The sequence below is a fragment of the Globicephala melas genome, chromosome X, assembly GCF_963455315.2.
Source record: "Globicephala melas chromosome X, mGloMel1.2, whole genome shotgun sequence".
Taxonomy (NCBI): Eukaryota; Metazoa; Chordata; class Mammalia; order Artiodactyla; family Delphinidae; genus Globicephala; species Globicephala melas.
Window position 1 is genome coordinate 106,616,744 of NC_083335.1, and position 144,179 is coordinate 106,760,922.

General features: G+C 42.9%; 1 protein-coding gene across 1 annotated transcript; it reads right to left on the reverse strand.

Annotated features, from left to right (window-relative positions):
* Positions 1–2,693: 2,693 nt before the first annotated feature.
* On the reverse strand, positions 2,694–53,756 carry PTCHD1 (patched domain containing 1). Its single transcript, XM_030843800.2, has 3 exons — positions 53,347–53,756; positions 16,418–17,078; positions 2,694–5,231 (listed from the first exon to the last, which is right to left on the reverse strand). Exons 1-3 carry the CDS (start codon positions 53,695–53,697, stop codon positions 3,577–3,579), a joined length of 2,667 nt encoding a protein of 888 aa, XP_030699660.2. The 5' UTR covers positions 53,698–53,756; the 3' UTR covers positions 2,694–3,576.
* Positions 53,757–144,179: the final 90,423 nt, after the last annotated feature.

Sequence of the window (144,179 nt, forward strand, 5' to 3'; positions counted from 1 at the left end):
TTCTTGAGATAGACACAGCCACGCTCCATTGCTGGGGCTGGAGGAAAGTGATGTCATGGTCCCAGAATGCCACTTAGAACAATTGGGTGGTGGTTGGTTAAAATAAAAGGGTTATCAAGGGCCTTGTTCAGAGCAGCATATTGCACAAATAACTGTAGCCATGGAGGATGGCATCTGATTAGCTCACTTTTGCCTGAAAATTGAGGGGGTAGAAATGGTAGAAAAGGTAGGAGCAAACACAAACAAATGTCACAAACCAAAGCAAAGCAAAACCCCAAAACCTAAAACCCCCCCAAACCCCAAACAAAGCTTATGAGCTGGAACAATGGCGAAGGAGTTTCATCAGCGATTATCTTATTTTTTCTGTGCAACAAATATGCTCCTTTTAGCCCGAGGAGCCCTCATGCTATTCATTGGGCCATTGCTATAGGACTTAACAATAATGCCCTATTTCAAGTGTCATTTTCTTTCTTGCAAACCCCAAGCTTCTTGTGAATTTACATCTTCTGTTGAGTTTAACTCAATGAGAGAATATCACCCTTACCCTGACTTTTCTTTTTTTCTTTATGAATGGCCAAGAAAGCCCAATATCACAGTTTTTTTTTTTTTTTTAGTTGAGCAGGGGAAATATTTTTGATGAATGGAATATTTTCTTTGGTAAACAAACAATAAATACCAACTCAAAACCAACCAAATAAGTTTCTTTGGTAAAGTGGACATTAATGTCTTGGTTGGAATTAATTGAAAAATAAAACTTTTGCAAGTGTTTGCTAGGATTGTTCCTTCCCTCTTTATAGCAATTGAAAAAGTAAAACTTCATGAAGTAAAGACTTAAATTTTGGGGGGATGTGATTCTGACCTATTTTCAAAATGTCTTCTCCATGGTGGGGCTAAACCAATGCTATCAGAGCAATTATTAATAATGAATATTAACAAATAAGTAATAATGATCTAACAATAAATAATAAGTAGTCAATCTTGGCATGCAGACTCCCCCCAAAATAATTCATTCATTCCACAGTCAGAATTCCATAAGCTTAGATTTCAAGTGCTGAAAAAAGAAGTTGACAAGTTTGAAAATGCCCTTCATTTAAAAATACAATATCCCAAGGTGTGCAGAGACCCAATCAAGAGGGAAAACTACTATCTGTCATAAAATAAAGTTCCACATAAGTCATTCTGGTTGACCAAACTGAATGGTTAAATTCTCAACAAAATCTGCTTAATTGGTATGTGTTGTATCAGTTTTGTGGAGTCACTGTAACCCAAGGTGCTCCACGTGGCTGGCACTAAATCAATGGCTGATTTAGAACACGCTCTTCAGAAAATGATTTAGCAACATATGATTTAAGAATAAAACCAATCCCCTCTTCAGCTGTGTTTTATCAATGATAGCCTAGTTGCAGGCCCCTTGGAGAGAGAATTGATCGCAGATCTATTATGCGAACTTGCCCTTTTTCGAGGATTGCATTTGTCCTTAGATTAAAGCTCATTATCTTCTAGTTGAGTGCATAACACATTGGTATGATCACTTAGTGTGTTTGCAGGAGAGCTTGAACAAGTGTGTAATGCACTAGCTATGATCCCCTGCACATATATTTAGAACTGTGTGAACAACAGTACATGAAATAGAAAGCACAGGTTTGCACTTGGTGTAGTTACATCTGAATCATTTGGGAATTTTTGCTGTCTGGAAAGACAATGGTAAACCTAAATCCCAAACATTACCCAGACATTAAAAAAAAGTCTGCCTTATGGCCAATAAGTCCTATGTTTCTTCCTTGGAAATGTACTTTGAAGGGAGTAGTAGCCCTCTTATGAGAAGATCTAAAATTGGCCTGCCCTGTCTTAGGCATGCTAAAATGATGGAAACCCTCCAGTGGTGTGACCCTGGGTGAGTCACTTTATTCTCCTAGGTCTCAGTTTCCTCCGCTGCAGGGGATGGGGAAGTTGCACAGTACATCCGCTAAGGTCCGGAAAGGTAAGGTGCTTTGGGGAAATGCTTACCACTACAGATGTCTAAATAAGCTACGTCTCTAAAAGGGAAAAGTACTGTAGACATTTACCTCAAGTGTGACCAGGTTTTAGCTTCATTTTTATAGACTTAAAGAAATGCAGGGGTCGGGGGCAACATACACAGCCTCTTCAGATCAAACCATTTCTGTTTAGATCCTGTAGATACTGCAAGTCAACAGTATAAACATCTAGGCTCGATAATGTACAGAAGGGCCGTGCAAGGAAGTAGAGGGGTACCAACGAAGGTGGGAGGGCGTGGGGACCAGGAAGATGAAAGTGCAGCCAGGTTAGCAGGAAAGCTTGACTGTCATCGTTGATAGATTTATGGTGGTGATTACATCTTCCAGTCATTTCCATTTATCTCACTTTCAGCCCTTTATGTCTGCCTGAAGTTCTCAGTTTCAGGACTTAACAAAGTTTCAGGACTTTTCTTCTCTGTATCTCTGAGCAAGCATGTCTCCTGAGCAAAGGCAGACTGGCACTACAAGTGGGAAGCTGTGGCAGATAACCATGTCAGTGTTCATTTCTCCTTCCTCAGCTATGTGTGGGCAGATGTTATTTCTGGGCATCCATGCAAAAAAAAAAAAAATGCATGTAGGGCCAAACCGCAAACAGCTGTACCAGCTGGCCTTTTTTTTTTTTTTTTTTTTGTCAAAATGGAAATACTATCTCTGGGTTCAAGTAGACACCTGCTTTTCCTTCATCATGCCAGGTATTTCGGTTTGGCTCTGTGGTTTTGGGTACTCAGAGCCTCTTGCCAAGAGCTGTAAGTAATGAAGCAGATCCATTTGGTGACAAGCAACGAGATATACCAAAATAGAATTGCCTTAACTCTGCATTGCTGGAGCTGTCATTGGTTTAAAGGTATATTAACCAAACCATACCGATGTTAAAAGTATATTGATGGTGGGTGGGTGGGGCGTATGATAAATTCATTCTGGACAACAAAACTGCCTCACCCGGGTGAGTTTAGAGGTGACTCAGTTTCAGTCCATGGGTGATGGCCATTCCGCCATGTGTCTGTTTCTGAGGTTCTGGCTTGCTTTTGGTGGCCAGAACTTTCACAAACATCCCCTTGGGGTGTTGGGGGGATAGATGAGACGGCAAAGACCTTAGACCTTAAACCACAGACGCTGCTTGGAGCTGCCGCTCTGCAGAAGTTCTGGAAGCTTTACTGTTTGAGCGACGCTCGAAGCTATTTCTGCCTTGGCAGCTGACCTTTCAATCAGGAGGTTTTTGTCACAATACCAGCAACATCTGCAGTGTGAGTAAAAGAGGATTCTGCTTGCTAATAAGCTTTTGCTTATTTGATCTTAGTTTAAGAGACTATGAGTCTCCTAGGGTGTGTGTGTGTGTGTGTAAATTTTCTCTGATGACAACCTTTCGTTTTAAAGATTGAAGATATGCAATGCCCATTTCCCCACCTTGTCCTTTACTTTTTTTTGGCGATGCCTATTTCTTATTCTTAAAAACCAAAGAACAACTTTCAATTTGTTTCCATTAACATCATCCCTTTGCTCTTGATAAGACCTAGGGTGAAAATATAACAACCAGACGCTATCACACTGTTGTAATTTGGTCAACCACTCTGGTACTATCGATATCCACCATTTCTACACACTCAATTTCCTCCCGATTTTCAGGATTTTTCTTCTCTTTCCTTTTTTTCTTAGAGGGTGGCAGGAAAGTCAGTATCACAGGTAAAATGGCAAAGCAGTGAAAGAAGGTGACAAATGCTATTAAAAACAAGCACCTGAACAGTGTACAGGTCAGATTTGAAGGCACAGCTGCAAGAGGAATCAGACCAACAAGATAGCAGAGGTAACTCTGTAAAATAGCTACCCCATGCACTTCCAGGGCATTTTTTACCCACTTCGTTCTTGTGAAATCCTTGCCCAGAACAAAGGTGGATAATAGTGGAGCACAGTTGTCGATTGTGTAGTTAATTCCGTAAATTAAGCATAGCACAGAGATGCAGTCCAGTTCTACTTTCCATAATGTCATGAAACCTATAACTCCAAACTCCACGGACACAACCGTTAGAGTGAGCCAGACATTAATCAGAGAATCTGCCACCAGGAATGCCGAGAAGAAGAGCAGGAACAAAGCACTGATGCAGGAGTTGTGCAGGGGGGCTCCCAGAGAGGAGGCGTATCGATCCATGTACACGAAGGACGGATTGAAGACGATGAACTTCACCTTGGAGGTGACAGAAAGTCTCCTCAGGGTCTCCAGGAGATCATAGAGTTCTTCTCTGTTCGTTTCCATGGTCTTGGCCACCAAAAACATTCTGGAGGCCACTACATCAACCTCATCGTTGTACTTTTTAGAGAAGATGATGTCCTCTTGAAAATGTGAAAATTGGGGGGCTTTCAGGAAGGAATTTCTCAACATGTCTGTGAAATTTTTCTTAGGCAAGCCAGTGGTCACGTTGAGTTTCCGAAGGTAATTTAAATAGCTCTCAAACCAGGATATTCGCACAAACCCCTTGGTGTATTCTAGCACGTCTTCTTGGACACTAGTGTTCCAGTATTCTATAGACTCGTATATGTAAAACCCAATCACCGGACTGTAGTTGCTAAAGTACTTTTGCTGGGCAGTAGTGTACTCAATGGTTTGTGTCGCCGTTGCTACGATGTTACTAAGGTCTGACCCTTCACTGACCTGCAGATAGCCCATTAAGGCAAAGGAAATATAAATAAGGTAAAAGAGAACTACAAAAGGCTTGACATAGGTGTTGGTTATCCAGTCACAGTAATAGCGTTTGAGGAAACATACCAATAGGTGACTCTCGTAAGTGTTCGCTTCCTCGCCGTCAGTTGTGTCCTCGCTGAACCTGGCCGTCAGGAGAAACCTGTACCATGCGGGCTTCTCCTGCAATGCCTCGGGCTTTGGGACTTTCCTACAGAAGATACTATGCTGGTAATTGTTTTCTATGTAGCCAGTGAATACCAGGCTGGAACCATAAAACGAGAGTACATAGAGGTAGTTGAAGAAGATTGCGATACAGGAATTGCAGCAGAAAATCCTGGCTGCCTCAATGTTCGTGAAAGGGCTGGCCCCTATGCCAAAGGTGACCAGGTACATGGCAGTGGTGAGAGAAAAGGAGAGCATGGAGTCTGCATAGACTGCTGCAGTTCTCTCTTTAACGTGTTGGTCTTCTCTAGTTTTCCTCCAGGAGGATAACATTTCAAAAGTCCCATATAATCCATGACCTGAGGGGGCAGAAAAAGACCAGATCAAAAATTTTAAAGGCTAATCTCTCTAAAGAGGGGAAACACCTTGGTCCTGGGGAACTACTGGGTCAAAGGAAATATAACCCGTCCTAGGGGTGACAGGTGACAGTAAATGTCACTGATTTCTCCTGTGGAGAGAGAAACTCGTGTTTTAGTGAATCATAAATGTTAAGGGATAGAGGGAAGATAGAGGAGCTGAGATCTTCATGGCTTCCTTGTGGCTCAAGAAAGCTGGGTGGACTTTTGCCTATAAAAATCTGAGTAGGCGTGTGCCTGTGTCTTTTGGGGATTATGCACATTGATAGTTTAGGGTTGTTGGTGCAGTTTGCGGAGTATTTGTTTGCCTTGGTTGGTGGAACACTCCAGAGGGGATGCCTGGCCACTCGTCAGTTTGCTTGTCATCCCCACAAGTCTGGCTGGAGGTCAGCACAGACTAAGGCGGTGGGCAGAGGGTTCTGAGTTAACGGCTCATCACCTCATTTAAGTTTGGCCAAGTAGAAGGCTTTAGGGAGAAAGAAGCACTGTATTTAATCTGAGCCTTCACAGGAACCTAAATCACAGCCTCTTTTTGCTTCTTCCCCAAATATCAATGCAGGAAGCAATAAATCTGCGAAACAGAGGGAAGCAAAATAAGTAGGGACAAGTTTCAGTGAACAGGAAGGATGGAAGAAGGAACAAGATTCATATGAACTCAGTGGATAAAAATGAAAATTCAGGTTGCAAGTTTGTGGCGTGTCTCTTGTCTTCAGGGATGTCTGACCCGTTTTGGTTGTTTATGGATGGCGTCTCAAGCAGGCGGTGACTCTGCTGGCTTCTCTGCACTCTTTGGCAGTGGCCTCTGAGGGACCGGGCCAGACCAGTAACCTCTCTCCTGAACTACTTAGTGCCTTTGGCTCCTTGGTTAGTATTCCAGTAACCTTGGAACAGCACAGGTACAGTAAGTGCCCGTTTTGACTTTATTCTACTGCCTAAAACCAGATCTAGTTGAACTTCTCCCATCTTTCCTAGTTGGAGCCAGACATTTCCTGGACGGGCCTCCCCAGGTTTCCAGGCCGCTGCAACATCGAAAAGACCCACAAAGTGACCTGTTGTGGCTTTCTATCACCCCTGTCTTGGCACTGAGATCGGCAGATCTCATTTTCTGCTTCTACACCTTGGCATAGTCAATCCCATTACTGAGGAGAATAAAATCTTTACCCTGTGGTACAATAGTCTGGTTTTTAAAAATGAATTTAAAATCTCCAGCCAATCATAATACTGAGTAAAGTGAGTCACTGTTACCTTGTGTTCAGTCATTGAGCGCTTGTCTTCCCTCGTGCCCAGGCTGGTATTTATATATGTATTGTGAAGTCTTGGCCTCAAACCCGAATGCCCATTTCATAGTCACGATATAGATTTGGCATCTATCTTAATTTACTAGGCACTGCTTTACAGCCACTTTTAGAGGTCAGGTCAAGACTGTCAATTTGATAACTAGCACCGTGGCCCCTATTCAATTGGAGGCACCTAAACTCCCCAGACATGAAGTAAAAAGTGCACTCGTTGACTGGCATACTGTTGTTAATTATGTTTTAGATAGTTAATGTCTAGTCTTACCAGGGCAAACTATTTATTGAGTTTGTTGCCACTGTGTTCTCAGGAAGGACCAGCTGATCGTTGATTAAAATAACTGATCCCGGGCTTTCCTGGTGGCGCAGTGGTTGAGAGTCCGCCTGCCGATGCAGGGGACACGGGTCCGTGCCCCGGTCCGGGAGGATCCCACATGCCGCGGAGCGGCTGGGCCCGTGAGCCATGGCCGCTGAGCCTGCGCGTCCGGAGCCTGTGCTCCACAACGGGAGAGGCCACAACAGTGAGAGGCCCGCATACCGCGAAAATAAAATAAAATAAAAAAATAACTGATCCCTTGAAATGAGGGTAAAAAAAGTACTTCCGAGGCATCTGCATCCTGGGGAAACAATACTGACCATTTTGTCTGGGGCCATGTAGAATAAGTTCTGGTGGGCAAAACACACTTTAGAGTTTCACTGAAAATGGCAAATGGAATTTTATGTGTTTTCTTGCTAGAAAGAAAAAAAAAGTTTTAAAACAGGGCTTTGGTACTGAGTCATTAAATATGGTAAGAAAATAAAGATACAGAGAGCAGAATTAGAATTACTCATATAGTAGGATTTGAATTAAATCTGTTTTGCAGTCCTTTTTTACAATTGGTGTGATGTTTTCTAATGATATTATCTGACCCTGACTCTTGTTGGAAAATACAGTAAGAATCCTTTTCTTACCTTGCTGTTGGGTGATCTTAGAAGCTAATCGAGGAAAGGACTTTGAGTTAACAGAGCTATTAGGTGAAAAGAATAAGGCATTTGAGGGTCCAGAATGAAAATAATCAAACTCAAGGAGAGGTGGACGTAAGCTGTTCGCCTGTCTCTTGAGATCTGTTGCTGCATTTTAGATGCCTTATCCTTCTGTAGTTTGATCATTTTTATTGAGTCCTGACTCTTTTTGCACATCACACGTTCTTGGTTCTGGGGGCAGTTCCAGAGGATTCTGGTTTTATTCATAGGGGCTTATGCTTCTCCTTCGTTCCTCTTGCTACAGGGGTGTGCATACAGATACAGAGGCCAGAAGAGGAAGCCCTGAGCAAGAATCTGTTTTACCTGATCACTCAGCGTTCGTTGCTAGTCATTGGTGGCCTGGCCTGCAAAGGCCCCCACCTTCATTCCTGATAGGCTAGATTCTTGATTCTCAAGCCACACCCCTCTAGCAGATGCCTACACCCTAAACTCCAGATGGCAGTTGTGCACTGTCTTCAAAGAGCTCTTTGGATTTCAGGGACAACCGCTAACACCATAACTGGGCCTCCTTACTGAAGCTCAGTCAGTCAAGGGAGAGATGAGTGCCAACATAGCTGCGGGCGCCTCCCAGGGATGAATAGCCTGGACTGCCTAGCTGGCACCAGACCTGATTCACAGCTGGGTATTTATGTTGAAGAGGTTGGTCTATTACCCTAATGGAAAGCGGAACTGTGGAGCCCCTATTTTCTGGCCTGGACTCAAGGGGAGACATGTTCCAAGAGCCGTAGGACGTGAGGAATGCTCTGCCCCCCAAGAATGTCTGCTCTGCCCATCATCACAACTGAATTCCCTGTGGTTTGGCCTTCAAGGGTATTCTTTTAAATGCAGCCCCCTCTGGAATAGTGTGTCTACTGAAGCAGCTTCCCTTTGGTCTGGGGAATGGGACAGAGAACGGAGATGGGGAGGGAGTGCAGAGGAAATCATAGGTAAGGAGGATCTCACAGAGACTAACTCCTTCCCAGTTTTTCCTCCAGCCAGCCCAGGTCTTTGTTTTTACATCCATTTCAGAAACTGGGCCAATGAAAACCAAGGAAAGGCAGGGAAGAAAGATTTTGGTACATTCTGTTCCTCTTCACTTTCCTCTCTCAGCAGCTGCCTCCTTTCTTTAGTGTCAACAAATAGATTTAGCCCTTGGTGACCAGAAGCCCTGCACGTAATGGGAGCCTGGGCTCATCATCCAAGGGGCAGGTCCAAGACCTGGGGCAGCCTGAGACCTGGAAGTCAAAGACTGCTGCGTGGTAGTGAGCCTGCCAGGAACTGACCAGCATCCTAGCGCGCTCCCTCTCTTACAGCCACAGTGGTTAAGGCTGATGAATTGCCAGAGGGAACTGCTAAACAATACATACTGATTCTATCAAATTCTGAAGATAAAGAAGCTTTTAAAGTATTCACTTAGTCTTTGAAAAGCACATTCAAGATGTTTGTTTTGGTTCATCGCATGTCTGTATAGTTACGTGCATAGGAACACATGCCTATCAGTGTGTCAAGACACACACACAGGTCCAAGTTCTGATTATTCATGAGTGAATGCTCTGTGGCAGCGCAGGCTTTTAGCCAGGCCCTGGGATAAGGACAGTAGAGCTCTTCACCAGTGTTCAGATACAGTTTATACCAGGAGTGCAATTTAAATTTTATTAGCAGTAGTCTTTGGGATTTTCATCTAGTAAAGTCAAATACCGAAGGATTTAGGCTAATCATTTTTCTTCTTTTCCAAAGAATTTTCTATCTTTCTGTGCAGTTAACTTGCAGGCTTTGGAGGCAATGAAGAGACAAGGCAGCACAGATGATAAATAACACTAATGGTGGAAAATCCTCCAGTCACTTGGGGTGAGTGTCAGGAATACTCACAGATTAAATCTCACTCTCACCCAGACTCCTTTCTGGGACCTGACCAAAGCCTTTGGGATTGTTTACAACCCACCGACGCAGGAATCGACAAGTGAATAGTTGAGAGTTAACCTAACTTTACCCAGTAGATACACTTCCGGAAAGTTGTTCATAAAGTCACTTATATTTTATACGTATTTAATGGTTTGCTATCAGAGGCAGTCTGGGTGATTTGTTTGTTTATTTTTTTGGCCAATGAATATCACAGGCAAATCGATCTACTTTGTACATTTGGACTTTGTAAGGCAGATGTTTCTTCAGGCCCAGATTCTCCTGCCTTCCCCAGCACACAGAACCACAGCGCGGAGGCTGATGCCTCTGGGTGCTCCTCACATTTTAATCCTTTAATCCTAGCAGGATTTCCTCATCCTGAGTTCTTAAAAGTAAGGAATAACTAAGAAGATGGAGGAGGTAAAATGAGATGGCTTCCAGTTTCAATGGGAAAACATTTAATATCAGGAGACACTGAAGCCGTTGATAGCATGCCTGGCCAGTGCCAGATTTCATATATGGAAATAAAATCACTACATTCTTCTAGAAAATCCATGGAGTGTAATGAATGCATGAGAAAAATCTGCTTAAAACATATTTTATTCTTAGACAAGTTTCACTAAGTAGCTCATGTTTATAGAAAGCTTTTCCTTCCATGACATCCACATAAATTCATGATTTTTGTTTTTCTGAGAAGAAATTTAAAGTGTATATACGTCTGGCCTGAGTAACATCTGTTTTAAGGGAGAAGTTCATTAATTGGGTTGCATTTACACTTTGCCTGTTACGAACATTTACTTTCTACGCTGAACTGTTTGGTTTATCACAGCCTGTTTTGTCTGACAGTTAAGAGTGAGAGTAAAGGTGTACTCTGTTTAAGTTAAGACAGATGCTCACATCAGGGCGAATATACACATCTTACTCTTTCTACCAGAGGCTTGTCACATTTTGGTAATTCTAATCACAGCATTGGGTTTTAATCTGAGAAATGATTTTCCTTCATTCGAGAGGTGCAAATAAGAGTCCAAGAAATGAATTGGCTAATAGCTCTTCCTTGTTTTAAGATAAAGTATTTACATACTCTGTGTGTGTGTATACACACGCGCATGCACTATATAAAATCAGTGTGTACAACTGTGGCCCATAATATATGCTATGGTCATTGTGTAATATCTCTTCATATAGAAGACATATGTAATATATAAATATATGTATATGTGGCATATCTTATTCAAACACATTTTATATATTTACATATAAAATGTGTGAATATATACTATGTAATATAGAGAGAAATATATAGTATTTCTATTCAGACATTTAAACAATATATGTAAGGTTATAAACACATAAAAATGTATATAAACATGAACTTACTGCATGATATATCATATTACATATGATATAGGTAATGTGATATATAATATGTATTATGCACCCAGATTACACAGAGACACACACACATGTACCCACATACACACACACATGCATACACACACACACAAGATGACTAGTAAGTTGATATGAAATTTATTTTACTGGTGAGGAAGAGAAATGTTAGTGCTGCTACACCAGTCAGTGCAGAGAAGGGGCTAGAATCCCTCCCTTAGGTTCCATCTACACTTTGGTTCTTGGCTGGTGAAGTAGCCTAGGTGAAGTGCGGGTATCCTTGACAATGACCACGAATCTGCTTGCGTTGTGAGCTACTGTAGACCCATGTGGGCAACACTGCCGGGCCCAGCAGTGACTTTCTGAGATGCTAATCCAAATGCAGCAACAAACTAGGTGTCTCTCCTCATGGTCTTTTTTTTTTTTTAACCAGCTCAATGTCCTTCCAGCTGTTGCTTCCAGCTGCCAGACCTTCATGGAATTGGCCACTCTCCTATTCCCTAGACTAGTTGGCTAGACCACCCAGAGGATACCCAAGAGACCTGGGTCAGAGATGAAGCACCCTTGCATTCCTCTGCCTAACTGGGCTCTGCCCTCCCGGACTGTGCCCCTAGTCCCGTTCTTGTCTTCCTTTATGGTTAAGGATAGAACAATAAAACGTGTTTGATCCATCCCCTCAAACCTATTTTTCCCCACCCACCCCTTACTGTAAGGAGTGGTGGAGCATAAGAATAAAAAGCCGGTAACTAGCCACAAAACTTGATTACACAGTAGCCTTGTAAATTAGTCCCACAATGAGCACAGGTCATTAGAAAAAAGCTATTCAGGAAAAAACTTTGAAAAATTACTCTCTTATTTCAAATCAGATGTAAACAACAGTGGGAACAACAAAACCCCTATGAATCAATTATTTTTCTAGAAACTACTGAACCTTTTAGTGATTTATATCTAAGCAGAGTATTTCCACAGCATTCTAGCATACTTCTACTCCATCATGTAGATTGTTCTATTGTTGCAAATAATGGACTTCTACGATAACGTAGTAGGTTGAGCCATAAGAAATGACCACTTTTGTCGTTCAAAAATGGTCAGATATTAGTACCAATTTTGTAGGTGAAAAATGGTTGAATATTGACAATTTTGTATTTTATTATTATCTGGCTGATTTTTCCCTCCCACATTTCTCATGACTTTAGAAATATACCAGAATACTCATCAGGAAAGCAAAACTTTGCAGGTTTGCTTAAGTTTAGAGCCAAGATAATTAAGAGTTCCGATTTCTCCATTAGAACGAAATTTCTTGCACAGGAACTTTTACCTCTTTATAAGCCTGAGCTCCGTATACTGCGTCAGATTCTAGGTGGCAGCAAATAAGAACCAATTCTCATAGAACTGAGCCTGAGCTTCTGGTTTCTGCTAAATATAGATAATCTTAGAAACCTGAACGAAGCCAAACATCCTTGCTATTAGCCTCCTCCTAACACTTAATCACATCCTTTCTTCCTTTCCTATCCTTGAATTTGAGTGGCCTGGCTGGATAATGTAGAAGGAAGAGGGAACCCTGGATCTGACATTAGACTGTCTCAAAATCCCAAACATGTGAAAGGGCTTGAAGAATATTTTTCTTGAAGAAAAGTTTTCGTCTCATCTGGGCTCTGAGTCTCTTGTATCTTAATAAATGCAAAGCAACCCTTATAAATTAGATTACCACATAGAAAGTAATATCCCAAGTATCTTTCACCGCAACTTTACTTCTCCCCTTTTAGCTGTACAGAATGTACATGAGGCACCAAACCTGCCAGATGAAGAAGGAAGAAAACCTTCCTTCTGTTGCCTTCTATATTCTCCAGCATTCCATTCCTTTCCTGATTTGTGTCTGATCAGCAAAGCTGTGGAAATATTAAGCCTGTAAGGAGAGCTTGCATGTGCAAAACCTGTGCCAATTTCTTAAATCATACCCAACTGCAGGGCAACGTTGTAAATCCTCATCCTTTAAAGGAAATTCCATAACGGATTAACATGATGAGTGTGAGATGTTTACAAATGGCAGTTCAGGTACCTCAATACCTGGTGTTAACATAGTTTGGAAAGAAAGGCTATTACGTTATGCATAAGGGGCATGGATGAAATAAACTCCTCTCCAAATTATAACCACTAAAAAATGTCAATGAGCATTTATGATACTGTAGACCTTTAAGAATTTCAGCTCTAAATAAACTGATCTGACTCATATGGACAGGGGTTTTGGCAGAAGTGGGGTTGTCTAATATGCATGACACTGATTAAAAACATTCTAAATCCTGATGTATCTATGCTTACATCATTGCCAAAATGATTCATCTGTGTAGGATATATTCTTATTGCCAGAGATGTCACGTACCGTCTTGGCTAGAAACACACAGTCACATCCCATTATGGTGAACTCTCAGAGTTTATCCAAATTCTTTCCTATTCTGGAATTTTGTCAGGTTAATACTGCTTGACACACATGGTCTTAAAATTTTCCATTCTAAATCTACTGCCATTTTGGCATTTGGCTGGGTCTGGCCTTATGTGACTGGCATCACACTGAGACTGTTTAGTTTGTTGAATTTTAAACCTATAATTGTTTATCACATTATAGACCTATTGTCGGCCAAGGAAATGTCTGGAAAGGAAAAAGAGACTTTTTCTAAGATACTTTTCCTTCTAAAGGAGGCCATATATTTTTAAAAGTTTTATTTGATCGTATATTAGTATCACAGAAAATCAAGAAGTTTTGCTTAAATCTGCTTAGTTTAGAAACTGGACAAGTTTATTGACTCATAGTGCAAAACGCTTTGCACTGCATTTCTTCTTGGTCATTTGAAATATTTATTGGCATTCTAGGACTGGTCATCAAAAAACCAGAATTAAACATTGGTCCTGAATGCAGCAGCATTTATGAGCATGCTCTGGCTTATATTCCATTTTACAATCAAATCTGAGAACGAAGAGTTTATCTGAGAAATACGGAAGGGCAACTATCCTAAATCCGGACGCTGTTGGCTTTACGAGCATGTTAAGCATCCGTTACGTGATGCAAAGTATTTATTGCAAATGGGCCTTAGCTACTAAAATGCGTAGCTTCCTTTCATGTTGTGACTAAGTAATTTGAGATCTCTTTGAGCTGAAAATGTACAGAAAGGTTGCCTACTGACTGTCAGCAGGGAAAACTACCATCAAATCAATGCATGTAACATTCCTCACAAATTACGAGCAAGGGTGTATGGGGCACTGTGGCGCTTGATCTCTTTCACGACAAATGCCAGATTTTTCTGAATTGAATTCATGTGAAGTTCACTGATACTGGGTCTCCCTTGCTAACAGCATCTTTCCATCTCTTACATCCCTCCCCACACCAGCACTACCTGCTGTATTCCTTTTTGTGTTGACTTCTACTTACAATATTTAAAACTTAAAAAAGTACAAAAATCAGTTTTAAGGAATTTTAAATATTGTAATTTATTTTACTTAATAAAATACAAGAAGTTTTGAATATTTAATTTCATTTTACTTATAGTGAAATTAATTTGAAGAAGTTTTGAATATTACTGTTTAGTTTTACTTAAAAATTAATTTTAAGGACCTCTAAATATTGAAATTTTGTTTTATGAATGCAGTTCATTTTCAGGAAGTTTTAAATATTGTATCATTCTCTGAGCTCACTGGTAACTACTTAAGAGTGTCATAAAACCAGGAATGATAGTCCTTTTTCTATCCCTGACATCCTTTTTTCTTCCCCTTAAGAACCTGTCTCCTTTCAGTTTCCCATAAACCCTTATCCCCATTTATCTTCCTCCCACAAAAGCAATCACATTAAAAAATACACTATTTTTAAAATGGAAAGCTAACAAACAAACAAACAAAACAACCCCCCAAGCATCTCACTAATCATGAGCAGAACATTTTAATTGAAATCTTGACTCAGGCCTCCGTGGAAGCTCCTCCTAACCGGTCCTTACTCACGCCTCAAGGAACCGCCCTGTATTCCACAGCTGACCCACATCCTCTTGGGGTTATCTTAGAGAGGCAAGTGATGCTGCCATCTCAACAGACTGAGTTCCGGAGGAAGTATGGCAGCCTCTCCTGTGCTGAGTTCGGCAGTGATGAGTAAACCGATCTGGTAATTGCGCAGCATGCTCGGTCTCCGCACAGTGCCCCACTTTTCCACCAAGGCTGCTAGTATGTGTTTATTGCCTGGGTTTCAGTTCCCACAGGCCGCAGAGCATGGAAGGCCGCACGTAGTTCTGTGGCTCCGCCAGCCCCGCACGTTATCATTTAACCATCATGCAGCTGAGACTTCCCGAGTAAATTCCTTTCTTTTCTACTACCCCCAAACAGGACACAAGGCATACTAATGAACTCCACCATAGTTTTTCCTCAGCCAATGAGAAATGCCACTTCATTTGTCATGTCAGCATCTGATTCCAAATGACATTTTAATTTTGCTAAAGGGATTGATGAGAAGTTGCCAAAGAAGAGGGGGAAGCTAACTGAATCCTTGGCCCACAAGAACTCTGCCATCAGGTTTGCTGGGCATGGCACCTTCAAAATCAGATGGACAGAGCAACTGACATTATGTTATGACCACTACAGCTTTACGTTGACAATTATCTCTATCAGGAAGTTCCTGCAGCCTCCAAGAGAGAACATAGTGGGATTCTCACACTATCATTTTAAAACGTTCTCCTGAGTTCATAGCAAAGACAGGAAAAAGTTACCTTCTTATTTATGTCTCACTTGTTGGCTTCAGAGTTCTCGTACGTTTACCATATCGTTCTGTGTGATGTTCGCATCCACTCAGTCCATCGGGTAGGGAAACCGAGGCCAGTGGACACTGTTCGCGCCCAACCTCTGTGCCCTCCCGTTCCCCATTCTTGAGCTCACGGAAGTCTTCTTACTCCAAATACTGGTAACCTGAGGGATTTCTCCAGCTTCAGGAATGTGCTTGGTCTTCCCTGGGAAGTGCTGGGGCGTTAATGACTCGGGGGAGAACCCTCAATGAATCATACATAGGGTTTCTGGGTACACTGCACAGCTTTCAGCCTCCTCACCCCTCAAGGAGACCTCTGAGGTCTCTCAAAGGTCCCCAGTGGGACTAAGCCACGGGTGCCCACAGCTTATGCTGATTAGCATACCCCGAATCGTCTTCCTTCCCTGTTTCATGTCCTCACTCCCATGCTCGGGTCTCAAAGTACTTGTATCTAAATCCTTGTCTCAGGGTCTGCTTCTGGGGAAGCCCAGCCTAAGGCGCTGGAGCACAGAGATTAATATCTGCTCAACACCATGCAGCTACTTAATGGAGAACCAGGCCTGGAACCCAGGACTTTGGACTTCCGGCACATTTACCAGATAAGGCTGCCTCTTGTGACCCAACACCACCTTATAGAACTGGCCCCAGGGCTTCTGGGCAAGAGGAGGAAGCCATAAATGAAACAAACTTGTTAGACGGCTTCTCCTTGCCTTTTAGGAACCCAGTCACCACCACCAGAAGGAGGAAACAGAAAAACAAAGGGTAGTAATTACCTAGCATGACGAAAGGGACTCCCAGGAAGGTGGAATTGTATTTCCCACCAGTAAGATTGATGATCCCGGCCGCAGTGAGAGTGGCCAGGCTTATGGTCACCAGCCCGAGCAGGCCCAGCCAGGGTTTGCTGCGGACGCAGTCCTGCATGGAGCAGCAGAGGATGGCCATGGTGGCCACCAGGATCAAGCTGGTGACCAGGTAGCGTTCTGATACGCGGCTGGTCTTCTGGAAATCTTCCCTCAGTGAGGAGGACGTGTAAGGGTACATTTTGACTTTGCCGTTAGATTTCTGGAACAGTCGGACGGTGTCGCAGAAGCTGGACTCCCACCTCTCTGCCACCATGTCGTTGAGACTGTTGATTGACTGCAGGTAGTAGGTGAGCTGGACGGCCTCTGCGGATTTCACTCGGTCCTTGCTGTGCACGGTGACGCCTCCAAGCTGATGCCCGTTGTAAACTGCCCTCCCGTCCTTTAAGTGAGTGATCGGGTACGTGATAGCAAAATTGGTCCGGTTGGTGGCCCGAGCATTCTTTAGCTCCTCCAGGACATGCACTATGTCGTCCACGATGCAAGTCTTATCGTTATTCAGGATACATATGTGAGCAAATGTGTAATTAAATCCAGGCCTTGGAACCTGGATCCTGGTCACAGCAGCATGCAACTATGGGGAAAAAATGAGAGTCAGTGTTGATTACCAAAAATAAGACAGTACTAAGTGACATTAGCTCTGTGGATTCAAACGTCTCTATTTTTTGTGGGGGAGGGAAAAGGGGGTCACTCATGCCATCTCTAAGCTAAAGAGTTCAAATTAAATGTTATAACCTTACATCAGAAGTGGGTAGTAAGGATGTAAAACACAGATTTGAACTTGTCAGAAATGAAAATTCTCAGACCTGGTAAGTCACAGTCTCTGGCGTGTGGCCTAGGAATCTGGGTTTTCACAAGCCCTTCGGGGTATTCTGTTATAGCTAAAGTTTGAGGAGCACCACCATTATTTCTACACGTTGTGTGTTCTTTATGTGTGACTCAGTTGGTCTATAAATATCTGAAAATCGTATACTGGTCCACCCCAGTATAAGGTCTCCCCTTGAAAATGTAAAAAGTGAACTAAGGTGCAATTCCAAGTGCACAGGCCCCCTGTAGGCCCATCCCTTGCTGCCGATTTGTAGGGCAGCTAAATGATTTCCCCATTCAATGTAGTCACTCTGTGACATAAAAGACAAGCGGTTCACCTTGAGGGCCCTTGTATTCTCTGCTTCTGTGGGAAGGGAGCTGTAACTGCAGAGCTTGGCTGGGATACATGGCAGTCATGCTAAGGGAACACAGTAGGATTTATTCCGCACACCTTGCCCTAAATCACATTTGCTGTGCCCGAGTTCTGTATGCCTGTGATCCAAGTGCACATGGGAATACAGACGCTCATTTAACAGCCCCTACTACGTGCAAGGCACAGTTCTAGGCCCTTTATATGGATTAAGTCATTTAATCCTTACAAGAAACTCTAAAGTAGGTACAAATACTAGCCTCATTTTACAGACGAGGAAGCTGAGACACAGAGAAGCCAAGTCACTTGCCCAAGGCCACACAGAGCTGGGCTCTACCAGGCAGTCTGGTTCCAGAACCTGTGCTCCTAGCCCCTCACCATACGCCTCTAGGTTGGCAATACCAGAAGCTAGATGAAGGTTCTTGCTAGCAACTAAATCCTGGTTTTGTGCTTTCACCGCCCCACCTCTAAAAAATTACAAGGGCTCAAGTTCAGACATGTAGGAGCGTGTGTAATCTAGTCTAAGGTGAGAAAATACGGCCTTCTCTCTGTGAAATGAGGCCATTAGTGGACATGTAGCTGAGTGTTAAACAAATGAGCACATCTAGGTCCATGCCTGGCACTGAGAGGGCTCTCCCAAGAGCAGAGCTAGCCGTTATTACATACCTGATGAACGAAGAACATTTCACACTTAAAGGGAATAAAAGCCTCGTATCCGGAGTTGCCGTACTGTTGCAGCGCCACTATAGCTCATAACCTTCTGAGCGTCTCCATGACCCTGATAGATTTGCTCTTAAATCTGCTGTAGCTGGATTATCTGCTGAGACATTTTCCTGTGTATGCATGTGCCAGGGTGAGTGGGATACTATGTTTTTTGAAAATGTCTGAGGGGCACCAGCTGTCAAAGTCCTCCTTCCTCACGTCTCCTCACGGGCCCCAACCCGTAAACACTGAGAGAGTGTTTTCATCCATTCTTCTCTAAGCTTGGCCCAGTGAATTTTGATTAAAAGAACTCCTAACTACAAAAAAAATTCCAAAATATGAAAAGTTACTTTGGAGGAGAGAAGAACCAAGAGGAATTTAAAGACAAGAGGGAGTTAAAAGAAAGACTTTGGGGGCAAGCTTCAGAATAGGCTAGAAAAGGAGTGGTATTGAAAGCATGCATATGTGTAATATTTAGTGCATTGTTTGTTCCCATGAACAGTCTAATAAATCTCCCTTAGAGTGATTACTAAATATGTCAAGAGAAAAAGATTGCCAAATAAGATGGTGCTAAGTCACAGGGCTGAACCCAGTTATAGCAAGGGGATATTTTCCATCCATTCTCTAAGGCGACCATGCCACGCTGGGTGGGGAGTTGTAAGCTATTTAGTGATCTGCCAACTCTGCCGATCTACTGCTGGGACCCCCTGGGACCACAGACCAAAGAAAGCAGACATGCTGTTAACCCCCGTACCACCAGCTCATAGGAGGGAGGCTTGGAAAATAAGAACCTTCCTGAAGTTTGAGAGGGAAGGTTTCTTAATTCTCAGTACCAGAACTGCTGTGAGATTCACCTGCTTTGAATTTCCGAAGGGAAGGTGGGTAGAACATGTGTCACTCTCGCTTCTCAGTGGCAGGGAGATGCTGGGTGAAAAAGCAGCCAGAGAAGGGGCGTTGGCTGAGGCCACCCACCTGGCAGGGGGAGTCTACTGGGATTCTACTGTGGGATAAGAGGTGCGAGGATAATGAGAGGTCTGGGAAAGGAGAATGGAGACTCCCTCCTGGGGCTTTTGGGATTACTCAGTTCTGATCTTTGGTTCTTATGCCTACACGTCAGGTACACACACATTCTACTCTTGGCTGTCCACAGAGCCACGGGCAGACACACTACACGTGCTACTTGGACATCTACCTGTACAGGGTTTTTAGAATGCCTTGATTTACTTTCCTAAAGGAGCCCCACTCAGGACAGCAGAGGCATTAGTAGGTGATCTTAGATTATATTCACAGGGGAAAATGGAAGCCAGAGATCAAAGCTATGCTTTTGTTTTTTTGGTTTATACTCACTTTAAATTTCTGCACTGAAAAAGAAAAGCAATGTGAAAATGATGACAAGTTAGTTTACAGTGACTTCATCTTTGTCTTTAATCTTTGCTCTTAGGGGCAGAAGGGGGAAAGAAAGATAGGAAGACATCATAGCATGATAGTGAGATGGTGACCAAGACACCTCAGTCCATGAAATGGACAATCTCAATCCCTGTAAGCTTATTATTTAGAGACCCTCAGAAAAGAAAAGGAGAGGGAAATGACATAAAGTCATAGTCCTGACCCTTAATATAGTCTGAATCTGTCATGTGAATCAGCATATAATCCACGTTTCTATAACTATGTACAGATTTTGGATTATTCACTCAACACACATTGAATAAGTACTCATCAAATCTACTGTGTTGTCAAAATAGGATAATTTCCCTGAATTTAGGGTGCTCACACTTACACATGGAAAATCACATAAGAGATCTGACGTCCAAAACAAAGGGGCTATTCTAACAATGCCGAGCGCTCTAGTAAAGCCTAATCCAGTGTCAGTCTTGATCGCAATATGTTTATTATTATTGTATTTGCCGCCAAAGAGGCCAAAGTGAATGTTAAATTGAGATTCGTTCTAGGGCTCTGAACATACTGTTTAAATTGTTAGATTCTTTTCTCTCATCACCCTTCAGGCTAAGAATGATGACAGTAATAGTAACTCGTCTGCTAAGCACTCTCTATATAGTTTTCAAAATTTCTTCAATACAAGACTCTATGGACATGGTTAAATCGTGATTCCCGTTTTATGGCTGGAGCAGTTGAGGCCTAACGAGTCTAGACCAGGGCAGCTTTAGAACTTTTGGGGAAGAATGAAGAATTGTCAGCCTACCTGGTTCAAATGACCGGCCTTGATGTGACTGAACTGTGGGATGGCCACATTTGGGGATCTGGGGTTCATTAAGAGAGATCAGAAATAATCCAAACAGCCAAACTTCATCTTTAGGCAGCAACGGAACATGGCAATGTTAACAGGTAATGAAGGGGATGGGTTTTGAACTTACTGAATTTTCTTATTCTCCATCCAGCCTCTTTAGTTGCCAAATGAAACTTCTAAAACCTCCTTACCAAGAAAAAAGACCGGGGGGCATAATGGAATCCAGTAATAGGAAGTTTTGACTTCAAGTCTGGCTTTTGCTGCTTAGGTAGGAGTGTCGGAGACCCTAGGAATGTCACTCTGCTTCTTCATGTCTCAGATTTTTCAGTAAAAAAAGGAGGTTGGTCTAGCTAATCTCCACGGACAATTTGGTTCTAACATGACATGATTCGAAGATGAGTGACACCCACAAAGTATACAACCAGATCCTCAGTGAGAGAAAGTTAACTTCATAAATATCAACTTGAGATTTATTACAGCTGCTTGAAGTATGCTTTTCCAACACATTGAAGTTCTTTTTAGGTCAGTGACAGATCTGATAGTAGATGAAACCCAGAAAGAAAACCACAGGATAGGGAAAATAGGTTTACTGGAAAAAAAAAAAAAGATTCCCTTCTCTGAGTGATTTCCCGTGCTGGGGAGGCACTGGCTCTTATAATCCCCTTCTGCCAGAGCCTGGGACAAAGCCAGTGTGGGCTGCTGGTCACGACAGGCCAGAGTCTAATTTCCTCTCTGCCTCTCCTTGGCACACTCAGATCTTCCTCAGAAGACAGCAGGGGCACCTTGTAGAGGAGAGTACAGAGGGAGGAAGGAAGTGTCTGCTCCTGAGTGGTAATTGACATAGGAAAAATACCTGTGGGTTCAGAAGAGCTTTTCCATACCTTCCAGCTCTTTTTGTATTTGTTTCTTGTTGAAAAAGGGGAGAGAGAAGGCAGGAAGGCCATTAAGGCAGGGCAATTAACACCTCACGCTGTCCCCCAGCAAGCTCAGCTGTGCCGGAGGCTCAGAGGACGTGGGGGGTCCCCAGGGGGGATCAGTCTGATGGCACTACCTTTATCAGCTGCCTTCCTTTCCTTATCTCACCTTCCCGCCCCCTCCTTCTGCCACTCCCAAATAAGCTGGGAACAGTTTAAAAGGGGAGCTTATTGGTTTGCCTTTCTAACCTATATCATTTGCCCCCAAATATTACCTTCAAAGTGATGCTAAATCAAAATTGCTTTAAAATGCTTTCAAGGAATATCTGGTTTTCATGCCCAAATGAAGTGTTTTCTTCACCGAGTCCCCTCCAAATTCCAGGCCTTGATCAGGGTCTATATGCTGCCACTGTAAGTGGGTAGGAACGGACTGGCAAGGTATCCTCACCCAGGACACAAGAAAGCACCTTGAAGTGGATGGGTCTGGTGCCTGCAGTTCATCAATTACGCTAGCTCCCTCGGTTTTATGTTCTGTCTCTGCATGATCTCACTCTCACCCACTCTCTTTCCTCTTCTTTTAATAGAAGTGTATTACATCAGAACATCAGTCGCAAGTTGGGGATTGTTACTGTGATTCATTTGTAGTGCAGCCAAAAGCAAGTTAGTCATGCCTTAATAAGTGGACAGAAATATCATTCTGCCTTTGAAACATAACGTGTTCGGAGGACACCAAATTTAAGCTGTGGATATAGCTAAACAAGTGACTATCCACACGCTTCCTTTACACACAGGTGCCTGGTGTCATGCTGACCTGCTCCAGTGACAAAAAACCCAAACGGTTACCTTTGTCAGTACTGCAGTGCCAGTGCAGGTCTGGGAGAGTGGAATGTTTCTGTTTCTCTCCTTGCTTTACCAGGGGGTAAACACTGTTTTGCGGGTGCTGACACTAAAAGCCCCACATTATAATTCCCCAAACAGGTTGTTTGTCTTTGCAGCCTTGACTGAAAAGACATCGCAGCTTTGGATTTGAAGGAAATAAATCTGCGATTTTCCAAACAAAATATAGTAATGACGAAGGAAAAGGCAATTGCAATATCTCATTGCAACTTTTGCCTGATTCCACGTTGGTCTGGATGAGACAGAATGCAATGAACCACAGGTTCAATACTCTCTTTTTTCCCGTAGTCTGGGAGAAAATTTGGCTTGCTCTTGATTACCAAAAAAAAAAAAAAAAAAATTCCTTGATATGAAGACTCCTGGAAATCTGTAAAGTTAAACTTTCTGATTAGAGTGGTTATTTTTGAATCCTGCTGTCCTCACTTGACTTTCATGGTCAAGCTTAAACTCTGCTTGAGCAAGTTTGTGGGTCATGAGTTTTGCTAGGTAACTAAGAGAACAGGATGCTCTCAGAAATGGAAGAATATTAAAGCTGACTGGCTAAGAGGCAAAGAGAAGTCCCAAGGAGCCGAATGCCTGGGGAACTGCCAACAACCCTTTTAAGATTTGGTCAGGAGACCACAAATAACTATGCAAGGGGACAGACAAAATTAAAGGATACCGAGGACGTCTAGGTCTGGAGAACAACTGTGAACCTAAGTGGGAAAAGCACTGGATCAGGAGTCAGAAGACTTCAGTTTGAGTCCTTGTTCTGGGTCTTGCTGGCCACATGAGTTAGAGATAAATAAAGAATGAACTTTGGAAAACACATACCATGCCACTTCCCTGCCCTAAAGTCTCCAGTCGTTCCTCATCGTGCTGAGAGCAAAAACCCAAGTCCTGACTGTAGCCAACAAGATGATCCATTGCCCCTGGCACTTTCTACGGATTCCTATCTCACCGTGCCCTAGTCACACTGCCTGTCTTTGCCATGAGTCTGCCTGGAATGTCTTCCCTTCAGATAGCATTACTTCCTTCACTTCCCTGCTCAGATGTAATCATCTTCCCTGACTCCACCCCCAAGTTAAAAAATAGCATCCCTCGTCATCACCATCATCTTTGTTTGTTTTAAGTTTTTCATGGTACCAACTATGATATGGCATTACATTATATGTAATATATACGTATTAGTTTCTTTATTCTGCTGTCCCCACTAGAATATGTTTTACCATGCTGGAGTGTTTGTCTCTTTGGTCTACTTCTACATCTCCATTACTTAGTTCCTGAAACATATACTCAATAGTTATGGAGTAAACACATGACTATAATAATCTTGTGAGTGAATGGATTTTAGTCTGTCTCACGGGCACGATGAGGGCCAGTGAGGTGATAGATGTGCATGCATATTGTAAACTCTGGAGGGCTACACAAAGGTAGTTCTTATTCAGCAGGGAAGCATGGAGTGGTTAGTATCTTCCAGCTGTCCAGACACAACCCTACAATTGATTCCTGATTCTCCTGGAGCCCGTGATCTTTCCCACGATTTGGCAACATCTTGTGCTGTAGTGGGAGGGACATGGGCTATGAGGTCAGAATGCCACCAGTTCAAATCCTGCTGCTTAGTGCTAGCTTTCAGGGCATAGATAGCTGCCCCTATCTCCTTACCACTTCAGTGCACACCAGCCCTGTTTCCAGCCTGATGTGGAAATAATGAAGCATTAACGTACTATCTCAATCCCAAGCAGCCTGGATCGATGACTCAAAACAGTTTGTGTATAAAATAGCCCAGCTCCCTTGTCCCCAAGGTGGGCTGACTCTGCAACATGTGTTCCTCATTGGCTCCTGGAGTTGCCCAGTGGGATTAGGCTCCAGTTGCCCACAGAGTAACCGGCTTGACAATGTCCCCATAACTTACGTCTTCCCTTCCCCGGCTCCTGTTGCCATTATCTTATCAGTGCTTCCTGGGGTTGTCTTCCACATATACTACTTGCATCAGTTCCTTGACTCTGCGTCAACTTTAGCGGGAAACCAAACTAAGACAGTTACTTCAGGCATTTAATTCAGTTTCATTATCTGTAAAATGGGGATAAACCTGACCTCATAGGGTCATTATGAAGATCAAGTGTGATAACATAAAAAAGGTGTGTGGTCTGGCATTTAATATTGGGTTAAACCATATGAAATTTCCACTTCTATAGGTAAAAGAGTGGTTCAGTATTGGCAATTTTATGTGGATCGCCTAACCTTCAGCGAGGGTCTGTTCTTTCCCCTTTTAGCCCCTCCTCCTTTCCAAGAGTCCTGCCAGAACTCCCCTGGAGGGAGGGGGTCACAGACAATTTTATTTGGTTTCCAAGGACCAGTTTGGTGGTACCAGGACAGGCTTTTAGGAAAAAGACAACAGTTTGGGGCTAGAATATCCACTCATTCCCTTTTCCACGAGCAAAACTGAGACTTGCAGATACTGTGGCCATGAGTCCCTGCATGCAACTGGAATGCACACTTTTAGCAGTTTTCAGCTTAAGGGAAAAAAATGCTATATAACCCACATCCCTGATCTATTTGGAACTGCAAATAATTGATAACAATATTAAATCTACAAAATTATGAACAAGCGTCTTCATCAGACGAGATCTTTGGCAATTTTTTTTCCTTCAAAGGATTCACTAAGTTTGTAATGGGCACGGAGCAAGGAAAAAGTTCCGCCTAATGACATGGCGGCGGCACTCCTGAGTGGTGGACCATGAGCTTTGTAAGAGCAAGTGCTTGATTTAATTCATAAAAGAGTGTGTTACCTGATAGTGCATGTTTTTCCTGGAAATGGTTTTTTTTCTGTTTCCCAAACTACTGACCTTACAAAGCTACTGACCTTAAAAATCACAGGAGTGTCTCAGCTGCTGCCCTCCTTTTCCAGATCTGAAAAGAAGTCTTACAGAGCAATTGGTCAAGGCCATGATAGTTTCTGTGATTCAGCTTGCTAGGGCCTTGAATTTTCTGGGAGGTGCCAATGTCGGTGGCCTCGTGTGGCGTGGAGAAGACAGACTGCCTGGACTCAGTTGCCAGCTGTGGCTCTTAGTAGATATGTGATCCTGAACACTAAGCTGTTACTTAATAGCTCTTTCTGTGCCTCAGCTTCCTCATCAGTAAAATGGGGTCAATCATAGTACCTATCTCCTTAGGATTGTTGGAGGATAAGTGAGAAATTGAATGGAAACTGCTCGATATAGTCTGACACACAAGTGCTACCCAGTAAAGGTTTGTTAGCAAAAAAACCAAAATGAACAAACAAAAAACCCCCTTTCTATCCTCTGTTTTGCCTTGTCCCCCTTAATTTTTTTCTTTTACCCATAGAACTTCCTCAGTGTTTCTTGAAAAGTATCTTCAATGAAATGTAAAGGTGACAGATTTTTGCTCCCATCTTTACTAGAGACTAAAGGGTAAATGGGGTTAATAGCATGCATCAGTACACATAATTGAAGAGAAGAGCTGGACTGTATGTGTTTACAAGTTGCACTCCCTAATTCCAGGATAAGCTCCCAGCCTGAAACCATTCCACCTTTTTCAGGTTAGCTTCCCAGTTAGATTACCGTGCACATCCGACTAGGAAGGGGACTATGGTGTGGGCGAAAGAAGGAAACTAAAAGGTGTTAACTGCCTATGAAGGGTTGGGCTTTGTGCAGAGAATGCTGCATCTATCATCTCATTCAGTCCTCACAGCAGTTCAGAGAGGTCAATGTTACATTGCATTTACAGGTGAGGAAACTGAGCCTCAAGGAACTTAACTTGCCCACAGTCACAAATTTAGTAAGTGGATCGGCCCAGATTTAAATCTTGGGCTCAGAAGATTGTCTCCCAGTGGGGTTTTTTTGGCACAGTAAAGACCTTACCCCTTCATCTCTGTGCTTTGGCCATTTGGATATTGATAAACTTGTTTTGGGGTGTTAGGCTTAAGCATGGTCAAGCCACAGAATGACATGGTTAGGGGCAGTTATGAATTAAAAGTGGTGATGACGTAGCAAAATCAAGGGGTCAAACGTGACAAAGCAGCCTAGGGGAAGCAGCAAGACTCTGACCTGTACTGAACAGTGAGACCCAGCAAATGCCAGCTATCTATGATAGAGACCTCAGAGAGAAGCTACAATCTCATTACTAGTGACAAGCACATGCCACTAGCTGGAGATGCCGAAAACAGATGTATGAGGACAAGCCTTTCATCGGTCCAGATAGCATCCTTTGCATCTTGTGTGTTTTCTATGTGACTCTCCCCCCACCCCCCATACACACACGCAGAAGGAAAAAGAAAAAAATACGTTATAGAACATGTTTGTGAAAAGGGCCGGCAATTTGGGGGTTTATTGCAAAACATGAGATTTAAGTTGGGGGTGTACAGGATTTGGCTATCACTCCGCCACAAAGGCAGTTTAACATTAGAATATAAATGCTCCATGAGGGCAGGGACTCTGTTTCACTCCATACTGTATGGTACATAGAGGAAGCCCGACAAAGCCGTGCTGACTGAACCTTCAGTGTTTGTTCCTTCTTGCTGATTTATATTTTCTCTGGTGACATTGAATGATACTTCATTTGTACCCAAAGGCTACTGTTCTACCTGCATATCATTTCCATCTTAAATAAACAGATGACATTGAATTTAGTCCTGTCACTTACACACTGCAGACAAATGGCTGACCTCATTAGACAGACGGATATGGTTAGAATACAATGTAAAAAATGTAAGAGCAGAGAAACAATTTAGGTAGGAGATTGGGTAATTATGTGTTAAAAAATAATTGGGTAATTATGTGTTAAAAATAATTATGTGTTATGCTTAATTATAGAGTAGTTTGAATTTTTTCTAGTGTTTTTGTTTGTTGGAGGGGAAAAGTTTTGTTAAAAATACAGAATAGTTTAGAGACTAACATAAAAACTCCCATGTACCTATATCCAGTGTCACGTCTGTTTGAAGATTCTGGCCCTGGTGTTAATGCTGTCCATGTAGGTGACCATATAATTTATCATGCAAACTGGAACACTTTTTTTTTTAAAAAATAATGTTATAGCCAATTATGTCTCAGTTTTTTTTTTTTTTTTTTTTTTTTTTTGCGGTACGCGGGCCTCTCACTGCTGTGGCTCTCCCGTTGTGGAGCACAGGCTCCGGACTCGCAGGCTCAGCGGCCGTGGCTCACGGGCCCAGCCGCTCCGCGGCATGTGGGATCTTCCCAGACCGGGGCACGAACCCGTGTCCCCTGCATCGGCAGGCGGACTCTCAACCACTGCGCCACCAGGGAAGCCCTCAGTTTTTTTTTTTCAATTAATTAATTTATTTATTTTTGGCTGTGTTGGGTCTTCGTTTCTGTGCAAGGGCTTTCTCTAGTTGCGGCGAGCGGGGGCCACTCTTCATCGCGGTGTGCGGGCCTCTCACTATCGCGGCCTCTCGTTGAGGAGCACAGGCTCCAGACGCGCAGGCTCAGTTGTTGTGGCTCATGGGCCCAGTTGCTCCGCGGCATGTGGGATCTTCCCAGACCAGGGCTCGAACCCGTGTCCCCTGCATTGGCAGGCAGATTATCACCCACTGCGCCACAAGGGAAGCCCTGGAACACTTTTGAGAGTGCAAGAGGGCACTGGTAATTTCACAGGAATACCAGGCATAGAGTGGGACCATCATAAGCAAAGCAGGATGTTCTCCCTATGTATGGGGGTCTCAGAGGGGGTAAGCACTGATGTGATTTCATCCATTTATGCCTCACAATGGGCATGAGATGGCAGTCCTTTGGTTTGCAGACCCATCACTGCTGATGGAACCTAGACTGTTGCAGGTGATGCTATCCTGTCATCAGACAGGCCTCTGGGAAAGGAATCTGGAGAAACTCCTTCCGTCTCTATCTACTTCCAACCACACCTACCTTCCCACCGTTGCAACTTCTTTCCATGTCACGGCTCTGATGTTTTGCAAGATTCAGCTCTCACATAGCCTAGTTCCGTTCACTCCTGCAGAGGTGGAGTGCATCTCCATAGTACCCTTAGAACATTCCATCTTCCTGCCCTGAGCACACTGGCCTTGCTGGAATTGACAGATAGCTTCCCCTTGGTTGTCTTACTGACATGTGCCTTCGTCCAGCCAGGAGCCGAGGTTGCTTTCCATGTCCAAAGGTGTCACTCTGGGTGATTCTATCTTGCTTTAAGGCCGACAGTGGCGCTCAGACTTGGCTGATGAAATTTTTCAAGGCTCGCAGATGTGAAGACTGTGATGGGTCGCAGGCAGGTGGGAGGCCAGAGCATTTTTGCTTCGTTGGGAGTTAGAGGTCACACAGAAAAAGTCTTAGGCATTTCATCACCAGTTAAAGCAGTGAACCATCTACTCAACATGTACTAGGTGTCTACACTATGCTGGGCATTAATATAAGCCCTGGGGAGATAAAGAATATTGACATGGTTTTACCCTCAATAAACTTATTATAGAGGGACTTTAGGCAGATTGTCAGAATTGGTTAGCACAGGCAAACCATAGAGTGAAGTAAAGTGCTACAGTTCTATAATAGGAGTAAAGGGGGAGTACACAGAGTCTAGTATGTTGGTGTGTGTGTGTGTGTGTGTGTGTGTGTGTGTGTGTGTAGCAGTGGGGGGTACAATGAAATACAAAGTTGGAGAGGAGACGGGCCAGATGAGGGAGGATTTTCACATTCAACAAATATGTATTAGTAACTATTTGTAAATCTTACATAAAGCCATGTGAACAAGATAGGTATGGCTCTGCCCTCACAGAGCATTCAAACTATGGGAGATACAGACAAGCAAAGAGGCAATTACAAAATCTGCATGGAGTCCTAAGATGGGAGAAATACTGGATATTAAGGGAAGGGCACCTACACCAACCTTCCTGGCACCAGGGAAGTCGTCTTCTTGAGGAAGTGACTTCTAAATTAGCACTTGAAGAATGACAAGAAATTAACCACAGGCAGAGGCTTGGCATGGGTTCTGGAACTGGTGGGGAGACTATATCAGGTGGAGGCTACAGCATGGGCAATCTCGAGGCACAATACAGATGTCGGGGAAAAGGAAGTGATTCAGGCTGGTCCGGGAACTGAGAGGAAAGGTCCAAACCACACGAAGCCTTGTCTGCTGAACCTGGAAGACAGGCTTTGTCCTGTCGGCACTTGGGAGCCAGTGAAGGGTTTCAAACAGAGGATGAGGTGATCAGAACTGTGTCTTAGGAAGATCACTCTGTCTGCAACATGGTAGCTGGAATGGGAAAACTGGAGAGTGGAGGTGGGGAACTGGACTAAAATATTAATGCAGTAACTAGTTCATTGGTGAAATGAAGATCTGAACCATAGTGAGTAGTCATACTGGCGTGAAGGAGGCAGAAGGTTGATGTCTCTACCTTTTTACAGATTTGGACAGCTTAGCCCAGGGAGTAAGTCAGGTAGCAGAAGCCGATGACAACTTTTAAATCTGCAGTACTGATTAAACACTTGAACTGCATTTCCTACGTTTGGGTCTTAATGTGTCGTCTATCAACTGCATGTTTATAGATGTGCAGGTCTAGCCGATGTGTGGCCTTTCACTTTTCTGTGTGTATGATTGTAAAGTGCAGTCATAGACCATACAAGTGCAGAAGTTCTTGGCCAGTTGCTTCAAGTTCCTCTGTAGCAGATGTGGTTGGCACCTTGTTCATATCCTCCAGCCCTTAGCTCTTGAGAACATACCTACCTAACCTTGAATCCCAGTACCCACCCCTCTTTGTCAGAGAGCCCACTTTGCCATCTGCTTGGCAGGCCAAAAGTTCTGGGGAATTAACGTCCCCTGGGAGCAGACCTCAAGCAATGACAGATGGGAGTTGGCATAGAAATACCCAGCTCCCTCCCCATGGGTGGGATTACTCATGGGTGAGTGTGTTTTAAACTGGTTCCCAGAGCTTCCCCAGCGGGTTGTGCTCTAGTTGCCCACAGCCTTCGTCTGCTTGATCACATACCCTTTGAGGCTCCTTCCCCTTTGTCTCACTGCCCTGCATCCCTTCTGGTTGCCCTTCAACTCCCAAATAAACTACCTTTACTTGATTTCTTATTTTAAGGTCTGCTTCTGGGGAAACCCAAACTAAGATGTCTAATAACACTCAAAGCCTCTGGAATTAGAGTTTCCAAGTCTCCTCAAAATACTAAAGCATTCTAAAACCAACCCCCCAGTTTCTTGTGTATTCAAGTAATGGTTATGTCAAAACTCAACCCTTAGGGAGTAAATTTATGATCTTTTGAGCTTCTCTTCATATTGTCTTTTGATGGTGGACACATTTCTTTGACGTTGCCAACTTGCATGCAGTAGGTATGCAGCAAATATTTCTCAAGTGGCTCTGATATGTTCATGAATGTAAATGTCCAGATGCTCCCAACAGCACTTCTCCCTCATTTGGGGCAGAGTTCATTCTCTTCGTTAAGGTTTATAGCTAATCACATGTTGGGTCCAGGGTATATTGGTGACAAGAATGCACGGTAACCCCTCAAGAAAGGATTAGGCCTACATCCTGCCAGGAATGAACTATGAGATGACATGATCTCTCATCTTTCTTGCTGATGGTAAAGGAAGCAGGCATTTCTTTGGCTTTCCTTTATTTGAAAAAAAAAACCACTCAGAGACACAGTTAGCAGCCTCTTTGCATGCTTCTGGAACATGTCAGCAGGTAAGGTCTCAGGCTTCAGTGTTCTCTGTTGACAGCAAGTGCTGGAATGTCACCCATGTTGGATGAGAGTCCCTATCTTTACATTTCTGGATTTCTGCTGTTATGGTGGTAGGTGTGTGGGAGAGACAGCTGATGTGTTCACTGGATTCCTTCCCAGGCAGTGATGTGCCCAGGGAGTATGTGCTGCCAGTACAGGTGTTGAGTCTCCATGATGGTGGTGTGTCAGATGTCAGTAAAACTGAGCTGATTTGCCTGCCAAGATTCAGACTGCTTTTCTTCATGTCGGTCCTCACCACTGTTGGATGCTCTGCTGGGATGGTGGTCTAACGCTTCCGCCTTTTTAACAGGGTCACTGAATAGAATGTGTATGTGTGTACAGTGTTCATTATTGAGGTATAACATGTATATAGGAAAGTGCACAAATCTTAAGTGTACAGCTCAATGAATTTTATATGTACGTACCTATATAAACATTGCCTGGATCAAGACACAGAACATCTGCTGCACCCAGAAGGCCCCCTTGTGTCCTTTCTGCTCAATACCCCTACAACCCCCAGGGGAAGGTTATTCTGACTTCTATCAACATTGATTAGCTTTGCAATAAATGGAATCATGCAGTATGTATAGCTGACCCTCGAACAACACAGGCTGGAACTGTGTGGGTCCACTTACATTCGGGTTTTCTTCAGTAAGTGTATTCTACGGTACTACATGATCTGTGGTTGGTTGAATCTGTGGATGTAGAACCACGAATCTGGGGGGCCCAACTGTAAAGTTATATATGGATTTTCAATCGTGCGGAGGGTCGGCATCCCTAACCCCTGTGTTGTTCAAAGGTCAGCTGTACTCTTTTGTGTCTGCCTTCTTTTACTCAGCCCATGGCCTCTGAGATTCATCCCAGTTGTGTTTATCTATAGCTTGTATTTTAATTCTTGCTGCATAGTATTTCATTGCATGAACATACCACAGTGTATTTTTTCATTCTCTTATCGGTGGACGTTTTGGGTTGTTATCAATAAAACCGCGATGGGCATTCTTGTACAAGTCCTTTTGTGGACATCTGTACTCATTTCTCTCAGGTATATGCAGTGGTGTGTTGGGAAATGTGTAACAGTAAGTTCTCTAACAAAAGTAGCTCTGACTTGTACGATTTGTAAATACCGCCACCATGACCAGTTTCAAGCTACCAAGGGGATGTGGGTTAGGAAGAGGTGTGCCCAGTCAGCTTTCAAGAGCCAGTGGGAGCCAGTCTCAGCATACCACTGGGTACAGAGACCAGGAGTGGAATTTCAGAAGCAGAGAGTAGGCATATATTTGGTTTAAGTTTTCCAAAGTGATTGTACAATTTTACATTCCCGCCATCGATGTATGAGGGTTCCAGTTGCCCCATATCCTCGGCAACACTTGGTATATCAGTCTTTACATTTTTTACCATTCTGGTGGGTGTGTACTGGTACGTCATTTTGGTTTAATGTGCACTTCCATGATGCCTGAAGCTTAGCGCCTTTGCATATGCTCATTAGCCATCTGGCTATCCTCTTTTCCAAAGTGCCTGTCTGAGCTGTTTGTCCCTTTGGTTATTGGGTTGTTGGGTCTTTTCTTTATTGATTTTTAAGAGAATATGTAAGTTCAAGACAAGTGGGGCTGGCTTGTAAAGAAAGCCAAACAGAAGAGCCCCAGAGGCAGCCTGGCGTGCTGAAAAGAGCCTGACATTGGGGCCACACAGACGTGATCACATCCAGCCAAGCTGGTGACTACCTGGTAACGTTGAGCATATGCCCTTCTTGAGCTTCAGTTTCCACATCATCAAAATGGGCTTACTATCTAGAGTGCTGTTGGTTTCTGAATGGGACAACGTAGATGGAGTGCCTGGCAGAGGAACACATCACAGGTTCTTAGTAAATGTTGGAGCCTCGCCCCATCTCCATCAGAATCACCTGTGAGCTTCTAGTCACGAGGCACATGATGGTTTTAATGCATAGAAATCCCATATTCTCCCTGGCTGTCTAGTGGTGTCTTGTCATAAAGCTACCGCCTGTCTCATGACATGAGGGCTTTATTCTTTGTGAGAAGTAGCATTTCTCTTTTTGTGGGAGGCACAATGGCAAGGTTTCCTAAGCATGATCTTTTGCAGTGCCTTATTTGATGTGAGGCAGGAAGGATCTGCAGGGCACTTTTTAGAGCCATGTTCTCTGTTTAGGGGGAGAAGCTGCTGCAGAGCAGGACTAATAAGAAAGTGAGGCTGCTTTGGAAAGGGCTGCCGAGTGAGCAGCCTAGTTGTGGTCCCCAGCCCTCCCTTCTGGGACTTTGGACTTGTGAGGAGCGATGGACTCAGCTCAGGCATCACCCCCTCCAGGAAGCCTGCCCTGGAAATGCAGACAAGGTCCTCTCTGGTCCCCTGCGTGTGGACACATCTGTCTCATCACCTGCCATATTATAAGGACATCTTCTTTCAGCTCTCTGAGTCTTATTCTTTGTTATATCCCCACTCCCAGCACAGTGCAGGCACACAGTACTTAAGGCAGAAACGTTCTGGACAAGCCAACACACTCTTGCCCAAATCGCCTTGGCATCACCAGCATGCTTTAAACAGCTTCCACTTGCATGGCCTAAAGCCTGGTTAAGTACTGAGAAGTGATCAAGCAAAAGAACTAGGTAGTTCTCAAATACTCGGGGGGTGGGGTGGGGGGGAAAGCAAAACAAACAAAAAGGCCAACAGACAAGCAAGAGGTACCAGAACACGTGGGGAATGGTGATTGCTACAATGAGTATATGTACTTTTATGTCTAAAAGTAAAGATGCTGTGACAATTTAAACACAAAACAAAACAGCCCTGTAATGCTTTTCCAGCCCAGCTCTCAAGGGAATACACAGGCAGTTATTAATATAGGCAGTTCTAGAAAGAATAGGACCTTGGAATTTGGAATAAGGAGATTTTTAAATTCTGAGTCTATTATTTCCTCTCCCCTTTTCCATGCTGAAGTAGCTTTATCAGAATCAATATAAACCAGCCTGCAGATCTCAAAGTTAGTTCGGGTTCATTTAAGAAATGGATGAGCCCAGGCATTACTCTGTTACCTTGTAAATAACATAGCTGGTAAAGGCTGAGACACAAACACAGAAGTATCCCTGTAAATGTCACCTTAGTGTTTTCCGTCTCACATTAACCACTTAAATCATTGTTACACTCTGTAATGTGCTTATTATATGTTATGAGGTGCTTCTGCACTATTATAATGGATATCGGTGAGCTTTGTAACTTCTCTTTTTAAGTTAAAAAGGGTCAAAAATGTCTTTAATGGGGAAAACAGAAATGCTGAAGAACAGACCATTTTGAGATGGAGACACCTTCATGGTGCTTTGCACACAGCTTTATGAAGAGAGGTCCCAATAGGCAGCAAACAGCTCTCAGTGGGGAAACAAACCCCAGATTGTTTTTACGAGCTGGAGACTGGTGGCATTGGCGGGTCACCCTGAAAAAGATAAACCACTAGCCATCGGCTACTTCTGACTTGAAGCTCTGAGGGCATGGTGCACGGCCCCAGAAGCCCTTCTATGGAATCCGGGGGCTTATTAGCAGTGAGCACTGACTGCGGAGGCTCCATTGCGCCTGCTGGCCTGGTGACCCAGGAGATGTGGTGGTGGCGGTGAGGGCAGGGGGCGGGCAGGAGCAAGCTTTTGGATGGATTCCAGAAAGCAGCCTCAGCAACCCCAAAGGAAAGACTTGTTCACAGGAAAACGGGAACAGCATCTGCGTGGATTTGGGAGAAAGGTTGGGAGGGGCTTCCAGAATGTGCAGAGGGGCCAACGGCAGTAAAAACAAGAAATTTCACCTTGTTCTCAAAGCATTTAGCCTAGTCTCCTGAAGACTTGTTTGTATAAATCCTTCAAAATTTGGGGTTAACAGAAAGTTGCTGTTGTCGTTGGTTTTTTTTTAAATTGAAGTATAGTTGATTTACAGTGTTGTGTTAATTTCTGCCATCATCGTTTTTAGTTTTTAATACATTTATTTATTTATATATTTGTGGCTGCGTTGGGTCTCTGTTGCTGCGCGCGGGCTTTCTCTAGTTGTGGCGAGCGGGGGCTACTCTTCATTGCGTTGCACGGGCTTCTCATTGGGGTGGCGTCTCTTGTTGTGGAGCACGGGCTCCAGGTGCGTGGGCTTCAGTAGTTGTGGCTCGTGGGCTCAGTAGCCGTGGCGTGCGGGCTCTGGAGCGCAGGCTCAGTAGTTGTGGCGCACGGGCTTAGTTGCTCCGCGGCATGTGGGATCTTCCCGGACCAGGGCTCGAACCCGCGTCCCCTGCATTGGCAGGCGGACCCTCAACCACTGTGCCACCAGGGAAGTCCCTGTCGTTGTTTTTAAATAAGCTGAAGTTATGTCTGGATGGCACAAACGAACTAAGGTTTTATTTTCATTTAAAAAATATATGTTCAGACAAGCCATGGGAAGACAGCTAGGTTGCAAGGATAATGGCTTTACACGTTTTAACTCAGAGTCTTACAGTTTTACTCAACATAAAACAAATGGAAGAGGAAGGGCTACCTCCCTAATTTATCCTGGCTGCCTCTCTGCTGCCTCCTCGTCATCCTCTGTGGTTCCAGCACGACTGGACTGAAAACCTGTGAGGTTTCCCCTGCACTTCCCGCCTCCTCAGTCGGAGCCAGCTGCTCTCAACCCTGCCCATGGGAACCACCTGTGGAACTCTACAAACTCAGATGCCTGGGCTCCCCCTCACACCTTTAAATCAGAATCCCTTGGCAAGGGCCCAGGTATCTGTATTTGAAAAAGCTTCCCAGGGGCCTACACACACAGCCAAGGTTGACGAATCCTTGAATCATTCATCACATCCTGTGGATTCTGCCTCCAAAATCTCTCAAATCCATCCTCTCGTGCTCCATTTCCATTGCTCCTGATTTGGTTCTAGCCCTTATAATCCATCTGGATGACAGAAACAGGTTCCTAACTCATCTTTTCTGCTTTTAGTCAATCCTCCAAACTGCCACCAGATTTATTTTTCTAGAACACAAATCCAAACCTGTCATCCCGCTGCTTTAAATCCTCCAATGGCTCCGCTCCGAATGAATGATGGAGCCCGTTTATTTCTTAGATGATGATGGACAACAGCTGCTCCTTATCCTGGGCAGGCGTTCTCTTAGCTTAAAATGTTTTCTTTTTAACTTTTTCTTTTAAAGTGATTTAAGACTCACAAGAAGTTGTACCTACGGTTCAGAGTTCCCATGTGTCTTATCACTCACCTTCCCCCTAATGATAATATCATACATAACCACAGTACATGATAAAAAGCATGAAACTGACTTGGTACAATCCTATTAACTCAACTACAGGCCTTGTTTGGATTCAGCGGTTTCTACGTGCACTCTCTGTGTGTGTGTAATACTATGACATTTTATCACATGAGCTTAATTAATACGGTTTCAAAAGGATCTCTTTTTCTGTGTAGCAGTGGTTCTCAAGTCTGGTTGCACATTAGAATTTCCTGGGGGAGTCTTAAAAAGTACCCATGACTGGCCCTGCTCTAGGCCATGCTTTAGCCCAGCATTTCTCAGACTTTAATTTGTACACAGATCAATTGGGGATCTTGTAACAATACAGATTCAGATCTTGTAGGTCTGGGTGGAGTCTGGATGGAGCCTGGGTGGAGCCTGCTGTCCTAATAAGGTCCCAGGGGATGCTGCTGTCGCTGCTGCTGCCAGTGTGAGGACCACATTTAGAGTGGGCCACCCCGTTGTCAGACCAGTGGAATGAGAATCTATGGGTGTGAGACCTAGGCATGGTATGTTTGAATTCCTCCAGGGATTCTACCATGTAGCCAGGGTTGAGGACCACTGAGATACGTGATGGAATTCTAAGGCCATGTTACCCTTGGAGATCACATCATGCCAACCTCTCTTTGAACCATTCTAGGTCATTTCAGTCTCCTCTGATGAGCCATTCAGATGCCAAACAACTCTTGGAGTTAAGAAATCCTTGCTTCTATGTAATCCATATTCTTCTAAAATGTAAATGTAGCCAGTGTGAGCTCAAAAGAGAGACAAAAGGGAGGAAGAGACTGTCTCTTCACTTTCATACCCAAATTCCAGAGAGATTGTTTCCAGTTTACCACCTAGTCTCTTCATTCCCTTGTCAATTAGCCTCCAAGCCCATAGATATTATAATGACAAACGCTCACTTTCTTCAGCACTTGACAAGACTTTCAGCTACTGACCTTGTTTTCTATCTTGCAGAGAAAACCCCAAGCCATAGACGGAAATTACCCTCAACTTGCTGCCACCATATCTCTAAAAATACCCACATCCATTCGTTTCTAACCTCCTCCTCCTGTGAAAGTCAAGGCCATGACCCTTCCTCTCTCTAAGATCAATTGCTTCCATTGGGTTCTGGCTTTCCTTTCCTTTTTCCTAGTATTGTTTATCCCCTCTTCTCCCATGGCCTCGAACTTTTTCTACTAGTTCCTTCCCATGAGCTTTGAAATAGGCTTATGTCTTTCCCATATTAAAAAAGGCCTCATTGACCCCGCTTCCCTTCCAACTTCTGCCATAGCTCCCCTTCTTTAAGAAGGTCTTTACATATGCTGTCTCCAGCTACACTTGAAAGAGTGATTCACGCTTGCTAACTTCATTTCCTCACCTCCCACTCACTTCTCAAACCACTCCATTCTGGACTGTATCCCAGCACTCAACCAAAAGTCCACAATGACTTCTAAGCAGGTAAATCCAGTGACTACTTTTCAGTCCTCATTTTTTTGAACTCTCAGCAGATACACACAGTTAAGTCAAAATAGTACTTTAAACATATCTAAGATGGTTAGGCATTTTTGAGATTTTCGTGGGAATCCAATAGGTTCCATTAAGGCATGGGCATGGTTTCTTCACTGCTGCGTCCTTGATTATGTGCCTGGCAAACAAAGGTGCTCAATATGTGTGGTTTGACCAAAACCCTCCCTCTCTCCCACGATGAATTCCATGACACAATTTTCTCCTCTCCTCCTACCTCTCTACCTGGTTTTCCAGTGTCTATCTAACCGACTTCTCTACCTTTACCTACCTTGTAAATTTGATACTACTCAAGATTCTGTCTCTGGCACTTCTGATCGTGTCACATTCATAAACTCTTCTTGGGCAATGAGTTCCACCTCCATGGTTTGGCTTGCCATTTTTATGCTGACCAATCCCCAGTTCACATCAATGCCTCACCTCTCTTCCAAACTCCATATCTGAATTTCCATCTGCCTCCTGATGATTTGCAAATACATATTATGGCAATATTTCAACTGGCATATATCCAACAGCTGAATCTTTTCTTCCAAATTTGTTTTTCCACCTGTTTTCTGTTATGGTTAACATCCTTCTCCTCTTTCTGCTTACCCAGGTGGAAACTTCTAAGCCAACTTCACCCTTTTCCCTTTGTTTACTCACAGATCCAGGGAACCTCAAATCCTATTGATACCATCTCCCTATTTTTGGGATAGTATTTTCAGTCTGTATTCTGAAGCACATTAGTTCCTTGGGTTGTTAATAAGGGTCATCAAAAAAGTAAAAAGTATTCATGATCAAATAAATTTCAGAAATGCTCAACTGGATAGAGTTAAATAGATTTCTTTACAGAGGAGCTTTTAAAAGCCTTTGATATGCTAATGTGCATTCAATATGGGGCTACTACATGCATCGTTTCCCAAAGTTATTTGGTCACAGAAGCCAATTTTCTTTGCCGCATCACAGGAAATTTTTACTAAAGCACATTTTGGAAAATAGTGGTCTAATTTAGCCCCCATCTTTTCTCTTTCTGCAGCTTTTCTTCTCAAAGCCTCTTGCTTACAAACTTAAATAAGTCTCCTGGGTGGAGGAGGGGATCTCCCCTTCTCCAATATCTTGCCTCTCCAACTTAACCTCTATACTTCTATAAGAACTGTTGTTATAAAATTCGGGTCATGACTCTCCCCACAGTATTAGACATCCTGCCCCTTACTTCTGTCCATGTCATCCAAATCCTTACTGATTTTCTGCCTGCTTGCTCTATCAATTACTAACAGAGGAATGTTGAAGTCTCTAGCTATAATAGTGGGTTTGTCTATTTCTCCTTTCAGTTCTATCAGTTCTTGCCTCATGTATTTTAATACTCTGTTTGTTAGGTGTATACATGTTTAGGATTGTTATGTCTTCTTGGAGAATAATCCTTTTATCATTTTGTAATGTCCCTCTTTATTCCTGATAATTTTCCTTGTTCTGAAGTCAGCCATATCTTAAATTAATAATAGCTTTCTTTTGCTTAGTGTTAGCATGGTACATCTTTCTCTATCCCTTCATTTTTAACCTATCTGAGTCTTTATATTTAAAGTGGGTTCCTTGTAGGCAACACAGAGTTGGGTCTTGTTTTCTCTCGATCCACTCTGATAGTCACTGCCTTTTAATTGGAATATACCATTATACCATTCATGTTTTAAGTAACTATTGATATGGTTGGATTAATATCTACCATAGTTGTAAGTATTCTCTATTTGTTGCATTTGTTCTTTTTCTAAAAAAATTTTTGTGGTTGCCCTAGCACCTACAATATATATCAATACCTAATCTAAGTTCACCTTCAGATAATACTGTAATGCTTCATATGTAGTACAGTTGTAACACAGTAGTTCCAGTTCCTGTCCCTAGTGACATGGCTGACATTCATTCTACTTATCCATATGTTATAGTCAGTCAATATATTGTTACTATTATTGCTTTAAAGTTATCTTTTGATCAATTAAGAATAAGAAAGCTAAAAAGATTTTACTTTACCTTCATTTATTCCTTCTCTAACACTGTTCTTTATATAGATTGGAGTTTTTGATCTATGTAATTTTCCTTCTGCTGAAGAGAATTTCTTGCAGAACAGGTCTGCAGGCAATGAATTCCGTCAGTTTTTTTTTTTTTTTTTTGGTCTGAGAAAGTTTTTGTATCTCCTTCACTTTGAAGCATAATTTTGTGGAATTATAGAATTTCAGGTTGCTGAGTTTTTTTCCTTTCAACTCATTAAACATTTCATTCCACTATTCCTGCTTGTGTGGTTTTTGATAAGAAGTCTAATGTAGTTCTTATCTTTGTTTCTATATGTAAGGTGTTCCCCCACCCCAATCCCCTGTCTTCTTTCAAGATTTCCTCTGTCTTTGGTTTTCTGTAGTTTGAATATGATATGCCTAAGTGTGTTTTTATGGATACTCGTCCTCTTTGGTGTTCTCTGAGATACCTGGATCTGTAGTTTGGTGTCTATCATTAATTTTAGAAAATTCTTGGCCATTATTATTTCAAACATTTCTTCTGTTGCATCCTCTCTTCTCCTGACATTTTAATTACGTGTATGTTATTTTGATATTGTCCCACAATTCGTGGATGTTCTGGGGTGTTTTCACTCTTTTGTCTCTTTGTGTTTCAATATGTGAAGTTTCTTTCATCCGGTATTTAATCTCACTGATTCTTTCCTGGGTTGTGTTGAGTGTACTGATGATGGCCCATCAAAACCATTCTTCATTTCTGCTACAAGTTTTGATTTCTAGCATTTCCTTTTGATTTATCTGGAGAGTTTCCATCTCTCTGCTAACATTATCTATCTGTTCTTGATGTTGCCTACACTTTTTCCATTAAAGTCAACAACATATTAATCATAGTTACTTTAGATTTCTTGTGTGATAATGCTGACATCTGTGTCATATCTGAGTATGGTTCTCATGCTTCTTTTGTCTCTTCAGACTATATATTTTTTTCTTTTTTGCATGCCTTGTAATTTTTTCCCCAAAGCTGGACATGTTGTATCAGTTAGTAGGAACTGAGGTAAATAGAATTTTATAGTAAGGACTTATGTTAATCTAGGACTTTGGATGTATTTAATGTTTGTTGTGGCTATAGGTACCAGAAGCTTCAAATTTCTCTATTGTCATTCTTTTTGTCTCTCCTCTTAACTTTGTCTTTCCTAAGTACTCCTCCTCAGAGAGAGTCTGTGTCTTACAGCTCTTCAGCTATAATCCACTATTATTATATTGGAGCCCTGTTGGTGTGGTGGTAAGGTGATGGGAGGGTAAATGGTATATAATCTTTTGAAGAAATCTCAGTCTTTAAGTGGGCCTGTGCCTTGGGGCTATGACCTTCACAGATATTTCTCCAGTGGTATAGTTTTCTTCCCCTGCCTCCTACTCCCTTTCCTGGCTGCTGCACTCCTAATCTGTTTCCTTGAAGCCCTGACACCTGTGGACTCTGCATCCCCAACTTACGTGAGACAAAAGCTAAAGGGGGCTCCAGTGGGAAGGAGGAACCTAGGATAAAGTTTCAGAATTGTGCTCTGGCAAAAGTCTTTTTCCCTGGAGAGTAGCCCTTCCTTATGGAGAAGACTAGGTGAATTTCAGGAGGATTACTTTTCTTCCACTCCCTGCCAGCAGTACGTCAAGATTACCATTTAAGTGTTTCTACCAGAGACACGCGCTCCAGGTCAGCAGATTGTTTCCATGCCTTTATGGATTTGCGGATAGCACTTTGCCCTGTGACCTCAGTTCTCTGATGTGCTCGAGAAAAATCATTGATTTTCAGTTCGTCTAGGTTTTTCCTGTTGTAAGGATGGGGATGACAACTTCCAAGCTCTTTACATGTCGAAGCTGAAACCGAAAGCTCCTCCTTACTCTGTTACTGATTGAAATACTACTTCAGGGCCATCTGGCACCAGGGGCCACGCCTTGCTCATCTATTTCTGTATTTCTTGGGGGCAATGTGGTGGAGTTAATTTTTTACTGATGCTTTAGAAGCCAGGTGTGTGTTTCCATCTTGATTCCTCTGCTTATTAGTTAAGCTGTATGATGCATCAGTGATTTCTTTGTGAAAAGCAGTGTTGTCGGATAGAACTTTTCTGATGATGAAAATGTTATCTGTCCTGTCCATTACAGGAACATGTGGGCTACCGAGCACCTGAAAAGTGGCTAGTGCAAGTGAGGAAATGAATTTATTTTAATTAATTTAAATTTAAATCAGATAGCCACATGTGGCTAGTGGCTTTTGAATTGGACAGTGTAGGTCTAAGGCTTTAGAAGTGTAGACGATGGGTGATCAGATATGCTATTTTAAAATTCTCCTTGAGTAATTCAAAGTAAAAATATAGACTGATGTAATATTACATCATCTGGGAGTACGAGGCCATGTCAACAAAGCTTCTGGTTAGTAAAAGGTAGTCACAGACTGTACAGATACTTTTTATAAAAGGAGACGGTGATTTGGAATGTGTCAACTGAGTGACTAAGGTGGTTAGTCTTCTCCCCTGGGAATCCCCAGGAGGTTGTTCTCTTGCCCCAGACAAACACGTGTGCGTTCAGTGCAGATATTGGGAGGTTTGTGTGGCTTTAGGCGTGCTGCACTTTACAAAGTTTGTTTACACACGTTATATCTCCTTCTGTCTTCCAACACCATGACGATGATATTGCTGATCGCATTTTATGGGTGAGGAAATGAAGACCCCAGAGAGGATAAATGACTTTTATCACAGACACTTTGATGGTTCACAGCCTCAAACACAGAACTTTGGGGCTCTGAAACAATGCTAATTCCACTATGCCAAAATCAGTACTTACTGAACTTCACTCCAGTTCTACTTTACCTCTCTCTAACAGAACTGACGTCGGTCAGTAGTTGAAACTGAACATTAGCTACCAGGGTCCCCCCCATGGACACTTCACCTCTGGCAACCAGAGCTGGGTCCTTGTCTCAGAAACACAACATGTCGCTCCTATTTGTACCTGCTGTGCCTTCTGGTCTGATGTAAACGATGTTTCTGCAAAGGCAAATGGCAGGTGACCCTGTGTGGGAAGTCTTTGGAAGGAAGGAAGCTTTGGTAATCACACTGATGGTAGTAACAACATCCACACTGCATGTGTGTGGAGTGGGGGGGTTATCTCTCTCCCCCCCTCATCTCTGAGCGTCCTTTCTTCTACTCAGCCCCCTTCTCCTAAAGTCCAGCTCCTGGAGACAGGCAGCAGGGGCAGGGCCCTCTGTCCAATATGCTTGCCTTAAACCGCAAACTTAAAGGTTCAGGCTTATGTAGTCTCCTTTGAATGACAGCATCATTCAAAATTAACGGCTGAACAAATAACTTTTTCACCCTGCTGTATCTGTTGTCCAGGTTTCTACAGAGAGAGAGAAACTGCACTTTTAGAGTTAGTCCTGGCAGCTAATTACTAGGATGCTTTATAGCAGTGGTTCTCAAAGTTTGGTCCCTAGACCAGCAGGAACAGCATCACCTTGGGAACCTGTTTGAAATGCACATTCTCAGGCCCCACCCCAGACCGACAGAATTGGAAATTCTGGGGGTGAGATCTGAAATCTGTGTTCAGACAGGCCCTCCAGGGGATACCTACTCAAGGTGGAGAACCACTGCTTTAGAGTATGGAGGCAGTTAAATGGCATTAATTAGTCAGGATATATTATGCAAAGGTTCTTCGGGTCCACCAATCCACTGATCTAGTCAGTGTGGTTCTCAGACCAGCAGTAGCAGCAGTAGCCCTGGGAGCTTGTTAGAAATGCGGAAGCTCAGGCCTGCTGTCTCAGACCTATTGAATCAGAATATGAACATTAATAAAATTCCCAGGGAATTCCAAAACATATTCAGATTTGAGAAAAATTGCTAATCTTCACTTAAACTGAGGTTAGTTTTGTTTGAAGAGTTTAGGCATAGAGAACCAGGAAGGTAGAGAAATTTTCTTCGATCCTAAATAATTGTAGGTTTCTTTTATAACCCTATGAAAAGAAATTTTAGACAAGGGAAGGTGAAGAAATGCACTGACCTAAATGACTAAAACCCCCAGTCAGCAAAATTTTACATTTCACAGTTTCAAGGGGCCTTACTATCACTTGGCCTGGTTCTCCTGATCTCTGGCAATTCTGACACACTCTTCCCTTTGAAGGGCTTGTGGGGAAGATTTCCCAGGGAAACACTGTAGTCATGTAAATTAAGTGACAGAGGAGAGTTATCAACTCGCTCACCTAAATTGCTGGAGAATCCCTTTCTGGCATGCTGGGCTGTGAGCGAACCTTGAAACTGGAGCCCACAGACTCCCAGAGCTTTTCATTCCAGAGATACTTCTGTACAAGAAGTGAATGCTTCCTTTGTGTGCAAAGCCCTGTCAAGCAGGAAGATGAGGTTCTGAGCCTTGCTACTCAAAGTGTGCTCCACTGACCAGTAACATCACCATCATCTGAGAGCTTGTTAGTAATTCAGAATTGCAGGTCCCACCCCAGGCTGAATCAGAATCTGTATTTTCCCGAGATGCCCAGGTGATGTGTGGGCATAAAGAGTCTAAGAGCAGTCAGTTTACTCAGTATGACCACTTGCCTACATGCTATACCAAACCCAGAATAAAAACGAGACAACAGTGCAAAACTCAAAAAATTAAGGTACTGAGTATTACGAAGATTTTTTTTTTTGAGCACTTATGCTAGTTGTATAGCAGAGATACGGTTTTTACTGAGACAATTGGAAGGAATTGACAAAGCCATGGTATTTGACAAATTCGTGGAGCCCATGGAAGAATGAGCAAAGGAATCTCCCCTTTAATGCTGAGAAATGAACAGTTCTAGTGTTTCTGTTAAACTCACCAGAGATACACTGATTTTGTACCAGCATCGTTTTTTAAGTTCGCCTCTTAGAACAAGTCTTTGTTACCCTGGGCTCCCTCTTGAGAAATTCGAAGCTGAATGACATCAGAATGGTGATCTCTTGAACACTGATGCTACAACTGGGAAAACCACTCCTCCTTGATTAAAAAAAAATGTGTTTCATGTTTACATTTGAGTATGGGTTAGGCCAGTGTTTTGAGACTTTACTTCATGTACATAAGGACACGTGTAGTGGAGAGCTGACTTTGACGGTACTTGCTGGGAACTGCAGAGTGCTCTGCCCTCCCAAATGGGAATGGACCACTGGAGATTGAGGTCAGTTTACACCTTTCCAAACTACTTGAACCAAAAGAGGTGGTCAGGCGTTTGGTTTTGGTTTTTCTTTATATGAGTTTCTCCCCGTATAAAGTAAGTACCAACAGATCCTAAGGCAGAATGGATGCTTATTGCTTATCATCAAGTTTGAAACCAAAATTTATCAAGGATGAGAAGTGAAGACACATCTAAAGAAATCACATGGTCATGCTGCCCGGCAAAATTATATTCAAGCAAAATAAATGAATAGGGAAGGCAGAGCGTGTTTTCCATCCTACAAGCCATCAGCCAGCAACAATTTATTAAGCACCTGCTGTACATTCCACATTATACTAGTTTCTAGGAGAGATGTGGGAGTATAAGACATTGGTCTTGCCCTTGAAGAGCTTTATGATCTTAAGAGAAAGCATCGCATGACAATACAGCAAATTATAGAACAGTATCTAGTTAAGCATTAAAGAATGTGGGTACAACTGCAAGCCAGATAGATTTAAGGGAGGGAGGGAGCCATGAATTCGGGAAGGCCTCACAAAGTAGGACACATGTGAGTCTGACCTCATAGTAAGCAGCGAGTGCACTTCTAGCGGGGGAGAGCAACACAGGTAGATGTGTGAAGATGGGGGCTGTGAAAGGGGGGCCTGCAGACTCCTCTTGTATTCCTGAAGGGAAGAGGGGCTGGACACAGGCCACTCAAATGTGAGGGCTTGATATAAAACCACAAATCCGGGTGGCGTCCAGGTCCAGCTTGGAGCCATCTTTAGCACCATCCAGTGGCCAAAATGAAAATGGCAGTTACTTATCAAATTCAAGAATAACTGAACAGCTGTGCTGGGTCATTCTTGCCTGCGTCATGGCCATCTTGTTGAGTGAAGGGATGAACATCCCTTAGCAATGTGGGCCCTAAGCTCCTAGAGGTGTGTCTCTAGATGGGTGTAAGACCCTTAGTGCAGATGCTCTCAGGGTTCCACCTGTATTCTCTCCACTCACACTCACCTCTACATGTCAAGGCCGCTCACCGTGAGCACCTGCAGCTCTTTGCCTGTGGCTTTTATAAAACAACAACAAGAAACAATTCTGGGGCTTTCCTGGTGGCGCAGTGGTTGAGAGTCCGCCTGCCGATGCAGGGGACACGGGTTCGTGCCCCGGTCCGGGAGGATCCCACATGCCGCGGAGCGGCTGGGCCCATGAGCCATGGCCGCTGAGCCTGCGCGTCCGGAGCCTGTGCTCCGCAACGGGAGAGGCCACAACAGTGAGAGGCCCGCGTACCGGAAAACAACAACAACAAAAAAAAAACAACAAAAACAATTCTGATTATGGGAACACATACAGCATCTGGAATTGCTAGAGATTTATTTACTGTGCCGGGCTGCAGCCGGATCAACTAATGATGGCTGGAGACTTGGGAGAAGATTATCCAGGTCCTTCACCCACAGTTGGGATAACTTGGATGGAGGTTATCCAGTGTCTCCCAGAGTTCCCCAGTGAGACTGAGCCCTGGGTGCCCACAGTGGACACTGGCTTGAGAACACTGCCGTGGCTGGCTTCCTGCTACTCCCTATTTCCTGTCCTCACTTCCTTACCGATGTTTTTGGATATCACGCGCCAAGGTAACTGCCTGCACTCAAATCCTCATCTCGACTGGACTTGAAGCCCACAAGTTAAACCTAAAGTAGAAGACCTAACAAAGGGGGTCTTTCAAAACACCGGAAACAATATTCTCAAGAGGATTTCCTGGAGAGCAAGAAGATAAATATAACTTCCCTGTCCCCTCACTGCCTTCTTTTGTTCAAAATATGACTTCGGAAGTTGAAGGCGCGACATATTATTCAGAGCTTCCCACATGAAATAACAACTGGTGTTGATTTTCCTTTTTGTTCTTGGCTTTTAAAGGTTAGAGATTACTCACCTCCCCTGCTGGTCATTAAATCAGTCTGGCAGAATACCTCGGAAGTTCTGTGGCCTTCCGGGCATGTGGCAGCAGCACAGGCAGGGCGGCAGACAGGCCTGCTTGCTGTGATGTGCTACCAAGCAGGTGACTTCAAAGGTCTGCTTCAAGCCTATCTCAGGTATCACTTGGGGCTCACACTGAGCCCCAAAGTCAGGTACCAGATGGCATATACCACAAAGTCAGAGCTGATCAGATCCCCTAGCTCCTGCGCCAAGGGATGCTGCAACCTCTCGGGTAGGAAACAGATAACTTCTTTTAGCTTACTTCTCCTTCTCTTAGTTATCACAAGAAGTCACCGGTTAAATGCTCAGCTGTTGGATGAGGTTTGTAAGTCTGGTGAATCCTGAGAAGTTCAGTCTTTGTGTTCGTTAAAAAAAAAAAAAAATCATCCTTCTCTAACTCTAATACGGCATCTGTCAAGATACTCTGAGTCATTAGAAAGGTGGGCTTCCTCTCACACTACAGCTTTATATTTAAATTTCAGTTTAAATTAGCAGTTTACCCAAAGTTTGTTCCAAATGCTTATCTACATGGGCAAGTCAAAGATTGCTCCCCAAATCTAAATGAGACAAACAGAGTGGGCATTGGAGGATACTAGTCACACAAATGACACGTGCTTAGAAGTCAGACAAACCTAGAATGATATTGAACTTGGATTATTCGGATGCACCTTCCATGAAATGCAAGGAGAATGAAACGAGATCTCACCCTCTCCTTACTTTGCTCCTAGTGTAAAAATAAAGTGCAAAAGGCAACTGGCTGGTCCAGCAGATGCACGAATGCTGCCCTTTCAGGCCTGGCCTCAATCTTTTCTAAGAGTACATGCCACCTGGATAACTCATCGAAGTGACGGGACTGCCCAAGGCATCATAGCACCTGTCACCAGACAAAGCACCCTGAGATGCGAAGAGCACATTCCAGTGTCTGCGGAGATGACCTTTAAGGTGCCTTCCAAACCCAAGGGTCTTTGATCCCCTGTCCTTTGGATGCAAGCTCTTCGTTTGTCATTTTATGTTCAGAAAGGCAAAGCAGCTGGACTAGGCAACAGAGCACGGCCTCCTGTCTCCTCGGCAGGTCACTGTTCACAGTGGGGTCTTACATACTGTCAGGAGAAGTCCGGCCTGGTGGGTGGCTGCTACAGACTGAGGGTCAGGCCTGCCAGCAGTGGGCGCTCTGACAAGTCCCAAGGGCAGCAGCAATTCAGCAGCTTTATCATTCAAGCAGTTAGACCGTATTCAGTTTCCTGGGTTCCTCTACATTGGGATTTAGACCATAAAGGACAGAGCTCTAGGAGAGCAAGATAAGTGCATCTTGGGGAAGGTTACATTGGAAAATCTGGTCTTTGGCCAATTGCCCAAGCGAGCATCTCCTCACAGCTTGTAGTATTTGTCCCCAGGCAAACTTCTATAAGATTTTTGGATGTGAACTTCTCTTTGGCATTTTTTCATTTTACATAATCAATGCAGATGAAAAAATCCTAGCAGAACAAAAAGAAATACGCACATGAACCCTTTCAAGCAGTATTTGGGCCCAGATAATTCTTTGCTGGATGGGGCTCTCCTGCACACAGAGGATGTTTAAGAGCATCCATGACCTCCACCCACTAGATGCCAGTAGCAACTCACCCCTGGTTGTGATGAGCTAAAATGTCTCCAACCATTGCTGAATGTCCCCTGCAGGGCACAGTCGCCCCTGATCGAGAACCACTGCCTTAGAGATTACTTAACAGCATTAACTTCCTGAAATTGCTCCGGTAAGGGGGTTTTGGAATACAGTATAGGAACTTCTTTAGGTAAAGGACCAAAGAGTAAATATTTTAGGCTTTGAGAGTCTTAGACCATCTCTGTCTCATATTCTTCCTTGTTTTTGTTTTGTTTTGTTACAATCTTTAAAAAATGTAAAAACTCCTACGCTCAAAAGTAGGCTGGAATTTGCTGATCCTTAGACTGTAGAGAAAGACGTAATGGCGATTCCTATAATGACTGAAAGTGCTGAGACGGTATTTGGAAAAATTGGGATCTTGATCCAACTATCAGGTCTTTGTGACCCGGAGCTAGCTGTTGTGCTGCCCTTCGTGGAAAGCTTGAATTAAATAATTCCAAGTTAAATTCTATCAATCTCATTTTGCAACTTAATTCTCCTTAATATAATTAAACATGAAAAGTTTAAATAAAGTAGAAACTGAATATTTGAACAAAGTGAGATTCCCCAGTAAAAGGAAGAATGTCTGCATAGTGAGTATGTGTCCTTCCCTTGGTTTGGAATAAAACAGCCTATGAGGTCCCCCCGAAAAAGAGGACGTTATGCAAAGGGGACGCCCCTATGCAACTGCAAAACTGAAAAGTGTTTTGATATGACTACAGAGGTGATCTTGGAAAAAGAGAAAGGGAGAACGGTATCTTGGATAAAGAGAAGCCTTAGAATCTGCCTATAAAGTTGTACACATAAAAATGTCATTGTGAAAATACATTTCAGAGTAGTTTCTGTGGAATTTTCTTTGCCCATCACGTAAATGTCTGAGCAAACTAGGGCACGTCCCTTGGACAGATATTTACTGAAGGCCTACTATGTGCCAGGGACTGTGTGAGTGAGGCATTGGAGTTGAATTCACCTGGAGCTGGCCAGTGAACAGCACTGAAACAGGAAATCGCTGCATTCAATCATCCAGAGGTTTTTTTCCGGTAAAATAGTCTATCTTTCTGTCTTTGTATATTGCTAATTACAAGTATCTTATGCTTTACTTTGGGCACGTAGAGTTTGTGTAAGTGGATTTCCATTGACATTACGCAGCATCAGTCGAGAGAATGTCCTTATGATCCAACTGCCACTGTTAGAACAACGGTATACGGTGGGGATGAGACTTTGGTTGAATATACCTCATTTGGATACCAGAAATGTACATTTAAAATCATTCAAGTAGTTTATCATATGGGAGGCAGTAAATGATAGTGAAAAGAGCACTGGGCGGGGAGTCAAAACCCTGGGTCACAGTCCTGGTTCTGTCCTTGTCTTTTTTTCCATAGATAATTCGGTTAATTTCTAAGGCGCAGTTTTCTCATCGGTAAAATGGAATCACACCATTTCTCCTGCCTACCCTTAGGTGTTTGATGTATTTAAACATACTATATGCTTATAACTTATAAGCTGTTATAAAGGTGATATCATTATTATAAGGAATGGGCTAAATTGGTTCTTTACACAGATGGAACAAATCAGGTATTGACTTGGTCACAGCCAGATCGGTTATCAACTAAGACCTGCTTACACGTCACTTTAGGTGATCAGGAAGAGACCTATCCATAAAAGCTCGGGAGGCACTACTCTGAAATTTGCTCTGAGATGAACAGCATGGATTTTTGTTAAAATACAGTAATGAGTTAAATTTAATATTCTAGTGAAATGAAGACTTTTGAAGATCAACATGTATTTAAAGGGGTTCAGAAATTAATGGTTGATCCTTTGCCAGTACCATCAGGCCCCACCTACTTTCACCCAAAATTACATCTTTGCCCTGTAGGCTTCAGAGGAAACCATTGCTAGGGAGAGTCACCCGTCTCATAGTTTGTGGTCAGATTCTAACGCTGCAGAGGTCAGAGTATGGCAGTCATGCCGCTCGCATGAATTTGAGACAGCTCCTCCAAAGCAGATCAGCTGGGGCTGTCAAGGGTGGATTAGTTTTTTCTGTGATACTCTCAATTATGTTTTTGAAAAAAACAACCTGGATTTTCATTTTTTGTCATCATCCCTTCCCAGTCTATTTTTGATCAGAAAGTAGCTGGACTAATATTGCAAGAAGGATCGCCTTCATTGAGTAGGTACAACCCCAGAGCACCAGGAGTGAGTGACACAGCCCTGCAAGTTAACTTCCTTCACTTTTGTCGTGGGGCACGAGAAAGCCTCAAACCCTGGTTATGCATTGTCCACTTTACTTCCAGTGCGCTGTTATAAAACAGGCAGGGGCTGGCTGGTGTTGTGTACAATGTTAACTGTCAGTGCTACCCCTGATGCCAACAACAAAGTATCAGAATAACACCAGTAAGGGCAGAAACAGTGACTCTTTCACTCCTAACATCTTGTGTAAAGGACAAATCTTTCATGTCTCTAATAGAAAAAAAGAGGAAAAAAGTAAGTGCTTGTTCCCACACTTTACAGTACCATGACTACCGAGGGTCCATTTTTCTGTCCCCCAGCTCCATACCTACCAAATATAGGCGTTGGATATAAGAAGAAAAAGATGGATATATAAAATTGAAGGCAGTTCCCTCAGTTTCATGAGTCTGGGTTTTCATAAGCTCTGTGAATTCATTTTCACCAGAGACCCATCAGCTAGAAGTGAGTTCTGACCACTATGCCACTTGGTTTTGATCTTCCCCAGAAACCTAGAACACGAAAAAACATCCCATTTCTTAAAACAATTCACTCACAAGACCACCGTCCTTTAAAGTTGCCCTTTAGATATGAAGGCAAAGCCAGCCTCCCTGGCTCTCCAGTCCCCACTTTCTCTTCTAATACGGTTTTCTGTCCTGAACAGATCAAAATCAAATAGGAGAGAAACAGTCCAGTTGAAAAGACATCTGATGTGCCTGTTGATGTCTCATTAACCTTGAGAGTGAACAGAACTGGTGACTGCCCGTCAGAGTGGCGTGACGGTTAGCGGGGAAAAAAAACCCCCAAAAACCAGCCAGTGGAAACATCACCTCAAAAAACAAAAAACAAAAAAAGAGAAACATCATTTAGTAGATCATCTATCAAAAGACGGGGCAGCTTTCTAAATGTCAGGACTGGCTAAATTATAGTTTCCTTAAGCCTATGATGAAACTACTACATGTTTTCTTGGGAAAGCATTTGGAGCAGTATTTATCTGTGTGTCAAAATACGGTAACTAAAGTATCGGGGGAATAAAAACCCACTTCGATGTTGGAAGCATAATCATGAAAAAAGAAGACAACTCGGGATTAATGTTACTGAGGTTCTGTGGTGAGTATGTGTGATGATGTGTGTGCCATTAAAAATACCACGAGCCACCCAATGTGGGAAGGTCCTAATTCCACTGAGTCTCTAGTCAGATTCCCCTCATTACTAATTGCTGATTGATAACATGTCAACAAATACGGGGGGAAAATTCGCTTGTCTCTAGGGGCACTGGCTGACTCCCGATGGGATAAGTAGACTAGAAATCTAACCAGCCTCCAATCCTGGATCTGGACCAGAGACCCACACAAAACCAGCACCTTCCATCCCTCCGCCCCAGGGCTCCAGCTGGGACTGGCTCCTGTCTGCCCTCCCCAGAGGAGTACCTTAAGTAAACAAGACCCAGAATCCCCACCAGGGCTTGGATGGAACATTCTCACCTATTTCTGCTTTTCTCTCCCAAGGTCTCCACTTTTCCAACTCTAGTCCTCACTCCTCTGCTTTTCTTAGGAACTTCCTGAAAGTTATCACCATTAACCTCACTTTTTACATCAAATTCCCACCTCAGGCTGACAGCACACCCTGTTTCTTTGAGTGTCACCCTGTAACCAGCTGCTCGGTTTCCTGTGCTCTTCTCAGGGCCACACAGCCTGGCTTCTGTCCTCACCCTTCTGGCTCTGCCCCTCACCCTCACGCCCAAATACACCCAAATGAAAGTGCATCAGTCGAATCCCTCATTTCCCAAAGAACTTTTTGCATTTCAAAGGAGAGGAGCTACTGTGAAAGATGAAACAACTGCGAATTACAAACGTTCTCTCTCACCCTAGAAGTCAGAGATGGCTACCTCGCCCGGGGAAGAGGGCAGCAGGGCAGCCCCTGTCCTCTCTCCAGGACCACACTTCTTTCTGGTGGATGGGAGGCATTTTCTTTACCATCCCGTTCACAGCCCCTCCGAGCAGCCTTTTCCAAAACACTCCGGGGTCAGAGGAAGGGAGAAGAAATGAGGACAGGAGAGAGGGGTTTCTGAATCCCCCCAAGATGGTATTTTGTTTTCAAGTAGCAGGACTTTCTAGAATGTCTTCTCTAGTTCGGTTCCTTCTGGCCCAGTTACCCCAAAGCCTCCCCGCCCCCAAGACCACTGCAACCAAAACAAGCGCACCGACCACAGCACCGTAGCCGCCGCCGCCCCAACTGTTGCAGCGGCTGCCGGCGTGGCGGCGACGGCGGCCAGGGCAGGGCCGGGCCCGGACCCGGACGCTCCGCGCCCGGGAGGCTGGGAGGCTCCGGGCGGCCTTCGAGGGGCGCGCGGTGCAGCAGAGCCCCTGCGGCAGTCGCCTGGGATGGGAGAGGAGGCGCTCTCAGCCCGGACCCCCGCGCTCAGCCAGCCCAACCGCGGCAGCGGCGCCCGCAGAGGCTGCCCGTGCCCGCCCCCCTCTCACCTTTAAGATCAGGTCGGTGTGATGCTGGTCCAGCATGTTGGCTTTCTGGAAGGAGGTGACGATGACCCGGCCGTAGCGCCCAGGGGTCTGCAGGTCCGAGTAGAGCCGGTGCTTGGAGCGGTTGACCGGGAAGAGGCTGTTGACGAGGTTGCGCTCGATCTTGGCGAGGCTGTGCTGGGGCGCCAGCAGGTGCTCCACGCTCTCCTCGACCTGGTAGCGGCTGAAGCTGGCGCCGAGCAGGATGGAGATGAGCACCGGCGCCGAGGCGAAGAAGACAGGGTGACTGGCAATGAAGTGGCCGAGCCGGGAGAAACACGTCCTCAAGCCCCTGTGCAGAACCTGCCGCAGCATCCTAGAGCAGAGCGGGCGCGGGAGGAGGGCGAGGCGCACGCTCGGCGCGGGCTCGGGCGGCGGCGGCGGCGGCGGCGGCGGTGGCGGCGCCCGCGGCGGCGGCGACGGCGGCGGCGGCGGCGGAGGCGAGACCCGGTGCTCTCCCGGAGCCGCGGCACCACCATCGGGGAGTCCCGCGCCGCGCTTCGGGAGGGTCCCCTCGGGCCGGAGACACGCCCTCCTGCCCGCGGCCGCGCCGGCCCTGAGAGCCCCCCAGCTTGGCGGCCTCCGCGCCGCCCCCACCCCGCCCTACCCCGTGCGCCCTCCCCACCCCCCGCCGCCTCCCCGCCAGAGGGGCTCGGAGCGGCGGGGCAGCGTCCCGGCTCAGCGCCGGAGGTGCCCGGGGCAGCCCCCGCGGCGCGTCATGACCCCACTCACCCGACCCCCGAGGCCAACGACGGGGTGGCGCGGGGAGTGGCGGCGGCGCTATCGCGGGGAGCTTCTGCGCGCCAGCCTAGGAGCACGAGGACGGAGAATTCCAGGCTACACCCAGTCCCCTCCCCTCCCCGCACTCCCCTCCCCCGGCCCGGCCCGCCGCGCACGCTCTCCCCTCCCCTGTCCTCCTCCCGGGAGACCCAGAGATGAATAAAGAAATGGCCCCGATTTTCCAAACAAAAAGTAAAGAGTTTTCCCGGGGGGCGTCGGGCGGACCCGCTCAGAGCCGAATCCCCCCAGAGGCGGAAAGGAAGAGGCTGAAGACTGCGTGCGCCCAGGCTCTCTCGCCAGGCTCAGGTGGTGGCGCGCACTGGCTGGTGCGGAGAGGGGGTGGGGAGCGAAGACGCTCGAACGTGGAAATCACGCCTCCTCTCAAGTAAGAGCCATTTAAAATATCCCCAACATTGCAGCTTCCGCGGGACCACAGAGTCCGGTTGTGCGTCTGGGGCACGTCCACTCCAAAGGCGCCTCTGGAGAGTCTTCTCGCTTTCAATTAGGGGCACTCCAGAGTGGGTAGGACAGTTCTGCCGCGCGCCCCTCAACCTCCCCACACCGTCCCCCGGTAATAAAAGTGCTGATAATGATGGTCGGTCGGTGGAGCCGCCGGTCGCCAGGGCTCTGTTGCTCCCGGACTCCCGCCTCTCCGCACTGCCGCCGCCGCCGCCTCCTCCTCCTCCTCCTCTTCCTCCTCCTCCTCCTCCTCTCTCTGTCGTCACTGGCGGGTCTGGGGGACCTGGTGCGGCGGGGCTGGAGCGGGCGCCCCTGCGGGCATAGAGTGTTTGTGAACAGCTGGTTAGGGAGTCTGTAGCGTTACTCTCCTTCTCTCCTCCACTCCGCCCTCTCCTCCTCAAATGGGCGAGTGTAGGAGCGGGGGACACCTTATCTCAGACCTGGAGAGATGTGGTCTCCGAGAGTGCCGAGCCGCAGGGGGCGCGGGGGAACCCGGGGGGCGCCGACGGCTCGGCAAAGTTGGGCGTGTGCTTGTGCGCGCCAGCCGTGAGCTAGAAGGCAGCCACTGTGGCTCCCCTCGCACACCCCCTCCAGAGAATTCCCCGAGAAGGCGGGCGCCGGCTTCGGGCCCGGGATAGACCTGCGGCGGCGGCGGGAACGGCCACGCACAGGTACAATTTAGCGCGGTTCGTTGCGCGCTCCAATCCCCGGGGTCCATCCGTTGCAACGCAGACCGAAGCGGGATCTCGGAGTCTGGGCCGCTGGGGCGCTCGGTCCGGCCAGGGGGGTGGGGACCGGGGCGCGGAGAGGGGTCCCCAGGCTTCGCGCTTTGAGCGCTCGGCCTTCCCATCCCACGCCTCCGGTCGCTCCTGCTTAGCTTTTTAGTGCCAAGGGTCAAGCGAGAGGCGGCGGTGACTGGAGGCGCGGTCCCTGGAGTGTGGCCCGCACTACAGAGCATGGGCATGCATATTAATCAAAGCTGAAGGAAGACGGGATAGGGAGAGGAAGAGAGGAGGAGGAGAGGGAGAGGGAGATGGATGGGAGACCGCGACTAAGGGGGGTATTTCCCTAACGTTCCCAGCCCAGATTCCCCAATGCCAAGCGGCCCTCCACTTCTCAAACTGAACTTGGGAACTTGCACGTCAGAAACAGGAAGTCGTGGGCCAGGAAATCCTCCTTTCTTGGTTCCTCTTCTCCCTTTCCCCACACCAGACCCTCCGTCCTATATTCCCTCAGCAACACCTGCAACTGCTGCGCTGCCCACCCCGGGGGCGCACCCGCTCAGCTCTGCCTGCGCTCCCTAGGTCCTTCTGCCCAGCCGTACTCTCGTCCACTTTCTGAGCTCCACCTCGCTGTTCCCCACACCGCTCTCTGTTTCCAAAGGCTCCCTCTGGTTCACCAGCAGCTTCCAGCCGACAGCGCTCCCCCCCCACCCCCTCAGAACTGCCGTTCCCGGGAGGGGCTCGAAATTCCCCTGCAACACTCCACTTGTGCCCTTCCCCCGTCATCTTAATTTCTGCTCGCAGAGACGCCGCTGCTCTGCAGCGCTTTGCTGATTCACGATGATCGCGGAGGGAAAAGCCTCATTGACTTGTGCCCCTGCTAGCGGCGACTCGAGCGCGAGCGGCTGCGAGGGCACACGCTTTGGGAAACCACCCACCACTGCGCAGCCGAGGTGCTAAATGGCAGGGTGGATGCCTCGCCTGGCTCTCGGCCGGGGCACTCGGAAAGAAGGAAAGGGCCGGCGGAGGGAGGGGGGTACGGTGGCAGTGGGAATTACTGCGAGCACCGTTCTCTGCGGCCGAGCCGGCGGCAGCTGGTGGGTGGGCACCTCTCAGGAGGCCTAAAGTCGGTCTCTGCGCGGGGAGCAAACAAAGATGTTGCCTGTTGCTCTGGTGCCAGCGCAGCGCCAGAAGTAAGAGAAGGGAAACCAGCCGACAGGTCTGCTGGGGAGCCTTTAACATTTCGGCAAAGCTCTTTGCATTCTGAAGTCTTTGTCCCTCCAGATGGTTCCCTCCCGTCCCTAGAATTTTCGGCCTTTTACTATAAGCCTTCACGCGGGCTGAAGAGCTGGCATCCCCGCTCTCAGTGCCTGGGCTGAGTCCTAGAGCGGGACAAACGCAGCAGTGCTCACCGGGCCGGTGGGGGTGTTTTCTCCCACGAGGAAAGGGCCTTACCTTGGAGACCGAGGCATTTGCTTCTAGTCCTCCCAACTCGGTTCCTAATTGTTCTTCGGTATACTGGGGGGATCATACCCTACCGGCTTTAATTCAGACACACGGACCGGCCTGAGAGTGGGTCTTCCTGCCACTTTTTAATGCGGAAATTGTCTAAATTGAGTTGGAGTTAAGAGAAAGAGAGCGCGCGCGCAGGGAGGGCGTTGCCTCCTCCCGATTTGATTTGTCTTCTCTTTTGATTCAGACATTCAGGGGAGCATTGCCACCACCAAAGACTTGGGTTTGCATTAGGACGATGACCTTGGCTTGGGTACAGAGCTTCCATGAGTACATTTGTAAATTATTCCTTTTTCTGGTTAAAAATTAATACATATTACTTGTAGAAAATTTAGAAAATAAGAACAAGAAAAAGAAAGAGAAAGACACCTGTATTCCTGTACTTTCACCACCTTTCAAAGGTAACCTCTATTAATAATTTATTGTACACATAGACAACATAATGTAGAGGTTAAGGCTATTGGTCTATAGCCACTGAGTTAAATCCTTGCTCTACTACTTTTGTTGGGTAAGTAACTTAACCTCTTTATGCCATACTTTTCTCTTCTGGAAAATGGGAATATCGATTGTACTTACTACATAGAGTTGCCGTGAAGGTTAAATAGGTTAAAAATGTAGGGCACTTAAAACGGTGCCTGGAATATCACAAACAGTAAATGATATTTGTTACAATCCTAGTTCTCTCTGACTGAATATGTGTGTGTGTGTGTGTGAAAAAGAAAGTCAGTCCCTGCCAGTCCCTGCCATGCAGAAGCTGGCCTGGTATAATCTGCTGGGACTTGGGGTTGCTAGGACCTGCTCACAACGAAGCTTTGGTGTTCTCCTGTTGAGCAAAAACCATTCCCGAAACACTAATGGCAGATAAGGTCACTCTGTAACTGTGATGGATCCAGACAAAATTAGGAACACTCCATAATCATGTCTGAACACAGACAAAACAGGAACCTTGTCCAAACCACAAAAATGACCAAACATGTTCCTCCCCTGGCTAATATGAGTGACTATTGTGGTGTGTTGAAAAACAAATGACAGCTTTAGCCTTGCTCTAGTCTCTCTCCCTCCAGGTGAAGATTTAGTAAGACACAATCATAAAACTATGCCTGCTTCCCGAGAGCATCCAAACCAGAGCAAGCCCCACTGCTTTAAACCTTACCCCAAATCATTAACACGAGCCCAAATCCTATGATAAGTCTTCTCTAACACCTTCTTATTGAGACGCCCCTCCGTTCTCCATGGTGCGTGTTCTCCCTGGCTGCAATGAAAAATAAAGCCAACTTGTTCGATTATTGGCATGTTCCTGGTGGGCTTTGGCAGGAGGGCTTTGGTAGTGCGTGTACAATGTTTATACACTGCCTTTTTCTAAAATAGAGGGTTATAATAAACATTCTCTTTGATAAACATTTTTCCCATTAAATAGATTATGAACATTTTCTCATAGTCAATTCATATTGCTATAAGACATTTTAATGGCTGCGTAGAATTCTGTCATATGGCTGAAACTTCAACTTGTACCATATTGCTGGACATTTAGGTTTTTAAAATTTTTACTTTTGTAAATAGCAGTGAGATGAACAGCCTGTAGGTAAATGTCTGACTGCATCTCTATTTTCTTAGGGTCAAATATCCATCACTACATTTTAAGTGGACAGCTCCTACCTAACCAATGTCTTTCTGATTATTGTTCAGTTGGAAGGGACAAGGGCATTCCTTCACAGGGATTACACTCCTTGGTCAAATAAATGAAGTATTCCTGCTTGGGGGCAGGGGATTTCTATCATCTGTTACATTTGGAGTCCGTCTCTTGGCTCAGTATTGCTCAGAGATGCCAGAGGGATCGATCATGGTGTGGAAGGAGTGTGGACCCAAAGGAAAAGCTTATTTGGTTTGAAAAGGTTAGAAACAAGGGTATTCTCTGGTCTCACAAGTATGTCAAACCTTAGCTTTCAATAATCACACCACCATTTTCTGCCTCAGAAACAACAAACTATTTTCATTCATATATCTTAAATCTAAACTGTTCTATGTCAACCATGAAATCATTGTACGTGGTTTCATGTACAGCAGGATCATGCATAGGAAAGTTGGGTGGCTGCAATTTAGGGTGGTACGTAGCATAGTGTGTTTATCGTCACTTTATACTATCCTGATCTCAATAAGCCTGATAGATTTCTTAAGTGGTGGGTGCTTCTGCCATCCTAAAAGATGCCATCTAGGTAAGATTTCTTGGAGAATGGAAACAGATGCAGGGAAGGAGAAAGTGTAACAAGCATTTTCCTTTCAGAGTGAGGAGGGTCCCCTGGCAAACATCAGTGTTTTTTGCGGGGATGCCTCCGTAAAATATCTCCTGGGACTCAGCCCTATTTTGACCAAAAAACCGTTTTATGCAGAGCAACACTGTATTCACAGAAAGTTTACGCAAAGGGAGACTTCTGAAGATAGTTTAAACTTGCTGTTGAAGAGAGGACACGTGTGTGGCAAGTCCTAATAGGTTGCTTAAGATAAAGAGGCACGCTGCTGTGTGTAGATGATCCCCTCTGAAAAGTGTGCTGATTGGATATCTGAGTCTTTCAGGATATTCTGCCAACTCAGTAGGCTCTCAATATCATCATGAGTCTTGTAGCAAAATGATCAATCATGACATAGGGAAAAAAGTCATGCAAAATAATTTTCTTGAACAAACATAGGACTCCAGGGCTAAGAGAGGGATATTTCATGCATCGATTCAGGGAGAAACATTTTGAAAGACGCTATTTGGGTGTCTGGGCTCACCATGCCGCCCGTAGGTTGAGACGGCCAGGTCCAAATTGTTGCTTGCTTTTTTTTCTCCTCAAAAGCAGAAAGCGTGGCCTTGCCCTTTCTCCATCTTTCAAAATCCTTCCGTCCTTCAAGGTTCTCTTAAAATCCTAGCTCATATATCTAATAAGCTTTCTCTGACTGCCAAAACAACATTGATTAATTTAACTTGATTGAACAATTTTATTTGAATTCTTTCAGTGAGCAAGTTTCTACTGAGGTCAACAACTGGGAGAAATTGAGTGAGGGATTCCCTGCTCTCAAGAAATTTTTAGTCTAATAGGGTTGGATAAATATACTGAGAATTAAAATAGGAACCAGAGTTAAGGGTTAGAGGAGAGGCAACAAAAAAGGCATAGATGATATCTGGTTGGTTTCCAGCCTTAGAATACCTTTAGCCTTGAGCTAGCATCTTGCTGTTCTGAGCTTCTTTGTTATCTAATGTTATAGATATCTACACGTTAATGAGATGTAAATATTATGTATCAGTTTTTGATAGGCTTTTGACCACTGGGCTGGGCTGATAGAGGCCCCCTTCTCTCTTCCCTTGGGATGGTCCTAAAGTTTTGAGCTTGGTCAAAGATGACCGCTCCTCATTCTGGGAATTCCTGAGTAATGCCACTTTCTTGAAATCTAAGTGCAACTCAGGTTTTTCATTAAGTGAAGCTGGCTTTCCTTCCACTGCATCTAAATGAGGAGAGTTTAGGTACTTTATTCACTTTCAGCACCAGGGACAGATCCATTACAACCTAGTGACTCCTCCCCTTTCCAGCCTCTATCACTTCTAAATTGGTTTTGGGGAAATTTTAGAGCTAAAGAGTTTCTTTAAACTAATATAATCAGGGAGTTGATCATTTTTTTCTAAGCCAGGTCATTTAAAATGGAAATAAGTTTAAACTGGTAGACCATTAAATCCAATATGATCATATTTAAAATTGTGCCCAATAATTTGATGCATTTGTGGTGTGTTTGTATTGAGGGGGGGCATTTAAAGGAAAATGTTAGAACAAATTCTAAACTACAATCTCTTGAATTTTAGGAGCGATTGTGCTGAAAACTCACAGGAATGATAGAAAATGAGGAAAAGAATGTTCTCCTGTGTTTTATGTGCTAAGTTTAGCCTTAGGCACTTTCCCGTATCTTAGTCCATGTAATTTGCAAAATCACTCTGTGGGCTGTAAGTATTGTCAAACCCATTTTAAAGAGAGGAAATTGAGGATTAAAGAGATTAACTGTCTTGTTCAGGGTTACACTGTAATGGAAGTATAAATAGAATCCAGGCCTATCTGATATCAAAATCCATGTTTTCCTGTTCAATCATTCTTTTAAGCAGAAAATTACCTGATTCCTTTTCTAAAATGCCTTGATTGAATATCATGAAGTGTAAAAAACATCATAATCAGCTTATATAATGTGCTATGAATATTATAAACAATTTCATGCTGTTTCTGTATTTACTATTCATTTAATAGTGTTGTAAAGTGTCAGTATCAATGGCCTATCCGTCAATCAGGTTTTCAGTGTTTGTATTCATTTCTGATGTTGGTATTCCTTAGAGGAGTTCTGTGGACCAACAAAAATATTGTTATGGAACCCAAAGTGTTTGTTGATCTAATCCAACCCACTCTTTTTGCAGATGGCAAAATTTCTGCAGTCCTTGTCTGGATTCTACCAAGAAAAATCCCTCAAAATGTTAAAATGGAAAACTGTCAAGTGGTTCCAAAATACATAGCAGAAAAAGCAACCAAATAGACTCTGACCTTATGCCTGTTGAAATTCTTCCATTTTTTAGTGGTTCACCAGTAGTCATTATACTGCAAAGGAAAGATTCTTTAATTCTCTTCCTTTACTTACTGTGTAAAGTGAACAGAGACCATTATAATCACCAGATCCATTGTCTTATGTATGAGCATAGGGGACATAAGAAAGCAGGGGGTTTCCTGATACAATTCTTAGCTTCGGGGCAGTCTTTCTTTGATGTTTATATATTTAATTCCTTTAAAAATTGTACTCCAGAGCATAACCTAAGAACAAAGTGCTTCATCTCTTCTGTTATTAGAACTGTGTACTTCTTGCTTTGACTTTTAAAAATGACAGAGCTACAAGGCATTCTGTTCCCCATGGCTGATAACTTCCTTCTAGCGAATGGCATTACGTTGGTGAATTAATTAATAGTAAAATCTGATTTACATGTTCACAAATATTAGAATTTTAGACAAGTTACATCGGAGGCAGCTCCTAGGAGGGTCTAAGTGAGAGAAGGAAAAAAAAAATCAAAGAATCCTTTTTCAGAAAAAGCACAAGACTTGGCATTTCTGGGGCTGCTTTGCTTCCACCTTCAGGCATCTTCTGAATATTGTAAAGGGGATTATTCTAGTTGTGGAAAAGCCTTTTCTTCCATGAGTTGAAAGGTTTAGCCTCAGGTGAATGCCATTACCTCCTGTGGTCCGCCTAGCAGCAAAAACTGAAGTAGTTTGGCTACTGGCCTAGTCATCAGCAAATATGGCCTTCCATCTAGCTCTGTCTCATCACCGTATTTCAGATTTCTCTTCATAAAAATCAGAATGATAAAGATGATGATGCTATCTCCCAGGTAAGGAGATCTTCAGGTATAAAACATGATAATGAATGTAAAGTGCTTTGAAATGACCATACCCATTATTGGGCTTGATAAGTCCGAGGCATCTTGCTAAATGTGGAGAATGAAGACGTGTGAAGACCTTGCATTTGAAGTGTCCACAGTGCAGTGGACTGGGGCCACCAAGTGAAACAACAAAATTGTGTAGTGTGGCAAGGACATTGGTGCTATGCGACCAGTGAGAAGGTTCCTCTAATCCAATCTGAAAAGCAGAGGTAGGGTTTGGAAAGGCTGTGAAGGGTATGTGTAGAGGTGCTGTCTGGTGCTCCAACCATAGCCTCTTGGCCTGCTCTAGAAGTTCACTCGAGGTAGTTCCTGTATATGCTGATGGCTTCCTGCTTCTCTCTGTCTGAGATATTCTCTGGCCACGGGGGGCAGGCTGGAAGTGCCAGAGAGCTAACAACCTTAGGAGTGGCCCTCAGTTAGTGAGGGATAGGAAAAAGAAAGAAATACCCAAATTTCTTTGCCTCTCTGTAGGACAACTCAGAGAGGTGTTTCACGCAGGCTCTCAAAGACACCACAGCAGAGCTGACCCCACGGTTGCCCATTTGTGAACACACCTTTTATTGGCTTTTCTCTCTTCTCTCTCTCCCTTCTCCACTCCCTCACTCTGCTTTCTGGAAATCCCCTCCCAAATAAACTGTTTGTGCCCACATGTTTGTTTCAGTATCTGTCTTCGGGGGAGCCCATCTGAAAACAGGAGATGACATCCAAATGGCATCTCAAAGGTTAGCAGTTAGTCAAGCCTAGTGAATTTAGTGGTATATAAATTATACCTCAGTAAATTTGTCTAAAAAAAAAAAAAGGAGTTGGCCAACCCATCATGGAGGGAAAGAATATTCCAGGCAGAGAGAATAACGTTTGAAATTATAAAGATGGCCATAGAGAGCTTAGCTTGTTTTGGTAGCTGCAGACAGTTCAAGATGGATAGACAATAACTTGGAAAAGTAGACAGGGGCCGTGTTAAAAAGGGACTTATAAGCCTAGATAGAGAGCTGGGTGTTTATTTTGAAGGCGACGGGGAGCCATTTCAAGGCTTTAAACAGGGGAGTTTATGGCCAGGTTTATGTTTTATAAAGTTACTCTAGTGGCTGTGTGGAGCGTGGATAAAGAGAGGGCAAGACTAGAGGCAAAGAAGCCAGTTAGGAGGTCATGATAACAATTAGAACAAGAAGAGATTAGGGCCTGAAGCAAGGTGGAGGCCAGTGGGATGGAGAGAAAGGGAAGGATTGATACATTTTGTGGGGGGATAGAATTGACAGGACTGAGGTGATTACAGAATGGAGCTAAGGCACTGCCTCATGGTTTCTGAAGACACAGTTTCATTGCAAAGAGCTATGCTAAACCATAGCCAACCTTAGAGATATTAGTTTATTGTTACCAATTCTACTGGAGAACAGAGCTTCTTGTCAGGGTGAGGAAGAGGAAAGATGGACTGCGTTAAGCTCTAAGCTACAGCAAATGGGGATTGAATGTAATGGTTTGGACATGAGAGTTGGACAAGAGAGGTCAGTAGCCTGGAGGAGTCCCCAATGTGGAGGCTAAAGTCAATTAGGTCAAGTCTGTAATATGGTGATTCGTGTGGATTAATGAATGTCCTTGCTCCCTAGGGAGCTGAGTTATATCTTAAGGCCGGTTGCTTAAATGAGACAACTTCACTAGGGAGAAGGAAAAGGAGATAAATGAGGAGGAGGTGGTGGGGACAGGGGCAGTGGGAGGAAAATGAAATATATGGCCTTCATGGGTGAGATTTCCCAGAAACCTCCCTCTTTGGTTTATCTCAATTCTCTTCATCTTTATAATGCACCCCTGCGAATTTCCCCTCTGATGACCCTCTAGAACCCATCTCCGAAGGTGACCAAAAACCAGACCCTATACATAAGGCCCCCATTCCTTGGCAGAAGCTTATGTTTTTGTTAGGAAACACACACACGCATATGCCACGTGTGGGTGCTTTAATTTACACAATTAGCAATCACATTGAAGAAAACAGGCACCAGCATTTTATAGTATTAGACACTCATTCTTTCACTGTCACCTATATGGGAGCGCTGTAAATATTAGACCATTTTAATGAAATATTTTTAGTCCTATTATGAGTTATGCTGCTATTAACATTTGTGTACAAGTTTTTTGTATGGATATGTGTTTTTATTTCTCACGGCTATATACCTAGAAATGGAATAGCTGAGTCATGTGGTAACTTTACGCTTAACATTTTGAGGAACTACTGAACGGTTTTCCAAAGGGCCTGAACCATTTTACATTCGCACGGGCAATGTTTTTTGATTGTTTGCTTGTTTGTTTCAATCATATTTATGCTAGTTTTTTCTCTGCTTATTATTAGATGGTAGTTCACGAAACCTTTCAGCAGTCTCTTTCTGGATTTGTCTGTCTTTTATTTATTTATTTTTTATTGGGGTATGGTTGCTTTACAATGTTGTGCTAGTGCCTGCTGCACAGCGAAGTGAACTAGCCATAAGTATACACATGTCCCCTCCTTTTTGGATTTCCTTCCCATTTCGGTCACCACAGAGCACCGAGTAGAGTTCCCAGTGCTATATAGCAGGTCCTCATCAGTTATCTATTTTATACCAAGTGGTGTATATACATCAATCCCAGTCTCCCAGTTCATCCCACCCCCCCACCCCCTGGATTTGTCTGTCTTTTAAATTCTCCCTTTGTGATGAAAGACATTTTTTTTTACATCTCAAAATGTTACTTGAAAATCCCAGTAATATCCTGATAAAAATTCGGATAATGAGATTGTCTGGAAAATATACTTGATTGGACTAGTGTATTACTTAGATACATGTGGAAGCTCATCGTTTGGGGATTTTGAATTTCAGATTGTGATGTCCACATCTTACCAGGGATGCCCAAACCTTCCACAGAATCTCCAATTTGGGGGGATTTCTTTAAGCCATGGAACAGCAAAGATGGCAGTTGGGGCCACTAGGATGCTCTCTCAGTTTGCACTCAGAATGGGAAAGAAAGGAGGGCGAGGCCAAAAGGAGATGAAAGACTCAGAGAGAGCTGTGGGAAGGCCACAAAGACATAATGTGCCAACTATCGTTTATAGCTCTGAGGGTAGCCAGAGGCGGGTAGTGCCTGAGGTACAATAGTGGGTCTGGTTTGGACCCACTTGGAAGCTTGTCAAATTCACTTTATCCCCTTTCTCTAGTTGAAACTACTCACCCCAATTTACTCCTTCCAGTTCCACCCTACATTTATCCATCCAGTCCCCGTCAATCTGGCCAGTGGCTGGTGAGGAAAATTAAGGAATGGGAAAAAGAGAACAATAAGAACATATGTATTCATGACCCTTCCCCCACTTCTGCACCTCCCTATTTATTATCAGTCCAGTAGGCATTCTGTTTAATTTGCCTTACCTGAAGTGATAACACTTTGGTCTCCATAAGCAGTAGTATCACCTAAGTCATGGTAATGAACTCCCCTATAGAACGATAAAGGTGAAATTAAGTGGTGACAGAATCCCACAGGAAGGACTAACTAATGTTATTAAGTGATACTTTCTTAGTGAAGATTCCCTCCACTGTAATATTTCATTATTAATAGTCCTTGGGAATTTAAAGAAAAGAACGACCTTTTTATGTCTCTGGCTTAGTCTCCTGGTACTCTTAAAGGAATCCAGGCTATGCTTTATGATGCCAAAACCCACCGGTCAGTCCAGTCCATATGGTAATAGAACAACAACCAACCACATGATTTGGCATTATATAGACAAAACAGCTAATTGTTTGACGGAAATAGTCACATGCAAATCGGTTATTTTGACATCATATGGGCACAGTCCAAGTAAATATTTAAACGGTAATTTAAAAATCATTAATTGGAACCATATTTGTTGATTATCTCATATATACAGGGATTTTTCTCATTTAACAGATGGCTTTGCATCAAGCCCATCTTAGAAATTAGTAAACACAGATTTTTCTAACTGTGGAAAGAAGTAAATACATAAGCAGGGGCCAGAGGCAGAAGGCAACTTAAAGATAACTGAAAATGGTGGCAGTGGTAGTTCGCTAGCGGTCGTAAGATAATGTATGGAGGAGCTGGCGCTTGGGAACTCAAATATTGGAAGCTTCAATGATTAATCTGGTGTGTTAGATTCCTGGGGTTGCCATAACAAAATACCCAAAACTGTGTGGCTTAAACAACAGAAATTTACTGTCTTACCGTTCTGGAGGCTGGAAGTCTGAGATCAAGGTGTTGGCAGGGTTGGTTCCTTCTGAGAGCTGTGTGAGAGAATCTGTTCCATGCTCCTTTCCTACCTTCTGGCAGTGTGCTGGCAACCTCTGGCATCCCTCCGTGTAGTCTCATCACGCTCACAGGGTGTTCTTCCTGGGTGTGTGTGTCTCTAAATTCCTCCTTTTTATAAGGACATCAGTTATATTGAATTAGGGGCCTGTTCTACTCTGTATGACCTTATCTTAACTAATTACATCTGCAGTGATCCTACTTCCAAATAAGGTACTAGGGGTTAGGACTTTAATATATGAATTTGGGGAAGGAGGTGGACAATTCAGCCTATCACATCTGGTATAGATTACTGTTCCAGTATAGAGGTTAATACCACCTCCACAGAGGACCAGAATTCCCCATGAGCTCTGGCGAGAGTCATCTTTTTTTTTTTTTAGTTTATATTGAGTATAGTTGCTTTACAGTGTTGTGTAAGTTTCTGCTGTACAGCAAAGTGAATCAGCTATATGTATACGTATATCCCCTCCTTTTTCGATTTCTTTCCCATTTAGGTCACCACAGAGCATTGAGTAGAGCTCCCCGTGCCATACAGTAGATTCTCATTAGTTACCTATTTTATACAGCCACTATGGAGAACAATATGGAGGTTCCTTAAAAAACTAAAAATAGGGCTTCCCTGGTGGTGCAGTGGTTGAGAGTCCACCTGCCGATGCAGGGGACACGGGTTCGTGCCCCGGTCCGGGAAGATCCCACATGCTGCTGAGCGGCTGGGCCCGTGAGCCATGGTCGCTGAGCCTGCGCGTCCGGAGCCTGTGCTCTGCAACGGGAGAGGCCACAAGAGTGAGAGGCCCGCGTACTGCAAAAAAAAAAAAACTAAACTAAAAATGAACTACCTTATGACCCAGCAATCCCACTCCTGGGCATATACTCAGAGGAAACCATAATTCCAAAGGATACGTGCACCCCAATGTTCATTGCAGCACTATTTACAATTGCCAGGACATGGAAGCAACCTAAATGTCCATTGACAGAGGAATGGATAAAGAAGATGTGGCGCATATATACAATGGAATATTACTCAGCCATAAAAAGGAACGAAATTGTGCCATTTGCAGAGATGTTGATGGACCTAGTGGATGTCATACAGAGTGAAGTAAGTCAGAAAGAGAAAACAATTATATATTAATGTATATATGAGGAGTCATCTTTTTTTTTTTTTTGCGGTACGCGGGCCTCTCACAGCTGTGGCCTCTCCCGTTGCAGAGCACAGCCTCCGGATGCACAGGCTCAGCGGCCATGGCTCACGGGCCCAGCCGCTCCGCGGCATGTGGGATCTTCCCAGACCGGGGCATGAACCCGTGTCCCCTGCATCGGCAGGCGGACTCTCAACCACTGCGTCACCAGGGAAGCCCTGAGGAGCCATCTTTGGATGTTTTGGGGTAAAGATAAGGGCAAAGTAGAAATCTGCTGTCAGCTAGACACTAACAACATAAAATACTAATTTTTCACTTAATGCCCTCTTGATGCCTCCTCTCCATATTTGAGAGGACTGGGGCTAACAGTTACCTTAAGATTTGGGGTCCAAGAGAAAGTTGAACATCGGTGACTCCCATGTTTTTTGAGAGTGCTTTAGGTCTCCCCTTGGCTTGAAGATTATAATGCAAGAAAATTCCTACTTTGTATGTTTTGTATATTTTCCAGTCCAATTTGAAGTTTTGTCTCAGATGACTCTTGGGTATTTTCTTTTTTTACTTTTTATAAAATTACTCTCTCCCATAAGAGCTATTCCCCCCCCCCATGAATTTTCATAATTTTAATCTAACAATTATGCTTTCAGAGTCTTCCCTTCTACTTTGTTTGAAAACAGTTTACCTGCCAACGTCCGCTTCCTCAGGCAACGCCATGGCCATCTCTACCCCATCCTCACCCTTGTGTGCCTTTCTATTTGGATTCGGGAGAATCACTTGACTACCATTTCCCACCTGGAAGAAAGGGGATGGAGGTCATCCTTTTAAATATCTTAAACGTCTCGGTTAGAACCATCGTGTCTCAGTGGTCAGCCCTTGATGTGAGTGATGGATTATGCTTTGCAAGGTTATCTCTTTCCCGAGAACATCACTAGCAAAGCCCTGGTAGACTTTTCCTGAGTAGTGTCACAGGGTATTTGTATCAGTGTTAAACTGGCCTTAGAAGGCACCTTGCTCTTACCGGCGATAAACCCTCTTATCTTGATCTGCTTCATTTGAGAACTTCTTCAGAAGTGGCTCCTTTTAATTGTCGATGATTTTTGTTGCAAAGCTTTCAGTGAGAAAATAATAGAGGCTATGTATGCATGCAGGAAGAACAGTTGGAGGGCTGAGTCAAACCACCAGGCAGTTTGGTGGGAAAAAAGTTTTCCCAAGCCAAGCTTTCATCTGGCACCTCTTGGCTAAGTGTTGTATATATTTGTACATACATGTTTCATGGTTACATGCTTATATATGTGCATATACAAGCAAATCATGTTCCTTAGCTGTCAAGTAGAAGTTATTGAAGTAAAACATGGTTGTCTGTAAAAATCAGTGACCAAATATCTATTATAAGCCCACCGTGTGTATCACTAGGGGTGGGTGGAAGGAGGCAGAAATCTAGATTCCTGTTCTCAATGAGCTTGATATGTTGGTAGGGAGATGAGATTCTTCATTCATTCAACATAAATTTATTAAGCACCTAATATGTACTGTGTCCAACTTGAGAACTGATAAATGTTGTAAGATAGCATCCCTATCTAAAGAAGGTCATACTTTACTGGAGGATGTAGAGAAGGTGACAAAAACCTGGTGAGGACTTTAATAGAAGAATGCGTAAGGCATTGCAAGAGTTGGTATTAGGGGTGACTAACTCAGACAGAGAGGGTTGGGAAGGCTCACTGGATGTGGAAGATAATTAAGACCAACGCATAAGAGTGCCGTAAGTGTTCAGCACTAAATGAGTGGTGCAATGTTAGTGGCATTCAAAGATGAGGAAATCACTTCATGTTGGGGTGATGAGGGAGGACTTCATGAAGGAGAGAGGTTTGAGTGAAAATCGATGTCAAGAACTTCACGTACTTGGTCTTTCTGCAACTGTGTGCTGTGGAACCTCTTTGTAGGGCGTTGGGTGATAAGACAAACCCAAGATCTAGGATAGGTTGGAGCTAGATATAATTAACCAGAAGAGAAGGATTTGACATCGAATGTGAACCCAGTTAGTAGTGCTATCCAAGGGTTGTCACCTGTGGCATCGGTATTTGGGTAGTCTCAGCGGTTGCTAGGGAGGGGTCGGCCTCACAGCAGATGGGTTTGGGAATGGAGCAGAGTTGTTACCTTGAGTTGATGGATAGATGTCGGAAGGACAAGACTATTGTGGTGTATGAGTTAGGAATGCCTTTGTCCACAAGTTACAAGATGCAACTAAGAGTGGCTTTAACAAAAAGGGACTGATTTTTTCCTGCGTAATCCAAAATCTAGAGGTAGCCGCTGGGCTTTGGTTCAGTGGCTCAAGAACATTAGAGATGGCAACTGTGCCCTTCTCCTGGCCTTCCCTTTGTGTTTGTTGCCTTATGGCTGAAATATGATTATCGCAATTTCATTTCAGGCAGGAAAAGGGGGCAAAGTTACGTCTGTTCCTTTAATAAGGAAAGGGATATTGTCTCCAGAAGCACCCCAGCAGATTTCCCCTTATGTCTGCACGGCCAGACCTGTAGCACATGGCTACTCCTAAAATCAAGAGAGGTTGGGAAAGAGATTAGGGTTTTACGCCTGTCAGAAAAGGGAGAAGGAGGTGGGAAATGTGTGTTGGGGGGACTAAGCAGGAACTAGGGTGTACGTGTGTGTGTCTTCAGGCCTGGGCAGGGCTACCTGTACCCTGGCTGGGGTGCACGACTAGGTGCAGTACCAGTAGTGGCCTAAAGGGGGAACCAAAGAGAAGGACACTCGGCTGGGCCCCGCACAGTGCTCGTTTCTTGACCCCCGGGTGGCTCGTCTCCACCATTGTTGCTTCTGTACTGCTCCCTTGAGTCCATATCCTCGGCCTGCCCCTCAAATGTTGGTTTTCTTTTCGGTTCTGTCATTGGCCCCCTTCTTTTCTCACTCTTCCCACACCTGGAGGGGAGTCAGGAAGCTGACACCGGCAGGGCCTGACTCCTGCCAGACCTAGAAGCTGTGCCAACCATAAGCTCCCTCTGGGTAGGGTTCAGAGTTGCCAAGTCTCACATCCCAGCCAGACAGAGGGAAGTAAACTATCAGGGGCTTGAGTGTCCAATGATCCATGCCAGGCCAGTCAGTGTGAAGCCAGACTGCACTCACCCCGGGATAAGAAATCCGTTCCGTGAAGACAAGTGATTCTGTACGTTTGCATTTTCTACATGGTTTCTACCTTTCTCTCTAGTGTCTTAGCAAACTTTTCCAGAAACCCTACCTTTGTCATCTCAGAACTAAAGCAAAAGAGGAGTTGCCCACATCACACCAATGAGCCCCTCTCCCTTACATCCTGGGCCAGGAATGGGAGAAGCCAGCCTGTCCTAGCCTGCAATTCTGGTCGGCCTAGGGTGCTTAGTGAGGTAAATACCTTGGAGAGGGTAGCCAAGGACAGGGTGATTTCTAGGTGTGTATCCTCAAGGGCATTCATTTAGAAGGTTGTTGGTGAGATTGGGGAATCAGAAGCTCTGGCAAAGTTGAAATGTGATGGTTTAAAACAAAGCAGCACTTTGCCCCACTGAGTGGTTTTTAATCACAGTGTTTAATTTGTTTTGCATTTCAGAGAGCATTTCATTTGCATTTCAGAGACCATCATTAAAGGTGGTCATGAATGTTTATTAAAAGGTGGCATGGCCCACAAAAGCTAACAAACACTGCTAGGGACAGTGACACAGGACAGAGTGGGGTGTGGTGTGGAGACAAATAAGATAAACTTGTCTGCACTGCAAAGTTGCCTAAGGCAAAAACTTCTCTGAAGTATCAGTGGGAGGATTTGGCCACTTTAATATAGGATCTGAGGTGGGAGCTAGGCTTTGGAAGTCTGGCAAAGCTTGTGGCATTCCTCTCAGAAAATGTTTTAAAATACATAAAATAAAATACATGTAACAAAGGAAATCAATTATATTGAAATACTGCTGTATGGGAATTCCCTTGTGGACCAGTGGTTAGGACTCCGTGCTCTCACTGCCAAGGGCCTGGGTTCAATCCCTGGTTGGGAAACTAAGATCCCACAAGCAGTGCGGTGTGGCCAGAAAAAAAAAAAAGAAATACTGCTGTCAAAATACTAAAAAAAAGACCCAGATTTGTGCTAGAGTAATATGTGTCCTGCTTTATCAACGTGGGAAATAATAAGGTCTAGCGATAGGTCTAATAACCGTTGTAATTTTGAAGTAGTGATGGGTGTTCACTGTGTTTTGAGCTCTGCAACAACCAACATGTGATATGACAACAACCTTGAATTTTATTGGTGACAAAGTCACAGGCAGTGCTAGTACTGCTGAGGTTTCCTGCCTATGTTGAGTTGAAGGAAATGCCAAATTTCAGTTAGAGAATGAAAACAAAAAGGTAAAAATTTCCCCATTCAAGTCATGGACCCCCTGGGACTTCCCTGGTGGTCCAGTGGCTAGGACTCCACGCTCCCAATGCAGGGGGCCCGGGTTCGATTCCTGGTCAGGGAACTAGATCCCACATACCTCCACTAAGATCCCGCGAGCTGTAAATAAGACCTGGCCCAGCCAAAATAAATACATAAATAAATAAATATTTTAAAAAGTCATGGACCCCCCCTGAAATCTACCCATAGACCTCATGGTGGTCCACAGGTTTAGAACTTCTGACCACAAAGAGGAGAAAAGCAGGTTAATGTTGCCATTAAGGAGGGGAGACAGAAGCCCAGACACTAACCACAGGGGCAGCTTTGTCGTTTGTCCCATGCACCATCCACGCTTTCGTGAACGGCCTGGAGTAGAAGCTGTGCTCCATTTTCTGGGTCTGTTTGGACTCTTAGATAATGCCAAGTCCAGGAAATGGTGCTGTTAATGTTTTATTGGCAGTAGACATGGTTATCTTGCAGGAGATTAATGGATTTAGAGTCTGGTCCAAGCCTGTGGGGATTTCTGGGGACAGTTTGCTCCCAGCCTTCCTGCCCTGACTGAATCTGATGCCCGTTCACACAGTGTCAGCCAGTGTAACGTTTATTTGCCTCCTTCCCGAATGTGCTAAATGCAAACGAAAAGCCAACATCAAACGCAAAGGAAAGGTGCAAGATAAAGATTTGGCTTTGGGTGGTCCCTCTTTCTGAACGTGGCACTGGGAGTCTAATCGCTGACAGACATTGCGTCCTCAGTCCGAAGGTCGCCTGAAGACTCACGTTAATCATTTTTCTCATTTTGCAAGCAGAGAATGAGGCCTGGCGATGAGTTCAACGCTGAAGAGCAGGTCGGAGTGTGATGAGTAGAATTTCCAACCAAAGAATCACAATCCTTCTGGCCACGGACACAGTTACACTTTTAAAAGCATGGCCACCAGTAAGCAAGTGGTGATTGAACGCCGGGCACTTGACCAGCAAGGTGGGGATGAGGGCCTCTTTAGCTCCGGTGGCCAGGTGAGGCCTCTCTGAAGAGGTGACAGTGGAGTTGAGAGCTAAGTGAGGAGAAGCAGAGGGAAGAAACGACATGCAGGGACACCCTGAGAGGGCAGCAAGCATCGCAGGACAGGTGGAAGGCCAGGCAGAGGGAGAGCGAGCACTGCAGCAGATGGAGCGGGAGAAATCAGTGGGCCCAGAGCTTGGAGGGCCCCGAGGTCACGGTGAGGGGTCGAGATTGTGGTCTGCATGAAATGGGAAGGCCCTGGGGTTTGAAAGGGAGCTGTCTGCTTGATCAGCACGCTCCGATTTCGATTTCTCTTTCCCACCGTAGCTCACACGGTCTCCTGGGAGGGAGTCGGGCCGACTCGGTCTAGGGTTGTAGCTGCGTGGAGAGTGAGAAGTTGCTAGATCCTGGAGATACCTGAAAAGCGTAGATGATAGGACTTAACTGATGAATTAGGGACTTCCCTGGTGGTCCAGTGGTTAAGACCCCATGCTTCCACTGCAGGGGCAAGAGTTTGATCCCTGGTCGGGGAACTAAGATCCCTCATGCCGCACGCTGCAGCCAAAGATTAAAAAAAAAAAAAAAAAAAAGAGTTAAAAAAAACCTGAAGAATTAGATGAGGGGTGTGAGAGAAAGAGCGAGTATCATGGATGATGCCTCAGTAACCCGGGGAGAGGCTTCTGAGTGAGGGGAGGCTGCCTAGAGGTCTGCCAGAGCTGGCAGCACTGTCCGTGGGAAAAAGTGACTTATGGAAAGTGTGTCTTGTGTCCTCTGATACTTCCCTCCATGACCCTTCTCAATGCCACCACCTTCTCAGACTCTAATTTTCTTTTTGGCTTCTCAAGGGTCTCAACCATCCACCTCTGTCTTAGAAAGCAGTATGGGGGTAGTAGACAGATGGTAGGATTTGGAACACAAAGAGACTAGAGCTTGAATCCTGCATCTCTCCCCCCATTTACTTGTTGTGTGACCTGGGCAACTTGCTTCTCTGAGTATCAGTTGTTCTTCATCTGTGAAATGGGATGAAAAGAATTGTCTCATCAAATTAAAAAAAAATTTTTTTATTGGCCATGCGGCGAAGCTTGCAGGATCTTAATTCCCTGACCAGGGATTGAACCTGCACCCTCAGCAGTGAAAGCGCAGAGTCCTAACCACTGGACCGCCAGGGAATTCCCTTAATTTTTTTTTGATACTGAATAACACAGTGGATGAAAAATGCCCAGCCCAAAGCAGGCTGTCAGCAAATTCATCCCAACTTCAATCTACCTCTCTTGTAACCCATTTGGGCTGGGAACAGACTGGCTAGCTGTTTTGTAATACACTAAATCATGTTAAGATGTCCTGATTCTCAAAGCTGGACCCATATAAAAGAAACTGGGAAGCTCTCCAAAATACTCAGGCTCACACCCTACCTCCTAGGGGCTTTGATTTGATTTGTTGGAGGATGTCAAAGAGTCATAATTATTTTTTTTTGAATTTTATTTATTTTTTTATACAGCAGGTTCTTATTAGTCATCAATTTTATACACATCAGTGTATACATGTCAATCCCAATCTCGCAATTCATCACCCCCCCCCCACGGCTTTCCCTCCTTGGTGTCCATACTTTTGTTCTCTACACCTGTGTCTCAACTTCTGCCCTGCAAACCGGTTCATCTGTACCATTTTTCTAGGTTCCACATATATGTGTTAATATACGATATTTGTTTTTCTCTTTCTGACTTACTTCACTCTATATGACAGTCTCTAGATCCATCCATGTCTCTACAAATGACTCAATTCCGTTCATTTTATGGCTGAGTGGTATTCCATTGTATATATGTACCACATCTTCTTTATCCATTCGTCTGTTGATGGGCATTTAGGTTGCTTCCATGACCTGGCTACTGTAAATAGTGCTGCAATGAACATTGGGGTGCATGTCTCTTTTTGAATTATGGTTTTCTCTGGGTATATGCCCAGTAGTGGGATTGATGGATCATGTGATAATTCTATTTTTAGTTTTTTAGAGAACCTCCATACTGTTCTCCATAGTGGCTGTATCAATTTACATTCCCACCAACAGTGCAAGAGGGTTCCCTTTTCTCCACACCCTCTCCAGAATTTGTTATTTATAGATTTTCTGATGATGCCCATTCTAACTGGTGTGAGGCGATACCTCATTGTAGTTTTGATTTGCATTTCTCTAATAATTAGTGATGTTGAGCAGCTTTTCATGTGCTTCTTGGCCATCTGCATGTCTTCTTTGGAGAGATGTCTATTTAGGTCTTCTACCCATTTTTGGATTGGGTTGTTTGTTTTTCTGATACTGAGCTGCATGAGCTGCTTGTAAATTTTGGAGATTATTCCTTTGTCAGCTGCTTCATTTGCAAATATTTTCTCCCATTCTGAGGGTTGTCTTTTCGTCTTGTTTGTAGTTTCCTTTGCTGTGCAAAAGCTTTTAAGTTTCATTAGGTCCCATTTGTTTCTTTTTGTTTTTATTTCCATTACCCTAGGAGGTAGATCAAAAAAGATCTTGCTGTGATTTATGTCAAACAGTGTTCTTCCTATGTTTTCCTCTAAGAGTTTTGTAGTGTCTGGTCTTACATTTAGGTCTCTAATCCATTATGAGTTTATTTTTGTGTGTGGTGTTTGGGAGTGTTCTAATTTCATTCTTTTACATGTAGGCATTAGTCCAGTTTTCCCAGCACCACTTACTGAAGAGACTGTCTCTTCTCCATTGTATATCCTTGCCTCCTTTGTCATAGATTAGTTGAGCATATGTGCGTGAGTTTATCTCTGGGCTTTCTATCCTGTTCCATTGATCTGTATTCCTGTTTTTGTGCCAGTACCATACTGTCTTGATTACTGTAGCTTTGTAGTATAGTCTGAAGTCAGGGAGTCTGATTCCTCCAGCTCCGTTTTCTCCCTCAAGACGGCTTTGGCTATTCGCGGTCTTTTGTGTCTCCATACAAATTTTAAGATTTTTTGTTCTAGTTCTATAAAAAATGCCATTGGTAATTTGATAGGGTTTTCATTGAATCTGTAGCTTGCTTTGGGTAGTATAGTCATTTTCACAATATTGATTCTTCCAATCCAAGAACATGGTATATCTCTCCGTCTGTTGGTATCATCTTTAATTTCTTTCATCAGTGTCTTATAGTTTTCTGCATACAGGTCTTTTGTCTCCCTAGGTAGGTTTATTCCTAGGTATTTTATTCTTTTTGTTGCAATGGTAAATGGGAGTGTTCCCTTAATTTCTCTTTCAGCTTTTTCATCATTAGTGTATAAGAATGCAAGAGATTTCTGGGCATTAACTTTGTATCCTGCTACTTTACCAAATTCATTGATTAGCTCTAGTAGTTTTCTGGTGGCATCTTTAGGATTCTCTATGTATAGTATCATGTCATCTGTAAACAGTGACAGTTTTACTTCCTCTTTTTCAATTTGTATTCCTTTTATTTCTTTTTCTTCTCCGACTGCCATGGCTAGGACTTCCAAAACTATGTTTAATAATGGTGGCGAGAGTGGACATCCTTGTCTTGTTCCTGATCTTAGAGGAAATGCTTTCAGTTTTTCACCATTGAGAATGATGTTTCCTGTGGGTTTGTCGAATATGGCCTTTATTGTGTAGAGTTAGGTTCCCTCAATGCCCACTTTCTGGAGAGTTTTTATCATAAATGGGTGTTGAATTTTGTCAGAAGCTTTTTCTGCATTGAGATGGTCATATGGTTTTTATTCTTCAGTTTGTTAATATGGTGTATCACATTGATTGATTTGCGTATATTGAAGAATCCTTGCATCCCTGGGATAAATCCCACTTGATCATGGTGTATGATCCTTTTAGTGTGTTGTTGGATTCTGCTTGCTAGTATTTTGTTGAGGATTTTTGCATCTATATTCATCAGTGATATTGGTCTGTAATTTTCATTTTTGTAGTATCTTTGTCTGGTTTGGTATCAGGGTAATGGTGGCCTCATAGAATGAGTTTGGGAGTGTTCCTTCCTCTACAATTTTTTGGAAGAGTTTGAGAAGGATGGGTGTTAACTCTTCTCTAAATGTTTGATAGAATTCACCTGTGAAGCCATCTGGTCCTGGACTTTTGTTTGTAGGAAGATTTTTAAAATAAATTTATTTATTTATCTATTTTTGGCTGCGTTGGGTCTTCGTTGCTACGCGTGGGCTTTCTCTAGTTGTGGCGAGCAGGGGCTACTCTTCGCTGTGGTGTGCGGGCTCCTTCTCATTGTGGTGACTTCTCTTGTCGCAGAGCACCGGCTCTAGGCCCGCATGCAGGCTCAGTAGTTGTGGCACATGGGCTTAGTTGCTCCGTGGCATGTGGGATCTTTCCGGACCAGGGCTCGAACCCGTGTCCCCTGCATTGACAGGCGGATTCTCAACCACTGAGCCACCAGGGAAGACCTGTTGGAAGATTTTTAATCACAGTTTCAATTTCATTATTTGTGATTGTTCTGTTCATATTTTCTATTTCTTCCTGGTTCAGTCTTGGAAGGTTATACCTTTGTAAGAATTTGTCCATTTCTTCCACGTTGTCCATGTTATTGGCATAGAGTTGCTTGTAGTAGTCTCTTAGGATGCTTTGTATTTCTGCAGTGTCTGTTGTAACTTCTCCTTTTTCATTTCTAATTTTATTGATTTGAGTCCTCTCCCTCTTTTTCTTGATGAGTCTGGCTAATGGTTTATCAGTTTTCTTTATCTTCTCAAAGAACCAGCTTTTAGTTTTATTGATCTTTGCTATTGTTTTCTTTGTTTCTATTTCATTTATTTCTGCTCTGATCTTTATGATTTCTTTCCTTCTACTAACTTTGGGTTTTGTTTGTTCTTCTTTCTCTAGTTCCTTTAGGTGTAAGTTTGGATTGTTTATTTGAGATTTTTCTTGTTTCTTGAGGAAGGGCTGTATTGCTATAAACTGCCCTGTTAGAACTGCTTTTGCTGCATCCCATAGGTTTTGAACTATCTTGTTTTCATTGTCATTTGTCTCTAGGTGTTTTTTCTTTAAATTTTTATTTATTTATTTATTTTTGGCTGTGTTGGGTCTTTGTTTCTGTATGAGGGCTTTCTCTAGTTGTGGCGAGCGGGGGCCAGTCTTCATCGTGGTGCATGGGCCTCTCACTGTCGTGGCCTCTCGTTGCAGAGCAGAAGCTACAGACGCGCAGACTCAGTAGTTGTGGCTCACGGGCCTAGTTGCTTCGCGACATGTGGGATCTTCCCAGACCAGGGCTCGAACCCGTGTCCCCTGCATTGGCAGGCAGATTCTCAACCACTGCGCCACCAGGGAAGCCCTGTCTCTAGGTATTCTTTGATTTCCTCTTTGATTTCTTCAGTGATCTCTTGGTTATTTAGTAATGTATTGTTTAGCCTCCATGTGTTTGTGTTTCTTACGTTTTTTTCCCTGTAATTCATTTCTAATCTCATAGCGTTGTGGTCAGAAAAGATGCTTGATATGATTTCAATTTTCTTAAATTTACTGAGGCTTGATTTGTGACCCAAGATGTGATCTATCCTGGAGAATGTTCTGTGTGCACTTGAGAAGAAAGTGTAATCTGCTGGTTTTGGATGGAATGTCCTATAAATATCAATTAAATCTATCTGGTCTATTGTGTCATTTTAAAGCTTGTGTTTCCTTATTTATTTTCATTTTGGATGATCTGTCCATTGGTGTAAGTGAGGTGTTAAAGTCCCCCACTATTTTTTTTTTTTTTTTATAAATGAAATATTTTTTAACAATACAAAGGAAGGAACTCTTAAAGTCCCCCACTATTATTGTGTTACTGTTGATTTCCTCTTTTATAGCTGTTAGCAGTTGCCTTATGTATTGAGGTGCTCCTATGTTGGGTGCATATATATTTATAATTGTTATATCTTCTTCTTGGATTGATCCCTTGATCATTATGTAGTGTCCTTCCTTGTCTCTTGTAACATTCTTTATTTTAAAGTCTATTTTATCTAATATGAGTATTGCTCCTCCAGCTTTCTTTTGATTTCCATTTGCATGGAATAGCTTTTTCCATCTCCTCACTTTCGGTCTGTATGTATCCCTAGGTCTGACGTAGGTCTCTTGTAGACAGCATATATATGGGTCTTGTTTTTGTATCCATTCAGCAAGCCTGTGTCTTTTGGTTGGAGCATTTAATCCATTCACGTTTAAGGTAATTATCAACATGTATGTTCCTATGACCATTTTCTTAATTGTTTTGGGTTTGTTTTTGTAGGTCCTTTTCTTCTCTTGTGTTTCCCACTTAGAGAAGTTCCTTTAGCATTTGTTGTAGAGCAGGTTTGGCGGTGCTCAATTCTCTTAGCTTTTGCTTGTCTGTAAAGCTTTTGATTTCTCCATTGAATCTGAATGAAATCCTTGCTGGGTAGAGTAATCTTGGTTGTAGGTTCTTCCCTTTCATCACTTTAAGTATATTATGACACTCCCTTCTGGCTTGTAGCGTTTCTGCTGAGAAATCAGCTGTTAACCTTATGGGAGTTCCCTTGTATGTTATTTGTCATTTTTCCCTTGCTGCTTTCAATAATTTTTCTTTGTCTTTAATTTTTGCCAGTTTGATTACTATGTGTCTCGGTGTGTTTCTCCTTGGGTTTATCTTATACGGGACTTGCTGCGCTTCCTGGACTTGGGTGGCTATTTCCTTTCCCATATTATGGTAGTTTTTGACCATAATATTTTCAAGTATTTTCTCGGGTCCTTTCTCTCTCTCTTCTCCTTTTGGGACCCCTATAATGTGAATGTTGTTGCGTTTAATGTTGTTCCAGAGGTCTCTTAGGCTGTCTTCATTTCTTTTCATTCTTTTTTCTTTATTCTGTTCCGCAGAAGTGAATTCCAACATTCTGTCTTCCAAGTCACTTATCCGTGTTTCTGCCTCAGTTATTCTGCTATTGATTCCTTCTAGTGTAGTTTTCATTTCAGTTATTGTATTGTTCATGTCTGTTTGTTTGTTCTTTAATTCTTCTAGGTCTTTGTTAAACATTTCTTGCATCTTCTCGATCTTTGCCTCCATTCTTTTTCTGAGGTCCTGGATCATCTTCACTATCATTATTCTGAATTCTTTTTCTGGAAGGTTGCCTATCTCCACTTCATTCAGTTGTTTTTCTGGGGTTTTATCTTGTTCCTTCATCTGATACATAGCCCTCTGCCTTTTCATCTTGTCTATCTTTCTGTGAATGTGGTTTTTGTTCCACAGGTTGCAGGACTGTAGTTCTTCTTGCTTCTGCTGTCTGCCCTTTGGTGGATGAGGCTGTCTTAAGAGGCTTGTGCAAGTGGGACTGGTGGTGGGTAAAGCTGGGTGTTGCTCTGGTGGGAAAAGCTCAGTAAATCTTTAATCCACTTGTCTGCTGATTGGTGGGGCTGGGTTCCCTCCCTGTTGGTTGTTTGGCCTGAGGCAACCCAACACTGGAGCCTACCTGGCGCTTGGTGGGGATAATGGAAGACTCTGGGAGGGCTCATGCCAAAGAGTACTTCCCAGAACTTCTGCTAACAGTGTTCTTGTCCCCACCGTGAGCCACAGCCATCCCCCGCCTCTGCAGGAGACCCTCCAACACTAGCAGGTAGGTCCGGTTCAGTCTCCTATGGGGTCACTGCTCCTTCCCTTGGGTCCTGATGCGCACACTACTTTGTGTGTGCCCTCCAAGAGTGGAGTCTCTGTTTCCCCCAGTCCTGTCGAAGTCCTGCAATCAAATCCCGCTAGCCTTCAAAGTCTGATTCTCTAGGAATTCCTCTGCCTGTTGCCAGGTCCCCAGGTTGGGAAGCCTGACGTGGGGCTCAGAACCTTCACTCCAGTGGGTGGACTTCTGTGGTATAAGTGTTCTCCAGTTTGTGAGTCACCCACCCAGCAGTTATGGGATTTGATTTTATTGTGATTGCACCCCTCTTACCATCTCATTGTGGCTTCTCCTTTGTCTTTGGATGTGGGGTATCTTTTTTGGTGAGTTCAGTATCTTCCCGTTGATGATTGTTCGGCAGTTAGTTGTGATTCTGGTGCTCTCGCAAGAGGGAGTGAGTGCACGTCCTTCTACTCTGCCATCTTCAAGAGTCATTATTTTTAAAAGCTCCCCAGGTAGTTATAATGAGCAGCTAGGTTTGAGATCCCCTGTTAAATTGGTAGACAATTTTAATTTAATTAATGACCATCAAGTAGGCACTAGCATTTCTAGAAAAATATTGGGGGTTGTAAAGATTTACTCCAAGATGGAGTTACTTGAAGAGCTGAGGGCCTTTCTATTTAAAGAAAAGAGTCCTTCAATAACTAATATTTACTGCGTACTTACTATGTGTCAGACAGTGTTCTAAATTCCCTTTCTCTCCCTCTCTCTCCCTCCCTTCCTTTCTCTCTCTCTCTCTCTCTCTCTGTCTCTCTCTGTCTCTCTCTCTCTCTCTGTCTCTCTCTGTCTCTCTCTCTCTCTTTCCCTCTCTGTCATCTACCTGTTTCACTACTATGGCTCTGTGGCTGACATTGGCGAGGACCCCTTCCTAGACCTTGAATTCCTCTATGTGGAGCTCCCATTTAAGACCTCTTCAGCAGCTTCCTGTAGGACTTAGGTTGAAGAGCAAACTTTAGTAAGGTTGTTCTCTCTCTCTCTCTCTCTCTCCTCACCTTAACTGCATTGGGTTTCTTTCTCTTCATTAAAAATCCCATCTTCCCTGCCCCCTCAGGACCTTCACACATGCTATTTTCTCTAGCCTACTTCCTTTACATCCCCTTTGCCTTGAAATTCTGACTTCTGATATTGTTTAGATACACCTTTTGTAGGTAGCTACCTGTTTTCCTGCTTGTCTAATATGTGTCTTCCACACTCTACTGTAAGGTCTGCAAAGGCAGGGACACGTCCCTTTTGCTGGCCATTGAATCCCCAGTACCTTGCCCAGCACGAGAGTATTTGTTGAGTAAGTGCAATGGTGAATGTGTCTTCCCTAAGTGTTAGACTCAATCAGGAGTGGACTATGGGTGCGGACGGATTCCAGCGCCAGCCTCCCAGAGGACTCCAAGTGACGGTCCTCTTCCAACATGAGTCCTTGCTGCTAAATCCAGTCAAGTGGTTACTCTCGGCCACCCTTCCTTATGACCTCAATGCACTTTTCTGTTATCTGGCCGTGGTCAGGGCCATGAAGTGGCTTCAATCATGTTGAACCTCACACAGAAATGGTTGGAATCTTAAGCTGTTCTTTCCAAGAGACTCCTCTGCTTCTATGTTAATTCCTAGCTGTGAATTGATCCATGGGCTGAGGAGTGGGGACCATTTGTCCAGCAGTATCACCAGTGTCTTTGCTAGGGTGCCTGACTCAACTCTGCCGGTCCAGGCCCTGATTTAGTCAAGGTGTTTCATTATCGAAGGCTTTACTGGCCTATTGGTCAAAAGAGAGGTTATACTGATAGCAATATATAATATGGTTTTGGTGCCTGCCCATACCTCCTATGGGGGAATGTGTGGTGTATTTAGAAAACAGAGCTCTAAAGTCATTTTTATTCCCCCACTCCCAAGTATGAGACCTTTCATTGTTCAAGTCTGTGGGGCAGAAAGACCCATACATATCACTGAGAACATTTGCTGAGTGATTTTGGCAGAGGGTCCCCCATAAGCAGACCTCGAGACAAGATAGGGATGCAAGTAGTTTATTTGGGAGCCATCCCAGAAAGCACTGGTAGGAAAGGGGCAGAGTGAGACGTGGAAGGGCAGGAAGCCAATAGAGACAAGCTCACGAGAGCCTTACTGTTGTGGGTGACTGACCGTCAGTTCTGTCATGGGCTTCTGCAAGACAGTGTACAACATGCCTCAGAGTTGTTCCACCCCAGGGGTAAGGAAGCTGGGGTGTGTATCCACCCACTCCCATCCTTCATTGTTGACAGCCACTGGGGGCAGCATTAACTCCTAGCCCTTCAGGCCTTCCCCATGCGTGGACAGAGCATGCTTCCATGGCTAGAGTGGCCTTTCAGGCAGGGGGCCACAGGGACTTGCCTTGAAAGCCAAAGGCATGTAAGAGAATAATGGATGACGAGAGGACGTGGGCAGGGTGCCAACAGCCTCTCATATCTGCTATACTGAGGATCTCTCTGTGTGTCATGTTGCGAGGAGTGGCAAAAATAAAAGTTAAATATTTTTCTGGAGGCTCATGGGTTCAAACTGATGATAATTCAGGCAGATATATAGAACATATCATATAGAGTAAATGTTCAGGACATATGCCTATCTTCAGCAAATACAAACAAGTAGATGAATTAAGAAGGAATGTACCCTGAATGCAAATTGAGTCAGCACTAGCTCCCTTCCCTTCTATAGGTAAACTTGCAGGATTTGGGTTGGGGGCAGATTTAAGGAATATCAGAGACATCACAAGACCATTGCCAGAAAAACGTGCATCCTTACATTTATATACTTTCCATACAACTTTCCAGCAATGAACAGGGAAAGTATGAGTGGATTTAAACGGATACATTTATCAAAAAATATTTTTTCTTCCTGTTTGCTGCAAGTTTAAGAGCTGTCACACTGAATGTAAGTTGTCCTATAAATTAGGGGTTAGCCCTACTTGAAAGGCATATAATGTAGAAGAGCTGAGAAGAATACTGGTAAATAATGGAGAAAATATTGATGTGCAGAGCTCTAGATGTGTGAAGATGTGGGTCGTGTGTGGTGGAGGCTAGGTGGGCGTAAAGACTAGAATTGAAGATGAGCCAGCAGCTAGCCTAAGAGATTGGTAAATACAATAGAACTATTGTGAAACATTTGTCTTATCCTCTGTTTCCTTCCTGTGATTTCATGTGTTTCCCACCTTCCCCCCCCCGCCCCGTCCAGCCGAAAGATAAACCGAATCAGGGGCTGTTAACTCAAAAAATTATTTATCAGGGTTAAGACCTTATCCTGCCACACAAATGTCAGCTGGAAGTGTAAGAAAAAAAATACATATTTGCTTTGGCTGCCTTGTATTTTGCTTTGGGTTTGACTGAAAACCATTAGCATTTTTTCCCAGCTCCCCCCACTGCCTCTAAATCACTGAGCCAAGACTGGTTTTATTTTCTTGAGGTCATATTAGCTCTGGGCATGAGGGGCTCAGTGACGCTCAGAAAGGGAAGCTAAATGCTGCAGTCAACGTCTGCCAGAGTTCAGTTTTAAAGTATTCATCTCGATGCATTGCATTAATAATTTCTAGAAGTGATCTTTTTTAAAACCAAAGTTATTTATTCAGGGAATCATCCTCCTACATTTCTTGAAATATTTGTTGGTTAATATTTAATCAAAATACAACACAACCAAAACACTGGAGAAATAAAGATACCCTACAGATATAACAACATTATTATGGCATTCATGTGTAAAAACCAATACTAAAGAGTTTCCAGTTTTCTAAATGAGTTTTTAGCTTGAATTTGTTTCTGGGCTATGATCTCTGCTGGGGTGGAAGATGTTTAGTCCGGTTTTGAAAGTACATTTGCTGGTGAGGTTGTTCAATGTCATGGGTTGGGAACCTTTTCCTAAGCCCTGGGCTAAGGTTCTGTTTACTTGGCTCCTGTGTGGGCTGACTGCATCCTCATGCCAGAGTATAGGCACAATTACATGTGTGGCCTCTAATTCTTGTGAGGGTTGGTAGCTCGTGTGCCCCTCCCATGACTGGCTGGGGAGAGCAGCCTTTGGAATGAATAGTGACAGAAGTATGGTCGTATATGGTCTAACATCATTACAGATCACCACTATTGACACCTGTGTGGTAGGTGGATTGACCAATGGGGTTAATGGGTAAAGGAACTCCTTGAAGACTCCCATAGATCTCTTCCATTTCAGCTACCTTTAGATGCACACAGTATGCCCTTGTAAGACGGCCCAGAAACCACATTACAGTTAAAGGAGGAAGAATGGCAGAAAGAATAATGGTGGGGAATGGCAATATTATCAGAATCACCTCTACAGCTTCCAAAAATAACGTATTGATCCTTTCCCCAATCCCTCACCAGCAATGGAAAACTCCCCTTTCTTTCTTCATTGACAGGCGCTGCCTTGGTGAGAATATCAATTAGGATCTAGTCAAGAAAAAAAGAAACTACACTAGGAATTTAAATGGAAGGGATTTAATACAGGAATTGGTTACACGGGTGTTGGAAGGCTAGCGAACAAAAGGAGAAGCCTAGGGAGGCCCTAGATGAACAGCTGTAGGAGCTGTTCCCACCCTGGGCTGAGAGGACAAGAGGGACAAGGGGTGTCTTAGAGCCCAGGGGCTTGGAAAAGGAGCAGGTTGTGACTGGTGCCTGGACCTCCGTGGAGCAGATGCCCTGCTGCTGGTACTGGGGCCAATAAGGGGGTAATCCAGTGGGTGCTCTGATGGCCTAGGTAGCATGGCCCAGGGAGGGAGGGAGCACAGATGACTGATCCTCCAGCCGCTCCTGGCACCTCTCAGGGTGCAGGGTGAGGCTGCTGTCGGAGTGATGCTGACAGAGACTGGGAAAGAAGTAGGAAGTCCCCTTTCCCCTCCTCCCACGTTCCAGCTTTCTCTAGGAGCTCCTCCACGTTCAGTCTCCCACCGGGAAAACTGGACAGGAAGCCAGCTAGCAAGGGTGCTGGGAAATTGTGGCTTGCAGAGTTCCAGCTCCAGGCTCACAGAAAGGTGATCTTAGAGCTGAGAGGTAATAGGTAAAGGACAGTCACAGTGACCCTCTATCACCAGTACAAGTGGGCCTTTGTCCTTGACCCTGGTCTCTGCTTTCCATTCCCTCCCTCTGTCCTGGCCATGAATAACTCCCCAGCCTGGCTTGTCCCTTGCTTGGTTCCCCTGGAAGGATGTTGCACAACATGAAGATGCGAGGGGCTTTGGTTTCTATTTCATGTCAGCAGTATTTTCTCCACTCCTGCACTTCCGGAGGACCTGGCGAAGCTTTGGATGTTTAATTGAATGCAATAATATCAATTCGATTTGATTTTAAAATATACCATTAATTTGAACAAGATTCAAGAATATTGAGGCTTGAGAGAGACCAGGAATGAAAACAAACACATCAGAAAAGTTCAACGCAAGCAATTGATGAATGCATCTCCCTCATAATCCCTTATAAAGTACTTTGCTGTTTACAAGGCAAAACATTCTTATTCTGATGAATTTGAGAGATTTAATAAGGTCTTAAAATTGTCCTGGTTCACTTTTAAATGAACCAGCAAGCTGTAAGGTTCCCTTTGATCCGTGTATGCAAATTGATCTTTGAGGCTGATGCAGGTGACAATGGAATTTTCCAACTGCACAGCAGTATATGCTTAATTATACATGGTCGTGTTAGAGACACCCATTTTTCATGGAATTATGAAGGTTTCATAACTTTGGCAAAGTCATTTAGTGAAAGCAGGGCTGAGATTGTGGCACTGATATTCTAAGTAACATCTCTAGTCATCAGTGGTTGGGCTTTATGGGGGTTTGAAATTTGTGATAAATAACTCCTTTTATGTCTGAGGATATGTGCTTTATTAAAAACATTTTCTATTTGTCAGTGAAAGTTTTTGAGAAGATAAGCTGACTCAGTGGCTGATGTCATAAGGTACCTTCCAACAATTAGCATGCTTTACTTTAGGAAATATTTGGGGAAGGAAGGAAAGAAGTAGAGAAAAAGTTTATGGGGAGAAGGATAAGTATTTAGGTTGATTATATGTTTAAACAATTACTTTGTGAAGTGCTGGAGCTGATAGACTCTTTTTTTGTGTGTCTGGAACTCATGGGCATTGATTTCATATCAAGGAAATTGGAACCAATGCCTAAATAAGATCACTCCACGCTCTAATTTTTTAGGTTTATGCCCTGAGTTCCCTCAATCGATATGATTTTTGGAGTGTTTACTCATCTTTCCTTATCCCCTGTCCTGGGCACATATCTTTCTTCAGTATTCTCTTGAATCTGCAAAGACTGTCACTTTTCTGCTGGTCTGGCAAGCATCATGCTTTTTTTTTTCTATTTTAATTGGATTTTCTCAGAATGATGGAAACAATGGTGGCACATGGTTTGGGGTCAGGGTATTCCTCCATTCACTTCAAATTGTCTCAGTACCACAGACTTCCTTGTATATAAATTAGGCACTTCTGAAAACAGGATGCAGTCTTCGAGACCTACAGCTATGCTTAATTATAATACCTTATATTTGCATAACGTTTTAAAGTGCATTGTCTCCTATAAGGGCTCTTAACTCATTATATTTTAATTGTATTGTTTACAGGTCTGTCTCTCTGAAGGCCAGAAATATATGTATTTCTCATGTGGCAGGCCCGGTGCCTGGCATATAATTAGTGCTTTAATAACCATGTGTTGAATACGGGGAACATTTTCTACTAGTTTTACTCACAACATTGTCACGAGGATTAGATGAATCATTAGATGGAAAAACCCTGATCACTGAGCCTGGTACATAGATGGCTCTAAGTAAATGTTTTGGAATTAAGTAACAACGTTGTGATACAGACAGCATACTTGAAAGGGGTGGAGCCCTGGGATGCAAGTCCTCAGCTTCTTAAAGTGAGAAATTTTCCATCCTACCCACAGATTCTCACATAGACCCATAGCCAGAAGAGCTGAGAAAGGCTATTCCATTGGTTCTGTAAATAAATTCAATGATTTACTTGAACGAATATATCTATATGAGACCATATGACATATGCATGACAACAGAAGGGGAGCAATGGTGAAAGGATTTCAAAATAATGGAGAATCCCTCAAAGCACTTATTCCTCCTAGAAATGCAGGATAAGATAAGGGTAACAGATTTACCTTTATTGTTAACTTTTGATTATAGTCGTAGCAGACTGCAGTGGAGTCTGTGTGGGTGGATGTTTAATGATCAGTTTTTGACTGTAAGCTCTAGCAGGCCAGCTTCTATCATGATCAGCACTGTTTCCTTAGCGCCTAGCACAGTGCCTGGAATATGGTAGGTACTGTCGTAGACTGCGTTCGTGGGCTCAGTTCTTCACTCCTCCCGTATCCATATCCTTTGCCATCTGACTGTGCAGTTTGTCCCATTAAAGAGGAGGAATCTATTTTCCTGCCTCTTGGCTTTGAGTTTGGCTATGTGACTCGCTTTGGCCGATGGAATATTCGTGGGTCAAAGGCTTGGAGGGCCAACCAAAAGCTTGGAAAATACTTGAAAATGAGCCTTATCTTCCTGTACCTCTACTATTGCCATGAGAGGTACATGCCTGGGCTCACTGTCCGGCCCCGGGAGGAGGAGGATGAGAGACATGGAGAAGAGCTGTACCACCACAGCCAAGTCCCAGCCAGGGCAGCCAGTCCATAGCTGAGACCAGCAGAATTGACCAGGGGAACCCATCCTGAATTATCTGCCCCTCAACCAACACATAAATTTGTGAGAGTATAATGACTATTGTTTAAAGCCACTTAGTTTGGGGTGTTTTTTGTAGTTTTTTTGTGGCAATGGCTAACTGATTCGTTGAAAGAATAAATGTATAAGTGATATTGCATGGCCACCTTTTCTTAGGTACTTACTTTTATCTAGCATCACTCCTCAGAAGAAGCTTTCAGGCAATGAAACATGGAAGAAAGTGCCCAGAACTGTGAATTAGGAGGTCCAGGTTTTAATAGTGGCTCTGCCAACTATGAGTGGCTTCACTGAGACAAATCTATAAAGTGAGGATAATTGTACCAAATGCTTGGCAATTTCATAGGGAGGGTGTGAAGATGAAAAGAGATGGTAGACTTTGAAAAACTGAATGTCGTCTACTACTACTGTTACTAGGTTTTATCATAATGACCAATATATCTGACCTCATCAGAGAATGAGATATTTCACAAAAGAACATTTTTCGGAAAATATAAGTTGACATGTGTAAATGCCATTACATTTATTTTTACTTTTCGTAGCCTTCTTAAACATAGTATTTTGACATGATCATTACTTCTTCCTAATGACCTGGGATTATAATTTTTAGCAGCAATAGTTTTGTCACTTCATCAACTCCATTGTAAAATAGGGAAGGGTCTAAGGTGACTTCCAGTAACCTCCAGTGTCCTTTCTTGTTCTAGTATTGTAATATATTTAGGGGCTGTTGAAGCATGGAGGACTCAGATGGTCCATTCACTGAATGTCCGCCCTCACCCTACTGCTCTGCTTGGACACTTCTACTTCTGCCTGCTCTGCTGATCTCTTGTTCCTTGCCACTGGTGGACTTTCTTTAGCTCTCAATGAGTTCTGTATCTAATCCATTGCTGTTTTTCACACATATGGTTATCTGGAGGAGACCAGTGGTATCTGTACATATTTCTAATATTATTAATTTCAAAGCTCTTTGGGGCATCTGTGGTACCCAAATGTCCTTTAAACTAATTTTGAGGTCCCCTGGGTTACAACTGCCTGAGGCTGCTGCAAGTCGGACCTCTGAGTAGGCGAGGTTTTCTTGAACTGTTGGCCTCCCATCCACAGCTGTGTGTTAGTATAGTCTTGAGTGTGTACTCAATTCATCTATCTCCCTTCACTCCACATTGCTTTATATGCTTTGTAGGGGAAACAAAGCCAACTTTTCAGATGCCTACTTTGCGTCCCTTCTTCCTATCTCCTATTCTGCCTTCAGATGGAGGGCAATATTTTACATCCCACCTCATGGCGATAAACGTGGACACGTTGATCATGGTGAGGCACTTCTAATGTGTGGTCCAATGAAGGTTCTCTCGCATCAGTTATATCACATGGTGTAGTGGAAAGAATACAAACATAGATTCAGATAGACATGGACTCATATATTGACTTTGCCACCTGTTAGCCGTTCCATCTTTCCAGGTGTGCGATGAAAAACCTCTAAGTTGTAGTTTTTCCATCAGTAAAATGAGGTTAATCATAGTTCCTACTTTTTGTCCTGTTTTGAGGTTTAAACGAGGTTTAAGAAAGTAAGAAAGTGTATCACAGTGACGGGCAGATATAAGAATTTAATAAATGGTATCATCGTTCATCTCATTATTAATATATATTAATTGTAGAAATTTGTAAGATATGCAACAGCATAAAGAAAACTTAAAAATAACAGAATTCTACCACTTACAGAACTATTGTTAATATATAGACTTAGGTATATTGTGCGTGTATGTGTACGTGGGAGGGGTGTGTTTGCCTGTCCCACTCCATGTTACTCTATAAAATGGGCATTTCCCAAAGAAACTCTGATTAGAACCTCAGACTTTGGACCTCATTTGGGGTTTCCCAGACATGATTTTGGAGGAAAGTATTGACACATTTTTTAAGCAAGTATCTTCCCAAAGGACTGGAGGGAAGGTTCATAGTAAAATTATATACAGCAATTAAAAGCCTCATTTCTTCTAAATAATTTAGCTCAGTTCAATGACATTTTCTAAGCACGTGCTACATGGAATACACGTAGCCATTTCTACGTTTATCCTAGATAAAACATCAAGAGTAAAAATGCTCTAAATTTGCTTTTTGCAGGGCTGTATGTCCAAAGGTTAGTAATTTTCCTGGATGGGATGGTATAAATTATCTGTAAGGAATAGTTAGGCTTTTTGATAAGGGACTGCCATTTTTCCCTCAGAGATACCCCACAGAACAGGCAGCCAGAAATCAAGTTAAATGCTCCAAAATGTCAAAGCTTCAGTTGAGAAAGAAATCATTTTAGAGTCATGGTGTGAAGTGCAAAGTAGGCTTTCCATGAAATTTTGACTAGAACTCACATCTGAGAACAAAAGGCACCAAGTCCCCTGCGTTTTGAGTTCAGGGAATTGCCAGTCTGTAGGAACAGTCACCTCCCTCCGGAGCCGGCCTGCTGAGAGGCCCCGTTTCAGCAGAACATGCACCAACATTCCTTCCCTATTTGCTTGCTTCCTCCTCCATCAGGTAAAATATGGCTGTAGGGTGGGAAGCCATCTTTGGTGTGTGGGGGGGATAGAGATTCATGGAGTGGCGACCATCCCCTCCCCCTCCTCTTCCTGGGGGACATGTAACTTACCTACTCCTTCCACCAGATTGAGCCACACAACCTCCTCACCCCAAATCTGACAGTAAGATTATCTCCTGGACCAAGATTGCTGAGCCACCAAGCCAGAAGGGTGCTTCATTGCTCTGGGGCACAGGGTAATGGTAAGGGTGAAATGTCAGAACTGAGAGGTGCAGTGCCAGGTGCAGCCAGCATTCCCACCCTTTGGTGTGACAAGAATGTGCGACTTCCCTGTGTCTGAGTGGGTGCCATGGGAGATGGCTAGCATGTAAACTCTCCTGTTGGTATCCTCCAGCAGGGCTGCCAGCTTAGCGAGGAAGTCGCATCAGCAAGTCACCATGGGGAAGTCACCAGGGAGGGGTGAGAAAGAGGCCAACTTCAGCTGGATCTTCCCTCCCTGATAATAAAATGAATGTAAACAAACTAGATGAGAATTTTTAGGTTGGAGAATTGATAGTTTTTTAAAATAGGAACTTTAAAATTGAATCAGTAAATACTGATGTGTGCATAGGTGTATATATACATATACGTAAAGTTCATACATTTTATCACTGCTCGACCTATTAATTTAAAATGCACCTTGGATGGTATTTAACATGAGTCTACATAGAATTTTTGAAGAACTCAAAAATACCTGCTGGGAAAATCTGTACTAGGCTCAAATATATTTCATGAGAGAAGTCCTCAAGAGGAAAGTGCAAAAGAAATTAGAATAACCAAAGTCTTTAAGAGAAAGGCAATGTCATAAATAGAGATACCACAAAATCTTTTCCTCGACTCCCTACTTCCGATTGGCATTTCCCTTTTCTTTACTGCTCTGTCAGTGATTTATTTGAGGCTGAGGGCAGATGCCTGGATGATTTGCAATGCCTACCTAATGCCACGGTGATAGGGATCAATGATTTGCTCTAAGAAGTAGTAAAATGCATCATCTCTATTGAACAAATGATATTTCTAAAAATATTTTGCCAAGCATAGGAGTAAAACTTGAGATTTACTGTCAGGAAAGAAACATTAGAAAGTTAATCCATCTGCCTCATGACACGACTGGCATTTCTCTCAGTCAAACTTTATCTGTTGTCCCCATTGAAAGGAAACAAGTGCCTCCAAAAGATGTTCATTTCTAAACAGTCTTCTTTGGAGGAAGAAGAATTCTGCTCAGTACAGTGCATTTTGCTGTATCACTCCTTTTCAGTATGAAATTGAGGACAAGAGACTCCTAAGACCAATATGAAGCAAAACAATTTTTATATGTAATTACATACCAAAAGCTAAGTGGCTCAAAGAAGTCCTTTATGTTTAATTCTTGATTTTTTACTCTTTCTCTAATTACAAGATGAACTATATGGTCCGTGCAAAAAACTTGGAAAACCCAAATGAACACAAATCAGAAAGCAATCACACCACCCAAAGACAACCTTCTCATCTGTATTCATTTAGTATATTTTTCTATAGTTCTGCTTTAGTTAAAACATTTACAGGCCATGGATTTCAAACCAGAAGCTGGAAACCTGGAAACTTGATACTACTGGATGAGAGAATGGGGCATAATGACAATGATAAGAGAAACAAAAATTTAAAGAAATGAATCTGTAGAAGTGTGATGAGTGTATTTAAAAAATATTGCAAGTTAAATTTTGTTAGAGATAATTGATACTTTTGCTCTTCTGATAAGATACATCCATATTTTACAAATAAAATACATTATAATGCATCTAACATATATATACAGTAGTATATAATTAGTGAGTAGGGCTGTGGTAGTCCAGGGAACATTAGCAAGTTGGGAAATTACAATTTTACAAATGCTACACTTGGAATATAGAAAGAAATAGTCAAGGTAGGAAAAACTGAAATCACACCGAAAAATGTCTCCTGATTCTTAGGAAAATCTAAGGGCTTGAATATACGGTGTTAGCAAGAAATATCTGAAGGGTGGTCATGTAAAAGAGTGATTCAGTTTCATCCTATGAATTCCCCAGAAGGACAGGATAGAGACTTTGGAGAGTTCCCTTAATTTAAAAAATCACTTTAGAAAAATAAACATTAAGTTAAATGATAATTAATAGCATCCTACCCTCATGAGAAAATTTCCCTTAAATTTCAGCAATTTTACTTTACTTTGGATGTCCCTCTATTAAAGCCCGGGCAGGCCTTTGGGACCATATTAAGTTGTTTCCCTTTTTGGAAAACATTTTGGTCTCTTCATGTTGAGCATTTCCCCCAAGTCAGCCTGTTAAGATGTTTCTTTCATATTTTAGTTAGAAACATTTCCAGCACTTGAAAAGCAAATACAGTATGTTTATGTCATCTAAGAAGCCACTAGCTTTTTGCTTGTCACCCACTGATGTTAAAACGACATAATTTGTAACAGCCCAAAATGGCTGAGATTGCAGAAAGTTGAATTGTCTGCCTTTGAACATTTAGCATTATTATTACCACGGGGTGTTTATTTTATTCTCTGTATAAATCAGGGTAGAATAAGTGTCATAACAAACGATTCAAAAAATCTCAGTGGCTTACTACAGCGAGATTTTATTTCTCGCTCGTGTCACATTCCAACTCAGGTAGGGGGTGTAGGTGACTCTGCTCCACTCAGTCATTCAGGGACCTAGTCCCTTTCTTTGCTGTGGTGTAGATCACTTCCACTCATATTTCACCAGTGGGAACTCAGTAATATGGTCCCTCCTAACTGTGACCCAGCTATATGCCCGGGAGGAAAAGAAATGATATTTTGTGAATGCATAGAAGTCTCTGTGTCACCTCTAAAAATTGGAATAGTATGCAGTGAAAAGTCTAAACTCTTCTAGATTTTTTCTTAAAATAGGAAATTACCATTAAAATCAGAAGAATGGTTATGTGGTTAACATTTTGGCTTTGAGGTGCCGCCAGTATACATCTGTGCATCCCAAGTTGCTCTTAGGGAGACCTTTCTGTTGCTGCGCTGTGGGGGGCCCTTTACTCATGATCATACATCATCACACGGCATGATAGGGGTCAGTGATTTGTGACCTGGGTTCCCTCACCCGTGAAAATTCTGAAAGTGGATCCATGAACCCATATGTAAAACTCATTTTGTAAATTAGCCACTGCACCATGTTAGGGGACATTATATAATGCCCAAGAGTGCCATGCTATTCTTTGCTAACGATACTATTCTAAGAATTGAGTTGTATTTTTTGGAGCCTGTTTAAGAGGGCTTATAGCCAACTGAGGGACGTTCAGAGAAGAGTGGCTAGGAGAGTGAGGGCATTTCACATCACATCGTTCACTCGACAGTATCGAAGGCTTATCACGTCCCACTCACTGTGGTGCTGGACATATGGGGAGAACAACACAAGCAGTGTTTCTCCCTTCATGGAACTTAATAATGGTAATAATGAAAGAGGAAATAAATGTATGAGCATGTTAAATTTTTTCATGTCTGAAAAAAATAGAGTGATGTGCTAGGGAGTATCTAGTAAGGATAGGACTTCATTAGACTGGCTAAGTCAGGGAAAGTCTTTCTGAGGAGGTGGGATATTCTAGTGGAGATCTGAATGATTAGAAGGATCCAGCCACGTGGGGAAGAGCATTCCAGATAAAAGCCGTAAGGTGAAAAGGACTTTGGTGTGTTCAAGTGACAAAAAGGCCAGTGTGAACATTAGGAAGTTGGGAAATGATAATTTTACAGATGCTACACATGGAATATAGAAAGAAATGGATTATTTAGAGGATTACCAAGTATTATAACTTGATAATGGATGTGAGCCCCTGAGCTCCTGAGAAAAGGGGAGGAGCGGCAAAGAAGCAGTGAAAGGGATGGGGAGCAGCCAGATGATGGTGTTTGTATTTTACTCTGTGTGATGAGAAGCCACCAGAGAGATTTCAGTAGGAAAGTGACACGGCTGGGCTTACATTATTAAAATGGCATTCTGGCTGCTGTGTGATGAGTGGAATGTAGGGATGCAAGAGTGGAACCAGAGAGAGCAGCTATGGGCTGCTAACCACTAGGTGAAGGATGATGGAGCTTGTAGAAACTGGTAGCAATAAGAAGGCAGAAGCAGTTGGTGGATCTTTTTTGGAGGTTAGGTTTTTAGCTTGAACTACCGGCTGGAAATCTTTTTGGAATGTTGAGGGAGGATCCAAGTGTTGGATGGGGAACTTTAGGGTTCCTTAAAACTTAAGGGCCAGTGATACGATGAAAGACAGAACAAGAGCTGGGTGGGGCATTGATCCTAGTGATAGGGAGATGGTGACCTGGCTTCTGGAGGCTCTGTCCTATAAAGCTTTAACCACAGGCTCCCATAGGTACCATGGGCTCGGCTGCTGCGGCACTGATCCGTGGGAGGCTGCACTACCCACTGCATTAAAATAGAAAGCGGTCATTTTGTAGACTGGATCGCTTCTTCCATCTTACCCTCCTTCTTTCCTGAGCCATATGGGCTAATTGCCATTCTTTGTCCTTGGTTTAAAAAGCTTAATCTTATTATGAGAAGTCACATTCTGGCTAAAATACATTGCCAGGTTTGCTTATAGCTAGGGGTGGCCAATGAGATGTAAGCAAAACATGTTGGGCAGGACCTATGAGAAGACTGTAAGAGGGACAGTTCTGCTTGGAACACAGGAGTGATGGCTGGAGATTAAGCAACTGTCTTGGCCTGAAGCAAGCTTGAAGATGGAAACCAGGAATTGAGGGACTCGGGAGAGTAGAGCAGAAAGGTGAAAGGAGCCCACGTCTCCGATGACAGCATGGAGGCAGCCTATGTTTCTGAATGGCCTATCCCCATGCTTCTTTTATGCAAATGAAAAAATGTTTTGGCCACTATGTTTCAGACCACTTATATTTTATTTTATTTATTTTTATTTATTTTTTTTGCGGTGCGCGGGCCTCCCACTGTTGTGGCCTCTCCCGTTGCGGAGCACAGGCTCCGGACGCGCAGGCTCAGTGGCCATGGCTCACGGGCCCAGCCGCTCCGCGGCACGTGGGATCCTCCCGGACCGGGGCACGGACCCGTGTCCCCTGCATCGGCAGGCGGACTCTCAACCACTGCGCCACCAGGGAAACCCTGGACCACTTATATTTTAATTACTAGTGGCCAAATACAACTGCTTATTGATACACTCCTCCTCCCTAGCTGAAACTACCTTTTAAAACAACCTCTTCGGAGATATGGGGATATCTGTATATGTATAGCTGATTCACTTTGTTATAGAGCAGAAACTAATACACCATTGTAAAGCAAGTATACTCCAATGAAGATGTTTTTTTTTAAAAAAAACAAAACCTCTTCTAACTTCTTTGAGCTGCTCGATGACAGTTTCCTTGGGCCAGTGAGTTTGGTAAATGTTGCGTTTTATTATATATCCCCCCTCAGGCCTGCCTTACCCACCCTACTGAAAAATGCACCCCCTCAAAGTGTACTCCTCATCCTCACTTCCTGCTTCATCTTTCTCCATGTGACTTAGCATTATCTTACATGTCATATGATTTCTGTTTTTTATTTATTGCCTATCTCTTGCACCTCTCCCCACAAATTAAAAGTAAGCTCTATGAGAATTTTTGTCTGTTCCATTCACTGCCGTATCCTCTGATCTTCTGATTCCTCCCGAACTGTTCAGTTTGTAGAGAAATAAACAGGCAGAGCGACAGTGACAGTGACGCTTCTACTCCTCTTTTAGCCTCTATTCTCTCTCTCTCTCTCTCTCTCTCACTGTCACACACATATGCACAAACACACACATGCTGCATGTGTACATTGTTATAGGTTGGCTTCTGTTCTGTTTGGACCATGTCTTACTGGATTAAAATGCATGTTAGTAATCAAGTTAAAAAACTAATTGGCAAGGAGGAGAAAGGACAAAGTTCCAGATATTCCCCTGTCTCTTGTGCTGGAGCTTCTTGTGTGATGTGAACTTGTTGGGAAATGGTCCCCATGTCCCTGCACTAGGCGCTAATGATGACCTGGTGGATCGTCTTGGTAGAGGTCAAATGATGAGGGGAGATAGGCTCTGTCTGGTGTTCTCTCTCTGAAGGGAGCTGGCAGCAAGTGATGCTGAGATTTGGGGCTGAAATGATTGGAGAAACTCGCAAGGATCTTGTTGTTCGTGCTGCCTGCCCCCAACCCCATGTTAGCTGGTCTTCATGCGTTTTCAGTGCTCACACTCGCTCTCTGTTGCTCTCTTGCCTCTGAAGGGTGTGAGCTAACAAGAATGAAGGTTTGCTCGATAAGACAAGGGGCATTACGGAGATCACAAATGACCCCAGCCAGGGCACTACATCTCCAGCTCCAGGGAAAGGAAGAGATGCTTTCCTGGTCTGGGCATAGTGTGTTCGAGGGGGTGCAGAGCCCTGTGCAGTCAGATCACTTCAGAACTGCCCCTGTTTGTTAGTGAGGCAAGATGGTTGGGAGGCAGGGCCTGGGTCTAGTCTGGGAGGCTGAGGCCTTCGTTCTGGTTCCGCAGTCTTTACACCTCCTCAGGGGAAAGCCATTGGCCTACCCTTGCCAGTCTCCCTCCTGTGCCTTCTTAGGACTCAATTTGTGCAGTTGTAAAAAGGAGATGAAAAGGTCCGAGATCTGCCTGTTCCACAGCAGTTTGGGGGGATGAATCAAACAAAAAACTCTAACCTATTTCGGTGATACATTGCTTGCTTAACACCACTCTGAGATGCAGTGGCTTAAATCAAAGCAACTTATTCTTTCCCATGATTTAATGTGAGTGTAAAATGAGTTCATATATGCATAGCCCTGAGCCCAGAGCCAGGCACAGAGTTGGCACTCAATAAGCGTTACCCCTTATAATGTGGAGGATGACCTTGCCCATGAGAATGTCCTGAGGCTGTGTGCCATTTCCAAATTACATAGTCAAGCAGCACAGGAGAACTTTGGGACTGCTTGGCAGTAGGGCCACCCCTAAAGTGTGTGGGGCACTGACGAATATTTCGTGTGGGACCTCTATCTGTGTAAGTGATTCAGTGTAAAACATATTATAAAAATTCATGGACCCGTGTGAGGTATAGCAGTGTATTGATGAAGGCTGAGGATAGTGGGTAGAGATGCAGTAGATACATATTTGGTATTTTTAAAAATTTTATTTATTTTTATTTTTGGCTGCGTTGGGTCTTCGTTGCTGCACACGGGCTTTCTCTAGTTGTGGCGAGCGGGGGCTACTCTTCGTTGCAGTGCGCGGGCTTCTCATTGCGGTGGCTTCTCTTGTTGTGGAGCACGGGCTCTGGGTGTGTGGGCTTCAGTAGCTGTGGCTCGTGGGCTCTAGAGCGCAGGCTCAGTAGTTGTGGCGCATGGGTTTAGTTGCTCCGCGGCATGTGGGATCTTCCCGGACCAGGGCTCAAACCCGTGTCCCCTGCATTGGTAGGTGGATTCTTAACCACTGCACCACCAGGGAAGCCCTACATATTTGTTTATTGTCAAATCAATGCACCTGAAGATTCTTTCTCGTGTCCAGCTATAACCTCTACTTGCTCAGGTCTAGGTCCCATCTATTAGTGTTTTTTATTGTCACATGCACCATTCCTGGATAATATCACCTCCCCACCCGCCTCTTCCCTTCATGAGAAAGAGACACTCAGAGTGCCAGGGCGCTTTGGAACCTGGTTATACTGGAACAACGTAGATCTTATTGCCCTGCAGTTCCCTAAAACGCTTTACTTAATGCTGGCTATTTCCTTACCCATGACACTGCATCAGCCATCATGCTGCCATAAATACTGGCTTCCAGTGACTCTCTCAGATGTTGTTTACCATGCTTTGTTGATGCTGAACAGACTTATTCAAAGTATGCAGGAAAGTGTGAATGATAAGTCACTTTCTGCTCATGTTAAATTTACCTTTCAGAATCTTATAGTATAAAGGCAAAAGGACACATTGTCCAACCATGTGTTCTCTTGAACTCCTTAGGCCATAATCACTGCATTCCTAGAGTGATCTCTTTCAATGTTGGTAACATCTTGGGTGTCAGTGTTGGGGTTGGAGAGGGCAAAGTGTACCTGCTGCTACCCCTGTAAACCAGAGGTAGAACAGGGAAGGGAGACTTGACACACATACCCGCACTTGTGGCTCAAACTTCTTTCTGCTATACCTGTAATTTTCTCTCTCCCCTTGAGTAGACTTACTGGCTGGAAAAATGAAGAAGATTCTGTATCAGTAAGTCATAGCACTGACCTGGGATTTTATTAAAATATAGTGAGGGGATTGGGAAGGGAGTAGTTTCAGAAACTTAAATGAAAGGAGAGTGTGTTTTTCTTACTAGCATTTGGCTGTATTAGCTATTTGACGAGAATACTAGTTTCTCCAGGGACTCAGGTGGTATAGCTTCTTTTTTTTTTTTTTTTTTATTTTTTTTATTTATTTATTTTTTTTATTTATTTATTTTTTTTATTTTTTTTATTTTTTAACATCTTTATTGGAGTATAATTGCTTTACAATGGTGTGTTAGTTTCTGCTTTATAACAAAGTGAATCAGTTATACATATACATATGTTCCCATATCTCTTCCCTCTTGCGTCTCCCTCCCTCCAACCCTCCCTATCCCACCCCTCTAGTTAGTCAAACCAACGAGCTGATCTCCCTGTGCTATGCGGCTGCTTCCCACTAGCTATCTATTTTACGTTTGGTAGTGTATATATGTCCATACCACTCTCTCATTTCGTCCCAGCTTACCCTTCCCCCTCCCCATATCCTCAAGTCCATTCTTTAGTAGGTCTGTGTCTTTATTACTGTCTTGCTCCTAGGTTCTTCATGACCTTTTTTTTTTTCCCCCTTAGAGTCCACATATATGTGTTAGCATACAGTATTTCTTTTTCTCTTTCTGATTTACTTCACTCTGTATGACACACTCTAGGTCCATCGACCTCGCTACAAATAACTCAATTTTGTTTCTTTTATGGCTGAGTAATATTCCATTGTATATATGTGCCACATCTTCTTTACCCATTCATCTGATGATGGACACTTAGGTTTTTTCCATCTCCGGCCTATTGTAAATAGAGCTGCAATGAACATTTTGGTACATGACTCTTTCTGAATTATGGTTTTCTTAGGGTATATGCCCAGTAGTGGGATTGTTGGGTCCTATGGTAGTTCTATATTTAGTTTTTTAAGAAACCTCCATACTGTTCTCCATAGTGGCTGTATCAATTTACATTCCCACCAACAGTGCAAGAGGGTTCCCTTTTCTCCACACCCTCTCCAGCATTTTTTGTTTCTAGATATTTTGATGATGCCCATTCTGACCAGTGTGAGATGATATCTAATTGTAGTGGTGATTTGCATTTCTCTAATGAATAATGATGTTGCAGATTCTTTCATATATTTGTTGGCAATCTGTATATCTTCTTTGGAGAAATGTCTATTTAGGTCTATTTAGGTCTATTTATTGGATTGGGTTGTTTGTTTTTCTGACATTGAACTGCATGAGCTGCTTGTAAATTTTGTATCCATTCAGCCAATCTGTGTCTTTTGGTGGGAGCATTTAGTCCATTTACATTTAAGGTACTTATCGATATGTGTGTTCCCATTCCCATTTTCTTAATTGTTTTGGGTTTGTTATTGTAGGTCTTTTCCTTCTTTTGTGTTTCTTGCCTAGAGAAGTTCCTTTAGCAGTTGTTGTAGAGCTGGTTTGGTGGTGCTGAACTCTCTCAGCTTTTGCTTGTCTCCAAAGGTTTTAATTTCTCCATCAAATCTGAATGAGATCCTTGCTGGGTAGAGTAATCTTGGTTGCAGGTTTTTCTCCTTCAACACTTTCAATATGTCCTGCCACTCCCTTCTGGCTTGCAGAGTTTCTGCTGAAAGATCAGCTGTTAACCTTATGGGGATTCCCTTGTGTGTTATTTGTTGTTTTTCCCTTGCTGCTTTTAATATGTTTTCTTTGTATTTAATTTTTGACAGTTTGATTAATATGTGTCTTGGCGTATTTCTCCTTGGATTTATCCTGTATGGGACTCTCTGTGCTTCCTGGACTTGATTAACTATTTCCTTTCCCATATTAGGGAAGTTTTCAACTATAATCTCTTCAAATATTTTCTCAGTCCCTTTCTTTTTCTCTTCTTCTTCTGGAACCCCTATAATTCGAATGTTGGTACGTTTAATGTTGTCCCAGAGGTCTCTGAGACTGTCCTCAGTTCTTTTCATTCTTTTTTCTTTATTCTGCTCTGCAGTAGTTATTTCCACTATTTTATCTTTCAGGTCACTTATCCGTTCTTCTGCCTCAGTTATTCTGCTATTGATCCCATCTAGAGTACTTTTAATTTCATTTATTGTGTTGTTCATCGTTGCTTGTTTCATCTTTAGTTCTTCTAGGTCCTTGTTAACTGATTCTTGCATTTTGTCCATTCTATTGTCCATTCTATCTCCAAGATTTCGGATCAACCTTACTATCATTATTCTGAATTCTTTTTCAGGTAGACTGCCTATTTCCTCTTCATTTGTTAGGTCTGATGGGTTTTTATCTTGCTCCTTCACCTGCGGTGTGTTTTTCTGTCTTTTCATTTTGCTTATCTTACTGTGTTTGGGGTCTCCTTTTTTGCAGGCTGAAGGTTCGTAGTTCCTGTTGTTTTTTGTGTCTGTCCCCAGTGGCTAAGGTTGGTTCAGTGGGTTGTGTAGGCTTCCTGGTGGAGGGTACTAGTGCCTGTGTTCTGGTGGATGAGGCTAGATCTTGTCTTTCTGGTGTGCAGGTCCACGTCTGGTGGTGTGTTTTGGGGTGTCTGTAGACTTATTATGATTTTGGGCCGCCTCTCTGCTAATGGGTGAGGTTGTGTTCCTGTCTTGCTAGTTGTTTGGCATAGGATGTCCAGCACTGTAGCTTGCTGGTCGTTGAGTGAAGCTGGGTGCTGGCCTTGAGATGGAGATCTCTCGGAAATTTTTGCTGTTTGATATTATGTGCAGCTGGGAGGTCTCTTGTGGATCAGTGTCCTGAAGTTGGCTCTCCCACCTCAGAGGCACAGCACTGACTCCTGGCTGCAGCCCCAAGAGCCTTTCATCCACAGGGCTCCTTAATTTGGGATGACTGGTTGTCTATTCAGGTATTCCACAGATGCAGGGTACATCCAGTTGATTGTGGAGCTTTAATCCGCTGCTTCTGAGGCTGCTGGGAGAGATTTCCCTTTCTCTTCTTTGTTCTCACAGCTCCCAGGGGCTCAGCTTTGGATTTAGCCCCGCCTGTGCGTGTAGGTCGCCGGAGGGCGTCTGTTCTTTGCTCAGACAGGACGGGGTTAAAGGAGCCGCTGATTCGGAGGCTCTGGCTCACTCAGGCCCTGGGGTAGGGAGGGGCACGGAGTGTGGGGTGGGCCTGCGGCTGCAGAGGCCGGCGAGACGTTGCAGCCTGAGGCGCGCCTGTGCGTTCTCCCAGGGGAGTTGTCCCTGGATCCCGGGACCCCGGCAGTGGCGGGCTGCACAGGCTCCCCGGAAGGGCGCGTGGCCAGTGACCTGTGTTCGCACACAGGCCTCCCGGTGGCGGCAGCAGCGGCCCTAGCCGCTCTGGGCGGCCCTAGCCACGTCCATCTCTGGACTCCGCACCCCTAGCCGCGGCTCGCGCCCGTCCCTGGAGCTCTCTCAAGCAGCGTTCTTAATCCCCTCTCCTCGTGCACCAGGAAACAAAGAGGGACGTAAAAGTCTCTTGCCTCTTCGGCAGTTCCAGACTTCTCCCCGGACTCTCTCCCGGCCAGCCGCGGTGCACCAACGCCCCGCAGGCTGTGTTCACGCCGCCAACCTCAGTCCTCTCCCGGCGCTCCGACAAAAGCCGGAGCCTCAGCTCCCAGTCCCGCCCGCCCCGGCGGGCGAGCAGACAAGCCTCTCGGCTGGCAAGTTCCGGTCGGCCCGATCCTCTGCGCTGGAATCTGTCCGCTTTGCCCTCCGCACCCCTGTTTCTGTGCTCTCCTCCGCGGCTCCCAAGCTCCCCCACTCCGCCTCCCGAAGTCTCCACCCGCGAAGGGGCTTCCTAGTGTGTGGACACTTTTCCTCCTTCACAGCTCTCTCCCGCTGGTGCAGGACCCGTCCCTATCCTTTTGTCTCTGTTTAGTTTTTTCTTTTGCCCTACCCAGGTACGTGGGGGGTTTCTTGCCTTTTGGGAGGCCTGAGGTCTTCTCCCAGTGTTCAGTAGATGCTCTGTAGGAGTTGTTCCACGCGTAGATGTATTTCTGGTGTATCTGTGGGGAGGAACGTGATCTCCGCGTCTTACTCTTCCGCCATCTTCAGGTGGTATAGCTTCTTAGAAGTGGTCTCCATTGCGAAGCATGCAGGAAAAAAATATTAGAACTCCTATTTGTATTTACTTCTGGTAAAAAATGAAGAAAAAAAAGAAGAAACAAATTAAGCTTTTTTAGTATTTAGGGTTGGCAGATAAAATACAGGATGCTCAGTTCAATTTGAATTTCAGATAAACAATAATTCTTTAGTATGTTCCAATGGGGTATACTTATACTAGAATAGTTGTGTTGTTTATCTGAAATTCAAATTTTACTAGGCATCTGATAATTTTATTTTCAAAATATGGCAACTCTACGAGTATTTAATATCCAGATGGACATAGATGCCCACACTCTGCCTATATGTTACTTGGTCACCTATCATATATCCTGAAGTGAAAGAGGAGTTGACAGTGGTACCATGACTCACGTATGTGTTTTCAGGAAATTGCCACTTACTGACATTTATGTGTACCTTGTTAAGGGGCTTATAGATATCATCTGTTTTCTAAACATATTATTATTACAGATATTTAGTTATAAAGATATTAGATTTTTTTCACAGCATGTATTATCAAGTTTTACAATTACCCTTACTTCTTCCATTTGAATCTGTGTATCTTTGTGGGATCTGTCTCTTTCTCTCTTCTTTTTTAGCTGTCATAGCTTTAAAATCCAAGTATCAAAATAAACTGAACTTAGCACAAGACTTTTGAAGGAAGCTAAATTTAAAAACATTTTAAAAAGCACGCTTGATCATATTGCTCCCCAAATTTTCATATTTTCCCAGTAACAGCAAAAGTGACTTTTGTCCTTTTAATAAATGAAACAAAATTAAGCATAATTTAAAAATAACGTTGCATTTTCATTTTTAATGTTTTTAAGGTTTCAATTTGGGGAGCATGTTTTGTAATGGGATAATATATTAGTGTAAGTACTTTATAAATAAGGGTACATACACTTGGGAGTGTGCAAAATAATTCTTGTATGCTTGATCCAAGTAGTTTGGAGACCCCTGGCTTAAAGTACAGTTTTAGAAAGAGGTGGTGGTAATGTGGGTCTATCTAAGTGGAAGCAACTACTAGCCTTCAGAAAACTTGCCTATGTTTAAATTGCAATCAGTAACACTCTTGTGGTTGGACAAACTGAAAAATTTCACCAGATTTATACTTAGATGCCCAAAGGAGAGAAATTTGGAAGCCCTTTAATATCTGTGTAAACGTCTAAATGAGTGGCTATGCTGCTTGGGAGAATAGCTCAGAACCCTTTGTTGCAAAGACCTGGAGGTTTGCAAGAGACCTCATTTCCTTAGTTGCTTGTTGCCTCGGATTCAGAGGGAATTTTCCAAGCGCATTGTGCCTCTATACACATGAAGAGTTGATCCAAGGATACAAATTTGCAGCCATGAGATGAATAAGTTCTGGGGACCTAATGTATAGCATGGTCATTATAGTTAACAATACTGTATTATATACTTGAAAGTTGCTAAGAGGGTAGATCTTACATGTTCTCATGCCGCCCCCCCCCCCAAAAAAAAGGTTAACTATGTGAGGCGATGGAAGTGTTAACTAACCTTTCTGTGGTAATCATTTCACATTATGTACATGTATCAAATCATCACATTACACCACACCTTAAACTTATACAATGTTGTATGTCAATTATATCTCAATAAACAACTTGGGGGAAAATGTGGGTGGGGCATGGCAAATGTCAATAGGGGGTGAAAACCAAATACTTTTCCAGAAAACCCCTCATGGGGGCATTAGCATCCTGGGCTTCTTCCTGGGGTCTTCTGCGGAGTGGGAGGCTCTGGAGGACACAGCCCAACCTGGCAGCTATGGAAAGAGGTGGTCTCAGCTGCTGTATTCATTGCTGTGGAAATCAGATCCATGGGTGGGTGACATGATTGACTCCAGTGCCCAGAGTAACGGACGAACCAGGTCCCCTACCACACTTCAGGGCTGGAGCAGCATTGCCCTCGAAACTGCAGCAAGAGAGGAGCGTCACAGCATGGGTGGCAGGAGTCTTGGCAGCCTCCCGGGATGTCTGCAAATACCATTCACTTATGCAGTTTGGCAGTGCAGTGGTGCATGGAGATGGCATCCTGGGTTAGCTTGGGAAATATTGGCCTTGGAAGCAGACTTCTCAGTTTGGAATCTTGAGACCAAGGCTTAAAACAGTATGGAAAGGACCGTAGCATTTTCAGAAACCCTTCTCTTTTGCTGGCCACAGATGGTGACTCTAAATCTGCAGTGCAGTCAGGTTAGGAAAGAAGAAAGTATTTAGAGCGCTAGTAGAGCCATTATTTGAATAGTGTGGAACATAATGGTTTCTTTGGTAACCAAGCCAGAGAGACACCCACACAAAGTTAGAATGCATTGGGCTCCTTTCTGTTCCCCACCCCTCCCCCCAATCCAGCAAGATTAAAATAGTATACAGAGAAAAATGAGATGCAGCAGCATTTCATGCAAGACGGGATTTGTTCCCTATGAGAATATATTAGTGATCTATGTTTTATCTTATGGATAACCAGACATCGTAGTTTCTAGCTATGAAACTCTGTTATCATGGTCACTCGGATTATTTACCCTCTGCCCAGACTTCAGCACTTATATGTCCTATCTGGACACTGAGAAATATGAGACGGGAAAATGAGAAACGTTTAACCCATTCTGCTTTGCTTATAGTTTCAGTGCTAACCAGGCGAAGGCAGCACAAAAAGGCAAAACAAATGAGTTTGAAAGGGAACCATTTGTCTTTCAAGAACAATCTCTCTTCAGCTCTATGAGTAATCTGTCTTCTAGCTGATAAAGTTCCAAATCACTGCTCTGGGTGAGGGTTTTAAAAAGTGTCAAATAACAGGAGTGACATGCAAAGAGTTGAAAGGAAAAGACCCTCCTAGATTCATGGCTCTCTGTCCAACAGAATTTTCTTTGATGATGGAAATGTTCTAAATCCTGCTGCTGCACATGTGGCATTTGCATTTTAATAAATTAAAATTTAATCGAATTTAAAATATAGTTCCTTGGTTTAAATCAAATGGCCATATGTGGCTAGTGGCTACTGGATTAGTAGTGCTGTCCAAACAGCAATTTTGTCTTCAGTGTTTCACTTTCCTTGTTTTTTTCTGGTGTCAGCCTTGCTCGTCTGGAAGTCACCCCATGGGTTACCAGAAGCAATGTTTTACTTAACAGTTCTAATAATAGTGTATCTAAGGGGCTCCGAGCGCTCCACAAACCTCATCTCATTAATTCCACCAACCTCCCAATGGGACAGGTGAGGAGTACAGATAATTATGTTTAATTTTATAAAAGAGGAAAACAAACACTAGTCTAAAATGTAAATTATTAGCAGCAAAGGCCCTTCTGGAATACCACTGTTGCCTTCTTTTGCTTTCTTTGTCCTTTAGAGCAAGAAGTTAGTGTTTTCTCATGTCAGGAAGAAGATTCCTCAAACATGTTAGGATTAAATGACGAGACCTCCACATCCAGTTATAGATAGAATATTGTTTGATTAACATTAGGTTAAAACAACTAAATATCTATTTCCTTCTCATTCCCACTGTAAGACTTTGGACTGTACTTCTGAGATAATTAGAATATGCTATTTGACTAGAGTAGCAAACCGTCAACTTTTGTTTGCCTTCCTTCATTCCTCTCGCAGGGATATAATATACTGTTATTTAAGAAACATATTGCTTTATACATGGTTCTTATGAGAGTGACCTGGAAGCATAGGAGTATGCTAACCAAAGATTCATAGGAACTGACAAGCTCCATGAAACCTCTTTATTCATACCATGGATATTGGTGAAGCCCTTAATATGAGTCAATAAGTATGCTCTGGACCGTGTATACAAAGTCAGCAAAACCAGATAAGATTTCAGCACTCATGTTTAAGGAGCCGATTGATAATAATCAAATGGTCAAGACAGTGAATGTACAATTTCATCTACAGCAGGCGCCAGGGAGGAGGGGTTACCCGTGCTTGTAATAGGGAGAGTTGATGCTGTCAGGGAGACCAGGGATGGTTTGTCTTGAATAGGGGCCAAGAGCTGGAGGATGAGTAGGAACTGACTAGGTGAAAGACAGGAGGATGAAGAGAGCATTCCAGTTAGAAGGAGCAAGGCCCGTGCGTTAATGTGGAGCATATGGTGAGAAGGAGGGACTGAAAGAAGGCTGTCGCTGGGGAAACACACACAGAGAGAAAGCGAGCTGGGTGCAAGATAGGTTGGAGAGGTTGGCAGAAGCTAGAGCAGGCAGCACCTGTAGGCTAATGTAAGGAGTGTCTTTTCACCCTGTGAGCAATGGATGTCATTGAAGGGTTCTTGGTGGGCTTTACAACCCATGACACAATTATATTTCAAAAGACCACACTGCTTGATTGTGGTGACTAGAGAACAGTTTGAAAGGTGGTCATATCGTGAGGTGGTGTGGAGCCGCTTTATCTTTAGTTTTTGCACCTGGATTTATTCTGAGGCTATTGGGCGGTCTCAGAACTTGCACTTAACCATACTTCTCGTATATCGCGCGAAGCCTTTTGGCCTAATGGGATGCCCTTACTTTTCTGATAGAGCTAAGCACAGCAGTGGTGGATGGGGGACTGAGGGGGCTCTGGCCTACAGTGTTGCAGTAATACTTCCTGTGACTGATGACTTCAGCATCTTAGGGTCTTTTCTTTTTCCTTCTTTGTTGCTAGTTTTCTCCCAGAAAAGGTAAACACCATTATTTTCTTTTTTCACTTTGATGTCTTGAATCCTTCAGCATAGGCTGATTTGAAAGTACTATTTCAAATTCCTGTCCTGCAGGGTTTTGGTCTCATTGTGTTCCAGGCTTTTGAGAGCAACTCCAAATCTAATACAAGCGTTTCTAGGTTCGTGCTTGAAATACGATAATTTCAGGTGATTTATTTAATAAAAAAGGAAAAAGACCCTAAGGTTCTATTGTGCTTTTTTGTATGTCTGTTACTGGACTTGTTCATTCTAATTTGCATTACAGTTATTTACACATGCACATTAAGCTCTTTCTACAGCCCCACTTGCCTTCCCTTTCAGCTCCTACTCATCCTTCAGATTTCATGTTATCATCACTTCTTCAGGGAAGGCTTCCCTGACCTCTCGAACTAGGATGCTTCCCTATTTTATATGCTTTCGTGGCACTGTGATCACTTACACAAACTCCTCTGCTATTTGAACAGTCCACCTGCTGGATGGGGAGGTTGTGGGGAGGCTTGAGTGTTGCCCTTGACTGTGCTCACCACTGGGTCCACCGCACTAGCACAGTGCCTGCCACAGAGGAGGCGCTGACTCAGTGTTTGCTCATGAATGAATAACTACACTTATGTGAATGTCCTTGAGGTCAGGGCATTTTCACTTCATGGTTGACCTGCCTGTTTCTCCCAACAGCTGAAGGATCGATATAAGCTTCCGGCAGGCTCCTGGGAAACCAGGCCCCTTCTCACCTTGGTGCATGTTGGCTCTGGCAGCCTCTGGCAGCTAATGCAGCCCCAGGTGGCTCCTGTGGCCCCAGGTAGCATCCTTGGCACCAGGCTCCCGGCGGTTACAGGACAGTTGAAAACGCAGGCTCCCACATAACCCCTGTGTTACCAGGCTTCCGGTGGATTCCTGCGAAGCCAGGCTCTCAGCTGGGTTCTGGCACTGGCTGGTTGCCATGGCCCCGGGCAACTCTCATGCCACCAGGCTCCTGGAATATCCCAGCACTAGCCAGCTCCTGTGGCCCTGGGCAGTTCCCCAGGTTCCCAATCACCCCTGTGAACCCAGGCTCCTGGGCAGGCCTAGCACCAAGCCTGTTCCATGGACCCAGTCGTCAGGCTGGTCCCTGTATACCCATGTACCAGGCCTGCCCACCTACTGACTCAAGCACCAGACTTGCCTACCCAAGGACTTCAGCAGCAAGAATGCCCACCAGAGCCACCAGATGGCCCACCCAGAATCTCTAGACAGGCTGATGGGGGAAGGGCTTTGCCTGCCAATCCAGTCTGTAGAGATTGGAAGAGTCGTTTACTTCCTCAAAGCTGTAGACACCAGTGTAAGACCACAAGGATCATGAAAAATCAAGGAGCCATGACCCCACCAAAGGAAATTCTTTATTTTAAGGAAATTAAGAAATGGAGATCTACGAACTGTCTGACGAAGAATTCAGAATGATTCTCCTAAAGAAATTCAGTGAACTGCAAGAAGACACAGATAGATAACCAAATGATTTTAGGAAAACAACGCATGAACAAAATGAGAAGTTGAACAAAGAAGTAGAAACCATTAAAGATAACCAAACCGAAATTCTAGTGTTGGAGAAAATAGCAACTGAACTGTAGAATTCAATGGAGAGATTCATGAGCAGACTCGACCAAGCAGAGAAAAGAATTAGTGAATTTGAAGACACATCATATGAAATCATTAAGCAGATAAGCAAAAATGAATGAAAAAGAGCAAAGGTAGTAGCCTATGTGAATTAAGGGACACTATTAAAAGAAAGAATCTATGCATTATTGGAGTCCCAGAAGTAGAAGAGAGGGATAAAGTGGCAGAAAGCTTATTTAAAAAATAATGGCTAAGAACTTTGCAAATATGGGGAGAGATTTGGACATTCAGTTTCATGAAGCTAACAGGTGACCCCAAACTTTCAATCCAAAATGATCTTCTCCAAGACACATTATGATAAAACTATCTAAACCCAGGCACATAGACCAGTGGAGTAGAATAGAGAGGCAGAAATAAACGCACAGATGTACAGTTTTTTGACAAGGGCACCAAGAACACACGATGGGGAGAGGATAGTTTCTTCAATAAGTGGTGTTGGGAAAACTGGATATTCGCATGCAAAATAGTGAAATTGGATCCTTATTTTTATGCTACTCACAACAATTAACTAGAAGTGGGTTAAAGACTTAATGTAAGACTACTAGAAGAAAACATAGGGGAAAAGCTCTTTGACGTTGGTCTTGGCAATGATTTTTTGGGAAATGATACCAGAAGCGCAAGCAATAAATGCAAAAGTAAAGTGGAACTACATAAAACTAAAAAGCTTCTGCACGGTAAAAGAAACAGTCAGCAAAATGAAAATCAGTCTACAGAATGGGAGAAAATATTTGCAAACCATCTATCTGATAAGGGGTTAATATCCAAATTATATAAGGAACTCATACAACTCAATAGTGAAAAAACCCAATCTGATTAAAAAATGGGCAAAGGATTTGACTAGACATTTTTCCAAAGAAGACATACAAGTGGCCAACAGGTACATGAAAAGATGCTCAACATCATTGATCATCAGGGAAATGCCAATCAAAAGCACAATGAGATATCACTTCACATGTTAGGATGGCTATTATCAAAAAGTCAAGAGACAACAAGTGTTGGCAAGGATGTGGAGAAAAGCAAACCCTTGTGCACTGTTGGTGGGACTATAAGTTGGTGCAGCCGCTATGAAAACAGTATGGAGGCTCCTCAGAAAATTAAAAATAGAACTACCATATGATCCAGCAATCCCACTTCTGGGTATATATTCGAAGGAAATGAAATCACTATTTTGAAGATTTATCTGCACCCCCATATTCATTGCAGCATTAGCCACAGTAGTCAAGACATGGAAACAACCTAACTGTCCATCAGTGGATGAATGGATATAGAAAATGTGGTATATATTTACAATGGAATATTATTCGGCCATGAAAAGGAAGGAAATCCTGCCTTTTGGGACACTATGGATGGACCTTAAGGGCATTGTGCTAAATGAAATAAGTCAGACAGAGAAAGACAAACACTGTGTGTTCTCACCTATATATGGAATCTGAAAAAGCTGAATTCATAAAAACTGAGAGTAGAATGGTGATTACCAGGGACTTGGGGGTTGGGGAGATATCGGTCAAAGGGTACAAACTGCAACTGTAAGTTGAATAAGTTTTGGGGCTCTAATGTGCAGTATATGGTGATTATAATTAATAATACTGTATTATTTGTATTCTTGAAAGTTATTAAAAGAGTAGATCTTAAATGTTATCACCACAATAAAATGGTAATTATGTGAGATTGATGGAGGTGCTAACCTTACTGTGGTAAACATTTCACATTATATATGTGTATCAAATCATCACACAGTACACCTTCAACTACATACGTTATATGTAAATAACATCTCCATAAAACTGCAAAAAGGGAATTGATGTAAAACCTGTATTATTGATTTCAGTCATCTCACATGTATCAATAATTGTTAGCAGCAATGCCAATATCCAAGTGGACATAGTTTGCCACTTACTATAAATATATTAGTCCATTTAAAATGGAAACAAAATACTAAACAACATAAAATATACAGAAATATAGTGAAGTGGTCAAGAGCATGGATTCTGAAATGAAACTATTAGGATTCAAATTACGATTCTGGGGCTTATTAGCTGCGTGGCCATGTCCAAGTTATTTAACCTCTCTGTGCCTGTTTCCTGATTTGTAAAACTGAGATAATGATTCCTGCCTCAAATAATGCTATGAGTTGTAAATAAGTAAATCTATGTAAATCATTTACAGCGATGCCTTGTGTAAGTGTTAAGTGTTATTATTATGTGACTGTTGTTAGGAAAAAGGAAAGGCTATGTCATGTTCATTAGGCCCATAGAGCAAAACCATTCGAGTTCCTCCGTGGCTCCTTTCTAAGCTGAAAATGAGCTTTACAGTGTTCTCAGTTTATACTCTTCTTCAATAAATTGATTTGATTTTTTTCAGCTCCCACATTTTAATATCATGCAGATGGTAATGGAATTATATTGTTTTCCCACCAAAATTTACTGCAAATGCTGTAAACTACGGATACTGAGATGACATTGATGGTATCAGATTATCTGGGAACCTTTAAGAAAAGGGTATAAAAGCCCCAAGGCTGCTGAATTAGTTTCCACAGGGCACGTGAGTGGGTGTGTATGTGTGTTTCGGGGGTGTGGAAGCTACTGGGCTGGGAGCAGTAGGTATATGTGTATGTATTTTAAACTTTGTACTGGAGCGTAATATATACACAGAAAGGCACATACACATAAGTGTACAGGTTGAAGTTTCAAGAGTGAACACACCCGAGTAACTAGCAACACCCAGAACAAGAAGTAGAACATAACCACAAGCCCAGAAACGCTTTCCAGTCACTAATCCCCCAACTCAAATCACCATCTTGACTTCTAACACTGTAGATCAGTTTTGCGTGTTTTTGTTGTTTATTCAGATAAAGTCATACAGTACATGCTCCTTGTATCTGGCTTTTATCCTCAATATTAGGTATGTGAGATTCCTCTATGTTGTTGTGTGTAGTTGTTCCTTAAGATGTTATGGAAAGACCCGAACGAACTTTCTGGCCAGCCCAATATCTCATTCATTCACAGGCTGTAAATTATTTTTTCGTCTGAGATGGTATTTTCCCTGCTATTGTTGATGGGCATTTGGGTGGCTTCCAGTTTGGGGCTACTGTGTGCAGCTCTGAGCATCCTAATACATATTTTAGCGCACATACGTGTGTATTTTTGTTGGGCACATGCCTAAGAGTGGAATAGCTGGGTCATACAGTATGCGGATGTTCAGCTCTAGTAGATTGTATGTGCATTTTTTAAGCTCTAGAGGTGATTCTGATTCCTAGCCAAGGCTGGAAACCACGGATCTATAATATCTACCCAAAAGGAAGGTTTAAAGCCACACTATCAAAGCATGGATGAGCTCATTAAACATGTAATATTAAGAAGATGAACTACAGGGATCATCCAGACCGCCTCACAGATAATAATATCTGTTGCTTCAGTAGTTACCTTGCTGTTTCCATAGGGGGTCAGGGTGGGTGGGTTAATGCTAGATGCTGGTGCTCTCATTTTCTTTTCTCCCTTGGTTCGACCCTGATTTCTCTCAGGTTCAGCAAAGTGGAATGCCGACCGAGAACTGAGACTGAGAGAAAGCGTTGCCAAGTACGGTTAATTATTAATGAAATGAATTTGCATCAAACTGGAGGGCATTAAAGTGGCTTAAAATGAATAGCAAGTTCTCGATAAGGCTCTTCCTATTCTCAGGTGACTGGAATGATGCACTCGTGTTGGAGCACATTAATTTAGTAGAAGCACTGCTTCTCCCAGTGTAGCTCGGAGCTGGATATAAGCCCAGCCCGGGGACAGAAGGTTCCAGAGCAATTTCTGCTTATGTGGCTGTGGTGAAACAAAGTGACATGAGCACCACACAGCCGGCTGAAAAAATGCTTTAAACGTACCTCAAAGCAAAACGTCCTTTCCCTACCCCACCCACAAGCACTGGGGAGAGAAAAGGACCTTGCTACTGTGTCAAACAGATCTCAGTTCAAACCCCAGCTCAGCTTTACCAGGCCCTATGATCTTGAAAATTTCCTAACCTCTCAGAGCCCTTGATTTCTTCATCTGTAGAATGGGATAATTATCCAGACCTCAAGGGATCACATGTAAAGTGCCAGGCGTCCAGTAGGCACCAAGCAGGTAGCAGTTATTATTGCCTATGGTGCTGTGGGAGACTGTTGAGATTATACCCGTGTGGTAGGAAAGAAAGAGCAATGGAGAGAAGGTGGCGCTCTAGAAGCTAGTCTTTGGACAGATGGCAGGCCCCTACTGAAAATGGAAATGTTTCCTCTGCTACAGATCCAAGGAAAGTCTTTAAGTCTGTGTAAAACATAAAGGGATTGGCTACCAGAATTTTCTATTAGTTCATTACACACACAAGCACACAAATGTGCCAAGGACGTGTGGAAAGCTCACTAAGCTTGAAGATGGGTAAGAATGTCAGGCTGCCTCAGCAGGGCATTCTGGACAGGTCAGGACATTCTAAGACATCCCTTGAGGGACACTGTCCCCACTCAAAGGAAACTCACCTAGGTGGCCATGTTCTGCTCCGTGTGTCCCCAGTTCTCCTTGGCCACAGCTGACTAGACCATAGATGAGCGTGAAAGCTGGGGCCCTTTAGTCTATCTTGCTCATCTCTTAAGGTCTAGTTCAAGTGTTATCATTTACAGAAACCTTTCCCTAAGTGTCTAGGCCAGTAGGATAGAACTGACTTAGATAGAGTTGTGACAGGATAGGAAGGAACTAACAGGCATAGGGATAGACTGATTATCATCCAAGCCCTAGACACCGATCAATCAACATGGAAATAACGACGGTGACAACAGTGCAACATTTATTGAACACTTATTTTGTGCAAGGCATTAAGCTCAACACTTTTCATGCATGATCTCCTCTGATAACCCGTTAAAGAAGATACAATTACTTCCCCCATTTTAGAGATGAAGAAATCGAAGCTGCATTTAGTTCAGTGACTTTCCAAGCTTGAAGCAAGCTCGATCTCATTGTTTCTAATCCCATGCCCTTAAACCACTCCTCCACAGCCTCACCATTGGCGGACAGCAATGCCAGTGTGGCATGAGAGCTGGGATCTGCTCTGTTGTTCAGTAGAAACCATTTTCAGAGTGAGTGTGGTACCATTTTTGCCTGCATTCTTTGTATTTGATGTTTTAGGCTGGATTATTTCAAGTCGTGAAAAAAATCACTCTTGTTCAATTGATGGCAGTTCGTTTGTTTCATGATTAAATGGTCACTTTTATATTTAAACAACATTTAATTCAATGAAAGAAATTCTCAGAGCAGCATTTTTATTAGACCCAGGACCATATAATAAACATTTGGAAAGCACTTGGTATTTTACAAAATGGCCAGGTCATTGATTGATTAGTTCAAATACTCCTTATGTGGTGGGTGCGTAATAGAGTAATCTATGTTTTAGGGAGGAGTTAAGGAAACCCTAGGAGGTTAATATGTACCTAGGTTCCCCACTGAAAGAGATAATGCAGGCTTAGAATTCAGCATCACTAACTAGTTATCCGACCAGTTCCTTGGGACTGAAAGGAAATAACCCCTTGAGTGGCTGCATACATTACAAAACTGTTCAAATACTTGAATTCTGTGCTCTTTGGAGTTAGGTTTACCGACAATTCAATACTATCTTCAATATTCCCATTCTATAATTTTAATGATGGTAGATTTGCATCAATTGATTCATTCCACAAAATTTGTTTTGTAATTATTATGTGTAGACATTGGGCTCCATTCTGGAGACACAACCCTCGGCAAGATAGAGCTTACATTGGGAGGTGAAGACAAGTAAACTGCAGTTACGTGGGGCTGATGAGAGCCATGGTGAACGCACACACTGAAGGGGTGGCGTGGAGCTGTGATGCATGAAGCTTATGTCTGCTAAAAGAGCACTTTTACTGTCCCAGACTCTTTTCTACCAGTTACCGGAACCCAGAATCCTATAGACCAGTGGTTCTCAAACGTCGGTGGATGTAAGAATCAACCGGGAACTTAGTCAAATACCAAGACCCAGGCCCTGCCTCACTTTAACAGGAATGGGCCTCTGTGTCCTTCATCAGCTCTCTATGCGATCCTGATACAAATCTTTATTTGAGAATCACTGCTGTGGACCAACAGTACACCGTTTCACTGGATAAGTACGATCGTCCCGCCTTGTCCTGAAGATACCAAAATCCGCAGATGTTCAAGTCCCTTCTATCAAATGGCGGAGCATAGAGCACTCTGAATCTACACGTGGAACCCGTGGATGCAGAGGCCCAACTGTACGATATGTGTGGCGGTTCAATCATTTTCTGTGTTTTCTTTCTGGAGTGTGGAATAGGACCTGTTACAGGATATCTGATTTCAAGAGACTGGCTTGTTTGAAGCTGAATGACTCAAAGTGGGAAAATCCAATTTTATATCTCCTTTCATGTTGGTTACCTTGCCCCTGACCTATATTTTTGGCCTATTGCACTCATTTTCTTTGACGTTGTTTTCTGAGCAGAAAACATTTTGTTGAAAAGTGCTCCTGTGAATTCAAAATGTGGGATTAAGTAGGAAATACGAGCGCTAGGACACAGACAAATACTTGATTGAAGACACTATCCCTTTGGGAGACAATCCCCATTTCCTAGTTCTTTGTTGCTTTTTCATTTCCATTGAGACAGGGTTTAAATTAAAGCTTTCCATTCATGATTATGTGATTTAGGGGAAGTTGCTTAACCTTTCTGTGTTTCCATTTTCCTCATCTGTAAAATGGGGATGGTGATAATAATAGTGCTTCCGTCACAGGGTTGTCATGATACTTAACTAAGTTAACACGTGAAAACACTTAGAACTGGAAGTCTAGTAAGTGCTAACTAAATGTTCCTGCTATTATTTTTTCCCATCATACCTTTTAAATATCTCATTCCTCTTCATGCATCTGTTGTTGCCTTTTGGATTATGTTCAGCCTAAAGACCAATGGATTCTGTCAAGATTAAGAAAGAATCAGGGCCTCATAAAGGACTAATATGGAATTAAACTAGCCTCAAAATTACTGCCAATACTTCTTATAGACATATAATGTTTAGAAACTGGGGGTTAAAGTTTAGGAACAGAACCTATTGTCAACCAAGGGCAATGTGAAACTGTATCAGAATGGTGGACCAGACCCATGAATACTGATTCTCCAGAACTTCCCCAGAGGACACCAACAACCCACCCCTCCTCCCCTTCCCAGGACTTGGCAGAAGGGCCGAGGTGAGAAACACCTGGAGACTGTGTATAGCGTTGGGGTAGGGGGCTGCTTCTGAGGTAGAACTTGAATTTCAATAAGATATCGGTATTTCCATTTTGCTTTATTGCAGGCTAATACGCAAATTCTCCATCCAAAGGCTTGTTGCCTGTCTGATTCCTTCAGGGTCCCATTGTGGTCCCACAGAAACCGCCCTGAGCATTAGTTCTCGGGCAGGCCTCCAAGCACGTCTCTGCTCCCTCTTTCCCAGATGCTGCCAGGGGGTCCAGGTCTGCATCCCTTCAGCTTATGTGTCCTCAGTTTCACAATGAAGCCCTCCACTCCTGCTCTGCCATCCACTTTATTTTTAAATTTTTTTTACTGAGTATGGTTTTTAATTTACCACATATAGCAAAAGGTAAGTATTAACATTATTCTGTACATATAGTTTAAGGAAATTGCTTTTTTTTCAATTTTACTATCTTTGTTTTGACATACGCTCATGAAGATTTATATAAACTTCTAATTTCTCTGTACTGGGCCATTATGGACCATACACCATAGTGTATGTTATCTATCCTCCTATCAATGAACCTTTATGTTGTTTCCAGGTTTTCACTGTTGTGAACACTGTTGAAGTGAACATCCTTTCACAGGTCTCCTTTTGCCTGGGTGTTACCTTACCTGACTTTTTTAGTCAGTTTGGGCTTCTGTCTCTTTTTCAGTATGAAGCACTTAAAAACATTACATCCATTTGAATTCGTTGTTCTCTTTACAACCTCAGGTTTCCTCTTTAAAAAATGTGTATTCATTGTTACCCACCCTCTCCTAGGAAGAGTGATATATATACTTTGTTTCTATAAACAGAAATAAGACCACAGCTATAAGGATTTGATGCATGGACAATGTGGGAGATAGGAAGGATTGGTATACTATATAATTTTTTTAAAATATAGTTAACTTAGTTTCATTTGTGTTTGGTCATTTCTTCAGTGAGTGCATTTTGTATCAGGTTCCTATTTTTCATCTTTGTTCTCACATACCAATTCTTTTTTTAAAAATTAATTAATTAATATATTTTTTAACATCTTCATTGGAGTATAATTGCTTTACAATGGTGTGTTAGTTTCTGCTGTATAACAAAGTGAATCAGCTATACATATACATATATCCCTATATCTCCTCCTTCTTGCGTCTCCCTCCCACCCTCCCTATCCCACCCCTCTAGGTGGTCACAAAGCACTGAGCTGATCTCCCTGTGCTATCACATACCAATTCTTAAAGGAGCATTTCTTAAGCTATAGTACTAAATTTAGTATGGTGGTCACCCTTATACGTTATTACTTTAGTATATTAAATATTTTATGAGAAATTTCCCATTTGCTAAAGAAGAGAGAGAAAATGTGTCCATGTCTACCAATTTAGACATGTTTTAAAAATTTTTCATCTTGAAATAATCATAGACTCACAGAAAGTTGCAAAAGTAGTATAGAATCCCCTGCATCCTTCCTTCAGCTTTCCCCATCGGTGACATATTACACAGCTGGAGTATAATGAGAAACCAGGAAATTGACATCAGTACAACACTGTTAAATAGACTACAGATCTTCAGTTTGCACCGTTTTTACACACATTCATTTGTGTGTGTGTGTGCACGCACGCGTAATTGTATTCAGTATTATTCCATGTGTAGGTCCATGTAACCACCATCACAATCAAGATGCAGATCTGTTCCATCATCACAGAGCACCTCCCTTGTGCTATTCCTTTATATTTGCATGCCTGACGACTGCCAATCTGCTCTGTATCTCTATAGTTTTATCTTGTTGAGAATATCATGTAAATGAAAGCATACAGTATGTAACCTTTTTTCATTAAGCATCATGCCCTTTAAATCCATTTAGGGTATTGCATATGTGGATAATCTGTACCTTTTTTTATTGTGGAGTAATATTCCATTGTATGGATGGACCAGAGTTTATTTAACCATTATTATTTCATTCTCTCCCATTTTTAACTCACCTTTGTTAGTCTTTGAGGTGCTGATTTTCTGTTATAGCTCCTACACCTAAGGACGCCAACATAATTCAGTGAGTTGAAACAGAATTCTAGCATATCAGAATTTACATATGAGAATTTACATATTTACACATTCTCAGCTATGGATAGTAATCTTTTTAGTATCATTTGGGTAGGTTTTACATATCTTTGAACCACAGAATGGACAGTATTTTCAATTATGACCAGTTATTCTAAAATCTTCCTATCATAGATTCGTCACTTTACATCTGCTTTTTTTTTATGTACTCATATACCTATCCTATATTTGTGGGATGGTATCGATTTTTTAACATTGGGTTCTTTGTCCAGCATGATAATAATATTTTAAATAATTTTAATTATTACTAATGAAATCATACTCATTATAGAAGTTTCCAATGATCGAAAAGAAAAAAATTGAAAAATCACCTGAAATCCTGACATACAGGAAAAACTGCTGTTTAATATTTTATTGTAAATCCCTCCAGGGCCTTTTGAACACTTGAACTTTTTATTCCTCAATATTAAACGGCCCCTCCTCTAGACCTTCCTTGGTGTTAGTTATATCCGTGGGAGCAGAATTGGAGTGTCTGTGTCCTGTGCTGGAGGGTCTGAGATATGACCAAAGGAACCTGAGCCATATGCTCCCTCCATTGTTATGGTTCAGACTTTTTTTTTTTGACCACGCCACACAGCTTGTGGGACCTTAGTTCCTCCACCAGTGATTGAACCTGGGTCCTCGGCAGAGAAAGTGTGGAGTCCTAACTACTGAGCCACCAGGGAATTCCCTGGTCCAGACTTCTGTGTTGAGCAAATGCCCATCTTCTTTGCTATCTGATGGGCTGGTCCAGAATTTGCAGAAATCTCAAAAAATCTCTTTGTATCCTCCCCCTACCTTTACTTTTCCCTGAGACTTGGGGCAGGGCCAGCCCCAAGCTGACATCCCTTCCTGAGAACCCCTGCTTGGCCCTGCTTGGCCTTCCAAGGTAAGGGTACTCCCCTCCTAAGCTGAAGTCACCCATAGTTTCCCTCTCTAGATACTAATTCCACCAAGGGGAAGGGATTCAGCGCCAGGAGAAAGAAAAGGGTTACCTGTGTCGTTCCTTTCATGGAAGCCTCTATGGCCAGAACACTGGTCTGTTGGATCCTAAAGATAACCTTCCTTGATGTCTGCCAGAGTTCTCCCCCTTGAGATCAGAGGGAAGAGAAGACGGCTGTGGCCTGCCTGCCTTTCCTTCCCCTCAGCGATGTGCTGGAACATGGGTAAGGTGGCCTGCCGGTGATGCGAACTCCATTCCTGGCCTGTGAGGTATATAGCCTGCCCCCCCCCCCCCCAGCAGCTTCTGGTGAGCTCCAGGATGGAGGGCACCCATTCCCGTCCTGTCACTGCTGTGTGCTCAAATGTGTTGCTCAGAGGAGATGTTCAGCAGTTACTGTGGGCTCCCTTGCGCCCTTCTTCTCCCACTCCACAGAGCACACTGAAATGTTAAACTGACATGATTGCAGGGATAGCCTTGAATCATCTCTAGTTTATAAAAATAATGAAATTGATCGCCAACTTGTTGCTAATATCGGTTACAGATTACTAGGGCCCATCCCCCAATTGATCCTGGCACGTCAGTGTGTCTCAGCTTTGTCATATCTTCGGCCTTATCATCCCTTTGAACTGCATAATTTCTGCATTTCTGAGCTCTAATGTCCTAGTCCATCACGTGAATTGTGACTGTCTTTTCCTTACTGATCTTGCCAGCCTCCTTTCTGGCCCTCTCTTGAATCCACTCACCGTATGACCGCGAGAGAGTGGTGTTTCTGAAGGGCACGTCCCTTCTTGGTCCTCCCTGGCTTGCCAGTATTACCCGGATGGCACCCAGGGTCAGTTCTCCAGCTTCGCGTCCTCTCCCCCACCCAGTGCAAGCTTCCACGTATTCCTACACATCATTCCCTCTGCTAGCATGGTCTTTCAGTTTGTTGTTCTTCCGAGTCAAACTAAGCGATGCTGTCTTTTGAAAAGAGTTCTCTGATGCTTTCTGGAGAAGCTCTATGCCCCCACAGCTCCTTGGGTGAACCTCTACTGCAGCTCTGTCAACGGTTAATTTATTGTTGTCTCCTCCACCCCGCCCTTATCACCATACTGCAAGTATTTTGTGATTTGTTTTTCTTTTCCGTGCTGCACGGCATGGGGGATCTTAGTTCCCTGACCAGGGATCGAACCCGCGCCCCCTGCAGTGGAAGTGAGGAGTACTAACCACTGGAGTGCCAGGGAGATCCCCCTACTGCAATATTTTGAGAGAGAGATTTTATTCAGTCTTGCATCCTTAGTGTCTGAATAGAGTCGATGTTCAACACATGTTTTGTGAATCAGTATAATTAAAAACCTCCACGTTTTTGGTTTTATGTCTGACACCTGTGTCCATATTTAAAACAAAATTCTTTCTCAATATTTTTGTCAAATAGCTCATATTACCACCATGTTGGTTTTTCTCAAGTCTGTTTTCACCCCCCTCAGAAGATACCTTCACAAGCATTGGCACCAGATAGCACTTCTTTTAGGTGAGTCTCTTGAAAATACAGCAAGAGCAAATTTTCCAACACATTATGAGTTGACCCCTCTTGACACAATGTCTGTCCTTAATCAGAGTTAAATATGAGTATTATACACATGGTTGGATGATTCTTCAACATTGATAAAACTCTACCACTGAATTTCATTGCCCAACTTTGTTGATCTCTGAGCAGGTTTTATTAATTATTCTTTCACATTCTCTCTACTGGGTTTTCTCCCCCCTGTAAACTGGCTTTAGCCTTCAACTTCATAAAAGCACCATTATTAGCGCTGCTTATAATGACTTTCCTTTGTCACACCTGGCCCTGTCTTTCCACTTATGCTTTCCATAGACTCTACTATAATGCTTCCCAAACTTAAGCGTGCATCATAATCACCTAGAGGGCTTGCTAAAACACAGACTGCTGGGCTCCACCCACAGAGCTTCTTATTCGGTAGTTTTGGAGTGGGGCTGAGAATGTACGTTTCTTAACAGGCTCCCAGGGGATCCTGATAATACTGATAGGGGACTCACACTTTGAGACTCCCTGCTCTGCTAACAGGCCTAGCAGTAGTTGACAGTTTTCACAGCTGTATCCACTTAACTCACACGTTGATTCCGCCCCCGCCCTCGGGAAGGTATAAAAGGCCTTTCGTTGGCTCAGAACCACGTATCTTCACGGCTGATTCGAGGTGCGACTACGCTTGGGCCTTTGCTCAGTGTTCTAGCTCCCCGGCTTTATCCCTTCCTGGATTCCTTGCTGGAGGCATAATTTCCCGTGGAACTAAGGTACTTGGATTTCCCTGGCTTGGTTCCTTTTGGAAGCTGAAGATCAGAAGCTAAGTTTCTTGCCCACTTACGGGCATCTGTCGGTTTGCCTAGATCTGTATTTGTGATCCTATGCTTACCTTGGCGTTGGTTTGCCTGCACTGATTTCTTCCCGTTGTTAAGACTCTGGGATTTGCTTGCTCTGTGCCAGTGAGCCGGTGTCTCAGGCCTGGTTAGTTCTTATCTGGCATTCCTTAGTGTGAGCTGGGCCTTAAACTTTAGCAGGTACCTTATTCTCTGCTTTTTTAAACATTGAATATTTATTGAAGTGAATGACTTTGTTGCTCTTGATGTGGTTGTTGCTTATTTTTTTCCCCTTTGGATTTCTATATGTGTTTCCAAACCCCTCAACCTTCTTCCCCCTCACACCCTGAGACTCAGTGCTGGCTTGTTTTTTTTTCCAGTGTAAATGATTACTTTTATGGTAAGGTCATGCAACTTGGCTGTAAGGTTCTAGTGCCATCTACTTACATAACTTAAATCAAAGGAAGTAAAATATTTTTTCTCTGTTTCAAACTTGAGTCAATGAGGTCTATGGGCTCGCTACTTAAAGCACAGTCTGAGGATCAGCTGTGTTCGCATGTTAGAGGAACTTGGTAGAAATGCAGAGCGTCAGGCACTACCTCAGACCTACTGAATTAGAATCCACATTTACTTTATTGAAATATGGTTGATTTACAATATTGTGTTCGTTTCAGGTGTACAGCAAAGTGATTCAATTATACATACGTATTTATTTTTCAGGTTCTTTTCCATTATACGTTATTACAAGATATTGAAGTTAGTTCTCTGTGCTATGCTGTAAATCCTTGTTGCTAATCTATTTTACATATAGTAGTTTGTATCCGTTAATCCCATATTCTTAGTTATTCTCTCCCTCTCCTCCCTTACCCCTTTGGTAACCATAAGTTTGTTTTCTGTGTCTTTGAGTCTGTTTCTATTTTGTTTATAGATTAATATGTATTTTTTAGATTGCACATACAAATGATATATAGTATTTCTCTGTTCTGCCTTCACTTAGTATGATAATCTTTACGTCCATCCATGTTGGTGCAAATGGCAATATTTCATTCTTTTTTTATGGCTGAGTAATGCTTCCTTCTTAAACCAGTTGTCTGTTGATGGGCATTTAGGTTGCTTCCATGCCTTGGCTATTAAAATGGTTCTGCTGTGAACATTGGGGTGCATGTATCTTTTGGAATTAGTTTTCATCTTTTCTGGATATATGCGCAGGAGTGGGATAGAATCCACATTTTTAACAAGAGCCGCAGGTGATTCCTATGCACATAGGAAAGAACTGATCTGTGGTATAGCTCCTATAGGATGAATTGCTACCACCTGACTCAACGTGCCTCACTCTTAGCTATGTCATTAGTTTTTCAACTTCTTATGGCTACTGATGTAATTACTACAGACCCGTGTTGGTTGTTTCCTTCTGACAATATGAACTATGATGAACAACCCATGATCCTGCAGGCACCCAGAAACTCGCTGTGTATGTTTGAGATTTGTTGTTTCTTGAGCTATCTCTTTGGCAAGGCTTTTCCAACTATGTCCCCCTACCAAAGAAATACTTATTGAGTAGGTTTTCTCCAGTTTTATTGAGATACGATTGACATACAGCACTGTATAAGTTTAAGGTGTACAGCATAATAATTTGACTTACATATACATCATGAAATGCTTACCACAATAAGTTTGATGAACGTTCATCCATTGTCGCATATAGATAAAAACTTAAATAGAATGTATAAATATTTTGCCTTGTGATGAGAACTCTTAGGATTTACTCTCAAAAACTTTGTCATACAGTAGTGTTAATTATATTTAAGATATTGTCCATTGCATCCCTAGTACTTATTTATCTTATAACTGGAAGTTGGTACCTTTTGGCCACCCTCATTCAATCTCCCTTCCCCCAAACCCCCGCCTCTGGTAATACCAAATCTGATCTCTTTTCAGCATGCTTTTTGTCAGGGTCTTATGTGGTCGTGGATGAGAGGCAGGCTAAGTCCAGGGTGAATGAGTACCACAGCACTGCATTTCAGGTGCTTAAGGTAATGCTCGCCCATAGTAGGTAACCATGGGCAAAGTGTTGAAAGTGGATCAGGCTGGGTGAACTAACTCTACCCCAGGGTTTGTGTAGTAGATGGAGCCAGCAGCTGTGGTCTGGACAGTGATAAGTGACCGGCCTTATTGCCAGATGCCCATCCCTCTAGGAGCAGGACTCCAGCCAGTGACTTAAAGTCCAGAAGTTAGGTCCAGCCTTTGCAGGGAGAGGGCTGTTAAGACACGTATGATGTCAGGGCCTCAGTCAAGGTTGCCTAAGTTCAAGATGAGGGCTCCAGCCCCAAAGGGAAGAAACTTGAACATCAACTTGGAGACCCAGGTGGAAAGGCCCTTCTTCATAAGCAGGGCAGTAGAAGGAACCGTGGGTTCTAGAATCTAACCTGAGTCGGGATCACAGGCCTGCCTATTCCTAGTTGTGTGACCTTAATTAACTTAACTAACCTCAGATGGTCCTCCTAGTCAAATGAGACTGCATGTAAAGGGTCTTATAGAGGGATTCAAATAGTAGATGCTTAATTAAATGGTAGTTGCTAATATGTTTTTTATAATAGAGGCACATAGACCTCAGGGCTGTTCAGGTTCTTTGAATTCCCAAGGTTAGAGCAACAAGGCTAATTCTGACCCGATTGGTTGGGGCATTGGGTATCTAGTGTACTGCTTGGTTGGCCAGGATCTGGGCAGAATCGAGCCTGTGTGCTCAAAGCACAGCTGCTTATAGTTAGATTTATTGGAGAAGGTGATTGTAGTGGTTCAAGGGAATTGGCTGCACGAAAAAAAGTCACTGAGAAGTGTGGGGCACTGGTAGTCAGGAAGGCTGGATTCTACACTTAGGCTGCTGTTGAGTTCTGTGTCTTTTGGTAAGTAGGCGTGTTACTGTGGGCCTCAATCTCTTCTGTAAATAGAAGAATTGAAGTAGATACCCCTGCAGATAATGGCAATTCAAATTCTTCAGGTGTTTCTAGTACAATAGGGACTTTAATGGGAGTTCCCTGTGTTCGATTAATGAGTATGATTTTCATGATTGTATGTACCTATGTAAGTATGCCTACTTATAGACTTACATAAATTCAAGTGCAGCCTACCATATAAACTCAGGTCTTTAGGCAGTCAGTGAGCTTGAGCCATGGTGATGAGGGAGATGGACTAAGGCTAAAAGTCAAAGTTGAGTCTCATCCCTGCTCTTAAACCTTGGAAGGACCTGTTACAGAATCTCAAGATTTCAGTCGCATCTGGACTGAAAGGGACTGTTAATCCCTTTCTGAACCAAGATCCTACAGGTGAAGGTTTCAGTCTGAAAGCAGACTGAAGTGTTGTGTGTGGTTTTTTTAAAAATAATTCTTAGATGTATAACATCCTTTTTCGTGAGTAGGCTCTTTCTGTATGCTATCTGTTTTGCTGGTGAACTTGGCTTGCTTATGTGAGTACCAGGACCCTGTGCCAATGGAAGAAGACCAGATGTCACCCAGGGACCAGATGGGGGTCTTTCAGGTCTCCTGGAGTCCTATGTGCTTTACTGTGGCTGCTATTGAGATGTTTGGTTAGTGCTTCTCATTCAAGTTGTGCATAAGTATCATCTGAAGGGCTTGTTGAACTTAACTCCAAGACCCCATCCTCAGATTGTGTGGATCTGGAGTAGAGTCTGAAAATTTGCATTTCCAGCAAGCTCCCAGGTGATACTGTGTTGGTCTGTGGACGCAGTTTCAGTATTGTGGGCCCGGTTTGAGTAACACAGCAGTAGGCTGCTTCCATTACATCATTTTCTGTAGTGTGATTATCCTCCCACATTTAGTGACACTCTGTCAGTCAAAATTGATCACCTTTCCTTTTCCCTTAACCTATCTTCCCTAATGTAAAGGAAGAAATGGCCAAGGTGACCCTCCTGTCAGCCTAGAGTGGATTTATCCCTTACTCCGAAGGCCTCATGGCTTGGATGCCTTTCTGGCTAAGGCAGTTTTGGAAAATTAAAGAGGCTTCTTTATGCCCAAGCTTAGGAGTCTCTCCTTTTAACATCCTGGGGGCTGGGTGAAAGCTAGACAACCCAGCCACCAGATATTTGCTTGATTTGTTGCTCAAGTCTTGAATCCCTTTGTTAGAAACCAGAGTAGAAAACAAAAACGAAAGTGACAAATGTTCAACTTGAGTCTGGTAGACTTTTTTTCCCTCCCAGCTGGCTTCTTCACCTTGCAGAGCCTGCTGTACACCAGTGACATGCCACTGGTGAGATGGGTTTAAAGGCTGCAGAATATTCCATGGTGGGGCAAATATTCTCCCTAGATCTAAGCCATGAATCCTCACAGCAGCTGTTCTAATATCCTTCGGGAAGATTCCTCACTGCCTCTTGGTCCTGAGTAGAGTCCCAAAGCAAAAAACCTGGGTCCTAGCCAAACACAGCTTTTTGAATAGCTGTGTGACCTTGGACTGGTTTCCTCACCTTTCTGGCCCCTTTTTTTTTCTCCATACATACTGGGTCTAATCCTAAGCCTGGGGGTTAGACTTCTTGTCTCAGCCAGACAGGTAGGAGATGGGGTGCAGGGTGATCTGTTTGCTGGTGGTTTGTAAATCTCAGGCTTAAGGTATCGTTTAGCCTCACTGTCTTGGTCAGGGGCTGTTAAGGGCTAAGGGGCCCTTTGTATGGAAGAAGCAGGAAGCCTGAGGCCCCGTCTGCCCAGGACAGTGGGGAGGTGGTTCAAATACCTACAGTGGTGAGCAAGTGATAAATAAGGGAAGTGGGGAAGGAGTGATGACTCTGGTCATTGGGAGAGCATGTGCTATGTCTAGACAGGACAGCAGTCAGGAGCCCCAGGAGACTGGTGGCCTGTAAGAGTGTAGCCTGGAGCTGCCAGATTTTCAGAAGCCCAAACAGGGAGATTCCTCCCCCATGCCCTAGTGTGACATAAGTATTTTGAAAAGTTGTCAAATGTCTTAAATACCTCTTTAGGTTGAATTTGGCCTGTAAAGGCCCTATTTTGACTTCCAGACTATGGCAAATTGAGCAAGGAATGAACAATTGAGTTTATTGGCTGTTGATAACCATTTATCAGTACGGATTTCTATTGTTTCAGAGGCTTTTGGTCCAATTCCCCAGCTTGGCTTTACTTATGTTTTAAGCAACAGATAGTGATTCAACAACAGATATTTTAATGAACATTAAAATAGAACTGAGGGTTCTGCTCCAAGCTTTGTGCAGAAATGGATCTAGATATGTATATTCTATATTGGGTACTCTTTCACTCCGCTTTTTCTGCGAACAGTTACATTAAAATGAAATAATTTAACCCATGGATACTGATGGCATATGGTATTAATACAAACCTATGACACTAATTTAAGCATAGGAAAGTGAAGAGTGAACACCAGCGGTTGAACAACAATGAGTAAATCTAGTGAATTGCTGTGAGTCTAAATTCTAGCCAGCTGCTACTTTTCTCCAGAGATCATGTTGACTCATTCTTCCAAAACACTTAAAAGGGAGGTAAGGGGTAAAGAGAAAGCAAAATACAAACTTCAACTGGATAAAAGATACATTAAAAAGCAAAAGTTGCTCTCTTTACTCCTGTTGCATTGTCTGTGCTGCTCTGGGGCCCTGTAGCCTGAAAAGGGAAGAAGATTAAATATTTTCACATTTGTGTGTAAAGGCTGTTAAATAATATGGAAATCTCCGGAGTACGCAGCAGAGACACGTTAAAGCCCAGTAACTCTTCACAAGTTACTAGCTCAAGATTTGAACACTTCCTTACTTATCCTTAAGGACTCTTAAAACCCAGAACCCACAAATGTCAGCATAAGTGGGTCATATTATACATTTATTAAATCAGTGGCCAAGTGATAATACTTTTTACAACTCTAAATGTTTTTAATGATCAGAATCTGTTCTTATGGTCTGTATTTTTTTTTCTTTTTTTGTAGAGTAGTTTTAAAAATAAAATCGCCATTTAAAAAAAAAGGACTGAATACTTGAGACTGGGAGAGGCCAGGACTCTAAGGCCACCAGGATCTGTATGTTCTGACTGTCTTGATGCCACGTAACTGGGTGCTGGGGGATCTACAGGATTGCCTATCTGATCTTGAAAGACTTCGGTCGCCTTGAGCCAGCCTTGCTAGAGAATACTAGGTAACTACATGTGATAGCTATACCCTTCCCAAAGGCATCCGGAATCAACCATACGGCATTTTGCAGCATTTACTGTCTTCCTTAGACTTCTGAGCTACTGTATCCCTGTGTTTTGGTATTGAAGTCCACTTATTCCAAAAGCTCAGACATCATCTAAGTAGTTGATACTACTTTCTAAAGAAGGCTTACTTTATCCTGTTCCAAGTCCTCCTCTAACTGTTAGGACCTACCATTCATGTCTTAAAATTATTTTGGTTCTAAGGACTTTTTAAACAAGTCTTCACTAACTAAAATTACCTGTTCCTTGTCATTCTAGAAAGTTCTTTATCTTGCCCTTCAAACAAATCTACGTCTGTCTGTAGCTGGCTGGTCATATACAGTGAATTAGTTGGAGACTGAAATACGCCTGCTGCTTGGCTCCTCAGACAAAACCCCCAAAATGCTCCACCTCAAGCTAGTTTCTTCTCCGACCAAACTATGGATTTGGACTCCTTTCATTGACTAAACCTCTTAGGCTTTAACCTCTCTGAGCTCCATGCTTCTTGTTTACCGTAGCCCATCCTCCAGTGGACAGAGCCCAGTGTGAATGGGCCATCTGGTGATAGATTCTTGGAGCTCCAGTATCTGAGCACACACTTGGCCTTACTCTCAGACTCCTGACTATATGTCTACTTTCGACTCCAGAGAGTAAGTCCAGTAATAAGTGTTACGTAAGTTTTGTTTGTTCACAGAGCTCTATAGGCCACCAGATGATGGAGAGCAGACTATTTGCCTCATACTTTTATTAAAGTCATAGTGGTCCCTCCTGTGGTTCCTCCTCTCAGCTCGTCTGTGAAGACCAAGACTATTCTGGGGCCGGGTGTAAAGAGAAATCGATTATCTTACGGTTTCAAAATAACCATAAATGATTTTCCCCTTAAAATTTGAAGAAGTCTTATGGCTGGGAGATGGAGGATGTAGAAAAGTAGGCCTCCTATGTATCCTGAGTACTAATGGGAATATAAATTAGTACAACTTACCTAGAAAGAAATCTGGCAGTTATCCTATCTACTCCCTTTCCAGGAACTTGTCATAAGGAAAATTGTTAATACCAATAAAAGTAGTACATAACTAATTTTATTATAGATAATAAGAAATGAGCAACGAACAAATAGAACAGTTACTCTAGTATTCTATGGAGCACTGGGTACTCATTAAGAATCATATTTTGAAAATATTTGGGGAAAATAATGTTATTGCAAAAAAGGAAGATAGAAGAGTAGAGTATGATCCTAGCTTTATAAAAACACATGGATGGGCTTCTCTGGTAGTGCAGTGGTTGAGAGTCCGCCTGCCGATGCAGGGGACACGGGTTCGTGCCCCGGTCCGGGAAGATCCCACATGCCGCGGAGCGGCTGGGCCCGTGAACCATGGCCGCTGAGCCTGCGCGTCCGGAGCCTGTGCTCCGCAACGGGAGAGGCCACAACAGTGAGAGGCCCGCGTACCGCAAAAGAAAAAAAACCCAAAAACACATGGAACATTTTTTTCTTTTTCTCATAGGTTGTTACTGGGTAATAGGCTTGCGGTCCTCTGTCTTGTCATCTATGTTGACTACACTTTTTGTTGCTTTTAGAATCAGAAAGTTAAAAAAATGTATTGAATGATCTGATGCCTTGAGTGAAGCTGTTACTGTCAGGGCAGGTGAATGAATATAGCCTTGCATTGTTGCTACTCCACAGCCTGGGAGCGATGGTTCAATTATAGCGTCTAAAACCTGGCATATGTGGGTTTGACTTGGCCTGGTGTCACCATGAAGGGAAGTGATTACAGAACAGTGGAAGTATAAATGGGAGGTGGCATCGAAGACTCCAGGGGGAGTGTTCTGGTTTTAGAACTGTACTCAGTATCTAAAGACTGCTTCCTTCATTTCTCTATGCTGTGATCCTTGTGTTTTCCTGTTTAATTCATGTTCCATGTTTCTAAGTACTTTTCCACCCCCATACCAGACTAGATCCTCTGTCTTGACAGGAACTACCTATTGTGAAATGCCTAGGACTTAGTCTATCATGAATGACTAGCTGTTGTATACCGGTGGTTTGTGGTAGGGTTACAGGACTTCATCTATTAGGAGATGAGGTTACCGAGACTTGAATGATTTGTTTATACCCCATCAAAGCCAGCTGTTGTTCACGATGAGCCTCCACACTCAGAGGATGATTGAACATCTAAAGAGGTAGTGAAGCAGAAGCACCATTATATGACAAGCTCATTCTCGGAGGTCACTTGCTAATGTATTTAACCTCACATTCCTATAATTTGCTTTATTAATAATCTCGTATTACTAAGGGGATATGTAAATTTCAGTGTTGCTAGATAAAATACAGGATACCTGGTTATATTTACATTTCAGATAAACAACAAACAACTTCAATAAATTTTCGGTAAGAATGTATCAAGTGTGTGCCAGTATAAGTATGCCTCAAATACTGCGTGTGACAGATATATACAAATTATTTATCTGAAATTCAAATGTAACTTATTCACTAGTTAAATCTGCCCTAAACTTTGGGTAACTTACTTTGCTTAAAAAGTAGCAAATGCAAAACTTGAAAGTAGTTCTGATAGAGTTCAAAGCTTATTCTCTTCACCTTGTATGCTGTTGGCCTTTTACTCCAGTTGTGTGGATTTGGCCAATGTGGGAGAGGCTGAAGCTTGGCATGTGAGTGTCCAGAGCTCAGCAGATACTGGGTTTATGCCAGCAAGATTACCTTTCAACTAATGAACTCCTAACGGACTCATTCAGGATTGTCTGTGGGCCTTGGAGGGGGGTGTCTGTTCAGGTTGACATCTTGAACCTTATTTAGGTTTCTATACCCTAGATTTGTCATTTGCTGTCCCTAACCTTCATTTTTAAATTCATCGAGGTCATTTATATACCGTAAAATTTACCCATTTTAAGTGCACAATTCAATGCCTTTTAGTAAAATTGAGTAGTGTGATCATAACCCCAGCTTTAGAGGTTAGAGAAATGCCTTAAATGACCCTGTTCATAGTTGATTATGAAAACCCAAGGGGATAGTCATATTATGGCCTTTCTGGTCCTTAAAAGCTGGCTTTGTTATACCCCATTGGACTGGGGGGTGAGGAGGGTCACAGATAGCAGAGGGAGCTGAGGCATCAGATCTGATGTCCTACAGGCATACTCAGCTGTTTAGGAAGTTGGAGTTTTAGAGAAGACGACATAGAATGTGAACCATATGCTACCAAACTGCAGTAAAAATGGGTTGTGAAATAGTGGAAGCAACGCAAGTGTTCACCCACTGGTGATTAGTTAAATGAGGTAAATTGACACAATGGCATACTATTCAGCAGTGAACTGGAACAAGCTACTGATGCGTGCTGAAACATGGATAAACGTCAAACATTATTCTAAGTGAAAGAAGCTAGACACAAGAGGCAACGTATTATATAATTCTATTTATATGAAATGTCCAGAAAAGGTAAATCTATAGACAGAAAGTAGACTAGTAGTTGCTTAGGCAAGGAGGTGAGGGAAGTGAAGGGAATAAATGTAAATGGCCAAGAGATTTTATTGAAAGGATGGAAATCTTCTAGAACTGAGTTGTGATTGTTGCTGATAGCTCAACGAAGTTATCTCATTGGGGTGGAATATCTCTTAAATCTTGGTCCAAAGTTTGTCTGTTTAAATACAGGTTAGATATGCTTGTAATAAAATCTAGATTTTTTGTGGTAGTGAAATCTTGTAGTAAACTGTAAACTAAGGAGTCAAGAAGTGAATCTTACAGGTCTTGTTTGCTACAGTGATTTTTTTTCTCACCGAGGTGACTTAAGGAGCTGGACTTAGGTGGCAAAAACCTAGGGCTGAGTGGCATAAATGGGAGTCTTGGTACAGCCACTGACTGGTTGTGTGGCTGCACAGATCACTTAACCTCACTTAGTCTCAGCAAAACAATACAGGCTTTTTGGGGAGACTACATGCTTTAATATATATGAAAGCACACTGCAAACTATAAACTTTTACAAGACTGAGCCATCTTTTTTTTTTTTCTTTGCGGTACGCGGGCCTCTCACTGTTGCGGCCTCTCCCGTTGCGGAGCACAGGCTCGGGATGCGCAGGCTCAGCGGCCATGGTTCGCGGGCCCAGCCGCTCCACGGCATGTGGGATCTTCCCGGACCGGGGCACGAACCCGTGTTCCCTGCATCGGTAGGTGGACTCTCAACCACTGTGCCACCAGGGAAGCCCTGACCCATCTTAATATGGCCAAGAGTGAGTTAACCTCATCCAACTGTGGTTAGAACCTTCTTTTTTTATTAAAAGAACTAAATTTGAAGAAAAACATGAGCTGTTGTAACCGTTAGAACTCTGACGTTGTAAAGTTAATCCCTCTAAGACTCCATTTTGTTTGGCTCAAGAAAGCAAGTCAACTTGGTTTCAAGGCTTTTGCTGTATTTAAGTGACTGTGATTGTGTTAAGTCTCGCTCTCTTAAAGTGTGACACACACATCACACACAATAAAGCACTTACAACTATTTTATGAGATGGGTGTTTTCAGGACATGATTTCATGGACATTTGGCAAGTGTTAATTCTCATGTTCAAGGAGATTGCCTTTAAGATAAGGATATGCATGATGACAGATTGGAAGGATATTGGCCCCAAAGGAATGGATGAGGATTAGCAAAATGCATTTTTCATAAAATAATTTGTATTCATGTAATGAGTGCCTTTATAATTTGAAGCATTTATAGGTGAACTTTTTTCTATGACACAGACAGGTGGAGAGATTTTATAAGTTTTGATAAATGAAAATTTCCTGTTCTCTGCCTGCATCTAAGATTGTTTCTTAGTTTTTGCTAGTTGAATAAAACATGCCTTCTTTAACCATGAAAATCCTCAAGTATTTGAAAAAATGTTTTTGCAATTCTGAAACTAATTTTATCTACGGACCAAAAAACCTGGAATTAGGCCAAATATAAGCCCCAAACTGAGTCACCCAGAGGAGGCCACTGTAAGAACTATCTCGTGTGACTTGTGTAACCAGTGTGGAGGTAATCATAGACCAAATACAGCATAGTTACAAAGAGATGGAACCTAGGTTCTAACCTATCACAGGCTTTTCAAAGCAGAACTGGTATAGGGACTAATAGTTGAAGAAATAACTGAAGGTTACAATTCTTTCCAAGTTTTGAGCAGGACTTTAAAAAATATCTACACCCACTGGAATAAAACTTCAAAACGTCTCAGATGAAAAAAGCACAAAAGCTACCAGAGGGGGGAAAGACATTATCTACAAAGAGATAATTGACAACAAACAACAGTAAATCTTTGTATTCCAGTGGAATTTGGAGGAAAAGTATGGTCAGATTTCTTGCCTTGTGGTACAGAGATAGGTAATGTTTAACTTAATATTCAGTAGAAAAACCAATTCAAGTATGTACCTTTTAAAACTTTGTCACCACTTAAAGAGACTATGGCTATTAGCTAGTAACAGGGAGAAAAACATGAAGAAAAAATGGTGTCAGTTAAAGTGAAGGCAAGAAAATAGAAATAAAGGGAAAGCGCAGTAAATTAAAAGGTGGTAGAATTGAGTTCAAATGTAGTAATCACAAAAATGCAAGTGGACTAAGATCCTCAGTTAAGAGTCTCAGGCTAGAAAATAAAAGCCAATTATATGCAGCTTACAAGAGAAGATGTAAAAATAAGGGTAAGCTTGGGGTTAAGATAAACCAAGAAGGGCTTCCCTGGTGGCGCAGTGGTTGAGAGTCCGCCTGCCGATGCAGGGGACGCGGGTTCGTGCCCCGGTCCGGGAGGATCCCACATGCCGCGGAGCGGCTGGGCCTGTGAACCATGGCCGCTGAGCCTGCGCGTCCGGAGCCTGTGCTCCGCAACGGGAGAGGCCACAGCAGTGAGAGGCCCGCGTACCACAAAAAAAAAAAAAAAAAAGATAAACCAGGAAAATATTAACCCGAAGAAAACTGTCTTAGATTAATCAGAAAATACGATTACAGGAACAAAAACATTAAAAGGCACAAAGGGGGACATTTAGAAATGATAGGACTAATTCATGAAATGCAGCAGTCACAAACATAAGTAAACTTTACAACAGAGCCTCAAAACATGACAGTTTTGTACCTAACAATATGCATTCTTCAGAGTGTACATAGGATGCTTTAAGAAACAGACCATAGACAAGGCTAAAATCTTAAGTCTGAACAAACTCCTAAAACTAATATCCAATAGGCCATTTTTCAGCTCAAAATAAATAAAATAGCAGTTTAACTTCACACATCTGAAAACAATTAGAAGTGAGGATGGTTTTAACTCCAATAAACATTACTCCTCTAAACTCCAGTATTTAGAAGGGTAGTAAAAGCCCTGTATTTCATAACTTACAGAATACAGCCAAAGAAATTTTAAGAGGGAAGTTCAGGGTCTTTATTTTTTTATATGACGTTTTATTTTTTTAAAAATTTTATTTTTGGCTGCATCGGGTCTTAGTTGCAGCACGTGGGCTCAGCAGTTGTGGCATGCAGGCTTAGTTGCCTCGCGGCATGTGGGATCTTAGTTCCCTGACCAGGGATGGAACCACCATCCCCTGCATTGGAAGGTGGATTCTTAACCGTTGGACCACCAGGGAAGTCTCAGTTCATGGTCTTCTCTTAAAACAAATAAGTTTTAAGATACAACTCTAGAAAACTGGTAAAACAAAAACAGTAAAGCCAAAGTGAGGAAGTAAATACAGGAAAAGAATGGAATTTAAAAAATCATTTTAGATGTATACAACCAAAAGCTAAATCTTCAGAAAAAATGATACAGGCAAATCTCAGGCAAGAGTGATCTAGAAAATTAGAAAAGAAATACTTGGAATGAAAAATCGTGGCGTAACTCATAGCAACAACAGAAATCTAAATTACTTAGAGAAATTGGTCAATGAACTTAAACCTGGACAATTAGGGATTTTCTAGAAATAAGCATATATACCCTGTGTATGTACATACATGTACACACATACACAATGTTCACTCAAAAGTAGCAAGCTTCAATAACAAGTCATTAAAACAGATTTAAAATACTTACCTCCCTGAAAACTCAAAGACTAGAGAGTTAAGAGTGAAGTTTTACCAAAATTTAAGAGAACAGACAACTCGTTTCTTCAGGATTTGCTGTAGAATATATTTAAAGGAAAATACATAAAACTCACTTTGTATGACTGTAACTAAAGCCAATGGGTCAACCAGAAACCATAGGCCAACATCACTTAGGAACACTGATTAAAAAAAAACTCCAATAGGGGCTTCCCTGGTGGCGCAGTGGTTGAGAATCTGCCTGCTAATGCAGGGGACACGGGTTCGAGCCCTGGTCTGGGAGGATCCCACATGCCGTGGAGCGACGAGGCCCGTGAGCCACAACTACTGAGTCTGCACGTCTGGAGCCTGTGCTCCGCAATGAGAGGCCGCGATAGTGAGAGGCCCACGCACCACGATGAAGAGTGGCCACCGCTTGCCACAACTAGAGAAAGCCCTCACACAGAGACGAAGACCCAACACAGCAAAAATAAATAAATAAATAAATAAACTCCTACCCCCAACATCTTAAAAAAAAAAAAAATTGGATAAATAGCAAAGCTGTAAAATCAAGTGGGAATTTATACCAGGAATGCTAGAATCTTCAACATAGAAGCTATCAGTGAACTCACTACATTAGCAAATTAAAAGAAAACAGGTGTATATATTCCAGTCAATGGCAAAAAAGGATACAAATTTGAAAAGTCATTAGTGACAAAAATCTCGTAAATAGAAACAAAATGAGCAAACATCATAATTGATGCTGACATTTAAGAAGTATTCCCATTGAGGCTGGGATTGGGACATGATGAGAATGTCTCCATTTTTCCTACTTAATATTGTACTGGGGGTCTTACAATTTAATAAAACAGGGAAAAAAGAAGTATAAGGACTTAAGAGAAGCCCAAACTTTGATTACAGATATTTCTTGGTTTACAGTGGGGTTACATCGTGATAAGTTTATCTTAGGTTGAAAATACTGTTAAGTCGAAAATGCAGTGAATGTACCTAACCTACTGAACATCGAAACTTAGCCTAGCCTACCGCAAACGTGCTGAGAACACTTGGATTAACCTACAGTTGAACCATTATAAGTCGGGGACCCTCTGTATTTGCAGGCTGTTAATAAAAAAAAACCAAGAGGATAAACCCATACTATAAAACTAATAATAGTTAAGGTAAGTTTCTTGAGATAAGAACAGTATAAAAAATAATAGTGTACTCATATACCAGCAGTAAGCAATGAAAGAAAAAAGATCCTTTTTGGTATAACAAATACAAACCTGGTAGAACTACAAATGCAATAAAATATATAGAAGATCTTTAAGGAAAAATAAACTTTATTGAAGGAGTTAAAAATCTAAATAAATGCAGGTACAAGCAACATTACTCAATTGGAACACTCACTGTTGTTAAAGATGTCAGTTCTCCACAGATTAATCTATGAATTCATTGTAATACCCAAAATCCCACTGAGCTTTTTAATTGAACTCAACCAAACATTCTGAAATCCTTGTAGGATAGTAAATGAACAGAAAAGATGTTTGTGAAAGGAACTTAATAAACATTAGGACATATTGTGTAGCTGTAGTAATTAGCATAGCATACTGTTGGTGCAGGAAGAGACAAATAGATCATAGAATCTAGAAAGAAATGGAAAATTCTTCTATGAGGGAGGGTCATTCAATAGATCACGCTGGGAAAATTACTTTCATATGAAAAAATAGATTGCCTCATAAAAATTCATAAAATTGTTCATAAAAATCCAGATGAATTAAATGTTTAAGTTAACCTTTAGAATATTCACAAGCAATTGTAGAATCATATCTTTATGACCACGGAGAGTGGAAGACTTTTAATAGTACAATTTACTAAAAGCACAAAGCATGGAAGAAGAATAATTTCAACTACATCAACATAAACTTTTGTAAGTCGAAGGACGCTATTACACACAAAGTTCACAGGCAACAGATGGGGAGAAGATGCTTTTTAACTTATGTAACAAAGGATTAGTATCCAAAATGCATTAAGAACCACTATACCTCAATAAAAGGAAGAAAATGTAATAGAAACATGAGCAAACACTGTACAGAGGGAATTCAGAGAAATTCAAGTGTTTAATCCAATATGTAAAAAAAAAAATTCATCTTCACTATTAACTAATCAACTGTCCTTTCTTCATCAGAATGACCAAACTATTAAGTGTGAAAATACTGAGGCTATGAGGAAAAGGGTCCTCTGAGGTACACTGCTGGTGAGAGTGTGAATTGGTAGAGCTACCTTGGAAAGGTTTTTGCCAGCATGAGTTACAAATATAAAATACTTGTACCCTAACGACGTAGAAGTTCCACTTCGAAGTGTATGCCCTACGCCTTCAAACCGGTGCACAAGGAGGGACCAAAGAAGGATGTTAATCTCAGGCCCATTTATACGAATAAAATAGGAAACTCCATAAATCTCTGTGGAGAGAAAAAAAAATGCACTGTCTTTACAAAATGAAGTAACAAATTGCGGTTAAAGGGTAAAGAAGTAGATCTCTCTGTACAATCAATGTGGTCAGATGCCCAAAAAACATGCTTCACAGTGAACTCATGGTAATGGTTGCTCAGTGAAAGGGGAGTTAATGGATGTGACTGAGGCTGGAGGGCCAAGAGGATTTTGCATTTGTGTGTTTAAACGAGGGTATGTATGAGTATAATTTTGGCATGGTGAAAATACATATGCTTAGGAGAAAATGCAAAGTGAAAACTAGATTGAATTTATAAATGGCTTTTCCTTGCATTGTGTCATTTGAGCTCTACACTGCCCTTTAGAAATAAACATTAATTACCAACTTATATGGGAAGTTAATGTATAATAAAGGAAAGAATATACAATGGGGAAAAAACAGCCTCTTCAGTAAATGGTGTTGAGAAAATTGGACAGCTACATGCAAAAGAATCAAACTGGACTACTTTCTCACATGACAGACAGAAATAAACTCAAAAGAAAGAATGAAGCTTCTAGAAGAAAACATAGGCAGTATGCTATTTGACATTGGTCTTAGCAATATTTTGGGGGGTATGTGGCCTCTGGCAAGGGAAACAAAAGCAAAAAGAAACAAGTGGAACTATACCAAACTGAAAAGCTTAAAAAATTTTTTTTAAATTGAAATATAGTTGATTTATTACAATGTGTTAGTTTCCAGTGTACATCAAAGTGATTTGGTTATACATAGATGTAAAATATATATTTATGTATCTATGTATAATCAAATAAAGAATTCCTTAAAACTATAATGCATTTAAAGCAATTTTGACTAGGAAGAATTTCTCTATAATTGTACATTGAACAAAGAACTTTGAACTGAAAGAAAAAGGGCAGAATTAAGTGAATTTAGAGTTTGGTAATGTTGCATTGGACCATATACCTACATATAATCTCACTTCTTTTGTAAATAAGGAAAATATTTTGACTCCAGAGTTTTCCATAGTCTATTAACATAGCAATTTTTAGATTCAAGAAAATACTTTGAGAAAAAAAATATTGGTACATGAGTTTCTTATTATAAGTGTCCTAATGAAAGATTTTTCATCTATAATATTTGACAGAGACAAGTGGCCAGAAAATGTTTGGAATGAGAAAATAATTCACCAGCTATGAGTTCAATTAAATATAATTTTTATTTCTATTTAAATGACCACTTATGATACATGGAAAAAGTTATATATAATCAGTAACACAAGCCAAGACCTGTCAATGAGTAATACATGACACCGTATACATTTGAAAGAAGTATATTTAATGAAAAGAATATGAAATTCATTTGAGTAGAGGTAAGTACTGTATTAGTATCCTGCACAAAGTAATTAAAAAAAAAGTGCTGTCTCATGAATAACGTCACGGAAAATGAGAGAAATTGTGAGATATAACCTGGGGTGATAAGTGAAGAATTGAGATGTTTTTGAACAAATGATATGTCTTAGTTATTTACAGGGGATATTTTGAGACATATAATACATATGGATTATCTGAGAGTGGAAGTTAGTTTTTGCTGAGTAACTCATTTGCTAAGATGTATTAATGAGTTCAAGTAGCTTTTTTGAGTGGCAGCTCTATTCATGGAGTGGAATTGGAGGGCAAAGGTGAACGATATAGGGTCCCTCAGTCCCACAAAAAGCTCAAACCTAGCAGGGGAAATTCTTATAGATGCAAACGGTCATAATTCAATGTGTTAAACATAAATCCCCTGACTTCCTCACTTCAAAGCAAAACAAATAAGTGAAAGCCAACTTGGGAGCATCCATTTTAATGAAAGCCCCAATTCCTTAGTTTGGCATTTCAGACCCTTCTCATATATCTGTTCCGTTTCTTTCCCAGCACCCCACTCTTTCTCCCATGGCCCCTCCTCCTTTTTGGCCTCCCCCTCAACATGCAGCCTCTTTTTCAGCCACAGTAATCCTATCATTCCCTGAACTTAACACTCTCTTTTCATACATGAATGACTTTGCCTGTTCTCTCCACCCAGTTGCCATCCAGTGAGTGCCTATGGTTCTTTGAAGCCTCAACTCAAACCTCATCTTCTCTGAAGCCTTCCCTGACTATTCATCTTGCTTACAGCAATAATCTCCTTAAATTATAAGTTTTAGTTTGCTTGTCAGATATCTCCACTAGGTTGTGAATCCACTAGGTTGTGAATCCAGGAGGGTAGAAGTTATATTCATTTTCTATCACTGTTCAGTAGTGTTTGGAATACATTTAGAGTTTACTAAATGCTTGCTGAAAGAATAAATGGCGTGAAATAATGGAGTATACAGAGGGGTTAGGATAAATTCTGTCAAGCTTCTTGCCCAGGAGCGTTCAGCCGGTGCTTGTACTCCCTAAAAGTTCTCTCTTAGCTGAGGATCAAGATAACGGATTTGGTGTCACTCTGTGGGAATAGGTGTCAAAAACTGAAGGGTTTAAGATTTTTCCCTGCTTGCAACCTAAGAAGTGAGCCTGCCATAGTTTCATGGATGCCAAAGCAAATATCAGGCTCCGTGGCCAGAGACAAAGGACTTCATTACTCATGGTACAGTTGTCAGTATGAGCTTCATGTTTGTACCAGTTCCCCCAAGTCCAATAGAAGTGACACAGAAGTGGGCCCGGGGAGATGTTGCACACACAGTGGGTTTGCATCCCAGGTTAGGAGCCCTGAACAAACAAAGCAACATTTTTTGAGAGGGAGCTGTTAGCAAACTTGCCCAGCCTTTGCCCCAAAGGGAGATAATACCTTTATTATCCTAGAGAGCAAGGAGGTAGTCGCTATCTCTTACCTTCTAAGGCTGTCTGCTAAATAGTTCTAGGGCTAGGGTGAGGCAAGTGAGGTGCCTATGGCATAACATTAAGGAGGTACTCGCTCAAGTGCTGACCCTACACTTGCGCAACCCTGAGAGCGAGTGTTTCTTTGAACTTGGAATCCTAGGTGCTATGTTAGCCTCACTGGAGTCCTGGTTCTGTGATAGACAAACATGCCTGAAAAGATAGTGTGGAACAAAAGCTGTTAGTGCCTCTGCTCAGAGGACATGCCGGAATGCGAGATCCTCGTGAATTGTTTCCCAGCCATAAGAAATTCCCTAGTTACAAACACATGATGTTTAAATGCCTCTCACCCCTGAATCTGTTAACAGGTCCTCTGATGCTAATATATTAGAAATTGAGAAAGTCTTCAGTTTTCAAAGGTATTTTAAGTTCCCATATAACTCAGCCATTCCACTCCCAGACATTTAAGAAAAATGAAAGTATATGTCCACACAAAGACTTGTACATGAATATCCATAGCAATTTTCTTTGCTGCTACTAAAAACTGGTAAAAACCCAAACATCCATCAACAGGTGAATGGATAAGAAAAATATGGAATGTCCATATAATAGTACTCGGCAATATACAGGAATGAGCTGTTGATACATTTAAGAACATGGTGAATGAATGTCAAAATGACTGCTGAAGGAAAGAAGTCAAAAAAATCTATCTCCATCTATCTATACTATTTGATTCCAATTATGTAAAAACATAAATGGAAACTAATTTCTAGTGGCTGAAAGCAGATCAGTTAATTACATAAGAAACAGGACACTTTTTGAGGTGATGGAAATGTTCATAGTCTTGATGATTTTATGAGTATTTACACATCAGACGTTATCTTTGTACACTTTAAATATGGGCAGGTTATTGTATGTCAACCATACCTAACGCAAACCTTTTAAAAAATTTATTTATTTATTCTTGGTTACATTGGGTCTTCGTTGCTGTGCGTGGGCGTTCTCTAGTTGTGGCCAGTGGGGGCTACTCTTCGTTGTAGTGTGTGGGTTTCTCATTGTGGTGGCTTCTTTTGTTGCAGAGCACGGGCTCTAGGCACACGGGCTCAGTAGTTGTGGCTCGTGGGCTCTCGAGCGCAGGCTCAGTAGCTGTGGCGCACTGGCTTTGTTGCTCCGAGGCATGTGGAGTCTTCCCGGATCAGGACACGAACTCGTGTCCCCTGCATTGGCAGGCAGATTCTTAACCACTGTGCCACGAGGGAAGTCTAAGAAAACCCTTTTTAAAAGGATATCTTAGGTTCAGAAGTGGAGGGATAATAGATGTTTGACTTGCCCCTGGGTTCAGAGTAGAGGTATTTTATCTGCTTCCTGATGACTTCTTCCACATTGTCTGAACTTTCTTGATTTGCACCTGGAGTGAAATTCTTCAGAATTGAAAGATTATTTTATGTGAACAAGAGAGGCCAGAGCACAGGGGACCCATAAGGGGCTCTCAGTGATTCATAGCTGGTGTGAATGAGCAGTTAGAGTGCTTTTCTCCTAATGTGTAACCAAGATCACTGTATGGAAAAAAAGGCTCTGTAGGGTAGGAGATGTAGATCACTTTGGCAATGTAGGAGCACTGAAGACAGGAAGTCGTAGTTGCAGTTTAGGATGGCAGTAAAAAGCTGGTGTTCTAGAAAGCAGTAGAGAGGGAGATAGATGTGTTAAGATAGCTCATCAAAATAAGTTGCTACACGATGTAGGTACCTGATAATTATTTAATTGGTGGATGAATGGACAAACAGGTGAATATTGCTTAGGGCTGGCCTAGGGCAAAGGAAAGATGAGGAGATGCTCTTTGCATATCTAGGTAAGTAGATTGGATATTTTATGGAAAATATATCCTGACTTACAACTGACCAACCAAAACCTACTTGGACACCAGTCTGTTTGTAAATTGGAGACTATGTCCTATATGTAATAATAAATGTACATTGTGCCATGCTATAGGACCTGTACCATTTGAAACCATGGGCATCCATCCATAAGAAATGCTCCCTCTTTTTTTTTTAATATTTAATTTATTTGGTTGCACCGGGTCTTGGTTGCGGCTTGCTGGCTCCTTTAGTTGCAGCATATGGGCTCCCCAGCTGCGGCAGGCAGGCTCCTTAGTTGTGGCATGCATGTGGGATCCAGCTCCCCGACCAGGGATTTAACCCGGGCCCCCTGCTTTGGGAGTGCGGAGTCTAAAGCAGTGTGCCACAAGGGAAGTCCCCCACTCTTCTTATGTGTTAAGAAACAGTCACCTAAGTAATATTGAGAACACAAAAGCTAAGCTGGGTTCTTGCTAGAAAATCAGTGCATAGCGGGTTTCAGAAAAGGGAGGAGTTCACTGTGAGTTGAACTTCATGGAGGAAGTTGAATATGGAATTGGTGTTGAAGGATGGATTGTAATTGGCAAATGTGAAGTGAGATGTATGAGGAGAACAGTCTGGCTTGAGTTGAGGGAGCACATGTGCAAAGGGTGGGTAGGCAGGTGTGGACCAAGTTAGTAAGGCTATAGAAAGCCAGGCAGAAGTTTGGATTTTATCTAGTAGACAATTGGGAGCCGGTGTAGGATGAATTCACTTGAAAGTAATACAAAAGTGACTTTCACAAATAAAGGTTTACTTTGCTTACATGATGACATGCCCATTGATGCTGTCAGGGAACCAGGCCTGATCATGTTGGCTTTCTGTTCTCATGCTTGCTACGTCATAGTCATGAGATGGCTGCTATAGGTCCAGGCATCACTTCTACATTCATGTTGGGAAAATGGAAATGGTGATGCCAGCCAGCTCTCATCTCATACCTGTCCCTTTTTAAAGGGATCAAAGGCTTTTCCAAAAGTCTATGTCAGACTTTGTTTTGTTTCATTGGACAGAACTGGGCCTCATGCCTACACTTGGGGGTAAAGGAAGCTGTGGAAGGAAGTATTGGGCTTTTCAGCTTCTCTAATGGAGATGTCAAGCTAGAAAGGAGTTAGTAATGGCTGCTGGGTTAGTTAATAAACACATGCTGCAGAAAAATTGTGGTTCTTGACCAGGAAAATGGAATGTTCACAGCATACATCCTACTCAAGCTTGTTCTCAGAAAAGTCTTAACTAGAGGAAAGAAAAATTGGAATGATTTAGATTATACAGAAAATATTTACTCCCTTTTCCCTGCCACTGTGGACATATATTTCTCCATCTCACTGATGTTGGGTTTGGCCGCACGATTGTCTTTGACCAATGGAATGTGAGTGTAAATGACAGTGCACTAGTTCTGAGTGTAAGCCTTAAGAAGCATCTTATGTTTTCACCTTATCTTTACTATGCTTCTGCCACTGCCCTGAAAACAGCATGCCATCCTAGTAGCCCACTGGCCACAGTACAATAAGAGATACATGGAACAGAATCATTCTGGTGAACCTGCAGCTTGAAGTAGAGCTAATCTAGCTGACCCTAGTCCTATGAGAATAA

Bases quoted from the DNA above. Each gene is read 5' to 3' on its own strand.
- PTCHD1 (XM_030843800.2), bottom strand. From the start codon at position 53,697: ATGCTGCGGCAGGTTCTGCACAGGGGCTTGAGGACGTGTTTCTCCCGG. The intron at 17,079-53,346 runs GTGAGAGGGGGG...TTTTCCCCATAG, and splicing joins ACACCGACCTGATCTTAAAG to TTGCATGCTGCTGTGACCAG. The intron at 5,232-16,417 runs GTAATTACTACC...CTGCCCCCTCAG, and splicing joins AGTCCCTTTCGTCATGCTAG to GTCATGGATTATATGGGACT.